We start from the raw sequence: 144,179 nt of genomic DNA, 5'->3' as shown, positions 1-144,179 counted from the left end.
ATAAAAGAGCTAGAAGAAGTTTGGATTCCTCTCTTCCATCAATAGTTCTGCAGAGCTGATGACGTAGGTATTAATAACTTTTTTTTGCCAATAGATTTCAGACATGATTTTTAGAATAAGCATATTTCAAATTTGCCGAGTGAAAACTGGAATGCCATCATCTTTCTAAACAGAATGACGTGTAAAAAATAAATATGGATTTTATAATCTGTGTGTGTGGTACAGCGTCTGGTAAAAACACCATTTCTTTCAACAGTCACGAACTGGACACAAACATCTGGCCAGGTATAATTCTTTGGAACTGTATCAGTGGGAGGCAAACCTCACACATCTTAAACTGGTTCTGTCTTTATTTTTCATCAGCTGATAGAAGCATGACAAGCTTGGCCAGTTAGCCACAAGAATTAATAAACAACAAGGAAGGCGAGATGCTCTGTTCAAGCAAGCTTTTTAGGTCCTTCCCACAGAAAACAACTGGATCTTCCCAAACACATATCTTTTGAGCTTCATATTTTGAAGAAACATATGAAAATATGGGCTTGAAATTGCTACATTTAGGGGGTTTTTTATTCCTTTGATACCTGTATCACACAATCACAGAATTGTAGGGATTGGAAGGGACCTCTAGAGATCAAGTCCAACGCCCCTGCCAAACCAGATTCCCTAGGACAGGTCACACCGATAGGCGTCCAGACGGGTCTTGAATATCTCCAGAGAAGGAGACTCCACAACCCCCCTGGGTAGCCTGTCCCAGTGCTCTGTTACCCTTATTGTGAAAAAGTTCTTCTGCATATTGGTGTGGAACTTCCTATGCTCCTACTTGAAGCCATTGGCCCTTGTTCTATCTCCACAGACAAAGAGGCTGGCTATTTTCCCTTGTGTCCCACACTTGAGGTATTTATAAACATTATATTCAAATTCAGAAAAACACATGAATTTAGACCTTTATTGGTTTTGCAAGTGCCTGATGAATTACTATTCCTAATCACACTGAAGGCAAAAATGTCAGAGAAGACTCCACAAGCTCCATCAAAAGCTTTTTTACATCAGATCTCACTGAATCACCTGCACAAGGAAGACAGAAGCTCTCAAGAAAGAAAGATAAAAAAGACCCAGAGACTTCTCCCTCCCCACTCAAGAGGGGACATTGTGTACGACTTCTAACACCCTTCCAGCCAGCTATTTGAGACCACTGGAGATGCTCGGATATGATTTGAAGTACACAAGAAATATGGCACAAATGTATTCTGATAGATAACACATATCACATGGATATATGATCATAGTATCAAGCTCGACATTTCCTTGTCATTCAATCTGCTTTCTCTTCTCTCCTTTCTCTGAGTCTGGGGTCTGACAGAAGACAAATTAGCTATGACCTAACCTGAATTATATTAGAGTGGTTTTTGACGCACAAAAGCACTTAGATTAATAAAGCAAGGTGATCTGTACACCATACCAATGAGGAGCTGGGACTGACACTTTAAAGCATACACGATTTTTCAATTTATTGTTGATTGTGAAGTTCACAATGTCCTTTGTGTCCCCCTTTTTTTCTCCTTTTTTTTTTTTTTTTTTGCTATTTACAAGTGAACAAATGAGTAGGGCCATATTTTCAATTGTAAATCTTTTATCCACACTTCTGCTATTTTCAGGCCAGGCTTCCGGTACATGCTCCTCCAGAAGAGAGATCTTGCAGCAAAGTGGAAGAGAAAACAAAAGTGGAATAAAAACAAAACAAAACAAAACAAACCCAACAGACCTGGGACAAAGGGAAATCTTTCATTCTGAATACACTGGTGTTACACAGGTAAGGCTGACTTCATTTTGCACTGCAGGTAAGGATCTAGTCTCTGCTTCCCATGAAATGTCAGTCTCACCACCTGCTAAGTATGTGGCAGAAAAGTCATCTCAGTGGGACTTTTCTGGATGCAACCTGAGATGCAAAATAACCATGTTCATAGCCATCAGTGGCTTGAAATCAGACTATTGCGAGACCACCACTCCTGCTTTATGGTTGGATCAGTCGAGAACAATTTTGTGTCCTTTGTAAATAATTTGATGGTAATTTTTTCAAAGCTTGTCGAATGCATCATTTCCTTGCCTTTTAAAAAGCCCAGAAATTTATCTGTGTTACACCATTCTGGCACCAATTTTGTTCTGCAGCAGCCAAACCAACTCTTTTCTGGAGTACTTCAGTTACCACATGGACACTCTCATGGCTGCACTCTCATGTTCGTTGCCCCTGCCCCTTTCACTGACAAAGCACGTGGTAGCTATAGGGTGCTGTCCCACCACGTGCATGAGGTCTGAGCTTCCCCTGCTTTGCTGAAGGGTTCCACATGTAATTCCCAACAGTAGAAAGTGAGGTATCTCAGATCTCATCCTCGATGCTGAAGGAGCTCCGGCAGCAATCATAGACTTTCTTTCCTGCCTGTTTCTCATGTCCCTCATGGAGTGGCTCCTCCATTTTGCTGCTTCTACACCAACTACTTTTCCCCATTCTTTTTGTGAATAAAGCATCCTCCTTCTTCACGACTTCAACCAAGTTGTGCTCCTTGCCTTCAGCTCCAGCTCCAGTTCAAACAGACAGAATGCAAAAGGAAAGCCTGCTGAACTCCTGTTGTATACACACAGAGCAAGTTCATTTGTTCAGTGATTCATATATACACATTAGTTATGGGAAACAGCTGTGATGGGATGGAGGGTTTACGTCTATTAAAAGCTTCAGCAGGACTCTAAAGAATATGTTCATATGAGGGTTTTTTTACCCCCAAGGTCAGTCTTGAGTAGTTTTAGATAATCAAAAGCAGAGCCTGACATGTGTTTCCCTAACTAATCTTGTTCCTTAGTTCTCTGCTGTAACTCCTACATGAAATGGTTGTAAGAATTTTCCTTTCCTTTGGCAAACAATGCATATCTCACTCTTCAAAACATCTAAACCATTTCTGCCACAACTATAATAAAATTGCTTCAGGCAGGCACCCAGCAAGCTCAGATACAATCCAGTGGTGAGTTTAGTGAGAGTTACAAACAATGAAAAGCAACTGAGAATAGGGATTAATGATGGGATGGTTCAGACAACAGATGCCGGATGTTTTTAATGGTTAAAAATATACATGAGATCCAAAAGTGTGCTCCTTCTTCAAAGAGAATTCCAAGCCAGTGCTTTAGGTAGCAAGCTGACAGAATGTTTGCATGAATTTGCACAAATTAGCTGGAAAAAACCCCATCTAAAATGTGATATTATTCCCAGAGCTTGCTTTTGCTTTTAATCGGTCTAACACTGTTAGAAATGATTACGTATCCTCTTGGTGACTGAAAACAAACTGGATGCTTTTCTGTGTTTTACACATTTCCAGTTAAAAAGTAAAAATAAAACTAATTTTTAGAATTAGTCCTATTTTTGTCAGGCAGTTAATGTGTATTGGCAGATGCCTCCTTAATGTACGTTTCATCCTCTTAATTCAGAAGCCTAAACTTGGTTAGGACAGGGGATGCAGTCCCCATCATGCTGTTTGCTGAAGCAGAAAGCAGCTTTAGAATTTCATAACAATAGGAGACCTTCATATAACCTAGTTGGATTCCAGTAGTATTTTAAGGCCACTAAAATGCACCCACCAGCTCAAATAATTTAGTCAGTTATTGTGTTCCCCAAGCTGAGTTGGCCGGACACAGTCTGTTGGTAAAGAGACTTTAAACTGTATTTGAATAAGCTGTCTGAACCATAAAATTTTGTTACTTTTCATTATGCTTTGCCAGTGTCAGGCAGTGCTGCTAGACTTCATGAATCGTCTTAATAGCCTTTATTTACAGAGTGTACTAGAAGCAACAAAGAATTTTGTTTGAGGTACACCATATCTGGCATATTAATCACTCTTTTGTCCTACAAATTGACTTGCAAATTCATAATAAATTTGACCTGGAATGCACCTTAAATTCTCAGAAGTCAGATGCTGTATTTTCCTAGTACATTGCAAATTAAAATGAGAAGAGCACTTGTGTTTGCATTAGGAACACTGACTGTCAACAAGTACTGTCAACTGATGAATCTCAGAATTTCATTCTTTAAAGGGCAGGAGGGAGCAGCTTTAATTTGCTTCTCCACAAACACCTGGTTTAAAGATTTAGTCAAATATGTAATATTCTTTTAAGACCAAATCAAGATCACTTTTACTCTGCTGGAACAATTTTGATGGCTAATTACATCATTATCCAGATATAGCTTCACTTGTAAGGCTCAGGTTTGCCAATTCCCTTTGCTTAACATGCTTTTATTGCTGGGAAAGACTGGAGATCTAAAGGAGCTGAAAATCATAAAAGAGTTTCTAAAGGATTATTGTACAGATCACAAGTGGGAAGAAACATGGACAGCAAACAGACCCAAATTTGTTAATGTTTTAATGAATTTGATTTATATGGTCATACTAGACTGAACAGAAAGATTGACTTTTTTAATGACAACTGATACTTCACTTTTTTTCCTTAAAATAGGTTACTTTTAAACAGTCTTTTATCCTAAATGACAAAAAATATATGCTACAGACATTACATAACAATATAGGAGACAGGAAATCTACTGTCAACTGGTAAAGGAGGAGTATTTTGTAACTGTGACAAAACATAGGAAACTTACTAGGATGTCTGCCTTGAAGAAAGTGCCTCTGCATCTTTCATACAAGTGCTGAGGACTGTTGTTTTGCCATATGTTAGTGCCCATAGAGATAACACAGGGCCCTCTGAGCACACTGCACTGTGTTGTCTTTGCGGATCATCTGCTGTCTGAAACACTGAAAAGGTAAGCAAGCCCAAACTTCCAGAATCATTATTAAGTTTCTTCCTTTACTGAAATGTTCTTACATTGGGTACCACATGTCTGCAGATGTAGCTCATGATACAGCCCCTTTGCTTATGGGTAGTGAGAACTGGGAGTTTCTTAAACAGATGGGGGTAAAGGATGTCTCATCAGCTGAAACATGTACTTCTGGGAGTAATAATCATGAAGTTGTCAATTTTGCAGCTAACATTTCTTTTTCATACATGAAAGCAAATTAATTAAATACCACCTTTCAATATAGTAAATTACCTCCTATCATAAGAAATCTGTGAGGATCCAAACCCAGCAGCTGTGTAAGAACATTTCTAAAGCAAGTCCTGGTAACAGCTGAGTTAGATGCATTAATATATCTTGCTGACTGTGATACCACATTATAATTTCTAAAATAGCAATCGACAAAAATAGGCTTTCTGAAATGTAAAGGCTATTAGCAATGATGTTTAAAACATTTTATTGAAAAGACTAACAGAACTGTAGGCTACATATCATATGCTAGATGTTGTGGAGCGGCACTGTACCTTCTAAACTCTGAGCAGATACTTTGGCCTTATCAGGCAACTATTTCCACACATACTGGTAGGTAGGGTGGTGCAGTTGTTGCTGCCCTGGGTAAGACAGCACAGTCCTGCAGAATTTTTAACCACAGCGGAAAAACAAACTTGTTACAACATGAACTCAATTTAGAAGACTTAGCTTACCTCATAAGCTACACTAGGCACTTTTGGTTTTCTGTATCACTGTGTGAAAAGAAGCTGTAGATGAAACTAGATTATGAGGCGATTCTTCTGTCATGGGGAGATTTCTGAAGCACTGTTTACCTTGTGCACCTATCCCAAATGAACAAACAACACTGAAATCCCTGAGAAGGGTCACCCAAATGGGGGGGATGCCTGATTTCAGATGGTCCTTGTTAAAATTCACCTTTTTCCTTTTTAAATGAAAAAGAGTACTTTTAAGAGAATAGCATTGCTATTCTGGGTTATTCTGGCCTAACAAGAGAAAATCTTCCTATTTCTTTTAAATTGTTTCTGCCTTCAAGGCTGTTTGAAAAAAGCCTGCAGTACAAATCATGATTACTGTGAGGAAACAGACTTAATTTAGCCAAGCTGCGAGCTTGTACTTTGTCCCTGTTTGAAAGTTCACACCTGGATGTAGGAGCTGTAAACTCGCAGGGCTCGGGATCCTGTACCAGAACTGTTTACCTGATGCATTTACTCTAGATACCATCTGTAAGCTTTGATTGGCTAGAATTAGAGCTCCCTGTAATAAATAAATAACGCTTGCAATAAACTATGCTTTAAAAATACATACATATATATTACATATATATACTGTGGAGGGTCTTTTGTTAAATCGGGCCGAAAAGGCGGCCTGAGACTGCGTCGCTGGAGGCGGCACCTGCAGCCCCCGCCCGGGGCAAAGCGGTGCCCGACCGCTCCTCCCAAGCGGCTGGCGAAGCCTCCACCTCCCCCCGCAGCACCTTGACTAAGGCAAACCCCATCGTGTGGAGGTAAACCCGCTCCATGCCCTGCGCAGCGGCACCGGAGCTGAGCCGACCCGCCTCCCTCCCGCCCCTGGTAAGCCCCGCCCCCGCCAAGCCCCGCCCCTCACCCCGCCGGCAGCGGCTCCTACGCCCCAGCAACCACTTCGCGCATGCGCTGTAAAACTCCTGGAGCCTGTCCTGGCTGGCCGTGCCTCGGCGCGCCTGCGCAGCGGGTGCCGGCTGAGGGGGCGGGACTGGACCCTGCAGGGGTGACGTCATCCTGCCCGCCCCGCCGCCGGCACCGCCTCTGCCCGGCTAGGGAGGGCCGGGGCTTGCCGGCTGCAGGCGCCGCCATGGCTGCCATATTGGGGAGGAAGTGAAAGCGGGAGGCGGTGGCGGCGGCCAGGAAGGAGCCCTTCCCTTTTCCCCTCTGCTTGGGCGGACGCGGGCTTCTCGGCAACGGCGACTTGTGAGACCCTCGGAGCGGGCGGCGTAGAGGCAGCGGCGGGTGGCGGCGAAGCTGAGCGCCCCGGAGGCGGCGTTGGCCTAAGATGGCGGACCCGGCGGAGTGTAACATCAAAGTGATGTGTCGCTTCAGGCCCCTCAACGAGTCCGAAGTGACCCGTGGCGACAAGTATATCGCCAAGTTTCAGGGCGAAGACACCGTCGTCATCGCGGTGAGGGGCTGCCCTGAACGGGAAAGGCGGGGAGGCGCTGAGAAGGGGGGGTGAGGAAGGGGGTGTCAGGGGTCGGCGGGGTCAGATGCCGTGGGGGTGGGCGCGGTGTGAGGCGGGAGGGCAGGGCTGAAGCGCTCGGGAGCGCCCGCGGGCGGGGACGCCTCAGGAAGGGGGGTTGGCCTTTTGGGGGGCGGGGGGGTATGTGAAGGGGAGGCGGGCAGGCAGAGCTGTGGACGGGACCGGTAGCGCTGGACGTGGGCACGGACGGGCGAAGAGCAGGAGCTGGTGGGGGATAGAGGGCCCTGAGCGGGGGGCGTCGGTGGTAGCAGGTCAGGAAATCTCTGGCAGAGGCTGCAGCGAGAGGCTCGGAACTTGAGGCTAGGCGTGCGGCTCCATTGCCGAGCCCTAGCCACAGGGCACGCTCCGGTGTGTCCACGGAAAGCCCGTGAGTCCCCCGGCGAGGCTTTGGCGACCGTGATGAGTTTGACCGCTGAATAACATGCTCAAAAAGCGTGTGTTGAAGCTGCCGTCGGAGCCATTGCCTACAGAGAGTTTTGTGGGAAGAAAACGCTGTATGAAAACAGTGCGAGCTCCGTTTCAGTGCTGCTTGTGATCCCTGAATCGGTCTTTGGCTGATTAACGTGTTTGTGTTCTTTTTTAAATCAGAATAAAGAGACCACTTAGTTTATTACACGTCTATAAATGTACTTTAACAGAAGTCACCTTGCGAAGTGTGAGGCCTGTTATAAAACTGAATGTTACAGGGGAAGAGCTAATCCTTTTCTCTGTGTTCTGTGTCGTGTTGGGATACCGAGTGGATCTGGAATAGAAAATTAAATTACAGTGGTTTCTGCCTGGTTTGATTGGTGTTGTACAAACACGGTTTATTCCCAATGTTTATTTTTGCTAACTTTTAATTTATGTTTTCATAGAAATACTGTTCTTTGTACACACAATGCTGGTTCTGCATTGCTGGGAGTAACTTAAATGTCAGTTATTACCCGTCTTTAGATTTTGGGTTTTATACCGCGCTTCTCGAGGCTGGGAATAACAGTGCCTTTGCACAGTGTCGGAAGTTGAGGGAGATAATCCAATAAATTTTTTTAGTATGAATTGCTAAATACTAGTGCTGTAGTCTGTTTAATATTAAACTCAAAATGTCAGTAAAACATGGAATTCTGTGAGTCTGGAACTACAAGAATGATGACATGCTTGTGAAATGAAGTAATTTGGGTTTATTTCAGCTGGCAAGTTGCTATCTTGGAATGCATCTATTCTTCCTGAGGTTGTACAGGTAAACTCCTCAGAGTAAGGAACCAAGCCTGGAAATGTAAAATGTAGCTAGAACAAATGATCTCGCTGCATCAGTGAATGCCCATTCATTGTGATGCTGCCTATTCTGCTTTAAATCCACAATTAAATTTAGAAAGGTTGGTCTTTTCTGGTTTGTTTTTTTTTTTTTTTTAAATAAACTTTCAGTTTGTTATGTATCCTTTCAGTAGTTCTAGCCAACAGAGAACAGGAAACTTGCATTGTTTAAATACTCATTATGCTTTAAAAATATCTGAAGTGTAAATTGGGCTGAAGTGGTGTGATATCAGAGTGGAACAGTCTGATGGAACGTCTGTGGGGTCACGAGGAGCTTTCTGCTTGGGAGTATTAAACTGTCCTCTGGTGTTTTCTGTGCTGGTAAAAAATGTCCAAAAAAATTCCAAATGGTCCTAGGTTTAGGACTTACTGCCTCTGACTTTGGGGAGAATGCCTCCCAGATTATTCAGGGGGGTAACAGTGACCAGTGTTTGGGTTGTTTCACAACAGCTTAATGAAGATCGGGGTTCTCGAAGTTGCTACTTGATTACCTAAAACTGTTGATACAATTACTTTGTGTTTTGTTTGGCTTTTTTGTGGGTTTTTTTTTTTTTATTAGACAACCTGAGTTTTCACAAAAGTTCTGAACCTTCCAACCTGAGGCTGTAGCTAGCAGCCACCTCTTGTGTCTTTGTGTTGTAGAATTGTCCAACGGAGGATATTAACAGAGAAAGTTTTTGTGAAACAGTTTCTAAACCCACTTTTCAATAGCTGTGTGTTTGGCTACAGCTGTTTGATTTCTGCCTCTATTGCTACATGGCACATTGGCTGTCTGTTGTAGAGTAATTCAGCCACTCTTTTTTGCCCCCCCCCCCCCCCCCCCCCCCCATCTGCCTGAAGGACTTACACCCTGTGTGCATCTGGGGCTGTGCTGAAACAGTGGAGGCTTCTTTAGTAATACTGGGGAGTTGCCTGTAATGGCAGACGGGAGGTGAAACATAGGAGAAGCAGAGCTTACGCCTCTGTGGAGAAGGGTGGGGAGGGAATTTGGTGGCTGTAACCAAAACCTCATCCTTCCTTGAGTCTGCTGTCATCTTTGAGCTACCTATCCTCTTTCTAGCACCTGGGTAATTACGGGCACTGTTGTCTTTCTGGACAAGTGAGTTGTTTTGGTTTGTGTCAGATAAAATACTTGTTTAAGCTAGTGTTTAACAGCATTTTGAGGGGTCTCTTTTTAGAAAGCAGACTGATTGCAATTTGTGGCTTTTGAGTAGCATGAAACAGGGAGGAATAGCTTACAATATTTATGATTATGTACTTTATTTTTTCATGTGCAAAACTTTATTGTGACTGAGTAGCTTCATAGTTCTGCATAATGTATCTGCTTTTTAAAAAACATTTCTATACCTAGTCTTGCTCACCTTACAACTCTCCAAGAGCTATAATAGATTACTGAAGACAGTAACACTCGAGGATTTTGGACTGAAACCTAAGCTGAGAACAACAGTGTCACTGACTGGAGCAGTGAGGTGTTATAGGCATGCAGCCATCAGAAAAGCTTGAGACATTTAGCTTTCACTTCTATTAAGCTTTACAGTAGTATTGGGTAGTAAATGAGAGCAAAGCTAGGTTTAACTTGTGTTGGAATCAGATTGATAAAGACCATTTGCTACTACTGTAGCGTTTTTGCAGTGGAGTATTCAAAAGGAAAATGTAGTTTATGTATGTTGCTGAAAGGCTGTGCCAGGCTGTATAAATGCAAGAAACAAGGTGCATTCTTAAAGCAACTGTTGTTACTTAGCTAGTGTGAAGTAAAGCACTGTTTAATTGGAAGCACGTGAATAAAAATGCTCAATGTCTACAGTGCAACTTAAAGTGATACTCTGTATTTCAGTGTTACTCTTATTTTTTTTGATTTCATTCCATGCAAGGGTGGATAATAGGTTTTACAGCTGATGCTGGTATGATAATTTAACAGAAAGCAAATATTCTAGCTTAGAGTAGTGTAAAAGGAAAGCTGTACTCCCTGGCTGTTGTACCACTTGCTTAGAAACACCTCATATTGGGTTGCTGTTCTGAAATTCAATGTCTGTTTTTATGCTAGCAGTGCTTACTTTTCTCTCTAGAAGAAATTTTACTAAAGTGAAGCTTGGCTGAAACTCTTCTTCCAAAATTTCTCTGTATTTTGATGCTGGAAATTTCCCATCACAGTTTTTAAAAAATAAAGTTATATGGTTTATTCCTCCTGTAACAAGAATAAGTAACTGTAGTAAAAGTTGATACCTGACTTGCAGTATTTGTCCCTTTTTTTCTTATTTCTGTGCAAAAAGCTGCAATCCAGTAACTGTTCTGTGTCAAGTGCAGTTTGGTATGTGTAGAGCTAGGACAAGAAGAAAATCTTTTTTCCTTATCCTAAAAATAAAACACTAATTTGGAATGGTGCCCTTCTGCTCATATGCAGTGTTGGGCTGTTAGGTGTGTCAAAGCAGCAATACCTTAGCTTAGTAATAGGAAGAACTGAGTCAGGTATTTGACATCATACTTTCCAAAAATTGTGTGGGATTTTTCTTTACCATAAGTTTCACCGATGGGAAGAATGTTCTTTAATAAAGATGTGAAACTTGAGTAATGAGATTATCTCCCCTTTATTATTTCAACCTTTTACCAAGAATAAGCTAAGCATGGGTGGATATAATATTGGTCTATCAACCCAATCTAGCAAAAGAAAAAAGAGCATCAGGAAGTGATGGAAAAACATGCCACTGATTTTTCAAGTAAACTTTCCCTATGGACTTTGCTTAGGATACTAATGCACAGAAAATAGGGTGAACTAAAGTAGTATTAGGAGTAACTGATTCAGCAGTATTTACAGAAAGTGATAATGGGAGAAGGAAAGATATTTTAAATTATTTCTATAGGCACAACCTCACTAGGTAAGATTTCAGTCTAGTGTTCACAGATTTTTGTGTGCTCCTCATTCAAGGCACTGAGAAAAACTAATTTTTCTGAAGAATAAACTCTTATGTGTGCTCTAAACTTTTTATCATTTAAATGGGCTGAGCATCCTTTTACGTAAGGATTACTGGTAACTAGTCTTTAACTGCAGAATTGTGTGTGTCAACCCTTTATTAAAGGTTAAGTTTACTGCTGAATCATGCTGGCAGCTTGTTTGAGGGCTGTGAGAATGCTTGTGGAATTCTTGCTGTGGGACCATGTCCCTTCAGTACAAGCAACTACAGGAGCTGATGCTGCTTACTGGCACAACATGGAGTGAATGCAAATGTTGAATCCTCTCCATTTGGAGAGAGGAAGTCAGAAGCTCTGCTTGATATTTTGTGTTGCTTATAGGTTGTATGATTTCAGGGGTTTTTATTAGGGTTTGAGTACTATTTGTTGACAATTTCTGGAGTATGTCAAAGCAACATCATATCACAGTAGCGCTGCTGCTACTACTACTACTGTTATGGACATCATGTGGTAATACTGCTAGATCCTTTTGTGTTTGCAGTTCCATCATAATATCTGACTGTTTACTACTTGAGGATGAAAGGCATCTGGTATAGAAAAATATCTGACACTTTAATCTTTCTTGATTAATCTCTTAAAGGTAATGAGGAGGCTTTCTAGGGCAGGGTAATCTGTGTAATACCGTTTTTAGCTTTGTTTACAGCATAAAGTAGACTGTAAAGAGAGGTGATAAGACATAGTGTTGCTGATGTGAAACTGTGAGTGGGAGTAGCTTGTATTCTTTAAAGATAATTATCCTGGAGCCTGCTTGGCTAAACCTACTTGGTTAGATATTGATTCAGTAATGATGGAGTAGGGACATGCCTCTAATGTGGGGTTTTATAGGTGCGATAAATGTTCTATGACCTGTGAGGGAAGTTCCTAATCAGGTCTTTGGGTTCTTTGAAGTTCTGTTGTAGCTTCATCTAGAAACCTGTAATACTGAGGAAATCTAAACAAATACTCCACTTTCCATTTGCAAAGGATAGGGATGTGACAAGTGGTATAAACAAGACCACTTGTGAATTCTTTTTTTTGTCAGAATCACTAAATTTTGTGTGTATGTTGGTAGTGGCCGTTAACTTGAGGGGAAATTGGAATTTGTCATGTGCCTGGCTGCCTTCACTGTATAAATAAACAGGATCAATTAAAGGCATTACTGGCTGAGTGAAGTCCCTGCAGCTTGGTTTTCTGTTCTTACTAGTCCATGACATTCACCCTATGTGCTAGTCGTTATATTAAAATTTTGTAAAATAAAATATGCTCTAAATATATGAGCTACTGTAATTTGGCTCTGTTCTCTTTGAAGGCATTTGAATGGCAATTTGGAAAGTAGTCTAAAAATACTCTATTTCTGCAGGTTGCTCTCAAATTAGTAAACATTATTCTTCATCTGTCTTAAAGGAAAACTGTTCAATAGTTATCTTTATTTAGCAGAATAATTTTTAAAAAAGCCAAAACAAACAACCCCAAACAAAAAATGGCCACAAGCCAGCAGACACCTCTCAATGCTGTTTAAAAATTTAGAGGAGGAAAGATTTTTCAGAACCTGCTGCAAATACCTACAGGTTGCAGGGTGGTTGCAGAGTAGTGCAGGCTGTGCCTACAGGTTTTTCTGAACAAGGGATCTTCCTGTACTAGAAACCAGGATCAATCTTTGTATTTTTTAAGTTGGATTACTTTGAAGTGAAAAAATTGCTGTTCAGTATCAAAAACATCCTGTAGTAATATGTAAGCACACAAGGAATATGTGTTCATTCAGACATAGACTATGAAAAATAGCATTTGCATTAGAATGTACTTGCAGTGGTCGTGATCAGGTATGTTGGGATCTCAAGAACTAGAGTATTGTTAACAGTTGCTGCGCAAACTAAGAAAATCATATCCAGGAACTTTCCCTATTTTTTCTAAAATCAATTTACTTGGAATAATTGTCATCTATGTATTTTCTGGAGCAATAATTTGTAGAAGAATTTTAAATCTTACAGGTGCAAACACACAGCTTGTTAATGCTGCACAGAGTGCTTTCGGTGCTGTAGGATGCTATCGTTCTTCTCACTGTTTTTCCAAGGTGTAATGGTGGGTATGATCCATGGCATCCAAATGGCATTATTTCAGTTCATACAAACTTGCACAAGAGTTTGAGTGTGAAATAGATGGGATTAAAGTTTTATGATGTCAATGATTTGTGGTCTATAGTGTAGCTGATTGATATTTGGGAATTTGGAGGCTTTTTGAAACTACATCTGCTAGTGATAAAGAAAAGTATGAATGTTTAACTGGGGTCATCTTTTTCTAGAGTCACTTACCTCTTTGGGTAACATGTTCTCAGTCTGCATTTTCTTTACCCTTACATCAGTGTTACTTGAACTTGTTAGTTGCTTGCATTCAGGTGTATGTAATGGCCTCAATTCTACCTGTGGAACATATGAATTTGAGGTGTATTTGAAGCTAGCTTGAGTAATTGAGACAGCTTGTGACTTCCCTGCTGTGAAGCAAATGTTCTGACAAACTTCAGCACCTTAGGGATAGTTTCTGCCTACTGAGTCTTGTGGTTTCTTGAGCATCTTCACACAGTGAGCACTGTAATTACTTTTTCCGAGAGGGAGTTCATCCACATGAATTCAAATCTCAGCAGATAAGTGTTGAAACTAAAGCTGTGTTTGGTGTTATGCTAGATGTTATTGAAGGACAACTGGAAGGTCAGGCTGGGGAAGGGATGTAGTGGGTGGGTGAAAGATGGATGTTACACTTGTTTCTTTGCCAGGGAGGCAGTCCCAGAATATCCTTGGGAAAGTATGATAATGAGTTAAATTTAGACAAAATAGAGCACTTAACAGTTGCAGTGACTCTAGCCATGGTAACTGACCCAGGTCTCTTTAAAATTTTGCCTGTTTGCTTGGCTACCTACTAAGTCAAGCTCTGAAAAATGCTGCAAAAACTCAGACTTTTAAAATGAGTGTAATAGTTCATATCCTAATGGATTATCAGCTGCTTAGAACCATGTAATGACAATATCATTTTTAGAACAAAGCAATGTCTACTGTTCCTTTCGAAAAGCTGTGTCAGAGCTCCCTCTTAGTGTCTTTCAAAATTAGTCTTCAGAGAAAGGTTTTCTTCTTCCAAAGCAACCTTTTCCTATTACTTACAAGCTTTATTTTAAGGATGTCATGTATGGGAGAGTAGTACTTGTGTTGACTGCAGGTAATCTGAGTGTTTGTTTTTGTTTTGAGTATTTTAAAAAATATTGCTAAGGCAGATATTGTGTGATGAGGTATAAAAACTGGTTTTAAGAATTTGGGTTTACCAGAGTAAACCTGCTATCAGAAGAGAATAAAGGATTCTCAGATGCACAGATGAGGCATTGGTTTACCTTGAAAATCAAGAAAATTGAGGTCATGTGGCAGGGTACATTTGGAGAACTATTAAGGTTGCACTCTGAAACCAAATATATTTAATTCACAGCTTTACTTACAGGCAGGCATGTGAAGATTTAGACAACACTATATAAGCTGATTTCCTTGCCACAGTCTTCAAGTGCTTAAAATAAAACAAAAGATCGGGCTGAGACAGTATAGGCAACTTGTAAATTATATGAGCAAACGCCTTCCACCTCTACTTCAATATCTGTTTTTTTTTTAAAATAGCTCTTTGTCTCTTTCTCTTCCAGTCCAAGCCATATATATTTGACCGTGTATTCCAGTCAAACACATCCCAGGAGCAAGTATACAATGATTGTGCTAAAAAGATTGTCAAAGGTAAGGTGGAACAGCAACTTTAACAATAAGGAGAAGTCTCATTCATGTGGATTTCAGTGTTAAAAACTGATATGCTAATGTTCTCTTTTACCTTCTGAATGCTTAATAAAAGCCACCATAGTTCATAGCTATATAAAATCATCCTGTAGTTGAGGCGATAAATTATGTCAGTGCTTAACCTGCTGTTTCAGTCAATTTCAATATTTGATAACATTGCCTGTCATTTTGAGTTTGGGTTTTTTGCAGTTCTCTGCAAAAGCCTACAAAAAAAAAAAAAAAGGTCAGAAATTAACAAAAATAACTCCCATGTATAGGTTTGGGGTTTCATCTCAGACTTACTGGTCAAACATCCTATAATTGCTTTAGTTTGTTTGGAGGAATATGAAGAAAGGAAACTTGTGGAATGCTACAGATACTTCCTCTGAGGTTGTTACACAGTTTAAAGGGGATTTTTTTAAATGTGTGTTTAGCTTCATAATGAAAAGCTTATGTGAGTTATCGCTGTGTGTATCAGGCTGTATAGTTTCTCCAAACTTGAATTGTCAGCAAATCAAGTCTTACCACAAAGGTTATAACACAGTAAGTTGTTGTAGTAAGCAATTAGCTAATTTCCTGAAAATACAGCTGCCTCATTTCTTGAGGAGATTGGTATTAAATTCCAAGTAATACAAATTTCAAAGCAACTTTAACAAGCGTTCCCATGAAATACCAGTTATAAGGGATGAGAAGATTGGCTAATTTTAGGGGTTTTTTGCTCATTAGAAAAGCAAATTGTGTTCTAAAATCCATGCTGCTGCAAGTATTTAACCCTTTAGTTAAATAGAAAACAGGATTGGATCAGGAGTTTGCTCCTTAATTTGAGTTAACTACGAACTGCAGTGTTGCCCCTTTCCTCTATCTAAAAATCTGATCTGTTTTTCTGTGCAGGGTTTCTAGGCTGTGCTACATCACGTGGCAAATGAGCTCTAGGGGTGGTACAAATGGATTACGGGTACAATGGGGTGACAAAGGCTTCCCCATTTGGAGTATCTCATGCTAGTTTTGGAAAATAAAGCTTGCTTGCAGAATATGATTCTGCAGTAACTGACTTGTAAACAAACCAACCCACCAGGCCCTCACCCCTCAATTTAACACTTGGGTTGGTTGAGTCACAATTTGAAATACAAGCTTGTGGCCAAAGAGTAAGATACTTGAAACTTACAGTATAGCCCATTGTCTTTGCAATCAGACAAACTTCCCTGAAAGCAGACAGTATTGCAGAGTTCTCACGTGTGGTGGCTTCTTCTCAGTTACCGGACTGTCTGTTCAACCTGGCACTTGTATTGATTCCCTTTTTGTTCCTGACCCTGAAGTCTGACTCCTTCTGTTTGAAGGAACAGATGCTTCTAATACAGGAAACTTCTAAAATGTGGTGGATGGTGACTTAATGCATTAAAACAGATTGGGAGGAACAACCTGCCCTCCCCCCAACTCTAGCACAGAGTTCCCAAACATTGAGTGATTTTTTACTTGCTGAACTTCTTCGGAACTGCCTGCTTGCATTCTATTTTATTTCTTTCCTTTAGAAGAAGAAAATGAACCCTAATGAAAATGTTCTTTCCCTTTAGATGTACTTGAGGGATATAACGGTACAATATTTGCTTATGGGCAAACATCATCTGGAAAGACACACACTATGGAAGTAAGAAATCTTAAAATACTTTTCCTTGTAATGTCACTGTCATTTCTTCTAATCACAGTAGTCTTATTTTTCTAGAAGACGCCTTGCTTTCATCTTACAATTTTAACTTTTCCACTGCAACATTTTGATATCCAAAATGTTTTTTGGGGACTAAGAATGGCTATTACTATGTTTTTTAAGCCCTCAGTAGTAGGATGAGAAACAAAGTAATAATATTGACAGTCCATTTTCACTTCTAGAAGTTTGGGAGATTTCTGTGGTTATTCTCAATCCTGGTAAATGCTGGCCCTAAACTGAGGAAGACTTTCCTTTATAGATAAAATAGTGCATCATATCTGTCAGCATTTCAAAACTAATTTGTCTAACTGTTTGGTTTTTGCCTGCAGATACTGTTTGTGATGTTGGATTCAATATGAATGTTTAATTGGTTTTGTATCTTTCTCTTCTAAGGGGAAGCTTCATGACCCGGATGGAATGGGTATTATTCCAAGAATAGTGCAAGATATTTTTAATTATATTTACTCCATGGATGAGAATCTTGAGTTTCACATTAAGGTAAACTTGTCTTCAATGTTACTTAATCTATATTAAAAATGAAAGTAGGCTATGGTTAAATGAATGTTCTGTGTCTCAAATGCCTGTAACTTGAAAAATCTAAGTGTGAGTTATTCCTGAAGTAAGTGACTACTCTTAAAGAAGAATTACGTTAACACTTTAATCTTGTTTCCATTAAACATTGATGGTAGCTATCCTGATAAACTATGGCAGTGCTGATAGTGCTTGAAGCTTTTGATCAAAGTAGTTTCTTAAAGGTGTATTTGGGTTCAGCCTTAAGGACTTGAGCTAGATGTGGTATGTGGCAAAATGATAGGTCATAAGCATCCTGCTGGTTCCTTCTGATGAAAAGACAAAGCATTTTGCCTTTCTGATGCTGTATCTTTACTCCATTTTTCCACTTCTAGGTGTCATATTTTGAAATATACTTGGATAAAATAAGGGACCTTTTGGATGGTAAGCATTTTATTTATATTGAACATAGAAAAAATTGTTCTGGAGAGAAATACTAAAAAAACCCTTCTCAAGATACGAAGATAGGTATGCAGTATGCTAATAGCCTATAAATTACATGGGTACATCAAAATAAGCATGGGGCTAATCTACATAATAATACTAAAGCTGCAATAGTGGTGGTTTCATGCATATTCATTTTTTATAAACTGTTGCTGAGAAAAAACATAGCTCACTAATTTTGAAAAAATATCATATACCTTAGCTTTAGAACTTTTTTCTTCCAGTTTCAAAGACCAATCTTTCTGTTCATGAGGACAAAAATAGAGTTCCCTATGTAAAGGTGAGCATCAGTCTGATACTTTTACATCTCACACTTCTAGTCTACCCCACTTAATTTTGCCTTGTCTGTGTGTGATGTGATGGGCATTTTTTTTTTAAGGGTTGTACAGAGCGTTTTGTATGTAGTCCAGAAGAAGTTATGGATACTATAGATGAAGGAAAATCAAACCGACATGTAGCAGTTACAAGTAAGTATTATCTTTTTTCTCCTCTTGTGCTTTGTTTTGTTTCTGGTATACCTTAAGAAATAGGTAAGACAAAAATTCAGGCTTTTGAAAGGATCTAGCATGAGCAGTTTCAGCATACCTTTCAGACACAAGTATTTAATTTCTTGTTATGTATTATTACTCTTTCCTTTTAATCTAAGTCTAAGTAAGGGATCAGTGAGGAGCGTTGAATTATTGGAGGAAAAGGTATAGGTCTGCATTAGGAGTTGTGGAAAATCCAGTTTGTGGCATTTGTTTCAGTTAACCCATGAAACTAAGGCACTGTGGCTTGTCTTCAGTTGGGTTGCATGTTCTAAGAAAAGCTGGCCAGGACCAGATACTGAGACATGCTGCAGGTTTAAGCAGCATCCCACTGTCCCAAGACTTTTGGCCTGTGGCATGCAGCTGAGTTGCAAGGTGCCATGTCATGGATCTCTGAATTCCCACAAGAATCAGGATTGGGAAGTGACAGAGGGTATAAAAAAAAAAAAAGACAAGGAAAAATGACCGTCAAATCTTTGAGAGACAGTTTGTGGGTGAGTTTCACAATCTTCCCATTTCTGGTTCTTTATTCAGAAAAAGAAAGAATATACAGTCATTAAGAAAATAAAACATTTTTCTTCTCAGTTCTTTGCTTGCGGATTGAAAATAAAAATATGATGTTTCTCTTAGGGAATGATTCATTGCTCCTAGGTAGTAAGGTTCTGAAGTGGGGGACAGACTTAATTAATGGAGAAATAGCAGAAGTTTGGATAGAAAGATATTATTATTCTATGCTGAGCTGCTTGTGGCATCAATAAGCTTGTCCTTTTAGGTCTGAGGGGGATTTATCGTTAAAAGAAAAAATAGGCTGACATTCGGATTCAGATTGCAGTCAGCTTAAATGTTGTTAATGAATTAAAATTAATCTTTAAGTTCACTAAGTCCTGTTTAGTCTGCATGTTTCACAGCAGAGGGAGCAGTTGGCATTTAAACCAGAAAGGGGTGAGAGGTTATGGCCATCTAGTTCAAATTTTCATAAAACGATAAACTGTGATATGCTGTAAACCTACCAAAAAAACCCAACAATCCAAAACTATGATTTGGTATCAAAATGTGAATGTATTTTCTGCTCTATTAAAGTAAATTGAGTGATAGCCATAGCTGACAGGCTAGGAGATCTTATCAATGAGCTTATGTGGTATTAATAGAAGCCCAAGGCAGACTGGGTCTTTGTTACTCAATTAGACGATACTGTTGGGTTTGCTGCCTCTAGTTTTATTGCTATTGAGAGATTACTCTATATGGTTTCATTAGCTTTAAATCTGTTGTTTCGCTGTGAGAAGATGCTGTTTTAAGTTCTTCTGGTTGTACAAATATTTTTGACAATTTGTATATTTTGTATTATAGATATGAATGAACACAGCTCCCGAAGTCATAGTATTTTCCTTATTAATGTAAAACAAGAGAATACTCAGACAGAACAGAAACTAAGTGGAAAACTTTACCTTGTGGACTTGGCAGGTAGTGAAAAGGTAATTCTCAATTTCTTTTTCTGCTCTGAAAAGTTCCATTTACTCCTTACAAAGATTCTACATTGATGTATTATTGATCAGTTGTCATCTCTGAAATGTATTAATTTTGACTTTGAAATGTCCTAGTCAGGGTAGGCTTTTAGATACTACTTGTTTAAGCTGATCTGCGTTTTGCAGTGAGGGTTCGTAAATATGGAATAGGGTGAGGAAATAGAATTCAGTCCTGATAGCTGAGAGTGCAAAGAAGTGTGTACATTGTGTTGGGTAGCCAGGTACTTGAGTAAAAGTTTTATGGGTGTGAAATATCTGAATTTTCTTCAATAGTACCAAGTTTCTTAATGTGAAATCCTGATTAACATTGTGTAAAATGACAGCTTACTTTCCTGTGTCACTGGCTTAAAGCAAGGAAGGAAGCATGTACCATTTTGCTTGTTCTGTATCAGTTATTTAGCCCTTTAAGAGCTGGATTTATGTTCTTCATCTTTGCTCTGGGATAATCCCCATCTTTTTCAATCCTTTCTGCTTGCTGTTGTCTTTCCTCATGTTATTGTTCTATGGCCTTACTGTTGTCCTTGATCCTCTGTCTATTCTGAAATGTGATTTTTAGTGGGTTTTTTTCATGAGAATGTGACAAAGCATTAAAATGAGAACAAAGTTAAAGGCAGGGCTGCAGATCTCCTTACACTGTAGTTTTGTTCCTTTCACTGTTGTCGTTTTTTTCCCTCCAAACTTTGCTCTAGCAACTCTCCCAGGCTTCTTGAGAGTACCCGAGTATTTTTGATGCCTTGTCTTGGGTTGGTTTAAATATATGCAAATAAAATTGCTTAATTGTAGTCATGATCACAGCTTGGTGAGAAGAATAATAAAGGGGGAGTTACAGAAGTCAAATTCAGCCCTTGAGGCAGAAGACCTAATGGTGTCAGGGTAGATTTTATTTTTTTCACATACTTGCTCAAATCCACTTGAGTTCTAGAGCACTCATGTAGGTGAGATTCAGCCTCTAAAATATGTTACCATGAATTATTACTAATAATTTTCCAGGAGGGGATGTGTGTGGGAGAGTGGTCATATGTGATTTGTTAGGGGTTTGATTGGGCTGCTTTGTTGTTGTGGAATTTCTTTGTATGTTGGTTGGCTTTTTGTTTGGTTTTATTGTTGGGCTTTGTTTTAAGGATGACCTCTGGACAAACTATATACGTGTTCTTAAAACAAAGTTCTAACTCTTGGTTGCTTTGATAATATGAAACTTTTTGTAGCACTTCTTTCCTTTTAAAGAATTCAAACTTTGTAACGAACTTCAAATAACTTTTGAAGTTGTTTATCTAATATAAGGTTTTAACTGTACATTTATGTTCTTTAAAAAGGTGTACTTTACATGGAAAATATTCCATTTAAAAATCAGAAACATCTTCAAACATGGAGTTTTGTGTGAAAAATTGGGCAATTAGGAAAAGGCTGAGGAGGAGTTTGCTTATTCTAATCCAACTTGCTTATGAGTACTTCAAAGTCAGGAAGACTGACTTAAAACCAAGAAAGTGACTCTTAAGTTTTTGTTAAATGTGTAAGGTGGTTTTTTTTTTTGAAGATGCCTTTTGTAATTTACTAAAATATTGTATAGGTTAGTAAAACTGGAGCAGAAGGTGCTGTGCTGGATGAGGCTAAGAACATCAACAAGTCTTTGTCTGCGCTTGGAAATGTCATCTCAGCTTTGGCTGAAAGCAGTGTAAGTTCTCTTTTGTGTTTTTATACTTCAGGGTTGAAGGTTTGCATATCTGAATGTGATATTATGCAGAAATCCTCTATTCATGCATGGAGTCTTTTATTGCATCAGTGCATTGCAAATGGCCATTATTAATCATCGGTGCCAATACAGTAAAAGAATAAAGTTACACATAGTGTTGAGGGACCTAAACATCCTGGTGACAGTTTTCTCCTACTCTAGAGCTTTTGTCATCTAGTGCATGTTTGGTCTCACATTTTATGAATTGAAGTAGAATTTAATGTCTTTCCAGTGAAGATACACCTAGTAAAAACATAACCTGTATTTCAAAAAACTAAATGTCTGAAAAAAGTGACTGACTGGTTAACTATTTTCTTGCTAGACTTATGTTCCATATCGTGATAGCAAAATGACCAGAATCCTTCAGGATTCACTAGGAGGTAACTGCAGAACCACTATTGTTATTTGCTGTTCTCCATCTTCATACAATGAATCTGAAACTAAATCTACCCTTCTCTTTGGCCAAAGGTAAGTAAATGACAATGTTTTGCTCTTACTGTGCTTGGAAATAAATGCAGAATGAGAAATGAAAAGGTAACTGTGTAAAGATTCCTGAAACAATTAGAATGTTCCCTTTCCGTAATTTTTTGGTGCAGATGTGGCTAAGTGACCTATCTTAGCTATATAAAAATCCTTAAAGTGGGCAGAATCTTGAAGACATTTCCAGTATATTCCAGTGTATTTCCAGGAAAACGACATGTACTTTTAGTATATAGTCTTGGAAGGTCATTAATACTTTGAGGATATTTGGGAGTAGAAGACATTGTAGAGGAATTACTTGGGTGAGGTACAGCATTAAATTAAACTGTGTATTAATTTCATGAAGATGCATTCTTAGTGCCTGTAGTTAATCTCCAAAGCTAATCTGCTCAAGTGAGATTCACTTAACTGAATGCTGACAATCAGTCTGAACTTTATAGCTTGTACGCTTTTTGTGAATGGAGATTCAGCAACTGCAGTTTTAAGTTGAAATGGTCTGTTTCAGTAAGATTGATGGTTAACACCTTCACAGTATTATCCTCCCCATTGGAGAAACTTTTGCTGGGCATGGTGAATGCTACCCTTTGTTCAAAGCTATGCACTGTCTTGACTCAGTTTCCTTCAGGTGAAAGTATGCGGCTGACTTTTCCCAGCTCAGCCAGCTTGAGCCTTTTAAGCCTTCCCAAAGTTTATTGTATTGCTCTGTCCATTATCAGTCCCGTTGAGAGAATACTGAGTTGGGAAGGAGTAGAAATAAGCCTTTGGAAGAGGTTGGCAATGTTTACAGCTTCACTGGTGACATAGAGAGATTTTATTGAAGAGCATTTAATTCTTTAAAATAAAAGTTTCAGAGTTTTTTGCTCTTTCTATGTAGAGCAAAGACCATTAAGAACACTGTCTGTGTCAATGTGGAGCTCACCGCAGAGCAATGGAAGAAAAAGTATGAGAAGGAAAAGGAGAAAAACAAGACTCTGCGTAACACCATACAGTGGCTGGAAAACGAGCTCAACAGATGGCGGAACGGTGAGAAGCAATCATATTTTTGTCCTGCAAATGTTAAACTAGACCACAGACACTGAGTTAGTGTTCAGGATGCCAAAAGTAACTGAGAGCACTATGCAAGACAGCAGTAGGAATACTAAAGCTAGGAGAGTAAGCTGACCATGGAACTTCCTATTTCTTCATTGCAACTAGAACAACTCCTAATAATCACATAATGGCAAAAATGTCTGGGAGAGTAATGGTATTAGGTTCTCCAGCACATTGTTTACTACAGAACTAAAGTTATGTACATTCAAAAAATTTTCTTTTGAGGGAGAAGAAATAGTGTTAGATGTGAATGAAGAAACTGAGTAAAATTTCCTCTGATCTGGTGGTTTTCTAATTCAGACCTATTGGTCTGAATCACAAGAGTCTATCTCTGTTTATAACTCAGACATGTTAATAGGTAAAAAAACCTGCTCAAAACCCAAATTACTGACAGTACAGATGTTTCTGTTGTCTGACAAAATGCGAGTTAAAAAGGAAGCCTTAAATTCAGGAAAGGAGAAACATAGGTCGTACCTCCAGATGTGTTCTGGAGTTTGTCAGTTACACAAGATGATTTTGCAGTTTTGTAGACAAGTACACCACATCCTGGTGTGAATATGAGAACTGAGATGGTATGAGAACCACACCTGAAATGTTTAGTATAGCTCCTCCAGAATATTGACACAAGATACTGATGTGTTGGAAAGAGCCCAGTCCCGTTCAAGGACTGCATGAAATCTTTTGTAATAAGACACTGAGGAATTCAGTTTGCCAGAGTAGTACCTAGATTACAGCATGTGGTATCTTTTCCATGTGAAGTTAGTGAAGTACTTTCATTGGGAAAGGCTTAATGAACATAAAAGGATAAAAGTGTAACTAAACACGTATATTAAATTAGAAGCACAATTATTTAAAAGAGACTACTTAGCAAAACAGACTGCCAAGGGAAAAGAAAGGATTTTCTATTTTCAGGGCAATTTAGGTGTCTTTCTAGAACATGCAGTTTGGAGCTCATTGAGTAACTAGATGACATTTTGTGGTAAGCAGGAGATGGTTCAGATGACCTGGTGGTAAGGGTTTTTATATATAATCCTCTAAACTTGATTGTTTCTTAACCATGGAGGAGTACTGTTAGTAGGGAGTATGGAATACTTCTCAAAGCAATGTTTGTGGAAGATACTTTGTGGCTGACTGTACTAAAAATAAGTATATCCTTTTCTTGAAGGGGAGACTGTGCCAGTTGATGAACAGTTTGACAAGGAGAAGGCCAACTTGGAAGCTTTTGCAGTGGACAAGGATATTACTGTTATTAATGATAAACCAGCGACCACCATTGGAGTAACTGGCAATTTCACCGATGCAGAGAGAAGAAAATGTGAGGAAGAAATTGCCAAACTGTACAAACAACTGGATGACAAGGTATGCTGTTCTTGTTTAATCTAAGACCTCTTGAACTGTATTACATAATGTTTAATTTGCCAGTCTTCATTTGTTAGTACAGCTTGCTTAAATGTTTGCTGGGAGTGCTTACTCTAATTCTGAAGCTTGGATTAAGAGAAATCAAAACTGCCTTATCTGGTGCTAAGTGAGCATCCCTTCTTTGTTGCTCTCCCTCCTTTTCCGGACATTTTAGAGGTTTCAGAAAACAAGTATCAGTACAAAGAAAACAAAAATTCAAGTTAGGAAGGAAAAGTTAATGAGAACCTTGAAGGGTATTTCTACCCTCTGGATGTAGAACATTCCTAGCTGATTGTTTAGAATCATACTGTACCAGAAGGAGGAAAATAATGAGAAAGTAAGACAATTAGTCATCTGAAGTGTTTTCCTTCAATGTTATGCATATTTTACTTGAACATAAATTTAAATTTTATAGCACTACATTTGGAGAAAAAAAAACATTTTAATTCTTCATTGTTTCTTGGAAGTTAGAACTACTTGGAGAAGAGTTGAAAAAAGCACAAGTTGTAAGTTTCTCTCTGAAGCGTGGTATTTTATTTACATGCCAGATTAAGTGTCTAATGGATCAGCCAGTGACATCAAATGGATTGTTTTTTAACTTTCACTGCATTCAGTTGTATAATTGTCTCAGTACACGTTAGGTGTATAATTTTTCCATATTCTATCTTAGATTATTTTCCTTGAGTGGTATTTATCAATTTATTGAACCATCTTACTTCAACTGCAGGATGAAGAAATTAATCAGCAGAGCCAACTAGTAGAAAAACTGAAAACACAAATGTTGGATCAGGAAGAGGTGAGTTTTGTTCTTGCATCTTTATTGATGATTGAAAGACACATTCCTTGTGTCTTTCCTTTAAGAAACTGGAGACATTCTGAACAGGTCATGGTTTATGACCAGGGAGTAGAATGTGCCTTACTGTACAATAGTTCTTTTATTCCTTATCTAAATGTTCTGCCTGTTCATTCCTCCCCCCTTACACTGCTGGTGGATAAACTAGTTTATTTGAACCTTAAGTATCAATCAAGAATGATGGAATTGAAACATTTTATGCTGAGACATTGGCAGTTGTTTTTCCCATGCAAAGTTAGTGGTTTGTCAGAACTGAAGATACCCTGATTTACTGCTTTAGTGTTTACTTTTGGTCAGTTTCTGTACAGAGAGAGAAAAGGGGGAAGAGGAAAATGTAGTGACCCATAATGAAAAAGGAAGTATCTGTGCGTTTATTCAGATCATACTTGTTAGAATATGCAAACAGTTGTTAGACATATGTTCCCCGTGATGTAACTTAATTAAATTAAGAAAATACCTGTTATTAATAAAATTAACAATTCCATTTAACTGAGGTATTAGAGAAAATAGTGTAGTGTAATGATTTAAGAAAGTTGTTTGTGTATGCGCCAAGAAGGAAACAGGTTGAGGACTCAGGAAGTTTGAGCTACTGTTTATCTTACTTAAATAAATAAATCTGCCTCTTAAGCAACTGTTACCTTTGTCTAGTTATTCCTCAGCAGCCAACAATGTTAAAATGCTGGAAGTTTAGTTGCTGGCCTGTAACAATTTCAGACTACTGGCTGAAATTGGCTTCTTTAAGAACTTGCAGTATTCCATGTGAATTTCCAGTTGCTGTGTCTGTCTTGTTTTGTAATTGCTATCATTTTGAAAACTCTTTAAAAGCTAAAGAACTATGGATGTAGGTGATTAATTTAATTGCTCGTTATACTTACACTGTACCTGTCCTCAGCATCCTTATTGCGTGATGCTAGACACAAAAAATACAGGTACAAGTTATTGTAATAGGTAAAAGCTTTTGATAAGATTCAACTTGTACACAGAATTTTCTTTGTGATTATTTTTTGTTGTAATTTTAAATAAATCTCTATCAACCTTGCAGCTTCTAGCATCAACCAGACGGGACCAAGACAACCTGCAGGCAGAATTGAATCGCCTTCAGGCTGAAAATGATGCTTCTAAAGAGGAAGTGAAAGAGGTGCTACAAGCCCTTGAAGAATTAGCTGTCAATTATGATCAGAAGTCTCAGGAAGTAGAAGACAAGGCAAAGGAATACGAACTCCTCAGTGATGAACTCAATCAGAAATCGGTATGAATTTGAGAAGTTACTGACAGTCATCAGTGTGGCTGTTCTTGCTTTAAAGTCATGTAAAGGTGTTTCACAAAAGGAAATGGGAGCTTAAGTCCAAAATTTTTCAGTTGTAGCAAAGGATGATTTTCTAGAAATACTAAGCTTCATAAAAATGCACAGTGAATATTAACCTTGGTAGCTGTCATCTTTTTAGCACCTACAGCATTTTATGCCTGAATAGAATTCAGAGAAATCCTAGATATCAAGTTAACACTTTAATTGCATGCTGATCATCTGACTCAATTTTGTTTGTCTTTTCTGGTGCAGTTGGGGTAATCCCCTCAAGACTCTGCTCCTTCCAATCTTGAAATTGCAGTGAGCATCCTACAGCTTTTCTTTCAAGGAATGTGTATTTATGGCACATAAAATAACTTACCTTTGCGCTTTTAAAAACAGGCAGTTGATTTTACTTCCTGAAAGGAGTGATCCTGAATACTGAGGACACATTCCAAAAAATTCCCTTGGTTAAATAGAGATGCAGCATTGGTCCCACAGGATGAATGCCATGTGTGTCCTCACATACCTGTGTACTTTCCGAATTGACTGTCAGTTTTGGTAGCCGATTATATGTCAGACTTCAATCAATCAGTTATAAACAGTTACCTGCTATCGTAAAATTCTGAGTAGTGGACAGGATGAGCTTGCTTGCTGACATTGCAGACAGAATATGTGATGAGGCCAATCTTACTTCTCTCTGTTATTGAAGATCAAAACTGAGGGGGGCTGGATCTCCTAGTGAATGTGGCTTTCAGTTACTGAGATTTGACTAGATAAGACTGGCAGTAAAATTGATGTTCACAAAATCATGAAACCCAGCTCAGAATACTTAGATGTTTAATCTTTACTGGTAACTTGCATCATTTTAAGATTGGATGGAAGTCAGATGATCTGTGGTCTCCCTATTTCAACCAGCATTTAAAATTTGGTGGAGTAGGCTAGCTGTATGTATGATTTTCAAGTATGTGATTTCAGTGTTTTCTGTTTGCTTTTGTTTTTTTTAATTAGCTTATAACTAATCAAGTGATTCTAGTAACATAATTTGGTGTTATGAATAACTCGGTCCACAAGAACGCAGCAAATGTTCTGAGATGTAGCAGTCTGACAGTCAGTGCTCAGTCTGTGACACCAGACCCACGTGGTAACCATCCTTTGGCTGAAACTATAGCTGTAAAGCACTTTTTTTAAACTGGAGAAGAGCAGAGAACTGCTGAGCTGCAGCTATTAACCACAGCAGCTCAAACTAGCTGAAAAACTGCTCCAGAGCTTGGAACTGGGTACTACTTTTAGATATGTAAATAGGAAAGAGTTAAGAGCTCTGCAGGTAAAGATGAAATTATTTTCCTTTTTCAAAATACTGTGAAAAGTGTTGGGCTTGTCCGTGTACCTTTTTCCTACGAATGCAATCCTCTGCAGTATTTAACCATATATAACTCTGAATGCTAATTAACAATATTGATGGCAATTTTGTTGTGGAGTTGCAATATTTTTTGTGAGCTGAAGGCCTCTGTGCCCAGTACTTCACAGTTCTTCCTATTACTCTAGGACTTCTAAACTTTTACTATATGATGTATTCACAGAGGTTGATGCCAGTCTGGTTTTAGACCTAAAAATGGGACATTTCAGTAAAGATACCACATGTTGCTGTATCTAAATGTGAAACTAGTTCTAAAAAACAAGTGTCTTTCCCTTTATTAACATGTAACTTCTTTGACTGTAGGTCACTCTGGCCAGTATAGATGCAGAGCTTCAGAAACTTAAAGAAATGACCAACCATCAGAAGAAACGAGCAACAGAGATGATGGCCTCCTTACTAAAAGATCTTGCAGAGATTGGAATCGCAGTAGGAAATAATGATGTCAAGGTAAGAATTATTCAGTGCAACTTTTAATGCCACGTATTGCACACATACATTGTGAAGAGGTGGGGTCAGTTTTCTCAGTATGGTAAAAATTTTCACTATAGAAAGCCTCGTGTATATTCATAATTTGGGCATAAGCTTGTCTTTGGCTTGTACAGTGACTTTTTGGGTCCCAAACAGAATTTGATTATGTGAAAACAAGGAAGAATGGCCATGACTTTTTTTTTTTACTGAAAAAGTAAGGGTTTCACTCAGTGTTAAACTGCCATAAGAAATCAATGCTGACCAGAAATGGCAATCAAGACATTATTTATTGAAAATGGAATGAGGAATGGAAATAAGAGATCTAGAAAATCACTCTAGAGCAAGAATTTAAGCAGTGTTACAAATCTACTGTGCACTACAATTGTGTCTTCTAGTGACTTACAATGTTTGTGCAAGCTTCTAAATAATTGGTTGGTAAACTTGGAAGTTACATTTTGATCTGTAAATGTTCCGTTGAGGCAGGGGAATGTGTGTTGGGCATTAAGTTGCTTCAGCTTCTTTTAAATTCTGTTTCATTATCTGAGCTTTCTAAATGTGTCATTCCATGCTTTTCAGCAGCCTGAGGGGACTGGCATGATAGATGAAGAATTCACAGTTGCAAGACTGTACATTAGTAAAATGAAATCAGAAGTAAAAACAATGGTGAAACGTTGCAAACAATTAGAAAGCACCCAAGCAGAAAGCAATAAGAAAATGGAAGAAAATGAAAAGGAGTTGGCTGCCTGCCAGCTCCGTATCTCACAGGTAAATGTTTCTTTGCACTGTACTGCTTATGTCCTTTTGAACTCACTCAATCCTGAATAAAGATGTTGTCGTACAGGATAACTTTTACAGATCTACTTCTTATAGTCTTCCTAGAGTTTAGGTGGAACCTATTTTTAAACATGTAACCTGATCTTGAAAAACAAAAATATAAATTGTTTATGCAGATGTGTGATACCTAGTTCAGAAGTAAACAAATCTTTCCATTCTATAAGCACGAGGCCAAGATCAAGTCATTGACCGAATATCTTCAGAATGTGGAACAGAAGAAAAGGCAACTGGAAGAATCTGTGGATTCCCTGAATGAAGAACTAGTTCAACTCCGAGCACAGGGTAGGAATTAACTCCCTGCACCCCACCCACCCCCACCACCATTTTAAGTATGTAGTCATAAATAAGAAACTGTTATGTTCCCCTTAGATTGAAGGGCAGAGCTTTTAGGGTCACTTTTTGCTGCGGAACATGGCATTACTCAATGAGAAAGTTTTTGCTGTTTTATAAGCTGCTATGGACAGGATTAAAGATGTTACTGATTAAATTTGATCTTTGTGGTGAGGGGGGACTTTTTTCCAAATTTTGGGTGAAGGGGCAATTAACATCATCTTCCCTGTGATCACTTGATTACCCAGCTAAAATGTGTTTTCCTCTTCTCTCCCTACTAGAAAAAGTCCATGAGATGGAGAAAGAGCACTTGAATAAGGTTCAAACTGCAAATGAAGTCAAGGTGAGTTCATTTTGCTGTGTTCTTTAAACGCAAACTAGGGTATGGCAACTCCTTAAAGCATGTAATACATACTGGTTTTTTAACAGCAAGCTGTGGAACAGCAAATTCAGAGTCATCGTGAGACACATCAGAAGCAAATCAGTAGCCTAAGAGATGAAGTTGATGCAAAGGAAAAGCTTATCACTGAACTTCAAGAGTAAGTAACTGTCATTATTTTCTTAGTACTAAGTGTCTCTGGGCTGTATGAGTGCAGAAGCACAGTATGGTGGGAAGGAAACGGCATGTATTATTATTATCACCATTATTACCAATGTCTTTCTAAGTTGTGTTGCTTCATTGAATGTCATGCCTGACAGGTTCATTTGCTGTAATATTTACTTTCTGTGTGCAGCCAAAACCAGAAGATGATGCTTGAGCAGGAACGTCTTAGAGTTGAGCATGAGAAGTTGAAAGCAACTGATCAGGAAAAAAGTAGAAAACTGCATGAACTCACGTAAGTAATCCCACACACAGTGGGTTTGTGTGGTAAATGCTTGTGTCTTTTTAAAGCTAGTGACCTGACGTGATGATGTGGCTCTTGCTTTGATATGCTTAAAGGGAGAGGCTTCAGAGCTGCCTTGATGTTTACAGTTGGAAGTAAAATAATGTAAGATAATAAGGCTATGACTTCTTCTAATATGCTATAGCCTGGAGTATTTGACTTTTCAATTGGCAGCTAAGTATTGCATGCTGTAAGACTGCAAGAGGCTTCTAACAGTTCCCTTCTTGTGTGTGGTTTAACTAGTTGGGTGGTTCTAAGTGGCTGATTCTTGATGTTAAATAGTTGCATACTTCATTGAGTAACTATGTACAGTGTATTAGTGAACTGGAGGAAAGAAAAGAGGAAAAGAAACATTTTGGCCATTTAATAGTGAACCCTTCATTTTCATTTTCATGCAGTCTCTGGCCTTCCTGTCCAGTCATAAAAAGTCCAAATTCCTTTCCTGCATACTGTCATCTTAGTAATTGCTCTGCCTTATAACTCTAAGAGATGACATTAGCAGTGCAGTAAATGCTTTCACATTAGATAGGAAGACAGAAGCTCTGTAAAGTCAGAATTTTTAGGTCATATTCCTGTAAATGGAGACTGTTTATGATACTAGCTTTGGCAGATGTGTTGGGGGTGCGGTGGTAGAACAAAACAAAGGAAAAAAATCTTTAACTCTGTCACGTGATGCTTGTCATGTCAGCTGGTCAGAGCTAAGAATGTTTGTAGGATAAAATCTCCCTACAGAGTTATTCTTTGGTGACGTGGTTTAGTGTTGGACTGGGTAGTGTTAAGTGAACGGTTGGATGTGATGATCTTAAGGTCTTTTCCAACCTAAATGATTCTGGTTCTCTTCTAGGAACTTAAAATTTGTGCATCTGAATGTACTTGTTTGTATTCCTTCAATATTAAAAGTAGTAGCCTCTTTTCCTCCTGCAATTCTACCACTCCTGCCCCACATGGTTGTCATGAGTGTGGTGTCATCTGTTTGTTACATCGTTAATTGAGGACTTCAACTGAAAAAAAACACTTTTCATTTGTACCATACGGTGTTTTTTATTATTCTAGTCTCCTAAAACATTAATGTTTTCAGTTTTGCTCAGCTGTTTCAGCATTAATTTATTCTCTTTTAGGGTTATGCAGGACCGACGGGAACAAGCAAGACAAGATTTAAAGGGTTTGGAAGAGACTGTGGTAAGATAGTCAGAAAATGTTCCAAAGCAAATATCAATACTTCCTTTTTTTTACTTTTCCTTTCAGGGGTTTTGGTTTGTTTTGGTAGTCAGTTCGTTTGGTGTAAGTTTTTGATTCTTTGTCTGTAGGCAAAAGAACTTCAGACTCTTCACAATCTTCGGAAGCTGTTTGTTCAAGATCTGGCTACTAGAGTGAAAAAGGTAACTTGGTGTTTCTGAGAATGCTACATAAATTCTGTTTAGAACTAAATTAGGAATTGATCTTTGTGGTGGAATTTTTTGGGGTTGACCTTAATGTGCAAGTTAAAGTTTGTACTCAGCCTACTCTGTCCCTGCCTGTGTCTTTGTTACTACAGAGTGCTGAGATTGACTCGGATGACACAGGAGGCAGTGCTGCACAAAAACAGAAGATTTCCTTCCTTGAGAATAATCTTGAACAGCTTACAAAGGTTCACAAACAGGTACAATAAGGCTTAATTTGTAGTTGTAATTATAACCAAACTACTTAAGGTGCACTTATTGTAGAAGTGGCTGAATGTATACTGGTCACAAAATAACTGGTATAATTAAATACTTATACACCTGGAGTGTGTCTTGATACAAAACTAAATAGACTAATGTTTTCCTGTAAGGTGAATTAATAACTATTTTAAGTGTATGTGGGTATGTAACAAACTACCTGTGTTTAAACTGAAGAGCACCCAAGTTAGTATTTAGAGTTAGTGTGTCAGTCTGGGGGGTGTTTGCTGTCTCACTCTGAAGAAGAACGTAGGCTTTCAGTGCCTGCATTGAGCAGCACGTTTTTCCACAGTAACTGATTTTCAGATTACAATCTTCTTTAGATTCACTACAAGCTTTAAGCAAATACCGTATCCCTACTGCTTTGCCTGTTCCAGGGCAGGAAGGTGCTTGGTTGGCTACCCCCCTGACAGGACATACCAAGAAACTAATGGATTCTGTTTTTGTAGCTGGTACGTGATAATGCTGATCTTCGCTGTGAACTTCCTAAACTGGAAAAGCGACTTCGAGCTACAGCTGAAAGAGTTAAAGCTTTGGAGTCTGCACTGAAGGAAGCCAAAGAGAATGCTTCTCGTGATCGCAAACGGTATCAGCAAGAAGTAGATCGTATAAAGGAAGCTGTAAGATCCAAGAATATGGCCAGAAGAGGACATTCTGCACAAATTGGTTAGTAAAGAATCCCCTGCCCAAAAAAGTATCATCTCTTATTTTTTTTAAATCTTTGTGCACACATACGTCTTTCAACCCCAGTTGGAAGATAGGATGGATTTTCTACTATCAGTTTTTAAGTTTGGGTGGGTGGTGGTGTGTAGTATGGTTGAGGGGGTTGTCTTGCTGTCTCTGGATCCTGTGGGAGAAGGGCAGCCAGAAACCACAACTAACAGCTTAAGATCCCCAGTTGTCTCTTCAGTTCTTTGTTCCAAAACATACAGCACTCCATAGCCTTCCCTAGGGGAAAAGAATGGAAACCTGTAGTAGCTAGTAGTGTTTCTTACTGTGTGGTGAGAAGGCAGTTGTATTCTCTTGGTCTTCTACCTGGCACTATTCTGTGAAGTGCTGAGGGCCAAAAGAGTGTGTGATCTGTGGAGGACTTAACTGTGCCTATTTGATTATTGTTGTAGTAGTAGCTATGGGTTCCAGCCTCTTTGTCCTGAGTCAGGATTTTGGTAATCCATACGATTCTCTTTAAATGCTGATGCAGCTGAAAAGTTTTGCATTTAAACTTCATCCACATTCTGTAGGTCTGCAAAGAACTGATGGAAGTTATAGTTGTTGGGGCATTCTTGATTGCTTCAGGTGGTTGAAGACAGGTGCTTTCATGTCTTCTTTCTCCCAAGTCATCTCCAAGAAGAAAATGGAATTCTCTAGTGAGCTTACCACAGTATAAAGGCTGCTCTTGTATTTAAATGTCTAGTCAAGCTGGGCATGTCTTACAGGAGATGCTACACCTTGAAATGCTTCTGTGCAATCTTACAGATCTTTGTAAAGTTGTACAGTTGTGCACACCCTGTTAAGGGTAGTGCAAAACTGATTGAAAAGAAGTTGTATGTCAGAGCATATGCAGCTGGTGGCATACCTATTAAAACTATGAGCTTTGAAGGTAGTAACAAAAAAGAGAACTCACTCCTGTGGTGGTAAAGAGTTGATGAAGCAGTGTTACCTGTGGATTAACTGCAGAGTCATCAGTGGCTTATCAATCAAGTAGATGTGGGAAATATAGCAGGGTATAATGCGTCCTTACTGGAACATAAAACCTCATGAAACATTGTCTAGTGATGTGTCTTAGTTTTTATTTGCCAAGACAGGACTCTTACAGGGAAATATGTGAGGTGGGGCAGATAATACATATAAAGGTAATCACTGTCAGAAGCTCTATGAGCTTTAATTCCAGCAGGGACAATAAAAGCAAAACTTTGTTTTACAGGACTTGTGATAGCTGATCCTAATCTATTGTCAGAATACAATCTCCTAAACGTGTTTTCTTATTCCAAGTACATTAAATTTCTATACCAATGCTTTCTTTTCTAGTATCCCAACCAAAGGGAAATTGTGATGTATATATTTACATCATATTTCTTTTCATGCAGCTAAGCCTATCCGTCCTGGCCAGCATCCAGCAGCTTCTCCAACTCATCCAAGTGCAATTCGTGGTGGAGGTGCATTCACTCAAAACAGCCAACCAGTTGCACTGCGTGGAGGTGGAGGACGGCAAGACAAAGTGTAAGTTTTGTAGGATTTTTAAATGTAGTTAGAGAAGCAAGGTACATGTACATCTATCTGACTACACTGCTGCTGTTGGCTCGTGTTGTCAAACTGGCATTTGTAAAATGGTGGTTCTGGAATTTTCTGCTGGCATTGAACAAAATGTGAAAGCAGACAATTTGAGATAGTTACCAGTCACAGCTGAGAGCTACGGTTTGGGAAGGGAGTGGGCAGTTTAAATTATTTTGGCTTGCTAGTGTCTATGCTTTTTATTTTTTATATGGCTTTCTTCAGAAAGCATTCAGATGAAATCAATTACCCGGTTCATGTATGTTGTTTATTTGCTGTACTTAACACATCAAACAGTGCAATTGTAGTTAATAATTTGGAAGTATTTAATAGAAAAATGTATCTCTTCATCCAGTAACGGTAGCCTAGCTAACTTCAATTACAGTAACTGTGTTTTAATGAGTGCTTACTTGAAAATGTCTCCTCTCTGAAGTAATTATACATAGTCTGGTACTTAATATGCTTGATGCTCACAGAATCACGTGTCTCTAGTTAATTAACATCCGCATTATAGTTGGTCTGTCGGTCTCCTAACAGTAATGCTTTGCTGCGTTATCTGTCATAGTCTTCACTTTTGAGTGTTGGTATATCTGTTAGGCACTCCCTTTAGTAAAGGGTATCTGTATCTTCAGGTTGAAAATACTCCAGTAGTGATTGTGTGGTGCAGGAATCCTGGGCCCTTCTCTTTTGAAGGGCTCTGGAGCAGATTATGTTGATCTCATTTCCATTTGTTTCTTCTCTTATTACCTGACTGACTTTCCAAAGCTTTTTCTCTAATTTAAAGAAAACCAGACTGTAGTACTAATTAGGATCCCTAGTGATGTCCAGTAGTGTCTCACTTACTAAGGGTTGAAGTGATATATGTACTTTAACCTCAAATGATCAAGGAGCTGGCAATTGATGGATTTTTGATTTATGTTGAAACGGTGAGGTTAATCTTCTGACAGATTGCTGTGTAGCCAAAGCAGCACTCTCAGCTGTCAGGTATAGAGACATCTGAAGGTATGGTTGACCCAGTTTGAGATACCTACTTTAGCACAAGTTTGCACATGCTCTGATGTTGCCTGGAATTCTAACTGAAGGCAGCCTATTCAGTCCCATGCTTCTTCAACAGTATTTACACTATTCAATACTATCAACAGTAAATAACCACATTATGAGCTTGCATTTTGCTTTGCAGAAAAGCTTTCGCTGGTCCTGAGGAATTTAAATAAAAGACTTAGCTAATAGTGAGCTTTTTTTTTACTGCTAAAACCCTGTTTTAACGAAAACATAAAAGCTTCCACGTAATATGCTTACAGAATCCCTTAAGCAGTTTGTAAAGCTTTCATTTAATTCTAATGTCAGTATGTTACTTATTGCTGTAGAACCAAGCAGAGTTTAGCACTTATGGTTAGGAGAGTGATTGTAACTTATTCCAGCTTTCCTGTATTGTCTTTGGAAGACCCTGACCTTTATAGAAGGAATAAAACTTTCTTGAACTATGAAGCCTAAATTTGTTCTGAGCTTGTGAATAATCAGGTAGTTGATGTCACTTTTCTCTGTAGCAATGTCTGTTAGACTTTTTTTGAGGATTAATAGAGATACCAAGTATCTGAACTTCTGGTTGGAGAAGAGCTTTTGGTATGGTACAAACATAATGTACTCTTTTATATTCAGAGACCACCATGTAACAGATTATTCTAGAAACACTAATGAAATACAGAGACGTTAAATTGTTATTTCCCTGTGCAGATCAAACTGGGGGGGGGGGGACACACGACTATTATTCATGCCAAATTATGGTTTTTGTTCCCATTTCGTCTTCCTGAACAATGACATCTAAACTTTGCAGCAGCTGGTAGGCGGTATCCAGACAGCTCTCACTGACCTGGAAAAGTAGCAACAGCTACAGGAAGTGGAGCTGGGTAATAATTGGTTCGTGTTCATAGTGTTTGCTCTAAGACAATCAAGAGTGGGTACTCAGTTTATTGTGCTGTAAACTTGTTGGTAACAGACAGCATTGCTTAAATGCTCTGCATTGGGTAATTTCTTATTCTAAAGCAGATGTTTTATTAGCAGTTACCTGAGCGGTCTAAGAATTGTGCTCTTAAAAGGCTGCAGATGTGGTCTATAGTGAATAACTTGGAGATTTTGGCTTATGAGGTGCAAGCACTAAACTACTTATTTTCTCATTTACAGTTGCTGAGAATTAAATGCAGCGTGAGGAGGATTGGATATCGTGTAGAGGGAGTCATTCCATGACAATAATCTCTCCCTTTGGGGACTGTAGGATTATTTTTTTGAAAATGTATAAATTATACCTGGCCTGTACAGCTCTTCCCCCTTCTACAAATTCTGCTAACTGATTCCCAAAAAAACTAGAGTGCAATTTTGGCGTCTTGAAAAATGACATGTTACTTTAAAAGTGTAGCTCTGCTCATCACACAGTTTGTCTTTCATGTCTTAAATTTAGTCTGCACTGTGCCAAGCTGAATGTACGTTGAGAAAATCTTAGTTCAAATTTTCTAGCTTAATTTGTGTACATCTTATTGTCCTAGGGAATGTGCAACAGTGTTTAAGTATACTTTCATTTTATCACTTCACATAACACTACGTGTCCCACTGAATTAGAATGGCACTCTGCATTACATTACCATTTTCCTTTGGAATGCTACACAGAGCGTTGGATCGAAATCTCTTTGTACAGTGTAAGAATACTGAAGTGTGCTTACGACAACTGCCCTAAGGCACCGCGATCGCTACACCACAGAACTAAAGAGTTCAACATGAACAAGGCTGTTTAACTGTTATCTGATTAATGCCCGTTTATCGGGTAATTTAGAATTAAATATTGTACAGTAATAAGAGTAAATCTCAGTTTACAAAAAAGACTTTGGCAATGGATTATCCCATCTGTCGTGTTCTTGATTCTACACACAGTACAGTCTGGTGGAGTGAAAACATTCTGCTTCATTCTGATGGGCCTCTCTGTCCATGTGTCTGTATCTGTGATGGTTGGTTCGTTTTTGCTATTTTGTAACAGCGAAATGAACACAATCTAAAGCTTAATGTGGTATTCCACTACACCCACCCTGTGGGAATTTGGGCTAAAACTTTAACTTTCTGTTTAAAAAAATTCAGCAACTGGCCGATGAATTTAGATACATCTGTTCTTAAAAAGTTGCATCCTTCATTAGTTATCTGGAAATCCCAGAGAAGTATTTGAAAAAAATAATAAAATCAGTAAAGTACTACCCTGAATTGTATTTGTAATCCCTTTGTATGTAGGTATATGAAATGTCCAAACTAGTAGTTGTTGAATATTTTTCTTCTCTTTGCAATAAAGTCCATAAAGTGGCTAACAAAATGAAATGGGTTTTCTGTTTTGTTTTGAGCTCCAGTACTTCTACTGAGCTGAATCTGGGGTTTGAAATTTTATAGTATAATTTTGCCTAACTTATTCATAGGGTTTAGCCACTATAATTTTTAAGACAGGACAGCCTTCTAGAAATTAGTTACCAGGTCTTTGAGGAAGAAGGAACTTTGTATTGCTGAAAGAATTCAGTGGGCTTTTCAGACCCAGTTGGTACCACTTTGTGTGCTGGCCTGAATTCTTTGCTGGATATTTGCCAGTTATTGTGGAAACAGTAGAGACTGTTCAGAGCGAGTCACTTTCAATTTTTATATTATAAATAGACAAAAATATTTATATTAGGATGGAGTGTAGTCAGATTTTAGACCTTGAACCACTTTTTTCTATGGTAGTCTGAACTTTTTAATAGTTTGATTTTTAATGGTTGAGTGTATCGGTCAGACTTCTTACCACTTTGGAGTTTTCAGCTTTTAAGACTTTCGTTCCTTAAGGCTGCCAAACACTCTGAACTTGCTGTTGTGTTAGAGCACATTAAAGACAGCATGCTGAGGAAAGGAAAAAAAGAACAGCAAACTACTTTGAATGAAATTCCTCATAATCGAAGCAGCACTTTCCATTATCTTAATGTTAACTACAGGTGTTCAGCCCTTCATTTGTTAATTAACTGTAAAAACCAAAAAAACCCACTTCCTTTTAAAGTACATTCAAATGAAGCAGGATTTTTTCTCATGCCTGTGAATGGGGGTTTCATTCCTGTAGGTAATTATCCTGGGTTTTGGTGCTGAAAATTGCTGTGCTTACAAATAAAAAAATAAAAAGTTAACTAGCCTGTAGCTCAGTGTACATCACCTTTTTGTATTTAAACTTTTTTTTTATTTTAAACCTTTTATGAAGTTTACCAAGAACTGCCTCTTAAAATGTAAAAAAGAAAAAACAGAACAACCCAACAACAAAACAGTGTTGTTGTTGTTGTTGTTGTTTTCTGGTTTGGCTGTCATAAGTCAGCCAGACAGGACAATACTGTTTTTTGTAAATTAAAATACTCAGTCTATACAGGGAATGTTCAATACTGCTGTTTCAACTGGCAGACTTTGAATGGTTCTTATTTTTATGTTCCTCTAGATCATATTTTTTAAAAGATGGTTTAGGATAGGAACTTAGTGAAATAATATTTATTTCTGGTGAACAACTAAATTATTTGCATAACTTAAATGCTGACTCACTGCTGTGTGTAACTCTAAATTTGACATGAGAGGACAAGTCTACCTGTGGAATATGATTTAACTTCAGTACACTTAAGATGCATTAAAACAATTGGTTTGGGGAAGACGCCATATAGTTTTAACTTACCTGCATGCTGTAAATGTATTTGTGTTTAAATAAAGAGAAAAAAAATCTTTGAACTTTGTGCATTTATTCAATCCCAGTGCTTGTTTGTGAAATTGTGTGATATTTTTCACTTGATAGGTTTCATGACCTCTGTGAATTGTGATCACGTGATGTCTCTAACCTTATTCCAGTCTGCTAAAAGTAAGATTTCCCCCCACCCAAACATGAGTTTTTAAGTCTTAGTCTTGAAAAGGTTGATAGAAAAAGCATCCAAAAAAAACCCAAAACAAAAAACCTTAGCAGTTGATGCCTGTGGAAGTTCAGGAATTGATTACAGGCCCAGTACATCAGAACACGAACCCCTTTCCTCAGGCGTCACATTGACCTCTCCCAAAAGCACACCCCTGTGTAGTTCATAACTTCAGTATCCGTTTTCAATGGCTTCTCTTAGTTGTGTATGTTTTGTTTGCTTTAAAAATAAACAACTGACCAACAATCACGTTCCACCCTATCTGTCCTGGATACAGTAAGTGACACACTTAGAAGTATTCTTGCTTGGCACAGGGTGAAATTCTCTGCAAGGAGAGATTTCCTTTTGCTCAAAGCAGCTGTTTTGTTTCCAGTGCAGTGATTCCTGTCTTAGTATTCAGCTGCTTTTTAAATAACAAACCCCGGCTGTGATCAGGAGTTGGGTATGTCAGATTATTGCCACATCTATTCAGGGGAATTTTTTATTTTTTTTTTTTTTAAATGATTACTTTTTAGATTAAGTGAAGCCAGGCTAGAAAAAAAATGTACCTTTTTCTTCACAGGAGCAGAAGGAAACTTTAAGAACTAGAGGAGATTGCCTTATTTTGGACTACTGGCATACACGTATATGTATGCACCATAGTACCATAGATGCACTTACCTTCCATACTTCCTATTTTAAAAGGTAACTTTGACATGAAATAGTGTTGAAGCTGATCCAGGGTTTGGGCATGTGATGTGCATTGGGTTTAGTTCCTGAGAAAGCTAAAGTCCAATTTTAAAGACTGTTTGAGATGACAATGCATTTTGCATGTTGTAGGATGCACAAAGCAGTGGGTACCTGCTTGGCTCAGTCTGCAGATTACAGTTCCTGAAACCTGCCTGTCCATCTGTAGCACCTGATGCCTGTGGTACTTTTGGTGCCAGCCCCAGCTGCTTGTGCTTTATGTACTCCTGGTTAGCCAGGGAAAAAATAAAGTGAAATGGGGATCTGCTATTCTCCCAGTCTGACAGTACAAATGGTTGGCTGGGTTTGGACCGTGAGCTCATCTAGGTACATCTGTCTCTAGAGGTAACAGATCCATGGCTTGCCTGGGAAATCAGTCAGATATGATGATGCTTCTCATCAGTCTTTGGATGCATTTCCTCAGAGGCTGTCTTGAGAACGGTGGGAGTTGTCTGTACAGTGATGCTCAAACTTCTGCTTTTATCCATGCAGAATGGTGTGGGTTGGAAGGATCTCAAAGATCGCCTAGTTACACCTGCCCTGCTATGGGCTGGGACATATTCCACTAGACCAAGTTGCCCAAAGTTCCATCCAACCTGGCCTTGAACACTGCCAGTTCAACTTGGATGGCTGTCTTTAGAATCCAAGTAAACTTGTCTTGGTTTTTGTTGGAAAGGAAATCCCATGAGTTACTGCTTGCCTTGTGAACCTCTCTTGTTTTTTGAACTTGGCTTCTGCTGATTTGGCGATCCCTTGTTGTTCTTTGAGACATTAAACCTTTTGCAACATTTCTGTGGTACCTGGACTTCTGTAGACCCCTCTCAAGACTCATTTTCCTTTCCTAGTTACCTGTAACAATTGATTATTTTTCTGAGTGCTAGTGAGCTGATTTTTTTTATGGGGCAATCTAGTTAAATAAGGCTGCAATTGTCTTCTGGATCATTTTCTCAGAAAAAAAAAAATTAGCTAAATATATAGAGCTTCGATATGTATATAAATAAAAGCATAAAGAAGGTCTAGATTTAAGTCTGACAGCACAGATATATAAAAATACCTCTGGAGGAGAAATTACATCTGTAAAACTGCTCAATAATGAGCTAATCTGATAGTATAAAGCATTTTGTAGTGTATGCTGTTCACTGAGGATGGCTCAGTCACTGGTGAAGTGCTCACATTTGAGTAGATCTGCATCTCTACTAGGGGATGACCAACTCAAACCCTTTTAACTGAAGACAAGGACTATGTGATGCTCAAAAAGGAAAGTAAATTTTCTTTCACTCAGAAGATTATCAGCAATGGCACGACCTGAAATTACTTCTGAAATTAAGAAAAAATGTTATTACATCTCTGACAAGGAAAAACTGCAGTTACTTGCACTTATAACCCCCAAACTGCTCAGGAATGCCTTGACAGAACAAGTTTGTTCTGTTGCCTGGCTTGGGGATGCTTCCCTCTTGAAGGCACCAAGCTGTAACACCTATTTAGGAAGTGTCAAAATGCATCACAGCATTTATCTTGTGCCAGGTACAAAACTGTCTCAGGTCACTTAGGAATGTAGTATAACCTCACTAAATGACACAGAAAACACACCTGGAAGGCCATTACTGAAGACTGATGGGTATGTCAGAATTTTGCGCTGATGAATCTTCCTGAACTCCCAACAGGACTATTCATGATTTTATCTTTAACCGGTCCTTGCTGGGGGCAGTGACAAGTGAAGCAGGACTGGGCAGGGAGAGTAATTTGAGCTGCCAGCTCCTTTTATCAGTCCATTACGAAAGTTGAAGGTGCAGAGTATGTCAGCTGGGCCATCCAGTGTGATGAGAGAGGGAGAGTCACCTAAAGAAGAAAAATATGATGCAAAAGAAGATAAATATGTGAATGAGACTATTGTTACAGGCTCTATTGCTCTATCTACCTCAGAAAAAAAGAGGCTAATGACTATAAAGGGGGAAGACAGGGCTGTTGCATAGCATGGTGTGGTATGTCTGCCCCTGGATGCCTTGCAGGTGTACGTTTCAGCCCCATACTCCTGTAGGGTTCACTGTGCTTGAATGATGTAGACTTACTGCAGAATGGAGCTAAACCCATCAACTGCCTTCAACTAAGGTACCCAGGGAAGTGTTGATATTACCTCCTACAAGCAAGAGAAGCATAACCCATATGTCCACATTCCTAAATCCACAAAGATGGGTGTGGAAATGGCATGGAGGTGCCCCCAGGTGTGTGTTTCAGCGAACTATTTCCACAGCATCTGGGAGCTGCTGTGCTGCTCTGTAGTCAACTCAAGACTGTCTCACAGTGAGAGACATACACTTCACAGCTGATAACACCCTATAGCTGCTGTTCCAGTAGATGCCTGATTTGGTTTTTGTCAGCAGCAGCGTTAAAAGCGTGTTAAAAGGTGTATTGGCAAAGTGTGAATGGCAGTGCTGGCCTGGCTGCTTAACACCTTCACTGAGAGGTCCATCCAGTTCTTTATGGCCTTCATCAACAGGTCTGGTTGGGGTTGTGCTGCCAGCACAGGTGATTTACAGGATCACTCAGCATCCTGTTATCAAGCAGCATTATTTGCAGACTATTTTACACTGGTCTTTTCCTGAGAAAGGTATAGATGATTCTTTAAACATTTTTCCTGTAAGAAATACCCTTCAGCTGAAATCAGGACAGATATGCTTCCCGGGGAAAGCTTGTTTCAACCACAGCTTAGTGTGAGGCCTTTCTGGCTTTAGTGTCTGCTGCCTTCAGCAGCCTGCTGACTGTCTATGGTCTCTACGGCCTGGCTGCAGCAAGGTGACCCCCTTCCCACTCCTGATGGAAGAGAGAAGCTCCTTTGGAAGAGAATGTCCTCTTGTATTGGCTTTCAGAGCTTCACTTTGCCAGGTTTCCACCTACTGCTGGGTTATTTTGCAGAGGCAGGATGCCTCCCTTTGCTCACAAGTGACGATACAGGAGCCTTGGTCCTGCCACTGCCAGCCTCAGCCCCTTGCCACCTTTCCCTTGAGACTGGAGGGCTCCCCCTTGCCTGCCTTGGGACCCTGGCATGGGTGACTTGTCACTGTGCTGGGAAAAGGAACGAGCTGCCTGCTTGTCTGGGAAAAAATATGTATTCCTGCTCCTACAGGTCTCCATTTCCCTCTCTGGGAGGCAGCGTGCCACAGGAGAGGGGCCAAACCCCTGTTCCTCGAGTAGAAGCACAGGCCAGGCTGTGGAGTAATGGGAGTTCCAGGTGTGGCACGTGTCACTTCCCAGGTCTGAGATACCTCTGCGAGTAAAACCCAAAGTTTTCCCTCTGTCACTGCTGATGTCTGCTTAGCTGTCCGGAAAGGACTGGTTTGTCAGTGAGCCCACACTGTGACTGAGAAGTGTGAGCTAGACGTGGCATGGCACTACTTGGGGGAGTAAAACCAGCCAGGGTTAGAGTTTCAGCTAGGCATAGCTAGATAGGAAGGACCAGACACTAACTAAACCTTCACAGCCCCCTTCTGCATGTACTGTGTCGCCCCAGGACCTCAGGGGTGTGGAGGAGACGGCTGAGGTGGGAATAGCGAGGTCTTGTGCTCTGAGTGAGACCCGCTGGTGCAGGGACCCGGCTGCTGCGGGCGATGGAGTGTCAGCCCCCCCCTCTCCCCTTGGCTTGGGCCTCTTGCCCGCCTCCCACCCAAGACCCGCGTTCGCGCCAGGCCCTCCACCTCCCAGGCCCGAGAGCTGCGCGGCACGGGCACCTCCCGCCCCACGGGCCGGCCGCTAGGGGGCGGAAGGGGCCGGCGCGGCGGCAGAGGGCCGGAGGCGTTGGGCTCGCAGGGGTGCCCGCGCCCGCGGCGGGCTCAGCCCTGGTTACCGGCCTGTGATTCTGTTCCTCGCCCCCCCCGAGAAGGCGGCGTTTTCTCGCAGGTTTGCCGGCCGGCGGGCAGCGGCCGGGCCGCGGCGCGGCTGCCTCGTCAGAGCTCTGGGAGCTCTCGGCAGGCTGCTGGGCGGTGTCTTCCCTCAGCCGTGCTGGTGTGGTCCGCGCGTCCTGCGCTGCCACAGACCTGTGTCCCGCCCCGCGTTTCTGAGGGGCCGCTGCAGCAGGAGACCGCGACGTCTTTGCCCCTCAGCGCTGAGTACGCGACGCCAGCCCCTCCTGGCCGCCAGCCCCCGCGCCCCGGGGTGCCCAGCAGGCCGGCGGCCTTCCCCGGGGCTCGCACGGAGCCCCGTGTACCCCTAACCCCCCCCCCAACCCCCGTCCTCCTCAGTACCCGTGTTCCCAGCCTGCCCGGATGCATCCCGCTGCCAGGAGAAAGGCTGTGGGCTTGCTTCAGGTGCGGGATGGCTGCGGGCTCCCCTGTGTGGGACCTTTATAAAGTCGCCCAAATAAAGCCCGCAGAGTTGGTGCTCAGCCCGCACAGCCGGGTCGCTCTCCTGCCGCCATCAGAACAAGGGCCGTGTGTCGCCAGAAATGCACCTGCTGTATGTCCTGTGCCTTTCTGTGTCCTGGTACCTAAAGCAGAGACCACAAAACTCCTCTGTCCCGCTGAGCTGCATACAACTGAATCTCCACATTAAAATATTGTGAAAAGCTGCTTATTTTGTTTCTGAACCAGAATATTCTAGGCATTTTCCACTCTATTTAATTTATTTTTTTTCAGGAAGATACTTGGAAACGTCACAAAATGTGGTACTTTATTTGAACTGCAAAATAGTGATGAAAGATGCAGAAAGTCAGGGCTGTGCAGTGGGTGAATCACTGATATCGAATCCACTCCCAGGTGAAGCTCTGAGACATTCCTAGTGTTTTTCTCTCATTTCCAGCTCACTTGTCTCCATTGATCCACGGACACATGAGCAGCACGAGAGAGGCGGGAAGAGTCATTCCTGATGAGAAATGGATTTTTTTCCCCCCACACTCATTATTGCAGAGGACTGTCAGGTTCCCTTGGCAGCCTGTACAACGGGCTTGCTCTCTAATAAATGCAGATAGCATTAAATTTATGTTTCATTCCCATGGTGACAAACAGTGGCATCCAGTTCCAGCACAGGATAATTCCATGACAATATGGCACCAAACGAGTACCTCGCCTGTTATGGGCTAATCAGAGAGACAGAGTGTTCAAATTGGACTCAAAGCATCCACATAGCTTGGAGTGAGTTTATTAACCTGGAGACACGCTGCTGAAAGTGAGCTGAGAACTAGGAAATAAGAGAATGTGTTTTTTAAAAAAAAGCCAAAATGCAAAAAAATAAGCCTTAAAGTATGGTCAATTTTAATAAACATTTCCCTTCTTCATTTTATCCAGTTCTAACCAGAACCTGCGTGAGACCTGTGGGGGAGGAGAACTGCATCCACACCTGAGCTCTGGAGTATGCATGGAGATGAGGATCCTTGCTCCATGTGCTTGCTTGATGAAGCTGGTAGAGATCAGGCTGCCAGCCTGGCAAATGGTGGAGTTTGGCTTTCTTACCTTCTCTGATCAGAGTTTGGCAACCTAGGATAAGGCAAGGCTGTAGAGAACCAGCCCCAAAGGTGTTTGGAAACTGGTGCATGAGGGAGCTCCAGCAGACAATATAGAGAGACTGCAGGGGCTGTTGAAGCCTGAAGGGTGGCTGGAGCCCATCAGCACCCTGCCATGTTTGGAAGGGAGCTGCTGGCCCTCAAGGAGGACCTGGCTCTGTGGTTCCTCTCTCTGCTTCTCCTCTGCTGCCCAACAGTGAATGCATCTTTCTTTCAAATTTGTAATATGTATGGGTAGATACTCTTGAGGGAACAAGATACTGAGCTTTTGAGACAACTGGCAAAGGAGAGATTTTGCAAGGACAGGGAATTCAGCCTTCATCATTACAACTTGCCCCAGGGTTTTGCTCTACACACACCAGCAGGTCTGCAGGAGGGGAAGGACCAGTGACAGCCTCTTAGAACAGAGGATTCCTCTTTCACTCCTGCTCAGCTGTACATGTTGCATGTTTCTGAAAGGCTGTTCTACTGCATGTTTTCTCAGGGAGAGCAACGCTTCGGATAGCGCCTGGGAAAAAACCTTATGGGTGCTAGTTACTTTTTTCTTTTCATCAGATGAGTTGTTTAAATGCATCTCATTCGTGTCCCCTAAAATTACTCATCACACTTGGTTGTTTGTTTCTTTTCTTTTTTTTTTTATTAATGAAAGCTGGAGCCACATCTGGTGTGTTTTATTGATCATAATCTCATGGCTGGAAGCTCATCTTGGTAGCTATAGCAACAGAACTTTTCTTTTTTTTTCAAATGTCAACATAACTCCACAAAAACTAGAGTAAGGAGGAGCACATAATTAAAATTACTGAGCAGATAATAACTCTTTTTTTCTGTAACCAATTCTGAGTTTTCTAATTTGATACAGTAAATAAATGAGAGGGACAAAACCTTTTGACAGCTGCATCTGCTGTGGAAGCTCATGAAGGAGCATGACATGGCTGCACATGGTAGCTCCAGAGTCCTTGTTGCTGATCGTGTGTTGCCCCCGTCCTCCTCTGGGCTGCCGGCGTCACAGGCAGGCTGAGACCTTGGGCCCCAGAGGAGCGGCACCACGGAGCAGGTATTCAGTGTGAAATGATACAGACTGGCACAGAAGCTTTTTGTAAGTGTATTCCAGTGCCTAGAGACCCCTGTGAGATCGGCACCACCACGTTCTCCTCAGCAGAGAATTTCTCAGGTATGGCTGCTCAGGTACAAGTCACCTGTGAACCGGGTGAACTCTGAACTGACAGGTAACCTGGCCTGTGTTGCAGGAGGGGTCTGCCCTCTGCTTCCAGCTCCCACGTGTGGTTCTGAGAGCAGTGGGAGCAGTGTTTCTTCACCCTGCCTAGCACTTGAAACTGCTGATGCTGGGACAGGCAAATGAAGCAGTGGGTGGATGCTGTTGCCTCCCTTGCTTTCCCTTAGGACTTTCCAGCAAGGCGAGAGGAGAACCGCCCTGGGCCTCAAGCTAGGGGAAAGTCAGATCCAGCTGTGTCTGCCTGCCTTTTTCAGGTCTGAAAGAAACTGCATATGGGTATAAACAGTATTTCTAAATGATTTCTAGAGATTCAACCCTTGACATCATCTTTTTATCAGCAGAAAGAAAATAGCCCTTTGGAAGTGCTGGAGAGCACAGCCTGGAGAAAATCGCAGAGGGTGAAGAGCAAGCTGCTTCTGGGGCCTCCCACTGCTCCCCAGGTAGAGGCTGGGAACTTCCCATCAGTTCCTCAGTTGGTGATCAGTGGAAACTGCTTTGGTGGCCTTGACATGTTCCCCTAGTTGGTGCTGGCATTCCTCAATCCCACTCCCAGCATGGGAGGTCTTCCCGGGATGCAAAGCCTCAGGCAGGAGTGAGGTTCTTGGCAGCACCCCATGAAGGGCCTATACTCCTCTAGTTCCTGCATTATGTTAAATCTCCATCCATCCCACTGGATGTCTGTGGCCAGGCTAAGTGGTCATAGCCCTGGCATTTTTTCCTGTGCAGATGATGCAGCTGCTCATGCGTGTTAATCCCAGCACCAGGTCACTGAGCCGGAACAAGGCAAGGATTGTTCCTCCGGGGCCTGGGGAAAACAGGAACGCAGGGCACAGAGAGAGGAGAGGAAAGTTGCACTGCCCCGTCCCACTCAGCAGCAGAGGGTGAGCTGTGTCTCCATTGCTCTCCGGGTATCCCGCAGGCTGGTTGCTGGAAGAGATGCTGGAGGAGATGCTGAGACCTTGTTGCCGAATAAAAAGGTGAGTTGGCGCAGGTTGGCGCTGGCTTGTTGAAACATGTTTTCCCTGTGCTGCACCCACAGAGCATCCTGGGAAAGGAGATAACCATCGGGAAAGTATGTAGCCACGGTGCTGCCAGGGGTTTGATGCAGCAAAATCCTTCTGCCGTTATCAGTTTCTGCTGGTTGAAGCGCATCTCCTTGCTGGGGCAGGTCCCTCACTGTTCTAATGCTTAGAAATTCGGGGATGTGTGGTGGTGGCTACAGCATGGGCAGGAAGGACCAGTCTGCCTCGTGGTTCAGTGTGGGCTCCATGAGGCTTTGCTTCAAGTTCAGGCAGTCAGGTGCATCGCTGTGACGAGACTGCAGTTTTATATGGTGAGAGCAGAGATGGGAGAGTAAAGTACATCCGTAAGAGCAGACACAACCAGTGTGCCTGGAGAGAATTTCAAAGACAGAACGGCTCATGTATTGGGGGAAGGTCAGGGGGACTTCTTCAGAGACACGGGTGTTGTGTTGGGCTGCAAAGCAATAAAGGTGTATGGAGCTTTTCTTTCCTCATTTCCATTTCTTCCCCTGGCCCTGCATTTCCCAAATTCCAACTCAGGAAAAACCTTTCACCTGAAGCAAATATTTTGTTGTATTAGCATGGTTTAGGGCCTCTAACAGAGCAGAGCTAGAAGTGTTTGCCTGGTGCTGTTACTAGCAGCTGGCAGCAGCAGCAGGATCATCAACAGCAGATTTAGTGTCCTCTGGGAAGTTTTGGACTCGCTCATGCAGACCTCAGATACTTTAGAAAAGATTAATGGGACCACCTTTTCTTTTAATTCCTGGTGTATCTTTACAGCAGTGCAGATTGCATGCCACCACACACATCTTAGAGGAGCCTCACACAACATCATAACCCAGTGTTTAGGTGAACTCACAGCACCCTGCCCTGGCTCTGTAAGGATCTGTTGTGTTACCTCCTGCTTTTCCTCACCCACAATCATCCAAGTCCCTACATGTCTGTCACCTCCCAGGCTGCCACAGCCAGGGGGAGGGGATGTGCTGACCCTTCTTATACCCAGATTAGGAAGTCTTGGTGACAGGGAACGTGCTGCAGGGAACGTTTCAGTATTTGGTATTCAGTAATTACAGGATGGGAAAGGGCTTTTCTACATCTGCTGATGAGTGGTGACCTCTAGGCCAGAGACTCACAAGGACTTGACCCGATAAATATTTATGGACTCTCTTCAGAAAAGGGAGAGTGTCTGCAGGTGGAGCTGTGAGGGCAGGGAGAGACAGCACCTTCCCTTGGGCGGGGGAAGGGGATGGACCAGGATTTCTCACATCTTGGCTGACTATTTAAACCACTAAACCAGTGGGTGAGAGTAGCAGCAATGAAAACCAAACCCAGCACCTAAAAGAGCCAAAACAGAAAGTGATGATTCATGTATAGGTCAAGAGAGAGGATTCCCTGCGCCCACTTCCTGTGTACCTTCACAGAGCCAACAATCCTCTCCACCTTTTTTTCTCTTTCTTTTTTGAAGACAGGATTAGAGAGTATTTGCCAAGAGGTGCTGAGGCCCTCCTGGAGAGCCAGGCTGGGTTCTCCCCTTCCTGACAGCTATTCCAGCAGCTGCTTGGGGCATGCTGTACTCCCTGCACTGGCTTTTCATCTCACAGATAGGTACCTTTCTCTTCTGTGTCCCCTTTGTAACTGGGATGTTATGTACGATAGCTGAAAAGTTAAATACCACAGGGTGCTGTTGCAGCCTAAATCTCTAGTCCATGGTTGTAGCTAGTGATGATTGTAGCAGGGCTGATTTCTAGGCTTGGAGCCTAAATATACCAGATCATAGAACGTTAGGAGTTGGAAGGGACCTCGAAAGATCACCTAGTCCCCTGCCAGAGCAGGATCACCCAGACTAAATCACACAGGAACGTGTCCAGGTGGGTTTGAATGTCTCCAGAGAAGGAGACTCCACAACCTCTCTGGGCAGCCTGTCCCAGTGCTCTGTCACCCTCACAGTGAAGAAGTTCCTCCTTATGTTCACATGGAACTTCCTCTGCTCCAGCTTGCACCCATTGCCCCTTGTTCTATTGCTGGCCATCACTGAGAAGAGCCTGACTCCATTCTCCTGACTCTCACCCTTTACATATTTATAAACATTAATGAGGTCACCCCTCAGTCTCCTCCAAGCTAAAGAGGCCCAGCTCCCTCAGCCTCTCCTCATAAGGAAGACAGAGAAGGAGAACAGAGCAGTGCATTTAGCTGAGGAGTTAAGTTTGGTTCCTGTATACATTACCGATATGATCATTTGTATTTGACTCAGTCAGCATTCATTTAATACACAGGTATTAAAGTCAGATGGCAGCTGATTGCTGTCTAGTACACCAAATACCTCCAGCTACTCCCAGCACTACACGATGTATGCAGTGTTTATTCAGGTGTGTACATGTATATAAATACATATGTGTGTACACGTCCATGTGTGTGAATGTATGTGTGTGTTTGGATTTCCTTGAGACAGCTAACACTCTGGTACAGACACGGCCCCATGGATGCTCTCTGGTTGACATGACCTAACTCTGCTTATGCTGTAAGTGTGGGGTTAGGAGGGGCTGTTTGCTGCAGTCAGCGGCAGCTCCAGCAGTGCCTGGGGAGGCTGCGGCCAGAGATCCTCCCGCTCCAGGGTGCAGAGCAGCCATGGCTGAACACCCCTGCAGCCAGTGGGAAGGGAGCAGCTACCCTAAGGCAGGGCATTAGCTGCACAGACCAACTCAGCGCAGGCTGGGCCTGCTGCCAAGTGTCAGGGAAGCTGGCATTCTATTTAATCCAGCCGCTTCCAAGGCAGAGCCAGAGCTGGCAACAGCCCCCGCACTGCAGGCTCCCTGCAGTGAACTTGCTGCCCACTCCATGGTCGCTACGGAGCACCCAGCACCCTGAAAACACAGCGTGTCACCCAACACTGTGGCTGGTCATGCCACCATTGCTGGCGGCACCAACACACCGGCTGCTCGTGCCAGGGCAGGCTGAGGGGGTAGCCAGCAGTTTGGCAATTTGGGTACCTTGCTGCCAGGTAGCAGCAGTGTCCGCTGCCACTTCTGGGGGAGGGGTGAGGGGGGCTGGTGGTAGGAAGCTGCTTGCTCGCACCTCTCTTTTTTGCACAAGCATCCCCAGAGCATCAGTAAAGTGGAAGAGCTTGTCCTGTAGTCTGATTTACTTGGAAAAAGATATGTCACTAAATATTGACTCACTCTCAGACGCTGAGACTAATACTTTCCAAACAGCTGCAGGTCTCTCCTACCCTCTCAAATATTTTTGTGGGGGAGTGACGTGGAACATGTTCCCCTCTAAAATGTTATCTTCATTTGATGTGTGTGCTAACACGTGTGCAATGCTGTCATTGAGCGCACCCAGAGTGTCACATGTTGGAATGATGTACAGTTTGTTTCTATATTGCAAGTCTTACTGCTAAATTATTTAAAAAAAAAAAAGAAAAATAGAAAAACAAGTATTGGGAAAATCTTGCTTGAGACAAGGAAAATCACTCCTGGGGGAAAAACATTTTTCTTGCTCAGTTTACGAAACACTTCATAGAGGTCAGCCTTCTTTTCTGTGTAAAGGTCACGTGTGGGGATACAGAATCATCTTCTGAAAGTCTCATAGTATGTTAGTAGCAGGGGCAGAATATCTGTTATTAATTAGGCATTAAATAATTAATAACTAAGGTGCTGATAGAGGGCACGGGGTGGCAGGGCTGTGTTCCAACTAAAGCACCTTGCTCTCACTCTGCTGCTTAATCTGCTCTGAAACAGGTTTACACAAAATCTTGCCTCAGCCTGTACGATTCAGCTGTGGCAGCTGAGCCGTGTCCTGGCCCCGCCATCTCCCCTTTACCTGCAGGAAAGGGAATATTAACTAGGAAAAAGCACCCCAAGCCCCAAGAAAGGGCAGCCAGCCCGCTCACTCGCTCCCCGGTGAGTCACATCCTTCGCGGCTGTGAGCAGCAGCCGAGGCATGAACCTGAGTCAGGGTGTTGACGGATGCCGCGGGCAGCACGGGCATGTTGAGACTCAAGAGGAGGTTCGGGTCCCGGGCAGCCGGGCTCTGGCACACATCGCCACTCCTGTCACAAAACAGGCACGTACCCAACTCGACACAGGCGCGCAGACACACTGCGAGGGTGGTGCAGGCACTTCCCAAGCGCTCCTGGACGCCTGTGACAGTGTCCAGGGTGTCACCTGTGCGAGAGCCAGAGCCTTAATGGCCAGATGGTTCGGTAGGCCCAGGGGAGCAGGAGGAGGCACTGCTCAGGGAGGAGCCCACGGCACGGGGTGCTGTGGAGCTGTGACTCAGTGGAGCGTGCTGCCAGCTCCCAGGGCGCCGGCCGCCACCGAGCTGCCCCGTGGCAGGCGTGGGTGCACGCCGACCGCCACGCTCCTTCCTGGAAGGAGTCTGCCGCCGGCCCTCTGCAAAAATTATGAAACTAGGTTGTTTGGAGGAGTGTTATTCATAGGTGTATTTCGCTAGATAAACCTTCGGGTTGGGTGTGATGCCAGTAAAGGCACGAGGCTTAGAAGTCAGGGCACCAAAATCCACTCTTCCTGCTTGATGAAATGCATGTATGGATTTCACTCTGACACCGTGACGTGGGTACGTGCCTCCAGCTGGCCCTTGGCCTTGTGCTGGCACTGTCTGCCCAATATTCATTGTGACTTTCTACTTCTTGAATGACTGGCTTGGATAGATTCAACCTTTGATGTATTCCTACCAACACTGTTTGTGCAAAGAGGAGGAAGTATAGAAGCACTAATCAGGACAACAGTTATTAGCTGCAACTTCCGAATCGAAACACACAATTAATGCAGTGTCACATGCTGAGTGCCAGTCATGCAACGAGTTTGGATGGCAATTAGGAATTCCAGAGTTACAGGGCAATTGCTGCGCCAAAACCCTCTCTCAGCTTGTATGAGTTTTCCAAGGTGGTGTTAATCCACTGTGCAGTGTCAGGCAGAGGGGCTGCCTGCATCTCCAAGTAACATTCTTGCAACCTGATCTCCAAAGAGATGGCAGGTCCTCTGTCCTGGAGCACATCTCTGGTGGATAAAGTAACCTGAGACAGGTTGAGACACAGCTCTCTTCCTGAAAAAAACCAGTCAGTGAGCACTGAAGGTCTTCCTGCTCAGCTTTCCTTGCTTGAAAGCTTCTCCTATGCTACCTCCAAGATGCCACCTCCCTCTCTCATAGGCTTCTCCCCTTCCATGAAGAGCAGGGAGTAGACATGCAACAGGCGGCCCAGGGCTCCAACCCACCAACCAGTCAAAGAACAGAGGGACAGTGACAGCAGCACCCAAGTAGCACTTCCCTCCATGGCAGTCCCCACGAAGCTATGTGAGTATTGTGAGTTCTCTCCCTGACCATACCTAGGAAGAAACTTCCTCACCTGTCTTACAAACCCGGAGCACAGTGAGCCCCATGGGTGCTGTGCTCTGCCATGATGGAGGGGCTCAAAACCTGAGAACTGTACAAAATCATGTTTTCTTGCTCTCAGAGTCAAAACCGCCTGGTTTACAAACACCAGCAGCCCTTACCTGCCACCTACCAGTCTGGGGAACAGATCTCAGATTTGCCTGTGCCATTGATGTGAACAAAACTGACCTCTGCCTGCCTCAGTACCTGTGGCTCAGGGATGCTGTCCACTGACACCTCTGGGTTACGCAGTTTGTCCATGGGGATCCTTCTTTCATTACTGCACATCCAAAATGCCTGTCCTGGGTCTGGGGCACTTTTGCAATGACTAAGTTAAGAATAAGTTGCCCACCAATAATATTTGCCATTGCAAATGGCATCCTGAACGACAGCGCTGCCTGGCTGATGCCACCACATTTGTCTTCTGGTCCTGTCAGATGTTTCTGGCATCACAGGGGCACTGCCAGATGTGCTCAGCTGAGGAACCCAACCTTAGATTTCCTGATGTTCGTCTCTTCTCAGCAGTGGGGAATGTTGGGGCATTTTCATGGTCCCCTCTGAGTGCAGGGAAAGGCTAGACTAGCTGCCTGCTGAATAAGGCGGGGACAAACAAGTGGTATCCCCACTGAAACTGAGGTTTGAAATCCTGCCTCTTTTTATATGCAAAGGCACTTGATAAAAGAGGGAGCTTGGTGCTGGTACAGATGGTGTCAGCGGGAACTGAGGGAGGGGGACGGCGAGCTCCTCAGTTTCCCTGTCAGCATCGCTTGCTCTTGTTTGATTTTTCAAGAAAGCAAACTTGGTGTTTCACCAAATGCCTCCTTTCCCTACACCCCAAACTCCTCAAGGCCCCTTGCTGTTTTTCCTAAGCATTTTGTACTAAATGCTGCCGCCAAACCTGCCCCCAAGCCCCACTGGTATGGCTGGATTAGCTTATTTAACCTTCCACCCCTTAATGGACCTTTTACAGTATTTACTGCTCCCACTTTGACTGATGGGAGCTGGATTTGATTCTGCACCTTTCCTGCACCATAATCGTTATTACATCTCTGAATGCCAGTGCAGCACTGTCCAGTGGCTCTGACCAGCTGCTGCAGTGGTAGGGCCTGACCCACAGACCACTGGTTTCTTCTGTGGAAGCCCTACAGGAGTCTAAAGGAGCCAAATATTATTTCCACTGCAGACTTCCCACAGGTCACTAAGCAGACACCTGCAAGCACCATAGTTATTCCGACCAGGGAGGCAGCCCCATCCCAGCATTATGAACTGGTTTGAGAAAATTACCCTCCCCCCCCCAAGTTTAGCAGCATATGTAAATAAAATGTAAATGTAAATAGAACAAAGAAGCAAAGAGCAGGGTGAGCAGTATGTAAAATTTGCCTCTGCTTCTTTTGGGTTACAAAAGCTTTGTCCACACAAACGGTCCTGCCCGACCCAAAGCAAAACATTTTCTTTCCCTGTGTTTATAAAATCAAAATTAAGGAGAGGCTCTGTGCACAGACCTGTCCCCACCAACAGTACCTCACAGAGCAGGCGGAAAAGATGGGAAAAGAAGGAAAATTTAAACCCATATCTGCTGTATAAGGTCTGTGGAGAATTCCCTGGAGAGAGCTGACCCAGAGGGCTTGGGGACAGCCATATATTTGGGGGTCAAATGCCTTGGGAGAGACAGTTGTTCCTCCAGCTCTTCTCTCCCTTCCCCACCCCCCACCCCCCCAGCAGGTTTCCGGACATGATGTGAATAAAAGCCTTTGTAAAGAGAAAGGAGAGAGTGTCCCGGAGACAAGCGCGGTGCTGACAAGCTCTCCCTCAGAAAGCAGCTGTGCCCCCATTGTGCTGGGTGAATGACAGGGCTCTGCCAGGATGTCATGATGACCAAAACCCGTGCCGCTGTGTCCAATTGGCCAATAAATCATGTCTTGTTCAGGGATGCTCTCCTGAATAGCTGGGCAATCGCTGCTCATAGCTGAATGCTCCCCAGTGGGTGAGGTTTCATTTGGAGCAGATGTGAGTCTCCGATGCCTAGGGGCGAGTTTTAAACTGGTATAAACTGGAAGAGCCTGGGAGGGAGCATCCTGCAGCATCCCGCCTCTATAGTGGGGAGAATTGCCTTCAACAGTTAATCATGGCTTTTTTTGGGTTGTTTTTTCCCCTAGAAATAAGTATTTTGGTCAAATGTATGTTTTGGGTTGACTGAATTACTTCTGGAGGAGAATTTGTAATTTCCTTCTAAGAAACTGCTGAGATTTACCTGTTAAATACTATTAGTAGCAGAATCCTTTGGGCAGGTGGAGACCATGTAGAAGAGACAGAAGTGAGACAAAACATTTTTCAAGCAAAGATATAATTAGGGATTAAGGAGACTGATCCTACTGCATAGTGTAATTAGGAGATTATGATGTGGCATTGGCCTGGATTAGACTTGACAGAAAAATCTCTACCCTGCTATATAAAACCTTCCAGTTTTGAAATTGAAATGTGTAAACAAAAAGGTCTTCACTGCTTTAAACCCGTGTCCTAGAGCACCCTTGTGCTGCTAAGGGTTGCTGGTTGAGGAGTGAATGGAAACTTGTGTGGTCTCCCGGGTTAGAGGTAGAGAAACCCACAATGGGAGGTGACAACAGCTTCATCTGCAGCTTCCCCATCCTTGCAGGGAAACCAGGTGCAGCTGAGCCTCCTCTGGTGTCCCCCAGAACCCCCAGCCAGGCCTTTCTCTAAGCTCCTCCCAAGTGCTGGTAGTGTGGGGCAGTGGACCTGAGGACTAGGTGCTCTGGCTTCTGGGCAGGATTCTGCTGGGATCTCCCCTAGGGTTTGGGAAAAGATTTGAAGGGCACCTACCAGCCTCAGGCAACACGTAGACAGAACCACTCCCTTAGTGCTAAGTGGGGTCAAGGAAGGCACCCAATGGGCTGGGAGAGAGGGAGAAGCCTGCCTGTGCACAGCCCCAGTACTGCAGAGCTCAGCATCAGCCGAGCCAGCCCCTAAATCAAGTGGTCACAAATAAAATGGTGAGAATCAGCTGCACTGATTACATTCCCTTACCTCCTACCCTAAGCCATTTCTAAAAGGAGTAACTCAAAAAAAACCCCAACATAGTTCCAGATGTACCACCAGCAGGATAGGCTTGGTGTGCTCTTGGTACATTAGTCGATTAATTCCCACTAAAAGTCAGTAAGACACTCTGGTGAGCCACCCCCCAAATCAAGCAGTAAGACCAAGGCTGCCATTTAACTGCTGTATTTTCGTGGTGCCCAGAGCCTTGGTTCTCCAAGGAGAAGAGGGAGGTGGGGAAGCATGGAACCCTCCCACAGCTCTGAGCACTTTCCCAGGGGTTTCTTTGTCCCACAGCAGGGCTGCCCAGTTCCCACGGCATCTTCCTCTCTCCCCGTGCCACCTTTTCCTTTCGTCTGGTACTAATTCTTCAGCACAGAAGCCACCTTCTGGCTGTGTTGGACCTATTTGTTGTCCACGGCAGCACAGGCTGTAAATGCAGACAACTCTGAGTATTTCCCTTCCCTCATTATACAGGCAGATAATAAAATAATAATCTGCATTTTATGGTCAATTAACAAGAATAAATCAGCGGGTGAATCGCACATGACAGAGACCCAGCGTGAGAAGGCCCTGCAGCCTCTGCAGATCCATTTCCCGTTTCACTTTCTGATGCTCAAAAATCAATGTATAGTAAAGTTTCAACTGCCTTCACATGTAAGTGCTAGATAATGAGAAGATCTTGACCAAATCAAGGGCTTCTTTTATTTTGGGGAGCATTGATTTTCACAAGGTCATTTGTCTTTCTCTTGCTGTGCAATCACAGAATGAAAAATTGCTGAATTTAACAAAAATAGAGTCATCGGCACATCATCTTGTCAGACCATGATTTGTCTGGAGATAAATGACTGTCAGATTTCCTCAGCCCAGACAGCTAATCTGAACACTGTCTGTGGTCTAGTTTTGCTGAACTTCCCAGCACTTACACCAAGCCAAATATGCAGGACACCAAAGTGAAGATATTTAAACTTGTGATTTTAATTAAGAATTATCCCAGAGAAAGTGCTTGGATTCTCAGATCCACCCTCTTTTAAGGTATTATTTGGAATTGGTTTGCAGTTTTATCCATAATAGGAATTAAATCTTTGTGATACACCACAGGATTGTCTAGTAAATGCAATTGTCTCCCCTCTATCTTGTATTTTCCTCGGTCAGGATTACAACCCCCTTGAGTACCTGACTTAGCCTTTTGCTACCTGACAAGCCAATTAAAAAGTTATTTGAAGTTCAAAGTAAAGAAGTAAAAGAAGATTTAGGACTATAAAAAGTAATCTGTGTACTTCTATAAAAGCACCTATCTGGGGGATATTAAATGACTGCAATGTACAGTCAGGAATAAAAGGTAACACTGCAAATTGGAGCTGTCATTTCATCTCCCATTAAGAGATTAATTAATTTTCCTTTGACAGTGATAGCAGTTGAGTTTCAACATAACGACACATGATACGGAAGCATAAAAGCTTCTTTTGAAAGTGTATATTGATAGTCATCTCCCTGGGATCCTACAAAGTGCAGTAGATTTTTTTTTCCCCACGCTTGCCCCAGCAGGACCATTTGTCAGAGGCTGCAGAAAGGCTCAGGAGCTCCTGGAATCAGAGCACATCCCTACTTCCAGAGTGGGGTTTTTTCGGTTTGGTGAGATGTTGAAGATCTTACTGCTTATAAAACACCTGCTTGCTCTGGGGAATTTGAAATGTGAGTCTTCTTGCTTGTGTTTGGGTTTAATTAACTCTTGAGAGGAAGAAAAGTCTTCTTGTATGTCTAATGAAAGGACCTGAAAATACCTGTATTTAAAAGCGAGCCTACCAACTGCATGACGGCCTAGTTGTGTGTAATAACCCCCTTGCCGCTGCATGGCATCTGCTTTGGGGTTCACCCCGAGCCCTGGGGGCACCTTGTTCCCCCAAAGATGCCACTCGGGCTGCAGCGAGCCCCAGCTCACAGCTCAGCCACCCAGTTTAAGGGGCCTGACTTTGCTTCCAGGGACTGGGATGAGTTTCCCTGGTAGCCCGGCCTGGTTTCCCAGCAGATGGACATGACTCATACTGGGTGAGCTGGGGCACTTGGGGCAGGCACAGTGGTGGGACAGGTGCCTCCCCAGCAGCCCTGCCAAACCCCAGCAGTGGGGAGAGGGGAAAAGCTGGGAAGAGAGAGCAAGCCAATGAATAATAGATTACTAAAATCTATCTAGCTAGAAAGTGCGCACGCAGGAGAAGGGGAGAGTGCATAATTCATCTGTAATTGCTCGGGGCTGCGATTTTAAATAGAGAGATGGGTTGCACATTCCCTTTGTTTCCTCTTCAAGTTTTCCAGCGATGGAAATGTGTTTTTGTTCACCTGGCCTGGCCTTAGGGCTCAAAGGTGACCCAGCTACTGTCCTGCCATCTGCCAAGTGACATTGCTGGTCACGCACGGGATGCCGAGGCGTGACTGAAGCATGACCTAAAAATGGCTGTCACCTGTCATACTGCAGGCAAAAACGTGGTGAGCGTACGCAGCGCACCCTTAAAAAGACAGGGACCAGATCCCGGTATTATATTGGTGATGGCTATTTCATAGCTACTGAAAGTACTCTGGAGGGATTTCAATCTTGAGATTCACCATTAATCACCCCATTCACTTTGCAAACCATCGCATTTCTGTGAGGTTGGCTTTTCTCACAGCAAATGGAAACCTGTGTAGCTTTCTTGTGTTTCTCCAGAGTAAACAAGGGAATGAGAGAAACAAAAAGAGTTGGCTAGCCTGGAGCCTACAAAGGATGCTTCCTTGGAAATTGGGCGTGTCTGTGTCTAGGAGTGATGATTTTAAGTGATAACATTACAATCTTGAAATTCTTATTGGCATTTCAGAAAGCAACATAAACACAGACCCTGGTCTGTGTGTGCCGACATCCCGCGTCAGAAAGCCAAAACAACCAGGCTCTTCTGGAGGCCCAGCAAGTGCGACCACGTGTCCTGGTTTCCCACTGATGGGGGGAGGCACAGAAGGCTGGTCTAGGCTGTAAAACCTGTTTATAACCACCGCTGTCCCACCGTTACCTGTGTAAAGCTCTGTTTGTTTTCTCATCTTTCTACGCTCTTGGCTTCAGTGAAAGCCTTCTCCATGTTCTAGTTCGTGTGAAAACCTCTCTTGGTTTCAACTGTGTAACATTTCAATATTACTGAATGTTCCCTTCTTTTTTCTTTTCTTAGGAAACAATGAACTCAGAAACTTTTGATCTGCTCTCTCCTAACCAGGATGTTATATTTTGTCTTACAGTGTTTCCTTGTACTGGTCTGTTACAAAGATAATTCTTTTTTCAATTTATTTCAAAAAGGCATAATAAAATGGGAAGAATGAGTAATGCCCACTCATAAAACATGCAGAAAAATACTGAGCTACTCATACAAGAAAAGGCGAGTCTTCCATTTTTATGTCTCCCTCTTCCAAGCAGAAAAATAAAAGGGCTGAGGAAGAGAATTGTTTGGGTAGGTATGTGATTGAAATCCTAATAGTAGCAGAACTGCAAGAGCAATAGTTGAGGACCTGTATCCATTAAAAATTAGTAACTGCTTATTGTTTGCCCACCACTGCATCAGTGGATCTGTTTTAACCTCTACTGGCATGACAGCCTCTCAGCCCCACGGCAACAACCTGTTTGCTTATTTTTGAGTTATGTGTGTTCAGCACCTGATGAGACACTCGGCTTGTGGCATACATGGAGTATATGGTCCAGATTACCAGCTCCACGTTTCTTTTACCATTCTGTCACAACAAAGCTGATATAGGGAGGAGAGCACCAGCCCATCACTCAGTGTCACACAGACTGGTGTGGAAAACTGCAAATTGAGACCTGCTCAGAACTAACTGTCTTGCACCTTATTTTCTGACCAGGAGACAAGATGCCGTGTTCCTTTTAGTGATACCTTGTGCTTATTAACGCACTGAACAGTTTCCATTAACCAAGAGCAGGAATGGATGAAAGGTTTCCCAGTGAACAGTAAAATCACAAGAAATATGTTTTCATTCATTCAAAAACTTCATAGATTTGATCTGAATTCATCCAAACGATGCTGCTGAGGGAGAGCAAAGGAAAAGTGATGACACTGCATTCCCATCACGGAGCTGGGGAAGGGAGGTGCCTCTCTTTGAACACTCTCAGAGGGAAAGACACAGGTTCAGTATCTGTTGAGGGGCTCTAAGCCCCCTCCACCATCCCCTTCTTAGTCCTTCATCGCTTACCGCCTCGCCATTAAATATTCCAGGGTGCTTGCAATCCTGTTGCTGCTGTTCCACTTAGCATTAATAATTAAATCTTCACTGGCAGAGGGACTGAGCTTCAGATATCTTCCATCCTCGAGGAGTGCTCCCAGCAGAGAAGCATTCACATCCTTTGTTGAAAGGACTGCTCATATATTTTCCCCACATGAAAACTGCCAGCCAGCAGGACCTAAGGTGGCCCACTTTAGAGTGACTGTCTCATGGTTAGGATGCTAATCTGGAAGCGATGGTAAACATGATTTTACATCCAGTTTCTGCTTCATTTGAACTAAACCACAAGGTCTTTGTTTCGCTATAAAAACTCTCGCATTTAAATTTGTTTTGACCCAAGTCGGGGCCTGTTTTTAATTTTGGTCATGTTGTGTCGTCCCCCCTTGCTTTTTCTGTCTGGCAGGAAGCCTGAGAACTCTCCCTTTTCATTAGTTGCAAGCATAATGATAACAAAACTCTGAGGCAGTGAACACTTCTCACTTGGCTTTGGAGTTTATTCATCCCTAAGGTACTATTGTTGTGGAACTGGAACCACCTTCTAGGTATTGTTCTATGAGTAGTACAATAGATACTTGCAGCCCTGCTGTTACTCCCTTGCGAACCTGCCTTGGTGTTAACTGCTTTTATCTTGGTTCAGCTGTTTGCAAGGGCTCCAGGGCTCCTCCCTTCCAGGACACAGTTTCATCCTGGCCGAAACCAGCATCCTACACAGGTCACTCTGTGGGCAGACAGGTGCTGCTCTGTATTTCCTCCCACTCTGCAGGAAGAGATCATCACCTCAGTTATGTACAGCAGTGGATGGAGCATGCATGTTATTTACTGCTAAAGTCATGACCCAGTATGCACAAGGCTTCCAGGCTTCCTAATTAGCTAATTAGAACTGGCTAAGATGCCTGTATGTTGGATATGATTTTATTTCATGGGCTTCAAAAGAGATCTAAGCCTCTCCCCCTTCCAAAAAATGTTTATATTCACCATCAACATTTCCACTAACAGGTTTAGCATTTATTATACTGAAACCTGACTTTTCAATAGGATTCTGACGACATGAACTGATGTTTTTGATGAAAATAAGAGTTTGGGGACTGGCTAAATGCCAGTGATACAGAGGTCAGAAGTTTTCATGAGGGCTTTAGGTGGAGCCTGCACAGTGAATGGCTGAGCCTGGTGGAAAAGGCATTACACACCAGCGACGGGGAAGAGGTGCAATGCAGTGTCACAGCTAACATGGTCCTTCTTTTCCCCCTTTCTTCATCACAGAGCAACTTCAAAGTCAAGCTATGATCTACCCAAAACACTCCAGGGAATCCTTCACAGCTTCAGGTGTAAACCTCTGCTGGTCCAGGCAAAATGCCGCAAAATTCCATTTTTTCTAATGACGAAGCAGTTTTACTATTTAAAACACACACACAAATAACCAAGACCCAGCCAATTCCCTTTTATGACTTTCTCCCATGGTTTGCTCTCTAGTGAAAAACCTGAATGACTCATTTCTGGCTAGAAGCAGCTGAGACAACAGAGCTAAGGGTGGCATTAACTGTGTCACCTACAGTGTTACTGCTATGCCAGCCTTACAGCAATGAAATACTTTGTAAGGGTTTCTTCTCCTTTTCCAAAGGAATACAATTGGGCAAACAGAAGGAGCGAGGAAAAACAGCAGAGTGAGCTGCAGGAAAGTAAACATAAGCCAAATTGTGGACTTGTATTCCTGAAAATATCTCTATCTGAAGAAAGAGCGATGGGATTGGAAAGGGTTTGGTCCCTGAAACTCAGCGACTCCTTTGGAATGGCTATAATATGCTGAAATTACTGAGAACTCTGAGCCAGCGCATAGTTTCCTTCATACCAGCCCACTCGGGGACTTGAAATAACTTTTTTGTCAGAAGCAAAACACAGAACTGAAAGAAAGAGACACAGCATGTCATGGAAATGTTTTAACCTTCTATCTGACTCTTTCTGCAGTAGCAGCTGGTACAGGTGGTTTGTTTTCTCTTTTAGAAAGCAGAATTAAATGGAAAAGAGTTGGTGCAGGGCACATGATGGAACAGAGGAACTGGAAAAGGAACAATAAAAGGTGGCATCTGTACTAGAAATAGAACAAGGTCACAGGCCCTGGAACTTGATCATCTCTACTGTGAAAGAGTTAGAACAGCCCTTCTCATGGTTTCATTTCAGAGAAAAACTGAAATATAGCACATGCATGTCTATTTTACTGAGGATAGGTAGGATTAAATTCACTTTATGCACCTGAAAATTAAAATCCCAAGTCACTCAAGTTTTTCTCATGAATTATCTTTTGAACATGAAAACTTTTGGCATTCAGCAATTCCAGCAGCAATGATTTCCACTGTTTAACTACATCAACAGACTCTGCAGTGCAACTGTCCTGATCACATATGGGCCCCTGCTTTAAGATGAGATGAATTATCCTCCAGACTCCTTTGACTGTAACAAATACAACCCCACTGATTCTCAAGGGTGTTTAGAGAGCTACTTTTGATGTTAGATAGGTACAAACAAACACCAAAAAAACTTGGGCAGGATGAACCTGTCCCTGACTTCTAGCTATGCACAATAAACTGAGGTGAATCCCATCTGGTCTATCAGTTTCTGCTGTTCCTCAGACATAGCGTTCAGCATGAGCCATAAAACCTCACAGGACTTCACTTTGGCTGTCTGCTGGGAACTTTATGGGGCCTTGAGAAGCCTCTGTGGTTGCAAGGGATTAGCAACATGCAACTGAGTTTGAACTTCCAGTTTCAGAGCGCTGGGGAGTGAGGACGCTGCTTGCTGGGCCACGACGGGACCTTGCACTGGAGAGAATTCTGACCTTGTGTCATTTGGGGAAGCAGAAACTCCCTTGTGTATCTTTGCCAAGCCTGAATCTCGTGCAGTACAATGAAATCAGCTTCAATACTAATAAAAGATTTAATGTACAAGGGTTTATTTCACTCTTTTTTGCACAGCTGGGTAATACAATTTTATTGTGTTCATAAACACAACTCCTGCCTTTTCATTAGGGGGAAAAAAAAGGTAATTAGAAATTAAAGACACTTTGCTGGGCATAAATGGACATTTACCTTGTGCTTGTTGACTATGAGTACCTTTCACTATAGGTTTATACCAGGAAAGAGGTAATTCGTCCTCTTGTATGTTTTTCCTGTTAGCTCAAGCCATGGCTAGATCAAGACACCACTAGTTGTGGAGAGCTGACAAAGATTTAGCTTAAACAGAGGTCTTAAATCAAGGTAGCACAAAGAAATGTCCTCCTCCACCCGCTGCCTGCTTTAGCAGTTCCCTCAGATAACTAATTCAATGCCTTTCTCCACTTTTAATTCTGTGCTGTGACTCAGAGGCATATTTTCACGCTCAGCACAGAAGTGATCCAGTTTGGAATACTGTGCTCAAGAAGAGAAAAGCGATAAACAGTTAAACTTCACAGGTAAGCAGCGAGCCTGGCCTTGGCAAGAGCAGAATTAAAGGATCAGTTTGACCAAAACAAACCTCACTTTGTTCTTCAGTGACGCTGACAGTCGGATAGCTGTAAAAAATTGTTCTTTACTTGCAAACTGAGACCACTTAGACAAACAATAGGCACATTGGAATTTCTGTCACAGCGTCCCTTGGGTGATCTCAGCGACGGATGAAATGCTGAACATCGCAATGACCACGTGGCAAGCGGACAGAGCAAAGTAAAACAAAATAAGAAGTGCTTTGACCACAGTCCATTCAGGCTAATACGATTTACGAAAATAATCCGCTGGCAAGATTGAAAAATTCTTACAAATTCCTGCCTGATTTTTCACAGTAAAACAAATTGTCTTCTCTGAACTGTGGAAAAAAGTTCCTCCTTAAGGCAGAGAACATTCCTTTGTAGTGTCATGGTGAAACAAGTTCTTCACTGAAGTTCTGAGAGATCCGGGTTCCTTTTTTCTATATTCTTTACCTTCTTTGTTCCCTTTTCAATTGATTTTCCTTATAATGCACAGTTATATAAATAAAAATGGCTCATCTGCTGGTTGAGTCAGGAGATGGGGAGTAAATTGACAAGTTCATGCATAAAGCCCACAGTAGCTGCACTTTGTTAAAAAGTCCCTTTGTAGTACTGAGAAAGAACAGAAAGGAGGAATTGATTGTGTGTGTACGTGTAGGTGGTAGAAGTATTTTTAGATAGAGGTGAGAGGCTAGAAGCTGTCAAAAAAAATGAGAGTAGGAGCAGAGCAGACAGGAGATGCCCCAGGTAATGTGCTTTGTATCAAGCGAGCTGAACCATCCTGTAAGTAGTGTTTGAAGTAAAATAAAAATATTTTCTATTTATATCAGAAATGTTTGCTCGATTAAATGCATTTCTCTGCCTAAATTCAGAATAGTTTCTCTAGTGCATGTTACTGCTGAGGCTCTACGACCAAACATAGAGAAAAAGTCTCTGAAAGAAAGGAGTGAAAGGCCTGGGAAACAGCAAAAAGAGCAAGGTGGGTATCTAGTATCTGCCTGTTAGGTGCGAGAAAGCTTTTGGTATTTGCCTTCTCAGCCATTTCCCAAAGAAAGAATCAACACAGTTCATAATGAGATTAGTCTGTTTGGTAAGGGGGGGGTGGGGGTGGCGGCAAACAGTGAATAAACAGCCGGGATTTAATACCAGGCACGTTTTGAGCAGCACATTTCTGTTGGTTACCTAACCTCAGTCTGGCACTATGAGTAACAGGACAGCAATGCCCAATCTCAGAGACGCATTTCAAATTAATTAAAACATTAACACGCAGCTCAGAATGCTGTGACTGAGGCATAAAATAATGGACAGCTGAACTTGTAGAGATTTGAAATAGAGGAGTCAGAAATAATAATAATAATAAAAAAAAAAAGCCAAAAAAGAAAAATGGGAGTTTGCCCTTCACATTTGATGGCCCTGGTATTTCAGATACTTGACTGAAAGGCTCCTTACTGTGTCTAATTCAAACACCAAACACAGGTTTTTCCAAGACTGTATTTCCAGAACTATGAAACTTGTTCTCTGTGTATTTGTGTTTGGATAGATTGTTAAGTGTCAACTTCTCCACAACTGTAACATTTATAAAATCACGTTCTTACATGGCTTCTCCTGCCCGCTTTCACAGAACTTGTGGGAGCCTAATTACCTTTGAGACAACTCCCTTTTCGCAAACATAGCTAAATTTGGACAAAGGCTTTGAAAGTTTGGTGTAACAGGACAGACAGACACAGTTCAAACACTGAGGTTTCATAAGGAATCAGTTTACAAAGAGAAAGATTGATGTCTCTGAGTGTGAGCTATGATATCAAACATTCCAAAAGCAGCAGAGACACGAATTAAGACTCCTGCAGTTTCTACCATAGCTCAGGTAGGCTACATAAAGCAGTTGCAGTTGGTAATTCTTCCATCCTGAGATTCGTGAGGTCACTATGCGCACCGCATCTTTCCACCCAACATACACACACAGTCCCACCCGAGGTGTCAGTGTGACAAGCTGTCCTGGTAAAACCACGACACAAGCCATCCCGCAGCCCCAGGAAAAACAATGCACGGCGGGTGAAGGGTGAGAATTCCAGCTCCTTCTATCCAGTGCAATGACAGGGAAACCCTGCGCAGGCAAAACGTGAAACAGATGCTAAAATTGGCACTTGGGCTGGACGGTTTACTTGTAATGTGGAATCTTACATGACCACACTCGGGCAGTGACTCAAAATTACACATCTGCTGGCACCTCCGGCTCCATTATGCACGTTGATATTACGTGGGACCATTGGCTCAACACTGACTCAGAGGGAAGAGTGCCTCAGCCTGAATCACTAATGCCGTATCCTGCAGCAGCACTCCAGTGAAGCCTTGGCAGTAAGGATGGAGAATAACAATGTGGTTAGTATGACTGATTTTTGAGATGCTTTTATGCATACCTCAGGCATGTCAGTAGGTAAAATGCTGCCAGCTTGCTCAGAAATACCAAGTGTGCCGAGTGTATTATTTTCCGCTGTAAAACAGGGCACACAGATTGAATCCCAGTAGAGAAACCATCCAGTTGAACACCATGCCTGGAATTACGGTTTCTTTTTCACACAGATACAATTTACAGAAGAATACATATGAATATGAAAGCACTGACCTTTTCCATGCTTCCTTTGCCTTTTAATGAGTAAGAATGGGCATCTATATACAAGGGGTCATTTCCCTTATGATTACTACTCTCTACTCTGTTTTTCAAGAAACAGTGGAGAACTGATGAATAAGTAGGTGTGTCGGTGGTATCAGCTCTACACTACCAGCAGAACTTTAATAATGATGTTTTGTGGACAGAAAGCCCAACATCAAACCATCCCTGGTGTCCAGGGAACATTTTAACAAGTATTCAGGTTAAGGTACGCAGAAGCAAAGCTGTGAGATGTTTGCAGTGTTTAGTACTTGTCTTGCATGTTGTCACATACCACCTGACAGAAAGCATCACAGAAACACCAATATTGGAAATACCTTTCAATATGAAAGCACATCCCTATGTTCAGTTATACCTATCGATGCTATTTTCAGCTCTTCCTCAAATAGTCTCCGTTTCTCTCTCTTGCTTGCAGCCCTTGGGTTTCTTCCCATTGCCTTTCCCTCCCTTCACAAACCCATTCATCCCACATTTTAAGGATCCCTCTACTGTGTGTTACAATAATCAAAGTAAAAGTTAGGGCCAACATTAGTCTCGATTAGAGTAATAATAGTGCAGCGCCACTGCTGCAGGATGTTTGTAGATTCATTCAGATGTGCCCTGTTACAGTCAGTTCATGCTTTCAAGGTTATCTTCGAAACCATGAGGACCAGATACCACGTTTTTTTTTTAGAAAGATAAGATTATTTACAATTTGCTGTGAAGGCCACATAAATGTACCCAAACTGGATGCCTGACAACTTCTACTAATAGAAGAAGATACACCAAGCAAGCAAACTCGACATTCAACTGGATAGGCCTGTTCCTCATGGTTTCTTTTTGTCAGGATGTTTCAACACGGTGGTCTCTCCAGCTGGCGGAACACTGGGACAGAGGCCTGGTGGCAGCGAGGAACGTGTTCAGTCTTTGCTCTCCACCTGTTTGTTTTATTACGGACGGCAAGGCCTAGACCTGGCATGTGAACTAGCAAAGGCCCTTACTGACACCCTGGCAGCCGCACTGGGTCACTCCAGCAGGCCGCAACGACGTGGGCGGCAGAACGGAACGAGTAACGTGCGCGCCCACCGCCTGCAGTGGAGGGGCCGCCGGCCCCACGGGACAGCTCCTGGCCTCCTCCCGCTGAGCGAGGGTGGCTGAACCTGCCTCTCCCCGAGGCAGGCCCCAGGGCGCACGCCGCCCGCCAGCCCGCTGCTGGCCACGGAGCCGTGAGGGGCCGGGCTCGGCGGCGCGCCCCAGGCGCTGCTGGGGGTGACTCTGTGGCCCCACCCCCCGGCCCGCCGGCCGTGAGCCCACCCCCGCTCCCTCCGCGCAGCCCGGGTACCCCCCGCAGGACCGGGACCGGGACAATCTTCCACCGAGAGCCGAGCCCGCTCCGCACGGCCACAGCAGCGCTCCGCGGGCAGGGCCCCAGCGCCGGCACGACCAGGCGGCACCGGAGAGGCGGGAAGCGCGAGGCGCTGCGCCCGCCCCGCCACACCCCCCTCAGCCCTCCTGGCCCCGCCCCGCGCGCGCCGCCCTCGGCACGTGACGCGGGACCGGTGACGCCGCTGTGCCCTGGAGCTGACACTCGGTGCGGCGCGGGGGCTGCGGCGAGGGGGAGCGGGCAACGGGCAACGAGAGTAGCAGCTGCCGCCGCCGGAGCGGGGTCGAGCTTGGCCGCGCCGCTGAGGCAGGTGAGGGGCCGCGCCTCTCGGCTCGGAGGGAGGAGCGCGGCGGTGGCGCCGCCGCCGCCGGGACAATCGGGCAGGGTAGGCTGGCCCCGCGGCGGGCGGAGGGCACGTCCGCGCCCGGGCCCGGCCGGCTCACGGCGGCCCCAGCTCTGCGGCACCGCCCACCGTCGCTCCCTCCCGCGGGGCACCGCCAGGGAGCGCCTCCTGTGCCAGGCGGCCGGCGGGGTGGTGGGGGTCTGGGCGGCGGCGCCGCCCCGCGGTGCCCCCATTGGCGGCGGCTTCGTTTCCCGGGCGCCGCCGGGTGCGCCGACTTGGCGGCGGCGCCGGGAGGCAGCTCCGCACCTGGGCGCTGCCGGTGGGCTCGCGGCCCCGGGGGCGGCTCGGAGGCCGGGCCGGGCCGCCCAACCTGCCTTGTGCAACCGCCGCTCACCTGCTGGGGCCGCGGCCGGCGGGAAACAAAGGGAGGCGGCGGGCAGCCCCGATCCGCGGGGGTCTGCGTGCGCGAACGAGCCTGTTTGCCTCCCTTGCGTTAACTGGAGCGCGGCAGCTTCGGGCGGCGGGGCTCGGCTGAGCCGAGCCGAGCCGGCGCGGGAGTGCTGCGGTATTTACAGCCGGGCGCTGGGGTCAGCAACTCGGCAGAAGCCCGCGGCGAGGGGCGAGTGGGCTGGCGAGGCGCTGGGCGCTCGTTGAGGTGTGTGCGGGGTGCTGCAGCCAGGCTCGGGAAGTTGTCCTGACACTTGTTTAAAAGGCATCGCCTATTCAGTGCTCTGAGTCACGGGCAGCTATTAAATGGTTACTTATTATGTCTTTAATTTCCAGGACGTGTGAGTTCTGGAGCTAGGTTACTTGCAAGTAGTGCTCGATTTCTAACCTGTGTGAGTAATCTCCGAGGAAACACTAAAGGATTAAGCTTGTTTTCATAAGGCTTATAAGTTGTTTCACCTCTATCTGTTTGCATTTGCATCCTTGCATCTATTTTTACACAACTTTTGCATGCTCTAGATGCACGCTTTGCAGATGGTGGTTTTCAGGAGCGCCAGTGGGGCTGTGGCAGTACCAGCTGAGGAGTTAGTTGTGCTGGATGAAGAGAGGTTTCCCTTGGCAAGACAGTATGGCTGGGGTTGAGTTCTGACAAGGTGTTTGTGGGACCAATCTCCAAGCAGTGTCCATGCTGCACAGCTTGAATCTCCAAAGGAACTGGCCAGGGAGAAGCAGGATGATGGAATCTCGTGAGCTCTAGCCAGGGTATCTTAGCTGGCCTGATCTGATAAAAATTTATCCTAATTTAGCTTCAGTAATTGAGTTTATTTCTGTAGTAGCACTGCGGAAGGGTTCATTTCAGTAGTGGGTGAAGTTGGATGCTGAAAATGGAAGATTACACAAGTCAACTGCTGCTGCTTTGTAGGACACTGTGAACAAGGTCACATGAAGAATTTGGAAGCTAATATTCTTGGTGGCATTTGTAATAATTACCATCTGTTTGCATTACAAAGTAAGTAACAAATGCACAGCCATGGCAAGTGGTTTTTTTTTTTTCCACGAGGAAAATAAAGGAAATAGCAAAATGCCCTTTTAGCACATCTCTGGTCTCAATGGCCTAGAAGTTCAGGAGGAAACACTCGGTGTCTGTTCATTTCAGAAGAGAAGCATGACACACATACTGTGTACCTACTCTTTTTGTCTTAAGTTCTAGGTAATGCTGAAGCTAGGGGTGATCATATCTGCTACATACATATCATATATGATCATACTTAGTACTCTGCCTGTGCTAGGACCATGTTTCTTCCAAGACCCTGTAGGTGTGCTTGGGGATGGCTCTGGCGAGCAGCGCCCTGCAGCTCAGACTGAGGGCTGCCCGTTTCCGTAGCCCCAGGAGAGACTTGCTCTGAGCAATCCTAGAGCTCACCCAGCCCGGCTGAGGGCGGCCGGTGCTGTCAGGTTGGGGCTTAATTAGGAAAGGTCTCGTTTTGTTGGGCCGTCCATAAAGCCTGGCTAGAGGCAAGCGCACCCGGCCCTGGGGAGAGGCGCCGGGGGGGGGGGGGGCGGGCCCTGGGGAGGAGCGGGCTGTGCCGCTGCGGGCCGAGGGCGGAGCTGACCTCTGCAAACACCCAGGGCTGCCAGCCTTACTCAGCCTTAGCTGACTAAGAGGTGGGAACGGTTCCCATCGGGAGCCCGAAGCCATCTACGCGTGGGTACGGAGCCAAGGGTGTCGGCGGGGTGTGGGGCTGCCGCCCCGGGGCCGCGTGTGTGGCCGCGGGTGGGAGGGCGCGAGTGCCCGTGGGCTGCCCCGGGGCCGTGGCCTGGCCCCAGCTACTCGCCCTGTAGCGATCCGGGTTTTGTTCAGAAGAAAAGGATGGCCTGACTCTGGGCTTTTGTATTCACGGGTAAGTTTTCTTAGGTCTTTGTTGTCCGTGGGGGCTGTTCGTTGTGTTAATCTTTTAATCAGGCGTTGAGACTTTATTTAAGGTATTAAGGTGTACAGATGTCCTATGTGGAAGTAGATAATTTTTCATACTTATCTAATTAAGGTTCTTTAACCTTCTTTACCAAAGTGATTGCCATCCAGCATTACAGGCAATGGTAAAGAGAAAAACAGCTCAGCCAGGTTGCAAGGTCTGACCTCCCATACCGCTTCACTTACTGACTGGCAGCGCGGTGAAGTCAGCGCTCCAAACGTCAGCGTCATGTGTTCACATCTGAGTTGCCCTGTGCCCATTACGGGAGTGGTTGGGCCGAGGCTTCCAGGATTCTTCAACCCAACTTCTATCAGACAGAGACTTGGATCCTTGAGGCGGGATATTACATACAGTCCACTGTCCCCTGGCCTGTTTGGTGGGTCCAGGTGGTCTGTGGCACAACAGCTGCACTAAAAAAATTGAAGCAACCCAGAACTTAATGCATTTGGATCACTGAAATCAAGGCCGTGGCAGTTGTTTGTAGACCTACAGGGTTAACATCAGTCTTAAACTTACTGAGGAGGACTTTCTACCTACATAGGTATCTCTTGCTGCTCTCTGAGCTGGAGAGCTAGAGCCTTGCTTTATTCTGATGATGTGATCTGTTTATAAAACTGTTTTAGTATTCTGGCCAAACACAGAACACAGCCTGTCTCTTTTTATCTTATGTTCAACATTACCAAATGTTTGCTATTGACTTGATAGTTCTGCAGCTTGGATGAAAGAACAAAAAATTGTGCTGCTTATTTTTGTAGTTGTTTGTTCTTTTTTTGTTTTTGAAAGGGATGAGGCTGCAAAACAGATTTTAGAAGTGGATAGAGCTATTTGTGTATCTACTGTATTTTATTTAACTTGTATTTCTTAAAACTCTGGGTGTTTTTTAAGCATAAAATGCAGCTTACTAAACCTTTCTGTCTTGAAAAACGTTAAGCATGCATTCTCAGTAAATAGCTATATGGAATTGGCAACAGAAAAATGAAAGAGTCTAAGTTTTTAAACACTTGGTAGCCCTGTGCAAAAAACATGGGCTTGTGCTCTTGATGGGGGTTTTTGTTTCCTTCTGGAAGAAGGAAGAACTGTCAATGGGTCTTTGTCCCACATTTCAACCTCAAGCAGGCCTTAGAGGTAGCCTGTAACTCAGAAATTCTGGTCTATGACCTTGAAGCAGTGAAAGGGGTTGGTAGCAGCTTTGAAGAAGTGTTGCGAGGAGTCAGGTTTAGTAACAAGGCAAAAAGAATAACAGTTGTATGGCTTAGCTTCCAAATCCAGGGCTGCAATTTCCTCATGTTTACCTTCTGCAGTTGTTTAGCAACTGTGACAGAGCTGAACTTTAAAATACCTATTTTTGTAGAGCAGCAGGTAAGCAAGTTGATTTGTACCGAGGCTGTAAATAGCATGTCACGCTTTAAACATCCATGTACCTTTCTGTGGGAGACAGAGTAAGCACCAGAATGGAGTATTCTGTTCTCCCACTCTGTGTTCATGCTGTCAGCTTTGTTGAATGTGGTACCATCGTTCCTTGTGTCACGTCCCCTGTACAGTTGTCAGACTGACCTTGTGATTCCATGTGGACTCTAGCAAGCGATGGTAGCTTTTGGATTACCTGTAGGAAATGCTTCCTGCAAGTGAAAGAAGGTGGGCTGTGGGGGAGAGAAAGACATTGTTTGAAGATGGGCACTTCTGTCTTGACATCATAGTTGAGCTTTTTAGCTCTTTTTCTACTGAGTTAGGTGGGAAAAGCTTTTTCCCCCCTTCCCTACGCACCCACCCCCCATCAAGGCTCAGACCAAATGGCAGAACGAGTGAAAGAAAAAGTGAAGAGCTGTTGGGGGTTTCTGCTTCGGCTCCTTCCAGAAGTCCTTTCTTCGTGGCGTTGCTGTCCCTAGCCCCGCTGCGGGCAGCGGGTGCCCTCTGCGTGTGGGTGCCTGCACGGAATTGCATTAGTTCCGCTCTGTGGCAGAATAAACACGACAGAGCTCATCACAGAGTCTTAACTTGCAGACCTGCAAGTTTCTGCATATTTCTTCTCATTCATGAAACATGCATTTTTTAAAAAAAAAGGTTTATTTGTTAATCTGTGTAAGATTAAACACGGCAGCACTTTACTTTTCTCCTACGTTCTATTTGAATGCTGTAGGTCTTCCCCTTTACTTACATGTTTTGATTTTCAAGGTTAAGAAATCATGTCTTTCGTGTTAATTTCCTGTGGTGTGTTCAGCAAAAGTTGGCAAAACTGATAGTTATCTGCTCTCGAATTGTGAAATTGATGCTGTATGATTGAATAGAACTTGTAGTTCATGGGTGTGGATAACAGTGGTGGTTGCCTGCATTATAAGATGCTGAAAGTACTTCTCAAAATTTTCATGCATTATCCATGTTTGGTTTTGGCTCATAGTCCAGTTTCATCATTGTTGGGGTTTTTGTTTGTGTTTTAGCCCTTTGTTTGTGTTAGATCAGGTTTTCTGTAATGTGCATACCACAAAAAGCTCTCTAAGAGCAAAGTAAATAGGCAGAATTTATACCACTGAAACCAAAGTATCTTGGAAATGGTTGTCCTTTTGTCTCATACTACCATGGATTGACTCAGACTACTCCCTCCGTCGTCCCCCCTCCCTTCCCCCCCAGCCCCCTCCCTCTCCGATGATCAATCAACATTATTTAGTAATAGAAACAACAGGTTAATGAGCCACTTGATAGTGGGAGGCTTGTGTGAATAGGAGACTTAAGGTTCTGCTGCTTTTCTATTTTATCACTGAGAAAAGTAGCTGAAAATACTGTGGTGTCCATCAATTAATTACTCTGAGATGGGCATAAATGGAATAGGCAAGATTATTTTTGACATTATTTTCCTCTGAAGTTCTCTTAAACAATTACTTTATTACATATACTTTTTTTTTTCTTCCTCACAGCTCTGATTATTAACAGGAAAATAGCACTCCTGAAACAGAATGTGGCTTACAGTTGCCCTGAAAAGGTGAAATCTTTTCAAACAGAAATGGCTGATAAAGGTGGGAAGATCCTCCCAGGACAGTTGTATATTGAAGTGGAGTACGACTATGAGTATGAGGCCAAGGACAAGAAAATTGTGATTAAGCAAGGGGAGAAATACATCTTAGTGAAAAAGACAAACGATGATTGGTGGCAGGTCAAAAGAGATGAAAATTCCAAACCTTTTTATGTGCCAGCACAGTACGTGAAGGAAATACCACGAAAAGCGCTGATGCCACCCATTAAGCAGGCAAGCATGCTGCCAAATAATGCTCTGAAGTTGACACATGGATTACAGAGATCAACAGAAAATGTGAATAAGTCCCCAGAGCTTTCTAGTTTTGGAAAATCTTCTCCTGTTCAAGTGTCTTGCTTAGTTCGAGATGCCAATCAAAATCTGGGACCGAACTGTAGCCCTGCTCAAACTCTTGGTTTAAGTCTGGACCTTACCCAAAACAATGGAAAACTAAACAATGAGTTGCAATCTCCCAAGGTTTCCAATCAGTATAGAACCGTCTCCATGGGACATTTCCCATGTCCAGAGTTCCTGGAAATAGAGAAGACCAGCTTTTTGCATGAACAATCTTGTGATTCAGCAGGAGAAGGCTCAGAAAAAATTCACCAAGATTCCGAGTCTGGAGATGAACTCAGTAGTAGCTCCACAGAACAAGTGCAGGTAAGGTTAAAAAATGGTCTGTGTAGGGTTGTGTGTGGTTTTGTTTCCTTATTGCCATAATTGCTTGGTGTAATAAGATACTTCAACTAGGTGAATTTATCTCAGTGTGAGCAGGTTATTGCAACCTAAATAGCTGATGGTATTTAGGTAGCTCTATTCCTTGCAGAAATACTTTGGTTTGGGGATTAATTGCATTTACATGAAGCTCTGATTGAACATTACAGAAGAATACTTTTGTTCTTTCTTTATTAAGATTGCTTTGGTATGACACTGATTTGGGGTTATATTTTCTTCCAGAGGAAGGGAGCGTACTGCAGGAACTCCTCCCTCCTTAGCTTGTTGAAATAAGGTGGTAGTGCTAGTTACTGTCAGCTTTTCCTGAGTACATGTGTAGATAGCGTAAGAGCTATAAGTGGATGTATTCGTGGGTTTAATAGCTTAAAAATGGTAGAGCTTGTTTTCGGTCTTGATTATTTTATTTGTAGACTCTTGTAATGAGTCAGCCTTGCCAATTCCGCTTCTCACAACTTTACTCTGGATTAAAACTCAAAATGTGAGTTTGTTAATTAATTTGGAAGAATTTCAGGAATGATGTACTCCCACTTCAGGCTAAAATTGAGCATGGATGGCCTTTCTCCTTGGTAAAGGGGTTCCTCTTGCTTTTTAATTTCTTTTTCTAACAGGCCTTCCCCACCTCCAGCACAACGTTAGCACTCTGACTTGGATAATCTGGTATGGGTAACCAAGTTGATTAGTCTATTGTAATCCAGGTTTGCTCTTGAACCAATGATGTATGTGTACATACCCAATTATATATGTAGATAGTTCCCCCACCTTCTCCTCTTTGTGTAGGGGCATGTTTTAAGTTTTGAAGGTTAAAAGCTTCCCAGCCTTGAACTTTCTTGCTCTGTGATGTGAAGCTGTTGTTGCTTGGGTACAAACTGTTACAGTAAATGCTGCTTGCCAGCTTGTATTCAGAGTACCAAAGGAGCCAAATGTGGTATTGAAATAAAAGTTAATGCTCGCTTTAGAAATAAAAAATCTTATCACGGAGAGCTGGGAATCAGTACTTTGCTAATGAGACCCAGCTAAGACAAAGCTGCTTACGTAATGAGGAAGTGTGGGAAGATCTTAAAGATCCAAGATCGATTGGGTGGTTTATGTAGTCTTGAACTGTATGAGATCATATATTTACTGAAATACTTTAAGTAATTTTTCTACTTTTGGCCTCATTCTTGAAATTGAAGTTTCCCTAATTATGGGACTTCATGCCTCTAATATTTGTATATTTTATGATAATTTTATTTTTACCCCCCCAATGATTAAATATGATTACTGAATTTAAATTTTTTTATTATTAATTTCTTATGCAGTGTGAAGATTGAGTTTTCTTGCGCTTTCTTTATAGCTGTGTCCTAGCTCACTGTAGTTTATATGAGCCACTTTAAACTTGGAAGGATAAAATAATTATTGTATATTGATTTTAGAAGCATGTGTAGTAGCCCGTCTGCTGCCACAGTAATTGCCAAACAAATAATGAAAATACTAAGGAATGTTTAGGAAATATATCCTGCTTTAAATAACTTACCACTCTAAGGCTTATATTGTATGTCAAGACAGTTCCTTCTGCTGTGTTGACTGTTGTTTGATGCATCAAACTTCTCTAAGGTAGATGACATGAATGTTACCCAGGTGTCTTTTGTCAAACACTGAGAAATAAGTGCCCTGCTGCTCAGTTTCCACCGGACTTTGTGACCATTGCTGCAGTGACACTAAGGCTTTTCACCTTTCTCCCCAATACACTTGACTCAACCCTACAACCTGTTCATGCTTGGATTCAAGTCAGGCAGCTCTGTGTGTATTTGCAGACTTCACTGCGTTACGGAAGGTCTGAAGATGGGAGTTTTCACGTTGTTTAAAAATTACAAATCCCACACCTGCTACACTTTGGCCATGGAAAAAAGCCCAGCAGTTTCTGACCCATGTTCCTGAACAATTCGTCCTTATCTCGGGCTTGGGCGAGCAGGATGCGGGGGCTCCTTGCTGCGCCTTGCAGTTGTCTTATTTTAAACTGGGAAGTAACTTAATCTCATGGTGCGCAATCGCAGGCTCTTCAGACACAATGGGAACGTTTGACGTTCAGCAGCCACAGGGATTAAATCAGCAGTAGCACTGATGTCACTGCGAGCTCAGTGTCCATGTTCTCAGCACCAGCCTTCTCGTCAGAACAGCCTTGCGGTTTTTTAAGAATTCTTTCAATAATGAGCATTGTTTAGCAGAAATCAGCTGTGCAGAAATTAATGGCTCAGAAAGCTGGTTTTATGGCTCTTGGTCTGCAGTGAGAACATCAAGTTCCCGGCTTTCACACACAAACAGGATTTCACTTCACAAGATTCACTGTAGTTCTCCCACCCCTGCCTGCTGGGGAGTTCAGTTTTATGCAGCCTGCCTTACAATAAACTCCAAGCTACAGGTGTTTTCTCTTAAATTTGTCGGATTAGAAGATAGAATGACATTAACAATAATAATATCTTCGTGTAGGTGATTTTTTGGGGGGAGTTGAGGTGACATTATCCAGCCCTAGCCTAGCTGTCAGTGTGTTTTCTGTATCCTGAGTACAGATGTATGAGATTTTTCTAGGAGGTGGTTACATTATTCTCTGAAGATCATCCTCCTCCTCATTCCCAGTAATGAAGTGCAGGTTCTGCAGCTGTACAGTCTCTAGCTCATGGGCTTGCTGGCTGTGGAAATACTGGAAGATCCAGAGTCTCCCAAGTACTGCATAAAGGAAGGAAATTTAGCAGCTGAAGTATTAGATGAAATGAAAGAGGTGACAGTGTGTGCAGAATTTACTAATGAAGATGTGAGCAAGCATCTGGTCAATAAAAAGATCAGGGCTGAGTAATGAATATTCCTGACATTTTATGCAATGGAATTCCAACTATTCAGGGACACTGGTGCATAGGGCATTGTAGCAATCTAGTGTTTATGGACTGGAGCTGGAGGAAGGCAGGAGGTAATTAGAGGAAGTAGGGCTTGTGAGGAAACAAGCTCCAATTCGACCAGATCTGAAATCTCTGGTGCAGACAGTAGCTGCAGGTAGAACAGGAATGGAATGAGATGGTTCAGGGCTGGGCATAAGAGTCACTGGAACAGTGGTGATGCTTGAAACTGGGAATCAATGAAATTCAATAAAATTGTAGGAAAATGTTGTTGGGTGTGTTGTCCTGGTCCTAGAGGAAGGACAGAAAACACTGCTCAGAGAGGCCAGAGATGGTGGTGAAAGGGAAATTCTGAAAGAGGAAAACTCAGTAGCAGGAGGTGGACAGCACTTAAAGAAGCAGATAGGAGGTCCCAGCAACGTGCAGTAGAGCCCTTGGTAATTGTTCTGAAGGAAAAAAAATAAATGACATGCTTTTGGCATGGCTAAACAGGGAAGAAAAGTTGAATCAGAAGTGGAGACATTTAAAATGGTCTTGAGAAGGAGCTTTGGGCAATGTTTGCAAGTAAAACCTACTAATGAGCGTTGAAAGGAGGAGTACAGACAGGGAAAGAGTTGGGTAAGTTAGGAGATCATGTCAAGATTGGTTAGGTGTGATCTGTGAGGATGATACTTTGGACTAAAATAATTTCAGAAATTAAAACTTGCTTTCAGCAATGCTAATGCACAACCTATGTGAAATAATAATTTCTGATGAGTGTTACCTCCTCTCCTGTCATAGGAGACACAGGATATATTTAAGAGTAAAATACAAGCACTGTCTTAATGTTGCTTTTTATGCTTATTAAAAGTTACTTTTAGTAGCAGGTAGGTTTTAATCGTTATAAATATAGACAGTGACCTATTTGCAAAGATTGTTCCGTCTTTCATCCTCTTTAGTAATTGACTATTGCATAAACTGTGAAGCACTAAAGGGGATTATCGCTAGGATGGCTGTTTTGCTTTGATTAATTCTGAGTAGTAAAGATCTTGCAAAGAGATCTTTCTCTCTTACCACTGCAATTTCTGTGGGACTGCTGCAACTTTTTTTAGTTGAGAAAAACAAGATTTTTTTTTGTGTGTGTTTCTGTAGACGGTGTGAGAGTGCATCTTCTACAGATCTTGGCGTTCTTGACTTTGTCACCTAGTTAAAAAGACTGGTGCCAAATTGTTAGACTGCCTTGTTGGTCAAAAGTTAAACCTCTAAAATAGCTAGCTATTACTGGTTTTGTGGGGCCTGGAATTAATATGTTTCTATTATAAGAAATTTCATGCTATTCCATTTCATGCATTTGCACATGGAATACATCATTTGACAGTATGAAGGAAGCACGATCTATACAGGGTGTTTTTCTTACTGTAAATGAACATGTTTGCAAATTCATGGTAGCATGTATAATGTAACATTTTAAATTGTTTTAAGTACCATATTTTTAAGTTCTTAACTCCTTAAAACCAGCATTTAGTATTCTAATGATGTTAAGTGCTCAAATATGCCCATTATAGTGAGGCCAAGAATGACTTTCAGTGACAAGGATCCAGAAGGTTTATAATTTAGGGAATTTTGTAAAACATTAAGACTACTCTTCTTTTTTTTTTTTTTTTTTTTTTCTTGTAATTCCTGCTGAATCTTCGTAAACAGCTTGAAATGTTTTGTGAGTTACATCGGCAACTCCGTATGTTGTCTGTCCAGAACCTTTACGGAATAGTTTTTCCTGGTGCTTTTTTTTCCCTCTACCTAGTAACAGCAAGTCTGGATAGTTTCACTTTACAGCGGTGCTGTTTTGTGATGGCTTTGCCTCAGTATTTTTGATACATAAGTCAGCTAACAGACAGATGGTTTTCCCTTTTAGTCTGAGTAACTAACTCTCTGTTTAGGTGCCCAGGAAAGAACTGTGTCCCACTGACACTGCCTACAGACTGTACGCCCCTATGAAGTTCTCTGCTGTAAATCAGATTGGCCTTCTTTTTAAAAAAATCCAAACAGACCAAAACCCACAACAAACCACCAAAAAGAAACCCCAAAGCAAACACAAGTATTCTCTGTTTGAGGCAACTGGCAAAAACTCATAATCTGGGAGACAAGTTGGCTCTTCCTAATGCTGGTGTCTGAATGCTCAGCTGAGTATCAAGCTACGGACCTGCTGGGTACACGCGATTTCACATGGTGCTTTCAGAATGGAAACAAATATCTAGAGTACTGTTAGAATTCTGCAAGTGCTGGCATAGTCTTCTGACTTTTCACCCTTACCTGCTTTAATTTCATGCAAAGATAAAAGTGGAACTTCCAAGGCATCAGCTTACATCAATAAACCTGTGCCTTTCATCCTGATAGAACTGCTTGCAAGCTCAAATGGAGCTCAAGCTGCATTGCTTAAGGAGTAACAGCCATGGAATTGATTTTTTTCTTTTTAACTTTTAAATTAAAAAAAAAAAAATCTTCCAAAGCGCAATTTCTAGTGTGCAGTCTGAGTTGTGGTGCCTGCTGTCCCACCTGCCTTTTCTTTTGAAGCAGTGCAAAATACCACCCTCAGCAGGGGTGGCGGCAGGATCTGGATGGTGGGGGAAATGCAGAAACAGAACAGCAGCCCCAGGAAAAGGAACGGGGTGTTTTGTCTGACTGCTGCCTGAGCTGAAGGCAGCTGGAGGTACCGGGGACTCGCTTCTCCATTGGCAGAGCTTCTGTCAGGTTTAAGTCAGGAACCTCCAGACACAGAACAAACTTAAATTGCTTTGCAATAAACAAAACCCCATTTGAGAATACTTGATCATATCTTGTTCTCGCAAATAACTTGAGTATAAACAGTTGCATTTGGTGTGTCTTTACTGAGTTACTGTCTAGGCAGTTGTTTAGTATCGCAGTGCTTTGCCTGTGGAATAAAGGTGCTGTTGTTTTGTAGAATCCTAAAGAAAGTATCATTTGTTTCACAGCAGTGAGACAAAAAGGTAGGGACCATATGACTGGGTAGAATAGCATGCAAAACGCTTTTATTTTAGGCAGCTCTCTCTGGAATAGTAGACATTTGTGCTTAAAAAAAATAGGGAAGTAAAATCCATGTGTATCTAGTACCTAAACAGCTGATACTTCTCTGACGTGCCTTGCTGGATACGTTTGATTTAAAAACCATATGGAGACACAGGTTTTGCCCCTGTGAGGGGCTGTTCTAATGCTAAAGGACAAGACTTTTGGATAGAACAATCTTTCCGGATAGTAAGAATTGAAAATTTTTGAAAGACTTTTGTGATGGTGAGTAACTGGGTTACATGGATTATGCTAACCAATTCTGAGTTTAGTCTGTCTTAATGTGACTTCTGAGCTAGTTCTTGGCAAAGAGTAACTTTTTAGATCGTTCGTTGTTTGAAAGTGCTAGCTGAAGCGGAGGAGCAGTCAAGCATGGAGAATGTCAGTGGTAGGAAACAGCAAAAGAAAAAATGCAGAACTCTAATTCTGTGCTATTTACGTATTTAAAATAGCACGCAGTTACTGGCCTCTCTTGTCGTGAAAAGGAGACAATAGTCCTGGAAGTGGCATAGAAGAAGTGTAAAGAATGAACAGAGACATGGAATAGTTCCCATGTGAAGGCTTTGCAAAAGCCTTACATGCTAGTGGGTGCACATTTAGTGCTGTGTACAGAGAACTCCTGATTTCTATGTTGATACTGTAATTCTTGATGCTGAAATGGCTGAGAGATTGTTGGGAAGTAAAGTCATCTGGTATTCTTTCCTCCTCTTTCAACAATTTTTATCTGCTCATCTTGTCTTTTCATTTGTGAACCCTTGTGTACAGTGATGCTCTGAAGACTGGCATAGGTGTCAGAGTCTGTATTTCCATTAATTCTGGTTCTCCAGGTGATGAAAGTTTTGTAAATGAAAGCTAAAAGTTGAGGAGCTGTCTGAATGAATTGAGCTTTTTGCTTATGTTAGGCTTTGATGTTATTTTATCTGGCTTCAACTTTTTGTAATCAACTGTTTGTAATCAAATTCATGATTAGAACTTACTGCCTCCTATCTAAATATGAAATTACGTGTCATGTTTTGAGTTTAATTAACACAGTTTTAATTGTTCCCCTTTTTTAATGGTTTGCCTTGGGCTTCTGGATGATCTTGGGATTGTCTAGTTAAATTAAGTAGCTTCCCTGTATTATGTTTGTAGGTGGTGCTGAAGAGCAGAATTAAACATATGTTTTCTGGTGCTATTGAGTGTACGCAGTTGCCGTCTCTCTCCTTCCTGGGTTATTATTGTTCAGCTGAATCACTTTGCTGCTCCAGTCACCACCTGGCTCTGCAAATATTTATTGCTGGTACAGCACTGGAGATGGAGTGGTGCTGGCTTAAGCAGTATTGTGATCAAGTATGTCAAGAGACCATAGGTACTCCTTTATCGCAGCTTGAATAGTCACAAGCAGTCCAGTGTGAAGTCTGCGAATGTGATGGAGTGGAGGCCATCCTTGCCTCTTCAGTGTCATTGATGTGATGGAACTTCTGCAACACATTTACTAATGTAAAGACACTCTGACAAAATACTATGTCTGATAAAACCAAAAATACTGTTAACAAACTTTATTGAGTCTCACCTGGTTGTTCAACACATCTAATAGTCTTGTATACACATTTCTTTCCTAAACAGCTTGACAGAATGCCAGGATGTTACTGAGAAATGATTCATGCCACAATAGAAACTTTCTGCTATGTTGTGCATAACAATTTTTTTTTTCTTTTAAGTATTTAGAAGAAGCTTTATCCACAGTAAAAGTGTTGTAACACTAAATACGAGGTTCTGGAGTGACTTGGATTTGATTGCTTTTGTTGAAGCTGAATAAAGGTGCTCCCCACCCTGCTCTGCCAATGATCTCTCAACATGCTTGGCACTTCCATATCAATTCCTGTCTGTCTGCATCCAATTCAAAGAGTTAATAGATGGCTGTCATGCATAACTGCATTGTACTTCAGACACAGAGGACTGTGTGTATGTATATACATATAATGTATATAATTATATATATACACGAAAACAAATCAGGGGTCATTGTTCTGTTTCTTGATAGCTCTTTGGTCTTGCCTTGCATTTCATAGAGCACAACTGCCAACTTTAAAGTTCTTCACAAAAACTGCATGAAATGTCCTCATTGGTATTGTTGTTCTTTTTCTTCCTTTCTTTTTTTTTTTTTTTTATGCCTCCAACTGGGTCTGTTTGTTCTGACTGACTTTTCCAAATCATCTGTCTCAGGTGCTGCACTCTGACATTTAATGACATCTTCACACTCCCCTAAGGCCCTGAACTTTTCATACCATAACATGTGTCACTCCTGAGTGCTCACACCCACAGGCTATGCCAGAGGACTTCATCGCTTCCTCCCAGGCATGCTTTTTGCAGCTGAGCTCCCTGCCTGCCTTGCATTGGGTGGGGAACTGGAGCCTGTGCTCTTGGAGAAGAGGCAGTGTTGTCCTTCCAGCCCTTTGCTCGTTCAGTTGCTGAGCTCAGCCTGTGTCCATGCTCAGCTCTTGTGCCCGTGGCAGATCCTCGTCTGTTGTCTGCCACAGCCCTTGCAGTAACAAGCTGCAGTCTCCAGCTTTACTTGTGTTTCTTCCTCTTGCCTTTGCAAGTGTGAAGGGTTCTGTTCTCCATGTGACTGCCTGAGAAAAGAGGACATTTAAGGCGAGGGAAGTAAAACTAGAAATATTTTTCTTGTTGTTCTTTCATACTGTTCTCATAAGGAGAGCCCTGTCTCAGCCCCTTCTCTTCCCAAGTTTGAGAACACTTATTCCTCCAGCAGGTTGTGGGGTGTCATGCATCAAGGTGTAAATTTCCCTTTGAGTTTGTTTACTTCTTGGTTAACTGTATGTGTAAAAATCGTGTCATGTCCCTTTTTGCTTTTTTCTGATTCACAAGTCACTGTTGTCACTTGAGCAAAACCTGGGTATGTACTTGTACTTTTTTATTTTACTGGAAAACCAGAAAAACCCAAATCCCAACTGCCTTGCTAAAATCTGGCTCTAAACTCTTTTATTCTTTTCTTGCTCTGTAAAGCTCTAAGACCTCAGCAGATTTTTTCCGAGCTTATGGTGTGATGATACCACATGCAACATTTATGAAAGCTGTTGGGCTGCTTTCTAGCTGCTGCGTGTCTTTGGCATGCTGTTTAATGAGACAGATAAAGAGAACATTGTGGGGTAGGAAGATGTTACACTGACAATTTCTTTGTCAGTGATTTCCGAGGGAAGCTTCTGAGTGCAGCTTAAAAGTGCTGTATTTAAATGTTGCATCCATAGGTGGTCTAAGGAATTCCATACATTTATCCCACTCTGGTGCAATCATCTCCCAGTGATTCCTTACCATCTGTCCATAAACTGCTTGTTTTTCCCCACCATGTATTATGGTACAAACTGTGATTTTGGAGTGCTGAGGACCAGGCTTCAGCGTTGGCCTTGATATGCTTGGATCTGGGCTTGAGTGCAGCCTCAGAATTGTGAAGTAAATAAAATCCCACAACTACTAACTCATATCACCTTAACTTCCATCTGAAAAAAACATATGCTGGTTTAATATTTAACTTTATTGAAGTAAAGTAGCAGTTGCAGATTTAATTTAACATCTGTCATAAAGGTAAAACAGAAAATTAAATGGCAGAAATATTGTTTACTCTGGATACTCAGTTACAGGAATAGCTATTCTTAAAAGTGAAAGAAATTCTTGCTAGTGTAAGGAAAATAAAGGGGAAGAAAGTGCAGAAATGCAGGGCTGAATGTTTAATGCTTTCTGCTCTGAAACTGGGTGCCAGCAAACTGTCTGCAAGTAGAGAGAAACAGACAAAGAAATACAGTCAAATTGTTTTTTAATTGTTGTAAGGGGGAGGGGGGGAAGCAACCTTTTATTGCTTTGCTTAGTTCTGCTGTAAGCATTACTTAGCCTGTTGCTGAGAATTGCTGGGATTTTGAGAGTCTCTAAATGTGCAATTGTGTGCCTAGCAGTAAAAAAACCCCCTCAAAACTAAAAAGTGATCTTAAAAAAACTCCTCTAACTTCTTGGATTGGATGTATTTCTAATAATACTCATTGTACTGTTTGGTACACTTTTGCAAAATGGGATCACGATGTTAAAATAGAGTGAACGTGGCCTACTCTAGCTCAGTTGTAAGTTGAGGATTAAAAATATTTCAGAAGCACCATGGCATAATTACTTACTGGCTTCTTTTTTGTGTGGTCTTGAACAGCTACTAAAGGAAATATTCCTACTTTGCTCAGATTTTGAAATAACTCGTATGTAAATGTGCCAACTACTAATGCTTTGTTCATCCTATTATGTCTCTTAAGGCAGATTTTTAAACTCAAGGCTTGACTGAAACTCTTGTGTGCATATGTCTCGTCTGGCATGAGACTTGGCCTCTACTTGTTCCTTCGTTACCAGAAGAAAATGTTATGCGTGATGTAATAGTACATGTTCTTTGTCTTCAGTCACTGGAATGCATAAATGCTTGATTTGAGCATGAGTTCAGTCAGCCCTAACAAAACTTAAAAGTTTTGATTGTGTGCTGCAGCATGTATATTGTGGAGGCAGCAGCATCTGAATTTAGAAGAACTTAACAGCATTTTTTTCTTAATTCTTTGTATCTCCACATGCAGCCCCCAATATAAATGATGGATACCAATATGGGTGGGATTTTTATGGTTTATTTGGAAACTTTAACATGTAAAGTAAATGGCTGAGTAGATATGTAAACTGGGGGTGACAGTGCATAAACAGCCAGCTTCTAGTCCCATTAAGAACTCAGTTTTTAATGGGAATTTAATTTTACTATGCATTTCCAGCAGGGCCATGAACTTGGTTTCTGCACATGCCAAAATCAGAAGTATTTTTCCTGGTCAGAGGGGTTTTAAGCACAAAACACATCTAAGGTATTAAGAAAACAAGAAATGCATTCATTTTATTTGTCATACTTCCCCCCTTCCCCCCTCCCCCCTTGCTTTTTGCTGTAATGTTCATTTACTACAGGAATGCTGGTGGAATGTCCCTTTCCAGGGGTTTGGGAGACAGTAAGGATGTCAAAAAGATGCAGTATCCTAAAATACCAAAATCTCCTTTGGAAATTAAATTGCAGTCTCTGCTCTAGGTGGTTGTAACAGTGACTTTGTCTTTCACCTTTTACAAAAATGTTGCTGTCTGTCGTGGAGCCCACTAATTAAATTCAGTGTCACACAGTAAATGTGGGAATACTGGATTGGAATGCAGATTTAGTGAAGGGTGGTCTGGAACGGAGAGCGGTGGCTGGTAAAGACAGGAAAGTCTAATCTGTTTTATTTTGGTTGAAACCTACCAGGTGAAAATGAGTTTTGATGTTAAAACAATGAAATTTTAGACTATCCATTTTGATAATGAGCTAAATGACTAAATGGGAGCTTAACATCTCATTTTAATTTTACCATTTAAAAGGTTACCTGTTAGTTGACGTGATGTTTATGTATGTTAAAAATGGTGACTGCTGTATGAAAGTGACTTTTGTACCATCTGTAAGCTTCCCTGATGCTAGAGGCAAGGTTTTTGTGGAGAAAGATGTCCATGGAAACAACCTGTCACAAGCATATCAAACAGCTGTGTGTTCCAAGTCCTTTTCAAGTTGCAGACCTTTCATAGGAGTTTGTTATGCTTAGCGTCTCCGGAAAGGCATGCTTTATGATCAGAGGCTTTTTGATGATTGATTTTTTTGTAACTTCTTGCTGCTACTCCATTTTCTTCTTCTATAGCCAAAAGCTTTGTACCGCCTTGGTACAAAGGCAGCATAAAACTTCAGTTTCTGCTCAATATAGATGATTCTGTATGGTAAAATTTAAAGTACGCGTGGGTGTTCTTAGAGTTCAGCGTTTAAAACCCTCCTGTAACTCTTGTCTCTGTGATATGAATGATGGTTGCAGCATCATCATGCCTCGAGGCTTCACGTTCACAGCAGGTTGCTGTGCTGTCACTATGCCAGATTGTTTGCCCATCCTCTAATCCCCCATTTCAATCCCAATCTAAAAAGCACAGCTACTAATACTTCCAGTAAGTGTTATTTAGACCATACAGCTAATCACCCTTATAAACTCAATCGTGGTTCTCCTGAAGGCAAAAGCATTTGGGGTAATGTCAGCCTTAGCCTATTCAGGAATTTAAAGTTTCCCAGTAAGCTTGGTTTTTGATGCAACCCAACAGCAAAGTCTTACCAGAACAAGTGCTATTGAGTGACAGCAGTGGGAAGAAAGCTCTCTGTCTGGTCAGCGTGCAGCACAGTTACCACCACAGACCCTCTGAACTGGAGCTCCTACAGCACCTGCACTTGCCTGTAATTGGCATTCTTAGAGAAGCCCCCCGAATTGTCTCTAGGAAACAGCACCAAAATCAATGGCAAAGTATTTGTGTGAAAACTTGTATACAGTAATTTTGAATTAATGAAACCCCTGTTTTTTCTCTCTGTTTTATTCATGGCAAACTATTGTTGTCCAGAAATGGTATGTCTCTTTGTGATACTCTACCTAAATCATCAAAACCAATGCAGCAGACATCTAAAGGTGCATCACTTACTGATGACCATTAGTAGAAAAATAACATGCCCTTTAACCCAGTATGTATTTTTCTTGGAGACTCCCAGAAAGCTCAGCTGCATTCAACCTGTGTTTTCTGAAGCTCAACAGCTGCTTTCTGTCAGCATTCAAGAACAGCTTTATGTGCTGAGCTTTCCTATGTACTTTAGAGTACAGTCTTCTAATGCATACATGTGCTTAAAAGCTTTCTTCTCCTCCACCCCTCCTTATTACCCCGATAGCTTGGCAGATAATGCTGCCATACTTTATTATACTTGCAGTTTCAATGAGAAAGTTCTCTAAAGGCTGGTGGCTCTGGCTGATCCACTGAATGCTGAGCACGGAATTGTAATTCAGCAGCGTGGCCGAGGGCCTCACTGGCTGTGGCACTGCTTGCTGCCGGCTGCTTAATCAGCATGAAACTATTAGCAAATTCTTGCCATCTCAGCTATAATGTACTGCTAATAGGTTTGCTTTATTGCATGGGACAGTTAAAAAACCCAACCAAACAAAACAGGAATGTTTGAGTATTTTTAAGTAGCATAACATTCCTCTTAATGAAGTTTGTCAGTGCTTTCTGAACTCCCTCACACGGTGCATGTAACGAGTACCATGCAAGCATTCCTGTGTACTCAGTGCTGATAACTTCTTCGTGTCTTTTCCTGATGAAAGCTTTCTTACGTTGAAAGCTTTTGGCATAATTTAAAATTCTAATGTGCTATAAAAGTAGATTCCTGGCAACAAAAGCATCTGTATAATTACTCCATTGTAACATACTCTCTGCATTTTGTATAAGTTTTATATTTGTCAGAAGACTTTGTAAATCTTACTTCAGCAGAAAAAAATCACAACCAACTCTTATGACTACTTATTTTTTGGGGGAGGAGTGGGGGGTGGGTGGGGATGGAGGTTGTGGATTTTTTGTTTTGTTTTTTTTACCCACCCCCACCCCTCCAAGTATTTTAGGACGGGCTGTGTAATTTGGGCTATGCAATGCGTGGGGAGTTGGTGTGGTCCCTGTCACTCAGAGCATCATCAGTGTGCTTCAAAGAGGGCTAGTGCCAGGTACCTGAATCTGACTTTTTCCTCTCTGTTTCTTGCTGTAGAGGCAGTGTTTGGGTTTTTCTTTTGATGGTGGTTTTTGTTTTGTGTGTGCATATGTGTGGTGATGGTGGGTTTTTTCTTGTTTAGTTGAGTTTTTTGTTTTTTAATGGCAGTTTAACAACTTCTTTATTTTACTGATGAATTGGAATGGTGCTGTAACATCTAGGGATTGGGGCAGTTCTCACTTTTAGTTGTCAGCAGTGAAAAATGGTGTTGCATCCCAGAAAGCTGATTCAAGCATATCAGTTTATTTATTACTTTTAGTAATTGAGGAATTTTTGTAACTGGGGAGAAGTGGGAAGGGTCTTGGCGCTTCCCCGCTGCACACCTCAGTACCCACAGACCGCGGGGGTGCTCTGCGTGTGAGCGGGGATGTCATGTAGAACGCAGCTTCCTATTTTATTGCAGGGTCTGGTTTGCTTACAGATGTGCTTGCTGGTTTCTGTTTTACATCTGGGAGTCTTATCTCAGTCCTGGAGCCCATCTTTGAGAGAGGCTTCTACAGTCTTAATCCAGCAGTGCTGCTTGTAGTCGGAGAGGCTCCAGTTTGAATGTATCACGTACCATACATGGGAAGACCAGCTGCCATCTTTATGATCCGTGCATCTTCAGCAGTCCCTGTCTGGATTGGTCTGACTGACAAGCAGGGCTTTGGAGATGGAGCCTGTACTTGAAATATCAAAATACTTGATTCCTCCCCTTGCCCCCATTTGTGGCAGGTTGTACTTTCTTGTTTCATCTCTTCCTAAGGCATGTCTCATCTTATAAAAACTTTATTTGAGAAGGACCTGTAAACAAGCAGGGTATTTCTGTTAAATTTGTAGTTAGAATTAGTTGTTGATACTTGTCTGAGGAATAATTGGTACAGAAAGCTAGAATAAGATTGGATTTTTTTTTCCCCCTGTATGTGTTCCCCTGTTACTGAGTTGCCTTGTACAGCAAACACAGCAGTTTGTTGGACAAGTAGTTCCAAGGCCTTAAGAGAGATCTTTCAATATAGGATGCCCAGTGTTGGGTAGTGGGCTAATTTTTGCTCTCTATTCTTTTTTATTTATCAAAGAAATCAAAGCTGTTACAGATAGGGATGACTGTAGTGACTTCATATTCAAATTTATTTATATAAACAAAAATTACTTAAATATATTTGTAGAAAAACTTACAGTGAAATGAAGGAAGTATTTCATGTTAGTTATCCATATCAATCTATAAATGTTTAGACCTCAATATACCCCCCTAAAATGGGAGCTTAAAAAAAGAGATATCCTGAACTATGCTATGGGGAAGTTGGCTGGCAGGATGTGCTTCTTAACCTTCCTTTGTTTCAGTTTTCATACCAGTGTGCAATTGGAAGTACTAAAGTGGAGCTTCTTCCTATTAAATAGATCGGAGTCAGAAAACAATATAAATATTTTTAATTTGATTACTGAAAGCTTGATGACATGCTAATTGTTGAAGCATTTAACTTCTGTGTTGCAACATACAAAAATCTGTGTGAAACCTGTAACTGCTGTGTTTAAGGAAGATTGTTGGCGGAGTGGAGATACACTTGGGTTTAGTTTTGGCTTTTGAGGGTGCATGGCTGTGGGGAGCTTCTGGGGATAGACTTCTTTGTGGTGTTGAGGAACCCATTTATTATTATTCTTTGGATATTCCATCAGGCACTTAAAAATGCTTCTAGACCATATGACACTGCCTTAGTCTCTTCAACAATTCTTTTATTTACAATGATATAGCATCAGTGCATGCAGCCTATAGTATGCCTATTTTATGGTTTTCTCAATTGCTGTAGTATATGATCCACAGATTGGTGTGGGGTTTTTAAAATTCAGATGGCCACATTCAAATTGCATCTGAACTACAAAATAACAACTGACTGCTTTGGAACAGATAGATAGCTATTGAAGTTTAGGTTGCACTGAAGTTACTCAGAAGCTTTAAAAAAGCTGAACAGGAGCTCCAAACCTTAGTTTGCAAGATCCCTATTTCATATTGCAAAATACGATTTGTTTCATCACTTGCTTATTTGCAACTTCTCAGGGAGGACAAGTGGCTTGAAGTTTCCTGTCAGTACTGCAGCTGTGAAAGCAAACCAGGTGGAAATGACCACAGGTCTCAGTGAATCGTAGACTCATTAAGGTTGGAAAGGACCTCCAAGATCATCTAGTCCTTACCATCTATATTACTTGCTAAACCATGTTCCTAAGTACCTCAGCCAACCTTCCCTTGAACACCTGAGGGATGGTGACTCTACCACCTCCCTGGGCAACCTGTTCCAGTGCCTAACTGGGCAGTAAAACTGCTCTTCATTGAAGATCTGGGGTTGTTTTTGAAAATTGTCGTGGGAATTGACTTACCAACTCCGTTTCTGAGGGCTGTGAAGTGATAATTCAAAGTCCAGGGACAACAGTTGAAGCAAGCATTTTCAATTGTCTGGTGTGTTTCAGGGTGTTGTTTCTGTGCTGGAATGCTTTTTGATACAGAAATTATTTCACTGCCTTTGTGCTCGTCTCCAAACACAGAAGTGGCTTTGTCCATTGTAGAACTTACCTGCTCTGAAAAATCTGTGGGTTTATCCCACAAGATCTAGCATTGTGTATATTTTCCTGTTTGGTTTGTTTTGCATCTTACTGATTTTCTTGGGTTAACCACGTCAGTGAACAGGACAGGAGCCACTGTGGGTTGATGTGACTGGGGACATGTCCTTATTCCTCTGAAGTCTGAGAAGCTTGATTCTCCAAACCTCATCTCTTGGATCTGTGTGAATGTCTGACATTGGAAGCATCACTAGATCTGATGAAAATTTCTTGCTTTATCTATGTCAGTTTTGCTTTCCTTAGTGTTTTGTTTCTGAATGTTTTATAACACTTTTGGGTTGTAACTTATTTTAAGTATTGATATACCCTGGGGGTTTGCAGAGGAGAGGAAAACACAGCATCTCCGCTTGCTTGAAATAAGATATTCCCACCACACCTGACCCAGGTTTTCTGCTAAATTTATTATTAGTAATGGTTTTTTATTTTGCAAGAAGTGACTACGAGCACTCTGAAAAGTGTACAGTTCCTACTTTCCTTAAAGAAAAATACAGTAGAAGTTGGCAGACACAGCAGTCCAGCCTAGCTAAAACTAGATATTGGTCCTTTGCCTTATTACACTTTCCATTCCATCTCACTAAATGACAGTTGTGGCAAAAATATCCCTTCTCTTTCTAATTCTGTAAGGTAATATATGAGATATAGAGTGATAGGCACTTCTTGGTGCTTGTCCACAGAGACTGGAGGAAGACCTTCTGCTTGCTGCCATCGGTGAGTGCGTCGCTGGTAAGTGGGCAGCTTGCGCCCTAGTCAGTGCAGCAGCCCAGTTCCCCACGTGGGCTGAGGTTGCAGTTAGCCTTGGTTTACTTCGTGCCAGAGATAGGCCTAACAAGTAAAGCTTATCATCAGGTTTTATCTTGTAGGTGCATCAGCCATCAGTATATCCTTTTTCCTGTGGTTGGAAGGGCTTCAGTGTGCGTGAGGAAAAAACTTGCACATGTAAGGTGTTTCGTGTGTTGTATTTTATGTTAAAACAGTTTTTTTCTCAAAACACTAGCAAAACTACTTTCTTCAGAGATCAGTTGGTTTCAATCCAAGCGGAGGATTTAAGCTAGTGAGCAGAATTACATTTCTGTCTTCACTCTTACCATTCATACTACTACTGTGTTCAGTTTTGTGGTGTGTGTGTTTGTAAAGTCTCAAGTGGGTTTGATTTACTGCCGATCTAGTTTCTTCCATCAGGTTGCTGCAGGGTCCTGTCAGCATCACGGGGTTGCAGGGGAAGGGAGACAGGGCTGTGTTTTTTGGTAGAAGGTGACCAGTAGACCAGTGTATCTGTATCTCCAAACTGTATCAGTAGTCTTTATTTCTGAAATAAATACAATTGTGTGTGGTTCTTTTCTTGTTTTCTAAATACCGAGTTATTAAGTTGGTAAACTAACTGAATTAGCAAAGCATTTGCTTTACTTTTGGTGTAACCGGAAGCGTCAGTGTGGCTTCTGCCTTTCTGCACAAAGGAAATTCTTTGCTTGTGTGCGTGGGGGCTTAGGGCAACTAACTCATTTAAAACAGCAAATCATTTTTATCTCTTGGCTTCCCTTTTTGCTGAGGTGAGGAAACCTGTTCTTCCAAAAGCAAAAAGAACAAAAAAGAGGTTTTTTTTTTTAATAGAAGGTATCTTGATGTGTTAAAACGGATAACAGTTGAAAAATTTGCCTGAAATGATAAATATGGAAATGACCAGGACTCTGCATGTTCAGACTCAAGAAAAATTACATTCTGAGATTTGTATTTCCCTAACCTAAGTCTCTTTTATGTTGGGGTATGAATAAATTACTTGATGAACAGGTTTTATTGTCATTTCTCTAGACTTTGGATGTATAGGTTAGTTTTTGCTTTGTAGAGGTACTGTGCTAGCATGACAGTACGTAGAACAAAGTTTTTCAGATCATATATTTTGAAATTGTAAAGCCTGTCAGGATCCCTAGGACGTACTTTTTAGATGTTGCTCAGTTTGTAAATGAGGCTGGGCTGAAACTTGCTTCTTTTTTTAACATGAAGCTTATGGAAGCTAATGTGAATAGCTGTGTTCTGAAGGGATTGCCTGTTCGTTCTCAAGCGGCACATTCTAATCAGGGAAACTGCCCACTGGAGATCTGGGGCACATGAGCTGCGAAGTACCTTGGGAATAGTAGTTCCAAGTAATAAACTTGGGGGAAGGTCTGAGAAGCAGATGTGGAGGGTAGCAGCTGCCTGTTAAATGGTGTGAAGTTCAGCTGCCTGGGTGTTCAGGAAAGGCTAGAGCCTACTGCTTGCACAACGGAATATATTCTTAATAGAGTAGTAAAGCAAGCCAGCAGAAATTATTCTGGTGTCTGATGTCATACCATACCATGGGTTCCCTTCCTGGGCCAGTGAGCTGTGTTGTTCACTGGGGTTTGATGCCTTAATTTATTCCCACAGCGTATTTCCAGTGTACCAGCGTGCTGATGCATTAGCATTTCTTGTAGTGTTTGAATGCTGGTGATGTTCTGCATGCAGCTGCATGTGTTATTAAAAACTTGTAAGTGTTGCAGTTCATAAGCTCAAGAAGGTACTTTGAAATTAGTCTAATACCTAACAAAGAGATCCTAGCATAACAAGTGCTTGCAGAATTTGCTGCCACAAGCAACACTTAGTGAAGCAGAGTTTCACACAAGTGAAATCTGCTTTTGCAGCAAGAGTGAAAGGACAACAGCTGTAAACTGCGTGGGAGTTCTGCATTTTCTTGTCAAGTGTTTGGAATTAAATACCCTTTCTGACAGAACACAGATTTGATGACTGCTGTGTTTTAGAACTGGCTCTTGCAAATTGTTCCTTTCTCTATTTAAAAAAAAAACAACCAACCAACACCACAGGAACTTAATATTTGGAAAATGAGCCACTAATATACACATGTATAGTTATTACATTCTTAATGGCTCTGCCTTTTCCCTTCTCTTTCCAATAGTAGAATATTATAATTTTTCTTCTACCGACTCATGGGGTTTTGGTAACTTGGTGGTAGTTAGATTTCATTCTGTTTGATCAAGAGGTACTCAAGCTATCTTTTAGGCTTTTGAATTTGTCCAGTAATGCAACTTCAGTAACTTTTGACTAACTTGGGAATCTTATCAGAGGTGATGTTTCTCACCTACACTTTCCATGGGTGCCTGGCTTTGCAGCGCTCTGTGTAAGCACTGGACCCTCAGAAGTACATTTAAAAGTTATGGGATCTCTACCTTTGAAAATGTAGCGTAGAAGAAAATTGCTGTTCAGTTGGAAGTGACTTTAACTAATGGAAACTTTTTCTCAACCTGTAAACTGAGTTCAAACAACACCATTCAATCTCCCCTCAGTTATATTTCATAGGAGTAAACCTTTTAGATGTGCTGTGGTACTGTAATGATGACAACATAGTAGTGAAGACAATAATCTGTCTTAAAAAATACGTTGACTTCTCTGAGACAAATGAAATGTATGGCTCTACATGAAATCAGTTAAAAAAATCAGTAAAAGGCTTCTTAAATGAGAGCTCTCCATTACTCCTGAAACTTTAAAATGTTGTTGTGCTGTATTGGTTATTCTGCTGTAACACTTCTAAAACAACTTATGCTCTTTTGATAGGTCCTGCCCTTCTGAAAAGCGGTAGCTATTGGCATGTTGCAAAGGAAATGCAAGTTAGGTTTTTCTGGTGTTTTCTTAGTGTACTCTTACTTTTTATAGAAAATAATTCTTGAAAGACATCACAGATTATTTCCAACAGTTTTTGTTCCTCACAAATCTGCATTCAAACATGTGCTGCAGGTTGCCCAAGGTCAGGATTTGACAGCAGTTAAACTAAATGCAGAATAAACTTGGTGTTGGTAGTAGTGTTGTTAAAAGATCTTTGTTACAGAGCCAGTTTGATACTGGAGGAAAAGTAAATGTGTAAATCTACTTCTGCATGGCATGTCCAGGTTGTTCAAGATGCTGGCTAAATTTCTGAAACAGGTGCATGATGTCTGTTGGCAGTGTCAGTGTTCTATGTAGTAAGAAAGGGTAAAAAAAGGACTGAAGAAAATTTGCAGCCAAACTTTTCAACATTGTTAAATTTGGCCACCCTTTCCTAACTAGGGTAAGTTTGCTGTATGTGTGAAGCAAAGTGTTTCATACAGTATTTAAATTTTCTACTATAGGAAAAGCAGCTTTGTCCATATCTTTGGACAAAAGCTTTTTTATGGAAGGGAGAAGCGAGATTGTGCAAATGGCGAAGTACAAGTACGGAGTAAACACTGTCATCTTTGTGCATGTTTTACAAAGGGTCCCATTGTCAGAGCTTATTTCCGTTTTTTAAAATATTTCCCTCACTGCTGCAATCCTTCAATCAATTATAAACTTTCTTCTGTTGCTACCAGCTTCCTAAGTTTGCATGCAAGAGCTGTGCTGAGATGGTGGCGAGCACTACCGAAGCGTGACTGGGAAATCTGTAGAGTGCACAGGATGAAGGGGTTTTCCATCAGTTTCCTTTGACCTGTCACTGAGGATGGATGATCTTGGGAGTGTTTTCCCTGGTACTCGGAGACGCAGCCAGCCGCTCCCCTCTGTCGCACGCCCCGGCGTACCAGGGCTGGCTTCGGGAGCGCTCGCGAGGTGACGGAAGAAGCCGCCTCTTGCACTTTTGCAGTAGAATTTAATGAGTCCTTGTCTTGGTGACAAGGAAAATAATTTACGTCACTTCTTTTGGGCTGCTGAGGAATGGGAATGCATTTAGTTTTAGAGGCTTTTTGCTACACATCTAGATTTTATTTTATTTAATAAGGCGTTACAGAATAGTCAGATAAAGATTTCTATTTTCGGCAACTTTGGCATTTTTTTGGGTGTGTTATGGGAGAGCTAAAGCAGAAGGCAACTTAAATGGCTGAAATAACACAGGCGCATTCTGGCAGGACACGATGTCCTATGTACTAAGGCTCTTTGTTTCATAATCTAGTTCCATAAACCAAAATATTAATAGAGGTATTTATATTAAAATGAACTGTATGTAAATATCTCCAGAAATAGAAGAAAGTAATAGCTCAGCCTGTAATTCACTGTAATTAAAATGCATAATTGACCAAAAGATAGAATTAGAATTAGCAGAAGTAAGTCAGATGCTTAATTTTAGTTTTCAATCAGATGGAAAATTACTGGCTAGCCATTTTAAAAAATTGTTTAATTTTTAAATGGGACATTATAAACATTTAACTGTTGAATTGCCTTTACTAGGCAAATGTATTTGAATGATTTGTACAAGATTATTTTAATTCTGCATTGCTTTGCATTTTTTTAAATCCCTTTAGAATGGTGAATCAACTGAATGTGGGAACTAAAGTGCCTTTAAATAATATTTGCACTGCTATAAATTCTCAGAAATGTATAGTCAGCTATTAACAGTCTTATAACATTTACTAATATTTGCTGTCATCTTTATGTGTTCCTTAGACTTAGAGAGTGAATTGTCTGGTTAAGGTTGGGAAAGGTTAGTGTGTGTTTATAAATAAATAAATTTGTTTGGGTTCCCATTTCAATTTAGTGTGCATTTAATTAGTTTGCTGTCTTTACACTGAGGTAGGAGGGGGCTTGCAAAAAAAAAAAAAAAAAAAAATCTCCATCATGGATTTTTGGGTATTAGACTAGGTTTTAACTGTGCCTGAGCAAGTCAGAAAGAAACTAGGGGCCAGAATGTGTGTGAAAACATAAGCCAAGAACAGAAAGAGGGAGGAGGAGATGAACTAATGATTCCAGCTGAAGCTGTCACTTTGTGAAAATGAAACTGTAGAGTTTCTGAGATTTCCTTTATATCATTCTTGCTGAATAAAGCTGGTATTGAAGTCTCAGGCCTTCCTAAGAGGACAGTGGCAATTCCTTGGCAAGAAACGCGGTTGTTGAGGGAACTGGGATGCTTCGTTCCCTGTGTCAGGGTGCTGTGGGATGTGCCTCTTCTCCTTCCTTCAGCTTGCTGCTGTGAAGAACTGATATTCCCTCGTTTTCCTCCAGTACAATGCTGTTCTTTTGCACGAGTGCAGACAATCTGTTGCTTGTAACTTCATAAAGAGCATTAAGATGAGATTTGCTTTTTATTTTATTTCTTATTTTATTTTTAGCAGCTAGTTCCAGCAATCTGAATGCTGCTTCTAATTGCAAGTTCCTAACGCTAAGAAAAGCTGCAGAGGCATGACAACTAAAGCAATTTATTTGTAAAGGAGAAAAAAAAACCCTCATGTTTTGCGGGCTGCCACTGCAGTCATTCCTTAAGCAGTTGTTATGCTCTAGTGGAAGTTTTTGTCTTGGATTTAAGTGCTGTATATGGAAAAATGTAATTGCCACTTTCAAGGAAACTGTTCCCTGTCTTTTAATTGCTGTCATCCTCGATGTTCTCAATTGCATGAAAATAAATGAAAAGCATTTTCAGGTGGTGGATAGGGAAGAAGAGATGGCTAGCTGCTGTTTCTCCCAGAGCTGCAGTCTCACCCTGTTGGAATGTACTGAATGTTTTTGGGGTTGGTTTTGTTTGTTTGTTTGTTCTTAATTTATTAAAGTTTGCTTTTATTTTGAACACTTATTCTACCATCTGAGAAAAGCCATTTGTATAAAGGTAACATTGAGGTAACCTCTCAGAAGCATTTTGGTATTGAAAAGTGCCTTGAGAACTAATAGTGAGTTTTCTTCTCATTGCCCTAAGTTCAAGTGTACAGAGGCCTGATAGTGTATCTGCAGCCTTTGTTGAAAATATTGACTGGTCATTCATGAATGATTAACAGATTGTTTTATTTAAAGGCATGTACCTGCTTCCTACTGTGCCAGTATAAAAACCATGTCCTGAAAAAGTCCCTTTATGAAGAATGTAGTGTGTTGATCCTGGAAACTTTGTCCTGCCTGTGTGAAACTCTTCCTTACTGGTTTGCAAGGTTTTTCTGCTAGCAGACTTTTCAGTGAGATTGAACTTATAAAATAAGAATTCCAAGGTATTAAAATACCCAGTGTTACTGAGCTCTGGGAGAGGTCCTTAGAGTCACAAAGTTGTCACCAGTGCTTAGTGGGCTGTAGGCTTATCATTCAAGTTGTAGCATCATGGAAGTATTTCTGCTTTTCCAGCTTTATCACTTTTCTAGCAAGAGCCCTCCACTGTTCTTTGCTGGACAAAGCAGCATGAAAAAGTCTGAAACCCATATCAAATAGCAAATGAATGTTGAAATATTTTGAGTATGAGACATTCTGCGTGTGCGTGCATGGGCATGTTGAAGGACGTGCTCTTGTGATTCTGATAGTGAGAAGACAAGGAGTCTCTTTTGGTAGATTTAATTCCATTGTTTATGAGTGTTCAGAGCTTCTCTGTGCAAAAGACAGATGAAGGTCTAGCTGGAAGTCAGAGCTGTTAATTTAAGTTTCTCACAGATGTGTGTGCGTGATTTTGGGAAAACAGCCATGGAAGTGGTCAGAAACTACTCTGATCTAGGTAATGCTTTATCTATTCAAATTCATATATTGGTCATGAGTAATGGAATTAGTAAATGAAGGGTATACAGTTAAATTAATTTGCTTTTTGCCTTGAAACTATTAAAGTTTTTTGCAGAACAGAGCCTGGAACTTAAAAACAGTCCCCTTAGAAGAAATGGCAGGGGTGGTGCAGGGCTGGGGAGCTCTACAGGGACATCTGGTGGGACCTGCCTCTGCAGGACTGCCCTTCCCAGGCTGTGCGCAGAGCACTGACCTTCCTGGCAACGCTCTTGTAAAAAGTACACTAAAGTATATTTCAGGAAGCTTTGAGCTTTCTGAAAGCTGTTTTACTCATGAATAAACGAGAACTTCTTCGCAAAATTAACATTGATAAGTTTGGGTGCTGTTGAACTGAGCACTGTTGTAGACACGACATACCTCGTTGCGTGGCTCGAGGTATGAGGAAGTAGCATTGTATGCTGCCTGGTTGTTTAAAATAGTTCCTGATAAGAAGGTTGTATCCCTCAAAGACATACTTATGAGCCAAGCTATGTATTGTAGTTTGATGGCTTTGCATATTTTTATGCTTTGTTGAAAGCAATAACTTACCAGGTGCCTTTCAAAGATTGTGCAGTTCTCCATGAAAAATCTGTCAGAAGAGAGAGAGCAACAGGGAGGGTAGCTGGGAGCTTGCTTGGCAGGACAGTTAGCTGTCATGTTTGTTGTTCAGGACAAAACTTCTGGCTTTCCCTGGACAGTACTCAGCATTCAGAAGAAACCTCCTCATTATGCTTTCACATCATGTTAATGTGTTAACCTTAACTAGTCTGCTGCCTGAGCTATGTGACAGTATCTTGGCTGCCAACTCCTGGTATTGGCTTTGCACATAGGTGTCCTGCAGCTTCATCTGGAGCTGTGCTGGTTCTAATGCTGAACCCATTGGAAACCTCAGGGTGAAACCACTGGACCATGTTCCTATGTGTTGCTTGAGAAGATGTTCCAGAAACTATCAAACATTCTGTGTCATAGGCTTTCTTGTTGGAAAACACTTTAATTAATGCACTGAAGTGTTATTTTAGTAATGGCACTTCATTGTCTTAATTAAAACAAAAAGGCAACTGGCAAATATGGGCCAGGCAGCAAAGCCACCTTGCTGTCTCGTGTAGAAGAACAGTTTTAGGAAGACGTGGAATACATTCCGGTGTGCAAGCCGCTGCACTGGCCTCCTGCTGCAGCGGGCAGGCTTGATGCTGCTGCTTTTGCCACTTCCTTGAAATAGAGGAAGAACCTGCGGGTTCGTGCGCTCCCCGGTGCAGGTGTGCCCTGGCTTCAGATGACAGGACGGTGTAATGGCAGCACGCTTTACGTGGGGAGTGCAGCTCTGTGGGCTGACGGGGGAAACAAATGCAGGAACTGTGCTATGAATGAGGAGACCACAAGACAACTCTCCCAGCGTGCTGGGAAATTGACCTTCATCCTTGAAGACAGAGGGGTGATGCTTTGTTCATAGTGGCCTTCTTTATGCTGTTGAAGCTCTCAAGAGCGACTCTACCAAGGCAGCCGTTCTACACACCGCCTCCTCAAGAAAACCCCCAAGCCCCAGGGTACAGGGGAGGATTTGGATAGTAGAAAAATAGTCTTTTACTGCTCATCAAGTTTTGTAATGGACTTTATTTCCTGTGAATGGGTAGAGGAGGATACTAGCTGGTTTTGACACTGATTTTTTCCTGTGCTCCACTTTTTCCCCATGTGGTTTGCCTTAAACATACTGTACTTACTGTATCTAGTAAGCTATGTTTTCTCTTTTAAAGTTGCACAAAACAAGTCCATTCCTGTTTTAATCTCACTAAGTTCCTCTCTAGCTGTTTCCCCATTTGGTTGTGGATATTGCCTGTATTTGGTTCTAGCTATGGTGCAATCAGTTTATAACTGATTGTGTGGTACCATATGCTGTCTGGTCTGAGAAAACCCTGATAATTTATGATTAGATGTGGCCTAGATTAGTAGTTTACTATTTTAACATTTAAAAGTACACCATAAAAGATCTTTTATGTAACACAGTATGTTGCTTTTTTTCCTGTGAAAGATGCAGCAGGAGCACAAGGACTTGCCTGCAGCAAAGCTTCTGAATTAAAACCAAGCAGGAGGAGGGGATGGTATAAATCATGTAGTTCCTTTCTTTAGAGTGCCTAAATAATGTGCCTTAAACTACAGAGATGGCAGCGCATTACCAGGGAGTGATTCAATTTGGTTTAATAACAAGCTGCTTTTACAATCTCATAATCATAGGTCTTGTGAAAGCATAGGCTTTTACATTCTGCATGATGTATTTTACATACGTATGGTGTACTTAAAAATTTGAACATCTGAAAGTCTATTTCTTTCCTAAACTAGTAGTCATGGTGTCAGTGGGGGTGCCATGGACCTCTAACGATGCTTTCTGTTGACCTTCATGTTAGCAAACTATTAATGAGATACTGTCAATAGTGTTTTCTTATGGGTATTTGTTGTTCTGCTTGTGTGCATGTGTATGAATAAAATTAGGTGGATCAGAGTGTCTACTTAATTTCTGTAAGAAGAAAATGGTAATCAGAACACTTGGTGATATTGCCTAAAATAATTTAAAATAAACATCTGTTTGGAAGGTCATACAGGTAAACTCAGAGTTTCTTTGTCATGACGTTGTACTCGTCTTTCCAACTGAACTGCTGATTAACATGCACCATCATCAGCTCTGAATCACCCAACATAAGAAGGACACAGAGCTTTTGGAGCAAGTCCTGAGGAGGCCATGAAGATGATCAGAGGGCTGGAGCACCTCTCCTGTGAGGACAGGCTGAAAGATCTGGGCTTCTTCAGCCTGTGGAAGAGAGGTGTCTAGAGAGACCTCATTGTAGCCATCCAGTACCTCAAGGGACCTACAGGAAAGCTGGAGAGGGACAGGGAGTGTAGTGACAGGATATGAGGTAATGGCCTTATTAAGCTGGAGGATGGTAGATTTAGATGAAATATTGGGAAGAAATTCTTTTGTGTGAGGATGGTGAGGCCCTGGCACAGGCTGCCCACAGAAGTGGTGGCTGCCCCCTCCCCGGCAGTGGTCAAGGCCAGGCTGGATGGGGCTTTGGGCAACCTGGGCTAGTGGAGGGTGTCCCTGCGCATGTCAGGGGGTTGGGACTAAATGAGCTTTAAGGTCCCTGTCAACCCAAACTTCTGGGATTCTGTGATCAGTATTAGCAGTGTGGGGCAAGGTTGGGGAACTGTCTTTACCTAATAAGTGGCATCTATAACAAAATGCTACGTTTTGTCTTAAACAAGATCCCATTACTTACAGTTCCTCAGCAATACTTGAACTGTAAAGCTGAAGTTTTTCAACAAGGCAAGCATATATTTATTTTGATGATGATTCCAGTGTATTTCAAATCCACTGTAAAACATAATTATCAGCTGTCATCTGGAGAAATGCTCCAGTATTAAATAAATATAACTTGTGATACCCACCTTATAGTTAACCTATGTTTTCATACCCCAGCATCCTTTGTGCTTTTGTACTTGATAGCTAAAAAGGGAGTTTGTTGGTTTGTTTTACTACTGTAATATGTTCTTATTTGTAAGGGAGCATTCTAAAATTCATTTGCTCTTTAACAATACATTTCTTCTCTCAATAGCCAACTACTCCACCAAGCCAAGGGAGGCCTGATTCACCAGTTTATGCTAATTTACAAGAACTGAAAATATCTCAGTCTGCACTTCCACCACTACCTACAAGTGCTCCAGTCCAAATAAATGGGGAATGGGAAACCCATAAAGATACAACAGGACGCTGTTATTACTACAACAGAGGATCACAGGAACGAACCTGGAAACCTCCGCGTTGGGCCCGAGATGCAAGCATTAATAAAGGGGATTCCCAGAGCCATGCAGATCATGAGGTAGTTCATTCTGAGATCACAGGCAATGAGATTGCAATGCATATGAATGCTGTTTTCCTATGGAATTTGGTATTGCTGAGGTTTGAGGTGTCACAGAGTGTCTTAATTTTTCTGGTTGTGTGTCTTGGTATGAAGCAGTAAACAGTTTAGCTCTTCGGTACTTCTGAGTACAAGAACGCTTATGTGAAGCCAGGTATAAGAGTAATAAGTTGTAAAAATGCCTCAGCAGGTATCGCAGGTTTTCTTTTAAAGGTAAGGGAAAAGCAGATATATTTTTATATTAATAAAGCTATAGATGACAGTAGAATAAGACAACCATCATAACTTCTCTGACACGGAGTGCATTCTCTTCCCCATAGCACTTTTTTGGGAGAGAAGCTGGGGAAAGGAAGGGGAGTGTGACAGCACTTCTAGAAGTGGGATTTATGGGGATGCTTTGAAAAAGGCAAGGGACGTTATGTATTTTTATCAATACCAATTAAATATGCAGTAAAACAAAGGCTGGGGATGTACAGGTGTTTGCTACTGCTTGGTTATTGCTGTGGCAATAAACTTAAATATGAGGAAAGTATTTTTGCAGACAGCTACTGAGATGGATTTAGAGATGAAGATGGATGTAGAGAACTCCAGAATTCTCGGTTCAAAACCAGACCTAATGGAGTTCTACAGGACTTTCCACCTTGATCAAACATATTTGAAGCATCTATGTGATGAAAGTGTATTGAATTTTATTTTTGTACTTGGTTTTATACTTTAATTTTCATGAATTCTTAGAGGTGGCATGATCATAGTGAATATAAAAGCAAGTCTAGCTGGATGACTTGTTGCAGCATTTAACAGTTCCTTAGGAGATCTGACTTCACAGATTTCTGTCTCACACAGCTGTAGAACAAAGTGGTAGAAAGGGCAGTTAAAGGAGCGTTATCAAATTGTGTTAACTTTGAGAAAATCCTTCATTCTGTGAATTATATCACAGAATCATAGGTGAGAACATTAAAATGACCATGCTAAAAGCTCTGCCTAGCCAAGTGTTGAGGTCCAAGAGTAGCAAACGCTGATGGGAGAGGGGGATGAAATCCACCTCAGCTTTTGGCAGTGAGCCGTAGGAGCTTTTGACTAGGTTACATTCAGGCCATAAAAAATGTTCTTTAGACTTATCAGTGGATTTTAAAAATTATGCTAAACTTTGGCTTTTGCAAAACATTTTGGCAAAGCTTTGCTGCAGACCTTGCTTAAGAGAGCTGGAGCTTACCATGAAGTTATTTATGCTAAAAGATGATTTGGGCTTCTGTTTGAGGTGCAGATACATTCTGTGGAGCCAGGTGCTAGGGAGAGCCAGGCAGTGTATGAGTTTATCTGAACTGCAGTGGTTCAGATAGAACAAAGGAATTGTTGGGAAATGGATATGACTATTGAAATACGCTTAAAATATGCTCTTATGTTTCCTGATTGGAAAAAAAAAAAGCAAACATTTATCAAGAAATCTATGTATTTCAGATTTATATACCCTTTTCAAGTATGTGGATTTCCTCCTGAGCCTATTAAAATGCTTAGTTTTGAAATTGGAGATTGCTCAAAAACTCTATGTTGCTGGAAGCTGTGTCACGCTTCTGGGATGGTAGAGCCAGAAACAGGAAAGGAGGGAAAAAGGGACCCTGTCCCTATCAGCCATGACATCCATAAGCATTTAAACAGTCACATTTTCTTGCCATGGGCTAGTGGCAGCAACAGGCTGTCACTTTGGTGCCTCTGTCAGTTTCTTACTGGCTGTGCTTTTTGCTGGATGACTGGTTTTAGTCTTGGTAAGGTGATCACCTTTTTGAATAGTAGCTCTCCTGTAGTAAGTGTAACTGGTTTTCTGTTGTCATCATTCTTCCTGCTTTTCCTGGAAAGATTTCCAATAATTCTTCCTCCCCTCCCCACCCCTCGCCCCACCCTGACTCTTACTCATACCTTTGTACCACAACTTCACTACATAGCTGCATGTTCAGAAAGCTTGATTTTTAAGTTTCTATCATAACTTATTTCAGCTTGGCTCTTCTGGTTTTGTGATGCTTGAGGTGTCGCAGATCGTCCTTCAGACAGTTGTCAGACTTCCAGTCTTTGTAAGACCAATGGATCATGCATGTTTTTGAATAATTTATAACTAGACAGAAGTTTTGATTTCCAGTACCACAAGCTAATGAAGTAATTTGTGTCCTCTCTGATGAGGCTATCAGAAGCTTGAGTGTAGGGAGATAGATGTTGCAAGGTGATGTCAATGTGCTTTCCAGCAGTCATGTGTTGATTTTGAACTTTCCTTCTACTTTTTTTCCCTGTTCGGCAGTTGGGAGTGTACTTCATGCTCTGCTGTTCATGTTCACCTTTTCATTTATGATATCTGAGTACTTAAACCAAGATACTTAGAGTAAAGGTTAAAATCCGAGCCTAAGCTGCAGTAATATATAGGATGTCCTATTGTGTCTGATTATGAAGACTTAGTGCAAATATGTCTTAATAATTAGTAAAAGCAGATTTAATTTATTAGAATGAAGTTAAATTAGCTTTTACACACTAATTTGAGTTTCCCTTTAGATTTAGTAATAAAAAAGCATATGCAGGTTTAAAAGCTAGTCTTATCTCTATTGATTTGTCCTCAGAGGAGCTTGGGTCATGTTAGATAGCAAAAATGGCAAGGTGACATGAAAATGAGAACCATAAATGATCATATGTTCTAATATACATGTAATGTAACATGTAATGGTCTGAGAACTTCGTGATTGGGAGATTTGAATTTTATTGGATAGTTGAAAATAGGGCAAAATTTTACCTAACTTTTCAAAGAAGTTGGTAACAGATATGGCACAAGGAAAGCAGTTTTAGGGTACGACAGTTGTTTGGATGGGCTGAGGGGAAGCGGTCAGGTCCTATCAACAGGGCTAGGAAAGTCTGTAATATTTTGGAATTACAAAATTACCAAGTCACTACCTCTGATAAATAGCTCTGAGGAAGAAGCATCAAGAGTTACTGGGGGAAATTTGTTGGATAGTAAAGTGATTTAATTAAGGCGGACTATAAAAGGGATGAGATGTCTTCATGTCAAAGGCAAACCTCCAGGACCTACCTAGGAGTCCATAATGGGAAGTAGAGACCAACAAACAAACGAACCACCAAGCCGTAGAAAGGCAACAGGATTTCATTTACATTGAAAACTACATTTAAAATGTGGCCAAGATGAAATTTTATTCACTGTTTTTTTTTAAACCCAGGCTAATAAAGGTGTGCTAGCTTCTTTAATTAGTCAGTATTCTTTCTTATTGGTTTGATTTTTAGAAGTAGTAGTAATTTTCATAACTAGACTGGTTAAGTGATAGAAGAGGCTGATAGCTTCCTCTTTTCTATTAAGTGCATGGTGATGAACTGGTCTCTGCCCTCAAGAATTTTCCATGTAAATGGAAAAAAGCCAAGAAAGGCAGCAGAAGTGAGGGCGTGGGGGGACCTTTTCAGCAGTTCCCTGTTAGTGTCACAGAAAAAGTTCTTAGAAGGTGTGAGGTTGGGCAGCTGTCTGCTTGAGACGGCTTAGTGGGGTGGTATAGCTTGGGTGTGGGACTCTGAGCAGAAGGCATGGATGGTATGTAATAGGCGTATAGGCAGTTAATACTGAAAGAGTGTTGACAGCTCAAGTGAAAGGTGCTGAAGGTGGTTTGGCCAGTGTCCTCTAAGCTGTGATGGTGCAGCTTTAGTGGTTATTGCTACTATCTGAGGAGCAAGGAATGCTTTGGCTTAGTCAGTTTGATAAAGGCTCAGGAATCTCTTAAGTTTAGGCCTGCAAAAGTACATGGCATTAGTTAAGCCTTGAAGCATCAAGACTGTCACGATACTGGCACCTTACAGACAGACCCATAAACAGCCACTCTTAGCAAACAGCAGTGGTTTTACTAGGAGCCCTTTAATTTTTAAATCCTCTCTTCAGTTTTACATGTGTACAGTGTTTCCTCGGTATCAGGAGTTGCTTGGAAGAGCCAAATACAAGCACGTTATGCTATTAGGTCATAGTTCCTCCAGTAATAATAAAAATGTCCAAAGTCTACTGCTTAGAAAATGTGTCAGTGTGTTTAATATTTAACCATTAAAGCATAATGAAAACTTAAATACAGGTATGCAGCATAGCTATCATATAAAACAGTAGTTCAGGTACGGCCAATAGCACTCTTACCAACTCCTGAGTCTTCCTTCTAAATGTCTAACAATGGGTCTGAAGGCGTTTTGGTTTTTTTCCCCTTTCCCCAGTGGCTAGAAATCGTTACTTCAGAATTGCACGGTGCTCCACATGAGAGAAGCAGCACTGCCACAGTTTGCATGTTCACATTCTCTAGAGGACACTTCTTTTTGTTAATGACCTGAACATGTCCCGTGGGTTTTGCCTTGCTTGGTGAGTTGGCTTGTGTCACTGTAGGGAGCTTGTGTAAGACGAGTGGCAATCATTTGGAAACATCACTGAACACGTAGTCTTTGAACCACTGACTCTTAAAATCCAACAAATTTCTGATGCCTGGATTTTTTTGGTAAGATTTAAGGTTTTCAGGAGAGGGTTTTTCGTAGTTCAAAATTTAAATTCTGCAGGAGCTTTGTAGCTTGCCTCAACACCCTTACGTTATTGAATTGTAGTCAATATTTAACTGTCAGCATTTCTGAATAACAGGATGTGCTCTTAAGTGTTATGTCTCCTAATAGCCAAGCATCCAAGATTGTCTGAAAGCAAATCTTTACTGCATTCTTCAGAAGACTGAGGCACAGAGATACTGTTGTAGGAGATGAATGCAGGGAGGAGACTTTTCTTTAATGCATGGAATGGATGCTTTAAATAATACTACAATACCTTGGTAAGATGAACAAAGTGTATAAGGGAACAGAAGTTGTTTGATGCGTGTGTGCAAAATCTACCTCCCCCCTTTTTGTCTTACTTTATATGCCCAATGTATTCCTTGAATTCTAATTGACTTCTGCCTTCAGAGCATAATCGTACACCTTAGTGAGCTGTGCCTGGTAGAAAACCTTCCCTTTGCATTGCTCGTTGTCACACTCATCAGAGTTGGAAGGAGGAGAATGGAAATTCCTACTGGTTTAGGATGCACTACACTTGTGCTATGAAGTGCTGGGACCTACAGAGGTGCAACTGGAGTTCCAAACTGTCCTTACTGATTATTGTGTTTCGAGATGGTACTATTTGGGAAGGGAAGAAAAGGATTTAGGTATGAAAGCTGGGATGATGCCAGAAAATCAAGGTAGCAGGTCTCCCAGCTTTTTTTGAGGCAACGCAGACTGCTAAAGCTAATTCTCTTCATCGTTCAGTAATGTAAATTTGTGGGAATAAAATTTAGATTGACAAAAAAACTGGGGTTTAAATTTGAGTAGCTGAAATCTGGTACAGTAGAATAACAAAAAATTGTATCCGCATAAACCAGGTTTTCTGAGAATCCTTTGAAATGCCTAGCAATTAACAAATATTTCTGTACTGTAGAAATACGTCTCTTATTCTCTGATGTAAGATAAAAAATGTGAACTCCCTGAGTTTATTACTATTCTCTTTCTAGTCAAATAATCTTTGATCTTTCAGATTTGAAAGCACTTTCATTCTCAAAACTGCCTTGTATGTTTCTGACTACTTGTAGCATCTTTCATCAGAAGAAAACGACCACAGTTCTTGTTACAGCCAGTCAGATAGTCAGTATGGTTCTCCTCCAAAGGGTTGGTCAGAAGAGTTGGATGAACATGGTCAAACCTTATATACCAATGACTATACTAATGAAAAGGTACTTTTTCCTTCTTCTCATCATGTGTTCTACATCTTTTCCACTAATCCACTGTTAGAAGTGCACATTTCATTTCAAGACATGAAACACAAACCTCAAGCAGCATCTCCTTTTGTTTTTTAAACATGCACGAAATTTTAACAACCAAACTTACTTTTTTTTTTTAATGTATGTTCTTTACTACTTAGAAAAGTTCTCTTATTTCCAGTTGGGCATTAGATTATATCAAATGAATATATCATGTATGATTTGTTTTAAATGCTGCCCTCCCCCACCCTCTTGGTTACACTTTGGGAATGAATGTCCTACCAGTGTCATGTTTTCCTTTCTGTCTTTTAAGAGCTGTTCTTTTCTACATAGGCCTTCTAGTTAGGCTGGTGTTGAACTGAAAATAATGCCATCCTTTACTACACTTTCAGCACTCCCTTGTAGGCAAACTTCTTAACTGAACTACAGCTATATCAGCAGATTTATATTCCAATTATCTCATTGCTACAGACAACAACAATGTTAGTTTTGGAATTTTATCCTGATTAATCTGTTTCTGTTAAACATCTGTAGAGCACACACCAGTGTTTTGGAAAATATGAAAACTGTTTTTTTTAATTACATTTGGATTAATAGAAAACAGTTTATTGGAAGGCAAGCTTGTGAAACCTGCTTGACCCAAGAGAATTGCTGTGAGTGTTTCTGTGCCTATTTCTGTGCAATCTTCTTGTAGACTTTTGCGCATGACAGTTCTTTTCCTTTCGCATAACTAGTCACAGTTGTCATAGTTTTACCTCTTTGTTTATGGAAGTTGTTATAGAGGTTACAGAAAATATATTGTCATCTTCATGATTTATTTAGAACTGCATCTCATCTCCCTGTTGATGTTTTTAAAAATGGAGTTTATTCAACGAGTGCAGTTATCTCTTAAATTATCAGCAGATGCTGGTTGAGCTTCTTGTAATTCTGTAATTTTCCATATAAAATCCTTACACAGATCCGATGCAAACATTGTGCCTCCTTAAACTGACATCGTGATGTTGGTAAGAGTGAGATATGCTGTCTTCAGAAGTACCAGTTTACTGCAGTATCTTGTGTGATATTACAGGACTGTTTACTGAGGAGCTACAGAAGGAAAAAAATATTAGTGAACCCAGTACAGGAAGCTGAAAACTGTGTTGCTCTCATTGCTAACGAACCACAGGTAGTTAATGAGTTTGTGCACTAGACACTGCTGAAGTAGATGGCACTTTATTAAAAATTAACTTCAGATGCCAAGTATCAGACATATACTGTGTTACTGCTGTCACTCTGATTACATTTCCTATCATCACATTTCTTTCTACAGTGGATAAAACACGCAGATGAACAAGGTAGACCATACTACTACAGTGCTGATGGTTCCCGATCAGAGTGGGAGTTACCTAAGGTGAGTGACCTAAAAAAGGAACTTTGACAATGTGGTGCTTTCCTTTCCTCCTCAATAAATGATCTGTGGGGCCTTTAATGGGATTTACTCACAAGAAGAGGACTTTATGTATTGTAATTGGTTGTTTCTTGCATCTTTTTGTGGAATTTCTGATTGTGAAGTGAAGAAAATATACTCAATGACATGAAAAATGGATGTATGTAACTATTCAGATGTCAGAGAAGATCTTGTATCTTTACTGAATTGAGCTTTTCACGCAAGGCTGAAGAACAGTATCTCTGATTTCTGTGTTACAAGGAAAAAAAAAAAGAATTTTAACTACAAAATGTTCCTGAAAAACTCCAGTCTATTTTTAGTACCCTCCAAAATGCTTATATAGACAGGTGTTGAAAAACTTCCAGCAGAATTTTGTGGTGTTTTTGAATACAGTTTCATCAGAAGGGTTTTTTTTATATTTATAAATTTTGTAATGAAAACAAGAATCTGTATGAAAGTGACAGAGCTAGGGTCGTGTGATTAAGATGTACCTAATACTATTTAATTCTAATTTTCACTTTGAAAAACTATAGGACATTTGTCATGATGATGTAATTGTATACATCTTTCCTGCTATTAGGGTGCTTCTTTAAATCCTACATGACCATTAAGGAAAGAAAGTTTCACCCAGTTGTGTGCACACATATATGAAAGAGTACATTTCTCAATTACTGCTTCATCAGTCCCATAGTGGGTGTCCAAAGTCACTTCCACTTGGGAAGGAGCACCCTTAGTAGGTTGTGTTCTCATAGTATTTGTGCAAAAATATTTACCTAGAAATTTATGAAGACAGCTATGTGCTAGATTGTGTTGTTACATCAGTGAAAGGGCTTGTGTCTGAATCACTGAAGATTGGAGTTAGCTTTGTGAATGCTCCTGTCTTGGTCTGATGTGTTAAATAAATTTTGTAACATCGAGCTAACAATATCAATAGCTACAGATTAGCAGGTTTGATCAGAAGCAGTTGTTAGTTCAGGATGTGTAAAGATAACTTTGGGGAATAATGTCTTGGGTACTTCATTCTGATGACTGTAATTCAGGGAGCTTTGACTCTGAAGAAGTTGCTTTCCACTAAAGTGGATTTGGTTTGGATTTTAACTAAATAGCAAATTAAATTGGCTTTAATCCAACTGCAGCAAGTCACAAAGATAACCCAGAACTGTTACCCAAGGCATATAAGCATAAAGGGACAGGGTCTAGTAGTTGTGTGTTAGTGCATGGTAGTCCAGTGACTTTAAATAAGCCACCTGAGCACCGAGGTATTCACAGCTACCTACAGACTGAAACATTGCAGCTGTTTCAGTGTTTGATAGGATATGCTGTAGTCCTTGCTGATATGAACATATTGCTGATACAACTTTTTCTTGAAAGTTATTTCTCACGAACTATTTGGGCAGAACATACCCTTTAATTCCTTCTTGAAACTAGGAAATCTTGGGTGGTGGCAAATAAAAGGTTAACAGGAGTAAATGAGCAATTGACTCTTGGATTTGTGATCCAAGAGCCCATGTATTTCCAGAAACCCTCAGCTTTTAACTTCAGATACTGTGGAATAGATTAACTATTTCAGCAACGTTTTAGCTCATTTATGTAACTCTGTATCTGGAGAACATAGAGCAGAGATGTTACACTTCTGATTGAAGCATGGTTGAAGAAGGATTAGTCTCTTGAAAATCTTACTGATACAGGTTCCAAAAGCGCTGAGGAACAAATGAATTGGAAAAATGGCACAGACTGCAGAACTGCTCTGAAGAAAAATAGTGTGTCTTGAAAAATCTTATGAGGGGTGAGAGAAAACTATAGCAAAGACTTCAACATTATAGCTCTCACTTAAATGAAAATTAGGTTAGTTGGGAAAAACCCTACTTTTGGTCAGGTTTTTCCTAGTGTGTTTAGTTCAAATATCGCCTTCCAAAATGTACTGTGAAAGAAAGCGGTGGAATAGCATAGTCATGTAGTGCTGTTAAACCAGAATAAGTAAAAAATCCTTTTGTTAGATTGTTCTTATTAATCTAGACTAAAAATTGTCTGGAGGTTTTTGGCTGTGGCACATTAGCTGAGCTAATACTATAACAATCAAAATCCTCACTGTTACAGTGTTAATTGCAAATGTGAAAGTGCTCAAGAATAACACCTCCAGCATTCTTGTACATGTATTTAAACATTGTGAAGGTAGATCCTTGGGGGGCGGGGACAGTTACCAAACAAATTACTTTAGACAGTGTTGTAGAAAGCCTTCCAGTCGTGTATATTTAAATAACATCTAGGAGTAGCTGAATGCCCCTGGCTAAAAGTCATGGCTCAGATTGAGTAGTTCTGACAACTGCTAAAAAGTCTATTAAGGCTCACCATGAATGTGACCCAGCTTTTTTGCAGAGGAAGAGAACAACAAATACCAAATTATTCTTTAAAATTAATAATAATCTTTAACCATAATTTCTACTACATCTTGAAAAAGATTTTGCATTTTCTCCTAAACCTCTGTATTCTGTTGCATTCAGCTGCTAGTCCTTGCCAATTGTTAAAAATAACCGCCCAAACCAAGCAAATAGAAGTTCATTCCTGTATAGATCACTGTGATAAAATATGTTTACTTCCCTTATAGTAAATGTAGTAAATCATGTTGAGAGAGGCTACAGCCCTATTCCAGAAACCTGTTTTTCTAATTTGAGTTTAATATTTTAAGCAAATGGGAAATCTGTATTAAGTGGCCATAGTAAGTTCAGTTGATCTCAGGAGTGAAAACTTTATAAAGTTCAACAAAGATAATCTATCATAATGGGAAAAATAAAGTGAGGAAAACTATATAATAAATACTGAATAAGTAGCTCAAAGGGGAGGTAGAGTGTCCAACTTTGTAAAACTAGAGATTAAAGACCCCCCAGATTTTCAAAACGTATTTCTAGGCTGATATTCCCGACATAACAGCAGGATGGTTGGCCATCCTCTGACTGAGCTCTCTGATCCAAGGGTAGACGTTGAAAGAAAATGCATGTGCTATAAGCCTCTGGAGTGAACTGATGGTTTTGGTGCTAATATTTGCAGGCTGTGATACTGCAGTTGCACTTTCTCTCCTCAGAAGTTCCTGCAGCATTAGCTCCCCTCACTGTATCCACAGAAGAAGTGCGAGGTAGAGTAGCTTCATTTTTGGCAGTCCTAATAGACCAGCAGTCTGTTAATTCACTCTGTGCGCTGCAGACATTGACTATGAGCTCAGGGGACTCAATTCTGGTACTCAGGTGAGTGATTTTCCTGCTGGAGGGAGACCTGAACACCACCAAACAGAGTGTGCTATCTGAAAAATGACAATAAAACACAACGCAGGTAATACCCAGAAGATAAAATGGAACCAAACGGTGAACAAAAATAAGGATGAGAATGTGTAAATAGGGTCTGGTTGTCTTACGGTAAATTTGTCTTGTTCTGAGCTGTGCTGATTTGAGGTGTAACATACTGTGTTTGTTGGCATTTGTGTCTACTGTAAATCAGTGCACTAAACAGTATCATTTGTAATACTGAATCATCCCTATGTTGTCATAAAATTTGGGATTGCTTGGTGAAAGTTGAGACAGTTTCAGCTGTTGTAAGGGTCTAGATGTTTTTTTAAGGACAAAAGTGCAAGTGATATGACAAACCTGAGAGAAGTAGGAGAAGGCACTCAGATTTTTTTTTTCTTCCCTCTTTAATATGTATATTTGTACTCAAGAGGCCTGGTCCTGTCTTCTTCATTTGTGCTGTGTTTGGTGGCTCCCACCTCCTTTCTTTCTAATAAGATGAGAAGGGGGAAGAGTTTCCTGTGGCACATCAGTGTTGATTTGGAGCTCTTCAAAGACAGCAGTCTTAGTGATGCTGAGGGTTAGAACATGATGCAGTGGACATCCAAAGTGAGTTATCCAGAGGTGTCTGTCAGCCACCTGTGTATTTGAGAGCGAGCTGCTTGTCCTGGTGGTCTCCTTATTCTGCATGGGTTCTGTTCTGCAGTGTGCGTGACACCTCCAGCTGCTGCCACCCAGATCTCCTATGGCAGAGAAAGGGGAATCTTTTTCCTCTAGAGATAGAAAGGGTACAAAGTCCTTAAAACGCCAAAAATCATTATTTATGTAGGTTTTTAAAATGTGTTATTGATGTAGTTGATAAGAAAATCAAAAGCTGTAGCATAGGTGTTATGTCCACTACAGCACCACAAAACTTTACTCAAAGACCAACGACAGAAGTAGTACCGAACAGTGGTTTTGTTCTGAGGCAACGTTTAAACATCAAAAAAAGAATCTTCTTACAGTCTATTGGGACAGCTGTAAATGGGAACTAGGATAGGAGCATTTTTAAATGTTGCTGTTTTGATCTCTGATTGCAAGAAGATAAATTGCTCAACTTTGGGTCTTTACAAACTTTCACTGTGTGTTGCATCCCAGTCTCTTCTCCCTTCACCCACCCAGTTCCTTTCATCTGCCTGAGGATGTTGTTAAAGCAAACTAAGAAGAATCGTTTTTTTGTTTCTTAAAGCTGACAGATCTGTGTCATCCCCAAAAGAATGGGGACAACTGCTACAAATAACTCAGTGTTACATTTATTTCAGTCACAATTAGGCTGGGACAGAGCCTTCAGCCATGAGGTGACGTTATCAGGTTAAAATTAAATACAAATCACTTGGCCAGTTGAGAGGGTTAGAAAAATCTATACTGAGGCAAATAAAGCTTTGAAGTAGCTGATGAAAGCGTGGAACAAATTCAGGAATGAAAATAAACCTGTGTGACCTAAATTTGCGCCACTGGTGTCCTTACCACATGCCAAGTGCTGTTACAAGAAGTTGTCTTACTGGATGTGTGCAGTCAGGGTAGGAGCAACTTGCTTGTTTCTTCCCTTCCTGATAGATATTCTCAGTGAAATAGGGAACAAAGCGATGTGCCAGAGGGGTTAATGTAATGGGACAAATTTGATTTATGGAGGATTTTCAAGGAGTAGTAATGTTTATATTTGGAGTTGCGTGTTACATTATTAGAAGCTTTAGATTTGAGAAAATAATGTTGTCCCATAAGATGCCATTAAGGCACATGACACAGCACAGATCTTCCTAACAGGCAGTGAGTCGGTTTATTGCAATATATGACCCTTGCCTAGTCTGTCTCCAGAATTACACTAAGGCTTAGGCATAGAAAGCTTACTTAGAGTTATGTTAAAAATAGGATTTTGTCTGAGGGAAGGAGAGCCCAACCTAGCTGCTTATCATTGCTGCTAATAACGGTGGGAAGTAGCATTGTAAATGTCTGTAGGAGTAGGAGAGGCAGCAGCCACTCCTCTAGAGCTTCACTAAGTGAATCTGACCCGAAATTGTTCTGCAAGGCTTTTTGAACTAAGGAAGGGTCAGGTGGTGGCAGACCAAAGAGTATCAGGGCTGGTGGTGTCTGACCTGTCCAGGCTGCCAGCTCTGGGTGCTACTCTGGCTGTACCTGATCCAGGGGGTGACTGGTTTAGTTGGATAGTGCAGAGTCCGAAACAGGATCTGTGTCTCACTGTGATTCTCTTTGGAGATGACACATCAGTGTGTGTTTTAAAAGTGGAGGCCGGTCTTGAGCACAGAAACATAGAAGCTGTTTTCTTCCCTACTCACCCAATAGTGTATTCTACTATTTGTAGTGAATAAAACTAACAGAACCAACCAAAAAACACCTGAGCAAAAAAAAAGTTTAATTAATGCCTCTGTTGTGAGAAAATGGAGCAAAACCAATTCAGATGTTCCTTTAAAGACCTGGCAATTTACTAACACTGCTTGTACCACCACTGCAAATTATTTAAGCTGCTAAGATGCTGATAGCTCAGTGTTCCTGAGTTGTTAGCAGTGCTTTGTTAATGAACTCCACATACTGTTTCTTTAATGAACTCCATATAGTGTTTCTTTGCTTTCTTGTTAAATTCTAGTTTTATTAAAAAAAAAAAAAAAGGTTTGATGCCTCTGTTGTGAGAAAATGTGAGGAAAATAATTGAGAAGTTCTAGTTTTATAAAACCAAGATTTTGTATTACTTTACAGGTCCTTTGTCTTTTAAGATGGGGTTGTCTGTTAGGGAAGTCCTGATGGGTTTTTAAATACAGTTCACCTGTAATTCGGCTTCTGTCCATATCTTAACACTTAACATAGACTTAAATTAAAGATAAATTACTTTAAACAGTCAAATATTTATTTTAAACTTGAATTCCTTGAGTTACTCAAATGGAGGATTTCCATTACTAATATTGACCGGTGTCACTGAAGTTTAAGTCTGTTTCTGAAATAAATAGTTCTGTTTCATAGCAAGAAATATGTTTGAATTGCCCACTTAAATGCATTAGAACTGCTGCAAGGGATACTGTGGCAGCCTTCTGCAATTTGGACATAGTTTCACTGAAAATTGTTTAGGATTCAGTTGTGATATGTACAGGCAGGCAATTTTGCCAGGTATTGCTGCTGCAGTTTGAGTTGTAGGAGCATCAGCAGAGTGGGTATTTCCATAACAAGAAAGTAATCTAGTATTGGATTCCTTGCAGCATGAATGGTGGGTCAACATTTGGTTTAACTAGGGGGGGACACTGAGAGTTGCTTAACCTCACTGTGGTACAGAAGCAGTTGTGAGGTGAGTATGCAGAACCCAGTGCACAACCAGTGGCAACCAGTATGTTTCTGTCTGTACGTGACTTACCAACCATTATTTGCAGTACTGCAAGGTCCATTCACCTGGGAGCATTTTACTACTCTCATGCATATTGAAATAATTAGATGAAATGCTGAAGTTATTTACCTTTTAAGCAATAGTGTTTGATGTGGCAGTAGCAATGCTGGTTATTTATTTGGGCAATAAATGTAACCGCGTTATGCATTTTAGCTTTAATTTAGCAATTATGTTACTTAGGTTAAACCTTGCCCTGATTTGTTGGTGTGTATAGGTTATTCTGCTGTTGAAGTTCTGAGACTCCAAGTTTATAGTAAGAATTAGTAGCAAAACTGTAGAATTCAGTGTGCTTGCATTAGCCTTTTTTAATAGAAAGGGTACTTGACTTGCCTTTGTTACTTCTTTCCCAGTGGATTCTAGTCCTTTATGTGAACCCACAAATGCTGTAGATTTTAGTTTTCTGACACTGCATGGAAAGACCAAGATTTTTAATGATTTTTAAAAAGTGCCAAACCCCCGATGTCTCTTCTTGCTCGTGTCTTCAGTATTAAACTTTATTTGAAATATTTTTATAGTTGTTTATAGCGCTACCTCAGTACTGGGGGTGATGACTTAAAATGGCAATGCTACTAATAAGTATACTGCAATGCTGAGATCTAATTAAATGGCGGGTCCTTCTCATGACCTTCACATTTTCTCCATATTACACGTATTTGGATGTTCTTGAGATATTAGAAAACCTATGTTGTGGTAATTCTGTTCTCTCTAGTTCTCTTACAGCTTGGAATCTTAAAATTATTTCCTCTTAAATGTCAATTATCTGTGCTTGTGTACATTCAACACAGACAAATAATTTTATAATTCATTTGATGTGTTTATTTTGAAAAAAGTCCTTCCCATCCTGTCTCCTCTCCTAGGCATCACAAACCTTTGGTTCGAAGAGAGTAATACCCAGGCAACCATAACTCTCAATCTGGATGCATTACTGCAGGACAATAGGGCTTTCCTTTTCTTACACAAGAACTGCACAGGTGGTGTAGTGCTGTCAGTGCAATATGAAGAGTGAATATTTAAATCTTGTATTTATTCTAGTTGCTTGTTATTTCTCAATATGCTCATTGGTTATAAAACCAGCAGTAAGCTATTGCACAAAAAATCCAACATCTGTCTGCCAATGGAGAGTATCATGCCAAGAGACCAGTCTTAGTTACTGCCTGGGAGAGGACTACAGCAGAAGTTCTGAACACTAAATATAAATATGAAATAAAATCAAGGCTATCCTCACATCCTTGGGCGACATGAGGAATCTGAAAGTTTGCACTGTTAAGGTGCATGGGTGGTACATCCAAGTCTTGTTTGCTTGAATTAGATTCTACTTATAGTTTGATTTTTCTCTTCTGCAGTATAATGCTTCACCACAGCAGCAGAGAGATATAATAAAGAGTAGGAGTCTGGACAGGAGGCTACAAGAACCAATAGTTTTAACAAAATGGAGGCACAGCACAATTGTGTTGGACACCAACGATAAGGTAGGAGCAAGTTAAACCAGCATGCTGAAGTACCAACTGTTTCTGATGCATGAAGTATTTAATCTAACAAGTGAAGACGTGTGAATTTCTGAAATCTCGTGTTTCCTGTACTCTGTTGTAACACTGTATAAATTCAGTGAAACTAAGGGCTGTTTGATAACATTGTTCCTGTTACTTTGTGGGTAATAACTCTTTTTTTTGTTATTCTTGGAAGTATTTTAACTAGTTAATGAGTTAAATGGGGTTACAGCCATTTTACTTGGGAATCTCCCAATTCAGTTTAGGCTATGGAGTGGGTTCCAGTTCGAGAATTATGGAGGTGTGTGAGGTTCCAGGTAAGATACAGTGATCTTTTGTTGCCTGAATGTTGTAATTGTAGAAATCACCAATTAGGAAAGCACCTGAAAGATTGCAGATGGGTAATTGAAATAGTCATAAAATTGAAATAAAAAAGAAATAAAAAAGTTGCATTTGGTAAAGTAGAAGCTAGAGATGTAAATAACAGGATTATATAGTGGATGTATCTGTTTAACATCTGTTCCATTGATCTCCACTGTAATATCTCAAGGAGAGGAACAGCTGTGTGGCCTAACAGTGGGGTTGCAGTATCGTTATGGAAGGTCAGAGGACACTACTCAGAGTGCGAAACACTTGGCTTCGGTTCTGTCTGGAGCCACACTGGGTGTTTGGTGTGAAAAAAGCTGCAGGTCGGTGGCAGCACAAGCTGTTTTCTGCCCATTTTTGGGCCATGTTCTCCATAGTCTGTTGTGCTGCACAGTCACAGCTGCTGTTCAGGCCGAGAAGGAGACAGAGCCTCTGCCTTACTCCCAATCTGCCTCTCAGTCTGGTTTCATTTTTGTCTCAGATGCTTCTGCTTGTGCTGGGACATCCTGCCCCAGTGAGGAGCCCATTTTAGCTGAGCGGGGAGGAACTGTAATGAGGGGTAGGACGGTGACTTGCTGGCTTCTGTAGGTTTGCAGCAGTCCATCCCACAGCTGGTGAAGACGGAAATACTGTGTATGTTGAAATTGTGGCACAGACTACTCAGAATGAGATACCAGGAAACAGCACTGGAAGCTCCCTTTTTCTAAAGTTACAGGGAAAAATGAAGTGAATCTCGACTTGGGAGTGTGAAGAAAAGCTTTTAAGTGGGCATGTGAAATTGCAGATGTCAAAGACAAAGTTCAATGGACAAAACTGTTCTGCCAGGCTTTCTGAACCAAGGCTGATTTGGGGCAGACCAAAGGATAGCAAGGCCGGTGGTGTCTGACCTGGCCAGGCTGCCAGCTCTGGGTGCTGCTCTGGCTGTACCTGATCCAGGGGGTGTCTGGTTCAGTTGGACAGTGCAGGATCCAAAGCAGGATCTGTATCTCACTGTGATTCTCTTTGGAGATCACACATCAGTCAGTTTGTTTTAAAAGTGGAGGCCGGTCTTGAGCGCAGAAATACATAAGGCCCCCCCCCCGTGTTCTTCTGTCTGTAATGAATAAAGCAAACAGCAGTTCCATACTTGTGATGAAAATGGACCTGCTGCCCAGAATGTTACTTGCTCAACCTGTTGTTTCTTGTACGTTTTGATGGCTTTCCTTGTTGAAATGGAAGTGTAGGTGAATGGGTTGTCATGAGATGACTTAGTTCCTCGGAATCAGATTTACTGGATTTGATCTTAAGCTTTGGAGCTGTCAGTTTAGAATATATCATACATGGTGCTGAGGAGGCAGTGGACCATGCATCGCTGGAGACTTTGCACCTGTACTCATTAGCTTAGCTAGAGCGATTCCCAGTTCCCTCTACTACTCTATCCACTCCCTGCTCCTTGTGCATCCTTTTCCCTCCTAGGGAAGCTGCCTGCATTTTACTGTTCTTGTTTGGTTTTCCTGAAAAAGCAGGGCAACTAATTTCTGTGAAAAAAGGCCCATCAAAGAGTGCTTGAAATGTTTCAGAGTGAAAGTATGGGTTGCCCTGGATGAGGAGAATTTGATGATATCATATGTACTGGTTAACTGTTTATTGGCTGTGGCACATGTATATAGCCATCAACCAAAAATATTGGGTAAACAGAGGGGAAAAAAATCCCTCCCCTGGGAGGAACAGTGTTGATTTCCTTAATTTGAATTTTTTTTCTCCCTGCAGACACTTGAAAACAGAGAATATTTAGGCTGTTCCTAGGATTACCAGTGTTCTCTGGTTTTGTACTACTAAAAGTCTAGTGGGCCACTTCTGTCAGGAGATTTACAATTAAATATTGAAGCACGAGCATGCAGAGTTCTGTAGTGCTGGAAAAGCAAACTGAATTTGGGAGAGCTATCAAGGGAGTTAAAAAAAGGGAAGGGGAGAAATGTTTTAACAGCAACAGAGAACGAATGATTTTTTTTCCTATTTGAAATTCTTCACCAGATTTTTAAGCATGTAAGGTAATCTTTATTTCAAGGGAAACACACGTGCATGTGTTTTCCCCTGCCTTTTGTTCCAGATGGGCAACTTGTTTAGTTTTCAGAGACTCAGTACTTTTTGGGGTCTGTAGTTAATGTCTAGTTTAAAAGAAAACTCAGAATCTCTGGAAATTTTCACTGCTTCTTGATTATAAGGAAACTAGTGATCTGTTCTTCAAAATCTCAGTATTGATTATACAGTACTCTGTAATTAATTAGTATTAGAAATGTGCTTCATAATTTGATAGCAATGTCATACAAAATATCTACCCCTTAATAAGGACAAAAGCTTTGCTTTGAGTTAATGCAGTTAATACAGTATGTATTGGGTTTTTTTTTTTCAAGTGGATGTGTGCTTAATTCAACCAGTTTGTGTGTTGTCCATAAATCTTGTAAGACCACTGATTAGTAAACAGGTTTGTAATACCATTGTCTGAGAATCTCATGAATGTTTAAAATCAGTGATTTGGTTTTGTTTGTAATGTGTGTATAAAGAAGACAGAAAGTATCCGTAGGGTTAAAAAACCCTAAAAGAACTGTAAGAACGATAATAACCTACTTTGCCTTTTTGAATTTTACAGGAATCATCAACCGCTGCTAAGGCCAGTTTCCCTGAGAATGAGTCTTCTCCTTCTTCACCAAAGCATCAAGCCACAGTCAGTATGCAAAGTGTTTAAATAGATAAGTAGATGTTGTATAAACGGGGCTATTCATGATTAGAGAAATGAGGGTAAGCCTGCTTGTTACTGAGAAAAACAATGGGATAAAAGTATCTGAAGGCTTTACATTTAAGAAGAGTGCATTGCATCCAGCTGTGCTTTCAGAAAAAATGTAAATGTCTTTGGATTAAATAAAGCATGGCCATAGGAGATGAAGTTCAGAACTCACTGTGGAATAAAGTTATGTCAAATTATGTAGAACTCCAGTTTACTTATTCCAGCAGGTCTGTCTTCTCACCTAGCAACTTGAAAAGTAAAGCAGAAACAGACTCCCCTTTTCCACCAAGTCTCGCTGTCAGCAGTCAGTAGTAGTTTGTAGTATTTGGTATCTTTATTTTTCACTTTTGTTTCATTCTCCTTGATAAGACATAGAGGACACAGCATAAGTAAACTGTGCATTTTTGACTTGGTAGAAGAACTACTGGGAGGAGAACTTAAGCTTGTTACACCATTATGAAATGATTAATGGAGTTTGTGCTTCAATTTATATTTGAAATGCAATCATTGCTTTCAAAACATGGGGAAATAATTAAAGAAATGTAGTTTTTAGCTTTTTAAAGCTTTGAAACTGTACTACAATGGCACTGAAATGTGTGCCTTAATCAATTTTAGCAGCCTGTTAGTAAGTAACTCAGGGCATTAAAGGCACAACTACTTTTTTATTCTTACTGTGCATGAAGAGGAATGGTTCTCTGACTTATTCATGCTAATCCATTCTTACAATTCTTCAAGCAGTTTTCCACAATAAAATAAACATTGTTTATTAACTAAGCATAGTTGATAGCTTTACACACAAGCAATTGCTGCTGCGTATATTCTAATTTCTTAAAATATGGCTCTTACCTTGAATTATTAAAATTGCATTTTGTAGAACTCACTCGCTGCTTTAAATAATGGAAGAAAATTATCAGCATTTTCTTTTGCTGTCCTCTGGGACTTAAATATTACAAAGAAAGCTGGTGAATTTTTGTGTGTTTTGATCCTTAACTTGCTTTCCACTTGCTTTTCCCCAATTACATTAATTTTCCCATTAGTACCCCCTAGTGTTGCTCCTAAGTAGGACATTGTGATACTTATTCTGAATAATTCTCCTTTGGAGCATTCCCACCAGTTCCACCATGAGTAATTTATTAAAACCATATTTTTTTTGAGAATGTGAGCATGAGTTGCTCAGTCGCTGTGAGAGGTGGTGACAGGCTGGTCCACTTAAAGCCAGATACTTGTTAAAGGGACGCAATGCTTAGGACTGTTAATGGTGGTCTGCATGGATCACAAATAAAGTGATCTAAAGAATGGGCTATGGGGTTTTTTGTTTGTGTGGAGGAGGGAATTGATCCATTTCTTCTTTTGAAAATACCGTTTTGGAAAAATAATATATATATATATCACTGGCTTGGGAAAGCATTCCAGCCCAATGGAGATATTAGATTGAGTGAGAGTAACAGTTATCATTGGACTGAAGGAACATCTGAAACACCAGCTAGATGCTATTATCCTTGAAAACATGGGGTTTTTTTCTGTTTTATGTGCTGTGCTTGAAACATGTAGATAAGGTTTTTTTGCACTGTTTGGGAAGAGTGGAGTCATGGTATTCCAGGAAAAAGATTTCTCTTCGGTACATTATTCTGAATTTACGGTCCACTTAAATTTAAGATTGTGGAGAATGCTGAAAAGAATGTATCTTCTATTTTCATTGGATCTAGAATTGAGGACATTCATTTTTGTTATGATAAAACTAATCTGGTTCCTTTCCCTAGTTGATTGTTTCAACTAATGACTTAGTTCCTAAATTAGCAACTGTTCCAAGCTGTTATGGGAAAGGAATTGATTAAAAATGTGATTTAACATCCCTGTAGCGCCATTCACTGGCAGGACAAGGCTGGGGTGACAGGACAAAAAGATAGAATTGTAACCTCATCTTGAGAGTCATAAGTGGTATAAAACGATGGGTTTCGTTTTTATCCTGGAACATTTTCCCAAACCTTCTTTTATTATTTTTATGTGGAAGTACATATATTCACTCCAAATACGTGAAACTTGCAAATACCCTTCTTGTTCAGCAGTGTTCTTTCCCACCATTCACTGAACCATCTCCAAATGTGGACAGAGACATAGCAACATAAATTATGTTCATCAACAAGACATAACTCACTTGTTTAAAATTCTAATATTTTGCTTGGGGATAAGAAAAAATAGGCCATCAAAGAAATGTTACACTCATCTGATTTTGAAATTAATATGTTAATATTTTTGTGTATTTCCTCCATGTTTTATTTAAAATATGTAATTATGCTGAAATTGCTTCGAAGAATTTTGTGAGAGAATTTATGCTCTTTGTTTGTGAGCCATCTCCTTTTGTAGTGAAGAACACCAACAATGTGCTATTACACAAATTGTTATAAATTTATGTTTAAAATTTCCACTGTCTAGTAACAGTTGTGATTTAATTTGGCTTCTCCAAAGAACCTAGGCCTTGAAGAAGTAGAGCTTTTTACCCTCTGAATGGTAATGAGTATTTCCCAGAGGAAACTTGGTTTTGCTGATCTCTGCATATTTAAATACACTTAAGACAATTTCTTGAAGTTAAACATGGATAAGATGGCTCATTGCCAGAAATTGATTATTTGGAGGATTGAATTCAGTGCTGGGATGGCAACAGAAGCAGATTTTCTTGTACATTTGTTATGTTTTACTCTGTGTTACAGGGTCAAGAGAAGTATGGGTTACTGAATGTGACAAAAATTACGGAAAATGGGAAGAAAGTTCGGTAAGTCTTGGACTTGTAGAAGTACAAGTTGCAGAATGGTTTGTGTAGGGATCTCACTTTTACATTAGGACAACGTACAGAGTTTTGAAATTTTACTTTTTGTCTGTATTTGCCTTAAAGGTTTTCCTGTAGGACACAGTGTCTCTTTATCCCAAAGTATGTGTTTTTCCCAGTGAGCTGAAGATTCTAAGATTTCAGAGGGTCAGAAACGTGTGTATTTATGGCAGGGCTCCACACAGGGCAATGGTTTTATGAAGGTCTTCAAAGGAATAAGAGCTTTTAAAAAGGGAGTTGATTTATTTATTAAAAAAAAAATCAACCTGTGTAGGTTATAGCTTTTTTTGTTCCTTGGATAGAATTGGCGTAAGAGGGGCTTTCAGACCTCATCTCTCATTTTGAAGAAGCCTACATGTCATGTGCTCAGTAATTCTTCCTTCACTCTACTTGTGAAGGGTTTGATGCAGAACATACCATCCCGTAGGTGATGATTGACCTCATTTCTAACTTCCTTCATCTGCCTCACAGGCAGGCATTTACATTGTAAATCATAATGTGTAATCAAGTTATATTGTCTGACTTACATTTCTGGTGTTTTGCAAAGAGTGTTAAATATCGTGTATGTGTGGCACATCCTCAAATTTAATTTAGGTTTACTTTTTCCTTTTTTTCTTGTTTCTTTTTTTCTTCTTTCCTTTAAAAAAAAAAAGTCTTTTAGGTCTAAAATTCTATTTTATTTTGGTGAGTGTTTTTCCATAATTTCGATACACAAAGCATGCTTTTCCCAAGTACTAAATAGTTTGCACCCATCTTGATATTCCAGAGCCATCTAGAATTCTTGATATTCCAGAGCCATCTGATCTAGTCCAGTGCAGCTGGGCAGCACATCTCTGACCTACCAGTTCGGTTCCTCAGAGCTGCTACTAAGAACTTGGTAGGAAAGGGTGGACAGTGGCTCGTGTAAGCAGCTGCTGGGACAGTATGCTCCCACATTACGTAGCATCTGTTGGAGTCATTGATCTGGATTACTGCACTGCTGTACAGAAAGATGCACTGTGCCCATCCTGCCTCTTTGAGAGCTGTCGAATAATAATTCATGTTTGGGTAATGGGAATAGATTGTCAGGGCTTGTCAAGATTTATTTTTTTTTAACCTCAGGAGGGTGGGCACTCAGGCATAAAAGCAAATAGCTGAAACAACTCATTTGTTCTTATTCTGCGTATTTTAGATGTGTAGCAAATATTTTATTGCCAATGTAAATGAGCTTATTACATAAACCTGGGATAGTTGCATCCCAGTTAGATGTGATCAATCAGTTTCAGTATCATGCAGTACTTTGGCATAACCTACTGAGTACACAGTAGGCTGAGCGTTCCAGATTAGCCCCTTTGAAATTATAATTGTATGGTGTTTCTCCTGGTGAACTGCTTCCACTGCTAATTAGCTTGCTTTGATTGAGACTTGGATGATCGTGCTGGGACTGTTGACATATGTTCCCTTCTACAAATATGATCGCAATTAAGACTTATTAATGGCACTAATGACTGTATATATGGTTAAGTGTATTAACACAAAGGTCAGCTGGGCAACAATGACTGACAATTCAAATATCTACTTTCAAAGTCAGTTCATCTTATGTTTGTTTACATATATTTACAGAAAGAATTGGATGTCATCATGGGCAGTGTTACAAGGTTCATCATTGCTGTTCACTAAAACCCAAGGAAGTGGAACTGGCTGGGTAAGCTGAGGAACAACCATTATTGTTACTGAAATGTTAACACCTAAAGCACAATAAATCAAAGCCCTCTTATTCATAGGGTTTAAATATGATATGCATGTGTAATTTAGAAAAAATAAGTCTGTATTTAGGAGGGGAATAGAAAAGTTTAGTGTAATAATTATGATGTAGAATGAAAAGAAAACCAGTTGTACTTCCTGATATTTCAGAAAGATTTTTATATTTGATAAGCAAGAAGCTGATAAAGAAGTATTCAGGTGCCCTGTAAGCTTGAACTTTTTGCTCCAGGCCAAATATTTTTGTGTTCCTTACTAATACATTTGTCAAAGCAGCTTGTTTGTTTGTTTTACTCTTCTCGGATATTTTTTTTTATGAACTCCAGGTAGTTTTGGATGTGATACATATAGTAAAGAAAATATTCTGACATGTGACTTCTTGCGTTGGACTATTTGAGTAATGTAGTATTGTTGTTGTATCATTTAGATTCAGATTACCTTGCTGAATTCCCTGTTTTGTTTTGTATCTGCATAGTGCACGACAAGTATTTGTATCTATTCTGATATCTGATGAAGGCCTAAAGAGAAACATCGCACTGAAGACACTGATTATTCAGTATTTACGTCACCTCTGGTTTAATAGGTTTAATTAAGTTGGCTATATTAACCCAGCTGTGTTCCTACATTCACAGGCATAGAAATGTTTCTTTATCCACGGGTGGCTTACCTATTTTTGGAGGTCTGACACTTTAAACTGTGTGGATCTCCTATAACAACTAAAGAGAGGTCAGATTCAGTGTTCATTATCCCAGTATATCATTATACGAATTCCAGCAAAATTGCATTGTACAGTTATGTGTACTACGTCGTGGTGCTTTGCTGACTCACTCTCTCCTGCTCCGCTTCTTTTTGGGTAGTGAATTTCTATTGACAATTCTTTTCTAAAGCAATGAGTTCATTTCAGACCTGCAGACATTGTCTTTTTTGCCCTTTGTGGCTGTAGAAGGGACTGTTGGGCAGAAAAAATGGGTGAGGAGGATAAGTAACATTTTGGGTAGAAGAGAATGGAAAGAGTAGATTTGGGCAAGGTCAAGCAGAAGTGAAAAAGAGGGGAAGAAAAAAGTAAAATAATGTCATGAGATAGATTAATTCTTGCTGGAAGTGGACGTGATGAGTTCTGAAACTTACTTTTACAGCTAAGGATCGAAAAAGTACTTTAGTTTTATAGCTACAAATATGCATGTTTGAAAAGTAAAATGTTGAACCTGATTAACTAATCCAGTTCCAAAAACTTTATCCAAATGTAGTTGTGGATCAAAAAACCATTTTAACTTTAAATTGATATAATTAAAGCACACAGTACTAAATTGAGATGCTGTTAGGAATGAATGTGTGCCTAAATGAGTTACCCATAAGGGATAACCATGCAACTCTGCCTGTTGGATAGGAATACCAGTGGAAGTTGTCTTACACCTTCCAAATACAGTCATTTGTAGGGGGGAGAAAGGCATCAATTCTTTGGATAATTCAAGTTGAGCAAAAATAACAGTCTCAGTTTTTCTGTGTGATGCTGTCTGATATGGGTACTGTCAAGAGTAGGGTCAGGAAAATAAGGTATGAACAGGATAAAGAGTGAAGTGAAGGTGGAAATACTACAGGAGAATCTCTTTCAAGGGGGTTGTATACCTGCATACTTGCACTTGGCTTTGTAAATATGTAAACATTCATATTGCACTCTGTGCTTGCTGTGTGGGAATTTTTTTGGAGCTGTTAAAAAAATCCTACTTCACCTCTCAAACTCTGATCTGTGCCAGTGTTTTAGTAACGTGAAGTCAAGTCTAACAGTTTGACAGATGATAAGAATTACACTTCATTTTATGAGAAGAATATTTGTTTAGCCTTCATCTAGTGATTGATATAACCATATCTTTTTTTTTTTTTGGTACATTGTTTTGTGACCTCATCATTTTTCTTCCTTTTTCTCATCAAGTCACTTTGCCAAGGGGGCTCAATTCCTGAGCTCTTGCTCTCGCTGCTTTCTTCTTGGAAAATTGCTCTCAGTCGTCGACCTGCTGTCACCTATGTAAACTCTGACCAAGTTTCAGCTATCACTGTATGTGTTCTTGTTGCATGCCTCCTGTCACTGTAAGGCTCTTTGCCACTAATCTTGAAATTTTTGATTTTTCCAAGGTTTAAGTTTTGTCATTTCATATAACACCTCGTGTATCCTGTTCACTGTTTTCTGAAAGTCATCCAAGGTGCAAATTAACACAAGTGTGTTGCAATAATTCTTTAATTTTTCTGATGGAACCAAGTAGAAACGCTATCTGATTCATCAGTGCCAGAATTACAACTCCAGATTCACCTACTGTTTGAACCACTAGTGTTGTGACTAATAAACAGCATGATATGGTTGTATATTTAACCGATATTTAATGTCTAATTTTCTAACACAACTAATTTAGGATGTTTGTAAGGTGCCTATGATGCCTGTGATGCAATGATGTATATGCTGTTGCTTAATTCTAGCTAGAATACCCAGCAATTTTGTGACGCGTGAAAAGCTGGAAGGAAAAGAGCTCCAGGATGTTCTGGCTGTATGCCACATGCAGAAAGCTGATGTAAATTTGTAGGACTCTTTATAAATAATTAAGCACATGTAGTTATTCATGTTTTGAAGTGTAGATGCCAAACAGAAGTACTGCTGCTTATCAGAAACTGATAAAATGTTGGTAGCTAACATGGCAGCTTGTTGTTCATGGTGGATGAGAAGGAACTTAGATTATGATACTAATGCTAGAAACAAACAGGCTTGACTGGCTGTATAATTGGGTTTTAATATCACTTTCTCAACACTGTTTACCAGAATGAAACTAAAGCTTTCATGGAAATAACCTCGTATGCTGAAGACATTAAAAGCAATGTTTTGACTTCTTGAGAATTTTAAAGCCTTGGCGATGTTTTAAAACTAGTTTAGTATCTTGGCTTATGTTTCTTGAAGAGCGGGGATGGAGCTCCACATTTTGAGTTAAGATTTCTGATACAATAACCATTTGGATGACCAGAACCTTAATTTTTTACTTTTCATTTTTTTGTAGGGGGGAGTAACTGTAGACTTATTCAATTAATCTTGGGCAGAAAATAGTGCAACTGCCTTTTTTTGTCTATCCAGTTCATTGCTAACTATGTAGAAGTCTGGAACAGAGAATTTATGCGCAGTTTGGGATGTGCATCCTCTAAAATGCTACTTTCTATAAAGAAATCTGGATTTTTACTATGTCTTTTCACAGAAATTTAAACTTTCAACTGTTGCAAGGTGTCTTTCAGCATCTGGTGTGAATAAGTTGTAGTAGCTGTTGCCATATTTTAGCAATGGGGCTTTAAAACACAGCAAATGGTGACTGCTTAGAAGGATTCATCTGCCAGTCTTCTGTAACAGGGGCGTGTCCTCAGTGTCAGGTACATTGGTGGTAAACCAAAAGTGGGTAAACTTCTCAAACATGAGGAAATAGATGTTCTTCAAGGTTTATCTGGGCAAATTCCTATTTACAGCATCATACCACTGTGTTTATAGCCCAGGATGTTACGTGTACATTACTACAGTTCATCAGTGTTGTGCAGCTGATGACTATCAGGAAAAGTATTTGGAATGCAAATACAATTATCAGAGTCTGGTTTCAAAGAACTTACACCATTTTGCTATGACAATAAGGAATTGCTTTTTGTTAAAGCTGTAAGTTCTGAAGCTCCTTTAACAGTCACAAAAGAGCATTTGTCTCCTCAGCTCTGTTTCTGCAGTGCGTCCAAGGGGGAGGAGGATTTGCAATTGAAACATTTTACACAACTCTAATTAGAAACAGAATTACGGGAATGGTGGCTGTCATTTGTACATCCAGAGTCTTCCCATAAATAACAGTTGTGTTTCCAAAGAATGCTGGAATATATCCTAATACAGACTGCTTGGCTTGACCTGTGGAGGCTTCCAGGACTTGGAGAAAACTGCTCAAAATTTTAAAACAGCCGCCTGTGTAGTGAGGTCAGCACACACCTTCAAGGCAGTCCTTAAGCTACTTGGCATCTACTATGTCTAAAGTAAAACACCCAAACCCCTATTCTTTCCAAAAAGTAAAAGTTGTTGCTGCTGTGTAACTAGCATGAGCACATCCCATGACTACACTTTTTTTTTTGTGGAAGAAGATGTCAGAAGTGACTCAGGGACCGCTTTGTATCTAGGACAGCTGGCAGCACCGCATACAGACCTCTCCCTCTTTCTCTCTTGCACTGCTGCCCTTTCCAAACTTCACAGACAGCTCAAAAGAGAAATCCAGTAAAAATAAGATGTCTGCTTGTAAGAGCTGAATTCATTCCAACTGGTGCTGACTTGGTAGCGCACTCTGTATTGAGAAAGCAGACTTTGTGTCTGGGTGGCAGCAGATGCCGAAGGGAAAGGTTTTCTTTTTACTGCTCTCAACAAAACCTGCTTGCTTCAGGAGATTGTCTTTAGCTAATCTTGGTATGCAGTGCATCTGCACAGCCCTGCACAGGACTTGCTCCTGGAAGCTTTCAAAAAGAGCTACTGGCATCTCATTTTTATACACCCAGGAGCAGAAAAGAACCTTGTCAGAAAAGCTCATAGGAGAGCCTGCATACTAAACTTTAAAAAAAAAGTAATTTAAGTTTTTGAGGAGTATGTAATATACTGGTATTTCAGAGGAGCTTTGCAGAGAGGATGGATTATTTGCATGGGTTGCCTCATCCTTGAATCTGACACAGTTTGGGTGTGATGTGCTACTTGTGTGAAGGAGTGGGCAAAGACCTCTCTCAGAAATTTAACTTCTAGACATGGGTCTGAAATGCTGTAGGGAGTCAGGCCAAAAGGATAGGTAGGACAAAATGTATTGGTCAAAATTGCAGTGGCTGTTGTCAACTTCACCCTTAGCAGGTCATCTCCTGGGCTTCTCTTCGTCTGTGCGGGGCTTGTAGCAAGTTCCTCCAATCTTGCAGAGGATTTTGGTGCCAGTCTCCTGCTTTCCCCAGTGCTAAACTTACAGATTTACTATTCTTTTCTAACAAGCAGCAAGACTGATCTAGGCTGCCAGGATGTGTGTGGCTGGGGCACTTCGGTTGGATGTGGAGCACTTATGTGAAGCACTAAGCTGATGCAGAGCTGCCCACAACTGCAAGAGCCGTAAGGGCCCAGAGATTGTTCCCATGGACACCATGGCTGAGCTGCACCTCTCTCAACAGCTCTGCTATAATTAATAAGGAATGTGATTGGGTGACGTGTCTGACAGCTAAGTTAGAAAGAGAAAGTTGGTTTGGTTTTGGGGGGTTTCCCCCCTTTTTCCAATGCTAGTGGGCATTGGGTGAATTAGAAATATTTCCCTATTCTGATATTTCAGGGAAACATAAAGAAGCTAGGATGCTACTTTCCATTCAACACTTAATTGCCCTTAGGACTCAAGGCAAGGAGATTTTCCAGTGGTAAACAGCCTTTCTAAAACACAATTAGCATTAATTAACATCCATGCTGGGAATTTAATCAGAAGCAGCAGATTAGTTCTGTTTTCTGAAACGTTTCTTCTCCCCTCGGATATGGTTGTTCTTTGACAAGCTGGAAACTTGTCTTCCCAGCAAGGAGCTTGTCCTGGGGCTTACATTCCCCAGAGCTGCCACACGAACCTCATTCGCACATCAAAGACTTTGTAGAGAAATAGAAAAGAACCTTTCTGATGGATCAGATGCTACAGGCTTCCCCAATAATGACACCATTAAATTTGTGCTACAACCAAGTGACTTAACAGCTTTCCCTTTGCGTGTTTTTACTTACTCTATTCACAATTAGAGTGTTTTGTTTGTATGGGTCACTGAATTGGATTCCGTAAGGGAAGATATTTCAGAGCTATGTCATATAGGTTGAAAGCCTAGTAAAAGCAATTAAAAAAAAAAACCCAACCAAAAAAAGGGGATACCTAGTATAAGTGTAAAAATAGTAGGTAAAAAGAACCCCCCAGTGTTTTTTCTCCAAACTGGTTGAAGGATTATTTGTGGGTTAAATCACTTTGGTCATTTGCTGTTTGTTTAGTAGCTAGACAGCAAGATTGAGTTCTGTTTACTTGCTAGAACAAGCTCCAGCGTTGCAATAGAAGCACTACAGAAAAATGTAAGATAATATGAAAAGCTCTGCTGTATAAATGTGCACATATACAGACACACAGACATACACACACAACTGAGTACTGTGGTCAGTTTTGGGCCCCTGGCTACTGAAAAGACATTGAGGTGCGATGGCTGGTGAGGGGACTGATGAGAGGACTGGAGAATAAATGTCATGAGGAATGGCTGAGGGAACAGGGGTTGTTTAGTCTGGAGAAGGGGAGACTGAGGCTTGCTCTCTACAAGTACCGTAAAGGAGGTTGTGGAGGTTTTCTTCCTGGTGACAAGTGATAGGACAAGAGGAAATGGCATCAAGCAGGGCAGGGTTAGATTGGATATTGGGAAAAACTTCACAGAGAGGGTTGGTAGGCATTGGAAGGGCTGCCCAGGGAAGTGGTGGAGTCTCCATTCCTTGAGGTATTTAAAAGGCAATTAGATGTGGTGCTGAGGGATGTGGTTTAGTGGAGGTTGGCAGGTTAGGATGATGTTTGGACTTGATGATCTAAAGGATCCCTTCCAACCAAGAAAATTCTGTGATTCTATAATGTGTGTTTGTGTGTGACACAAACATACACATACACACACCCTGCATGCCCACACACACATCCCCCACTCACCGTGAAAATGTAAAAACTTGAAATTGCTCGTCCAGTGCAGGAGGGATATGATTCCTGTCTAGCAAAGCTACTATCTCTTGTTGATTTTTGCTTTGTTTGCTTTATATACAACCATTGATTAACTGGCAGAATGTTTGGGGGGATTAAATTTTTTTAAAAAAAATGTTACTTATTAGCCTATTTTCCTTAGTTTGGGACTATCCTGACTAAAACCAAGCTACAGTTAAATGCTCTATGGACTTCTACCATTTGTGATGAGAAAGAAGGCTTTGTTGGAATCTGGTTGGCAATTAAAGTTAGGGAATTTTAAGCGCTTTAAGCTGAGCAGATTTTAGTAGGCATGCTTGTAGGGTGTTTGGTATGTTTGGGTTCTGGTATTTGTTTTCCTGGTACCATGCCCATTGATTTGTGGCAAAGGACTGTACTGGGGTTAAGTTGTATAGATTGTAAATAATGTATGTTACATTTAGAGGGTTGGAAGGTGGTGTACCTGTTAGGAGTTTTTTTCTTTGTTTTCAAGTTTATCATAATTGTTCCTTTTTTTCCAGAAGTTTGGTGTCAATCAGTCCAAGCCAGAATTTACAGTGGATCTCAAAGGCGCATTGATTGACTGGGCCACAAAGGACAAATCCAGCAAAAAGAATGTTATTGAGGTGAATTATTTTATTTAAATGCAGAATTACATGTACTTTAATGACCCTAAACTTAAATGTTATAAAAGTTTTCTATGTTTCTTCCTGCTCAAATGTAGATGCATTTTTAGTAACTGGAAGAGAGAAATTCCATGTTTAATATGTCTATATGGGATATGGTTTTAAACTTTAAGCTGACTACTGGTTTTGCTAATATATGTTCTTGAATGGCTATATAATATCTAAAAAATATGCCTGGGAGAAGTATGCTTGATTTAGATAATTTTGCTTTTGAATTCTAGTGTACTTATCTATTCTGATATCTGGGTTTGTTTCTTTCAAGCTTAAAACCCGCCAAGGAACGGAGCTCTTAATTCAATCTGATAATGACATCTTTATTAATGAATGGTATAAAGTTCTTAACTATACCATCAACAATCAGGTATGTCTTTGAATTGTGGAGGCTTTGTTTTCAAGGTAATGCTGCTTAGTAAAATAATCGATGTAATGACTCGCAGTGTTTCACGTATGTCTTCATTTCCTGATTTACTTGACCAAACAAGTGAAATATTAATAGTGGCAAAGGAAGAAGGGTGGTCTCTGGATGAGGAACCAGGAGATGTGGGCTGGCCTTCAGATCAGAAATGAGCTTCCTTTTGTGGCCAAATACTTATTCTGTCTCAGTGACCTGAAAGATTCTGGTAGAGAAGGGAGTAAAGAGGAGAGGACGGACAAGGGAGTGCTTCATGAGCACACATTAATCAGCATTTGATAGTGCTGTTCACTTAAGGTTACACTAACTTGCAAATTTAAAATACTCTATTATCTCTTCTAAGCAGACAGCGTAATGCCAACTATTTAGTCATCAGAAAAGTGACCAAACATTTGCTTTTGATATTGGCAAACATGATTTACCATCTTTGAATTCAGAAGGAGCTGGAGGAGATCTTAGAGAAAATACTCCTTTCCTATCAAGCTGACTTCACTTGTATTCTTAGCTTTTATTGTTATGGGCCTGGCTGCTGCCCGTAAGATGTGTTTGGATGTCAGTCAGTGGGCTGCATTTCTCTTAGCTCTGATAGTGCTTCCCACCCAAACACAGTCGGCTAATACGGATGGTGTAGTTTCTTTCTGAGCGCTCATGGTTTGGGCTCCTCATCTTCTGCTGTCTCCTGGTATGACAATGTCTTGAACCAGGCAAGGCAGTCACTCAGCAATACCCTTCTCCTGTCTGCCCCATGTAAGGCAGCTGGGACCACTTCTTCCCTGCAGAGATAGAAGTGCAGATGGAAAGGCTGGAGATGCTGAGATGAGAGGGAGGTGTTGCATTGAGGAAGTGAATGGTGTTATAGGGAGAGTTTATCAGCACTCTGAGGAAGTGGTGGTGTGTTACTGTGGTGAGCTGGTAGCCAAGAAACCTAAGATTACAAGGGAAGATTTAAAAAAAGGACATTAATAGACTGCCTGATAATTTGGAGCACTGACATTTTGGGTACAAAAATCCATCAGACCTGAAGCAAACTTTTCATTTTGGGAAATTTATGGTAGTAGCAGCTGTGAGTCTCTTTCCCAGGACACAGGTGCTAGTTCTAGGTGATGAGATCTTCTCCAAAGAAGGGTACAGGTTAGATTCTGTTCTCTGCTCTTTCAGGCTGCTGTTGTGGCAATATGCTGTACAAGACGAATAACAGTCTGGAGGAATCCTTAGCAGGGAGATCAGTATATTCAACTGTCCAATTATTATTTGATGTGTAATAAGGCTATCTAAAGCTTTGAAGAGCAGCAAAGAATGAGGGTGTTTAAAGCTAACACCTACCCCTTAAGTTAAAGTGCAGCTTTTTCAATGAAGTCATGCTCCTGCTCATTCAGTGCTCTGGAGTACACAAGCTTGCCTTAATTATAAAATACCCTTCCTTATAATAAATACACTGTAGTCAGACATTTGTAATTGCATAGAGTTCAAGCTTACTTTAGTAGAAGTGAAGTAAGCAATGGGTGGTTTTGGAAGGGAGTATGTTCCACTGAGACCAGAAGAAGTTTCTTCTATTTTCTGGTATGTCTGAAGTGATATATGTAAAGTAAGTATGAGGCTGCAGTTAGGCAGCACAGCAGACTCTGGTATCTGCCTCCACTCTACAAGATGATCTATGTTTTCACTTGACTGTTTAATGAGGATACACTGAAAGAGCAGTAACATGGGAGAAGAATTTTAGGTGCTGGTATATTTACTTTTTCAGGGTGAATTTAGTGTATGTTTTGACAATGTCGAAATTTTCCAACTGGTAGTTCTGTTTTCTATTAAAAAGAATTTAATTACAGACATCAGAAATAGGGTAAGTGCTCTAGAAATGGTTTTTAGACCCTTTAAATCAGGTGCTGCTGTAGCTGACCATGGTCGTGTTTGTCTACTGGATTTGGAAAAAATCCACTACATTATAGGGGGGAAAAATGTATATTGTAAAACTGTCTACTGGAGATGTGTTTAAGGCTATGTTCAGTCAATTGGCAAACTGATCACTGTCTACCTTCTTTAATAGGTAGTGGAGTCTGATGAAGCGTTAGAAGATGAGGTACCGGATTCCCCTGGGGTGGAAAAACAAGACAAAGAAAAAGAGAAAGAGAGTAAAGACTCTAAGAAACTTCGTTGTGAGTTGAAAGTTTTCCATAAATTGATTTTAGTGGTTTTTATTTTTTGCACCTTCAGTTTTACATGTGGATAGAGAAAAGAACTCAGAAGGGCAGCTAGAAATGGAGCAATTCAAGTTTGGGAACAGGCTTTTATATAGTTTGTTCTATGTCTGGGTGTCAGTTAATGGATTTTCTTCCATGTTCTATTAATGATACTTATTAAAAAAAAAAAAAAGAGAGAAAAGACAAAAGCAAAAATTAAGTACCAGATGCCTTTAGCTCTTGCTGTATGCCATATGAAAAAGAGCAGACAATAGGCAGTGGTGGAATAGATTATTTTCAAGGTGTTGTCAAATGCACAGGGGGTTTTCTCTGACTTTTATAATTACTTTTGAATAAGAATCCTTTCGTCCTTTTACTTGTTCAAAATGGATTAGAATTGCTTTACTTGTTTTTTGCCTGTGGTACAGCATATGTAAATTTGCACTATTAACTTTAACAGCAGTTTTGCTAAGTTGCTAATGATGTTATATTGGCTCATTTAGGGAAGCTAAGCCTAGTTAATTGCACCTTCAGAATTTTAGAGCTAAATTTCTTTTAGCCGTAGACATTTCTTCCTATGCACATAAATGTATTAATCAGACGGACCATTTTTTGTCTTTTACTTGCTTTGATGTAATTTGCAAGAAAGTATTTATTTCTTTCAAACTAATTAACTTAATGAAAGGCAGTACAGGTTTTGAAGCTCCTGTGTTTTTAAGAATTCCACATCAATTCCATAGGTAAGTTACCATTTAGTTAGCTTCACAGGCAACAACTGGCTTTACAAAGCTTTTTGTGACAGGCTTTGTCTGGGTGGTTTGAAAAATGGATGCTGTTTACAAGGAGTTCCAAAAAATTAAGGAAAAAATTGTAAATTTGAATGGGCCTTTTATGTGTCTTTGAGCTTAATATTTTTGGGTTTTTCACATGTTGGTTCCCTGGCAGATAGATGCAGTGTTGGTTCTGTGGATATTCATGCTAAATGCATTTCTCTTTCAGCAGTGAAAGCACCTAGCAATATAGATTCCACAGATCAGAAAAAGACCAAAACAAAGCTCAAGAAGTTCCTCACACGGCGCCCTACATTACAAGCTGTTCGTGAAAAAGGCTACATTAAGGGTAAATGAACCTTTTTAACAAAGGAAATAATTTGAAAAGCTGACTTTAGTAGTTCATGTGTAAAATGGGGTTGAAATGGTCTGGTTTTAAAGTAAAACGTGTATATAGCTGGTTTGTCAGGAGTCTTGGATGTATAGTGGAACTGGTGATTGATTGTCGTCCTGAGCACTGCTTCTAGCCACTAGACCTCACGGAGGATGCCCTCTTCTTTAGCTCAATACAGCTCATTACTGGCAAAACCATGGTGAAAATTACAGGCCCAGGGCCCCGTTTGGACTTGAAAGGCTTCTTAGCTAGCGAGTCCATTTGACATGCTGTTCTGAGCTGGAAACCACAGGTAGCTGGTAATCATTTGTGCATACAGAGTAAAGAAAAGCCCTTTGGGTACAAAGCTGAGTGCACGTGCTCATCCATTTTAGTCCAAGTGGAACCAGACAATCATGTGCCATCCCAAAAGAAATGAAATATGTAGGCAAACTGGGATAAGGCTGATGGAATCATAAATTTAACATCTTTTTCCCTAACCTCTTTTGAATGTAAAGTTTTTAATTGTTTCACAATGAGTCTTACAGATATTGAATCAAACTTACAAAAGAACTGATTTCCATTTGTCACTTTTTGTAGAAACTTTGAGAGAACAGTATTTGCACAGGTCTAAGTTAATGTGTTTGTGTAAATTATTGATTTGGTACTCACTGTAAAACTTCATTTATTTATTTGTTTGTATGCTTTAGCTGGACTTTTAGGTGGTGGTGCTCTACTAGGGTCTAAATAGCATATGGGTAGGCAAAATCAGACCAATCCCTACTGTGATTTGCTTAACTACATACCTTACCAGGTGTGCTTCTGTTGCATGTGGTATTTGGTAGATTTTTGTACCTGCAAATATAATTTAACTGTAAATTATGGAATTTTTATTTGGGACAAGGGAGGCTTTATTTTCAGGCTTTGACGTTTTGCTCTGCTTTACAGCTTAGTATTCATGTCATGGCTCAGTGACATAACTTCTGACATTAGCAACAGTGAATGCTAAGCCAAGTTTAATTTGTACACATGCGTGCTGATGATTGGATTTTTAATAAAGACATTGAGGAATGAAGAGTTTGTTTTTATTTAAAAGCATGGTGTAAATTTTAAAAGTTGGATCTGTGCTGTACAGTTTTACATGTACTGTATGAATAAAAACGACACAAGTCTTTATTTAAAAGCCCAGTGTACTTTTGTGGCTGCTACAGAACATGCTTAGTAAATGGAAAAACTTGGCAAACCCAGTATGAGCAGAAAAGATAATTGAAAGTTCTGGGGGGGGTGGAAAGCAAAGACTTTGAAACAGCATGCACTAAGCAGAGAAATAACTGCTAGCTTTGTTACATGGAGAAACAAACATGTAAAAGTTACTTTAAGATGAGAAAAAAAAAACGATTTCTGTCTATTATTATGTATGATTTCTGGCAATTATTAAACTCAAAGGTAATTGTAGCAAATCAGTTTGGTACATGCTAGTATTGTCTTGTGCTACCTAATCTGCTTGCTTTACCTGCTACAGCTGCATGCTAGCCTGGCTTTCTGCTGCGTGGGCTTTTCCAATCCCTTGATTCTGCTTACACCGCCGGCTGCCTGCGTCGCGGCAGCAGGACTGAGGTGTTTTGGGTCACTGGCCGCCTATGCATACAGCTGGTAATGCCATTGTATGCCGGGTTTCGTACCGTGGGGTTGCTCTGGTGTGCTCTGTGGGCTTTCCAAAGCAGTGGTCGGATGCAAGTGTTGTTAACCCATCTACTCAAATACTAAATGGGAAAGATGGGCTAGATGCTATGCATGATGCAGAGGCAAGAGCACTTCCTTTCTTGCATAAGCTCTGAAGTAAGACTTGCTAGATACTGCAAAGATGGCCACTTGCATACCTTATTTAACAGATTTAAAGAGAAATGAACAAACAAAACCTTTTATTTCAATTAAGAGTGTGAGCTTTGTCTCTTTAACTCAGTTTCAGTCATCTGACCGGGGCAGCCCTCTGCTGTTTGGGCACCCTTGATGAAAACAAAAGAAATGGGACTCAGATTTAACCTGAACAAGAGAAATTAACGTATTGCTGAAATACACTGAGACATTGCAAGAATATGTTCTGTGCCCAAGCTGATTTTCCTTTTTCCTCCAGTTTATGATGGAAGACACTTCCCTGGCTTGTGTAGTCTTCAAAACAAGACTCAATTACCTTTGCCAGTAAATCTAGAGCCCAGCCTTGCAGCCAGATTGGCTGTGCCTATTCATACTTGCATCTGTTCAGACCTCTGTGACATAAAGTTCTCTCATTTACAAATAATGTCAGAACTTTATGTTAGAAGGTAAAATCTCTGTGTTAAAGTAAATTAATGTGATGCTGGGTTAAACAGTAGGTACAATGAAAGATGAAATTGTACAGGTTTTTTTCCCAAGCAATACCAAAAGCTTTCACTTTGGTAAAAGTTTATTCTCTCTGTTCAGACTACTAACAGACATCACAAAAAATGTATTTTGAACTCAGAACAGGAGTGTAACAGGACTTTGGAATCCATTAAACTTTTCATTACAGTAATGGCTATGTGGCTCTTACAGGTATCTCCTGAGGCATTAAAGTGATTTCAGTAGCACAGGTTCCTTACTCAGAGACTCACGTGTTTGTAACTGCTGACACTCTTTCTTACTGGGAGCTTTTTCTTGCTGGGAGCTGCTGCGAGTTCTTTTAAAAACTTCCCTATTTTCACCCTAATACTGCAGCAATTGTATCCAGTAGTCTTTGCCCTTTGTAGAGGTTTCTTTTAACCTGAACTAGTTCTGTCACTTGAGTCCTGTTCCACTGTAAATCAGTCTCTTTACTTGGTTCCAGATCAAGTGTTTGGTTCCAATCTCACCAGCTTGTGTCAAAGAGAAAACAGCACGGTGCCAAAGTTCGTGAAGCTGTGCATTGAGCATGTTGAGGAACATGGTATGGTTGAAGTTTTTTGTTTCCCAATCTCTCTTGCTCACCACACTATCTGATTTCCAACATTTTAATCCTTAAAATGCTGTAGATTTATTTGGGAAAAATAATCTTAAAACTTGTATATGTAGTTAGCAATGGGTTTTCAAGTCTGGGGAAAGGTAGGTGGGATCCCAAATGGGGAGAGGGGAGGAAATCTTATATGAGAAATTGATCTGCTTCAATGTATTTCAAACTGAGGAGAGGGCAGGACGGCCTCCTGGCAGCAAGGGATCACAAGATGTAATAGAAGAGTTCAGCCCCACGAGTTTCTTATTTCAGATGAAAAGAGAGAGACTGTCAAAGCGCAGCCATTCATTTTTGGAAGGTTTAAGCATGCTAATAATTGTTTATATTAAAAATCCTTGAAACAGACTTCTAGGGAAGAGTTGCGTTCTCGCTCTGTGCACACACTGATGGCCGAAGACAAGCCTGTGGGTCTGATGCCCTTCAGCCAGTTACACCAACTGCTATGTGAAGTTTTATGCAATTCTGGAGACTATCACTGTCCACATGCTGACTCAATTTTTGTTTGCTTTCATTGAAAACAAGTCTCTCTTAGCTAATAACTAAGAAAATTGTATGTTTGAAAGTAATGTGACATTCTGGGCTGTCTGATGTAAAGGACATCTTCACGTTTTTGTTGAAAATACCTTGGTTGTGACTCCTGACTTGGCTGTAGTCTGTGCTGGTTTTCTTGCTTGTTTCTTGCTGCTGTCATTGCCCTGTCTCTTGGAAAAGATGACTGAGAGGGGATTATGGAATCTCCATAATCATCATTCAAATATATACCAGTCTGTTTATCTGAGAACACTCTCTTGAGAATCAGGGTAAGTGTTACAGGGAATACTACATGTGAATTTTAAGGCATCTTAAGGCATCTTCCTCTTTCTCAATGCTGCTGTCTTATGGCCTGGGAGGGAAAAAATAACTGCTTCTGTTGCCTTACTTGTTTGACAAACTGCCACCTTGCTTCTAATAGCAGGCTCGATTCTGTTTGCGTTCTGCAGTTTGTGAGAAAGGGGTTATTTTGCCTTGTCCTTTTTTTTCCTTTTTATTTCTTTTTTTATTTTAAAGACAGGACTGCAGTGAAGATAGTGGTGAAGTTTTCCTTTTTTAAATACCTGAGGGGAAGCTGACAGAACTGAACAGCTTTTTTTCCCCCACTTCTCCAACTCTTCTTCCTACTGCCAATAAACTTCAAATCAGTTCTTTCTGTAAAGGAATGACTAGTGGATTATGGGGAAAAGGGATATGTCAGATGGTGCTGGTAACTGTGCTGTGTTGCATCAGACAACTCCTTGAGGAGCTACAGGGACTTGCAGGTATTCTGGCAACACTCACCCCCTCAGTGGCACTGACTCACATGCTGCATTCAAGTGGCATTTCAGTTAAATTCTTTACCTCCTAATCACTCCTGAGTAACTGCAGTAGCAAACACAGAGACACAGTTTTCTTCTTTTCTCATTGAGTGTGCAGTGCTGTAAAATCAAGGGCTACCCATTTTAGTTTTGTAGGCTGTTGGGCAGTGATGAGTGTGCATGCATGTCATTCCTCCTCCATCCAAACCTGGTTACTTGACAACTTTGAGATGCTCCCTATGCATGACTTGATTTAACTTTTCTTAACCATACATTAAAAAACTGAACATCCACTTGGTTCTTGCATGTTGGACTCTGATATGTTTCCTATCACCCACCAAGGGCATCTTAAATGAGACATGTTCTTACTGGGGAAAGTCAGAGCTGGTGGCTCATTACAGCTGTTATACTGCATAGGAAGTTTTAGAAATAACTTTGAGCTTGAGGCTACCAAACCTGGGTCAGCAACCTAAACCTCCTCGGGTATGCCCTGCCCATCAAAAAAGCTAGTTGAACTTTTTTGTAGTTGAACCAAGTGTTCTTGGTTACAAGGTGGGATTCTTTTGGTTTTAATTTGACTGAGTGGACTGATAAAGAAGCAGCCTAATGATTGCAGCATTCATATGCATGTAAGGTATTAAAATGGATTTATCCTTTTGTTTTAGGCTTAGACATTGATGGCTTATACCGAGTCAGTGGCAATCTTGCAGTGATACAGAAGCTAAGATTTGCAGTCAATCATGGTAAGCTACTTCAGCTGTATTACAACTCTGTGTATTTTCAGATTGAAGTTCACAGAAAGCTCAGCAAAGTAAAATCAGTGTATAATTGCAGACTTTCATGAGAAATGATTGTCATCTTCAAAGTAAAATGGCTTTGGAATTACCTAGTTTTGGCCATCTCTCTCTGTAGCAACTGAGTTTTTGTGTCCTCTTGTACACTGCTGCGACTCTATCCCAGCCCAGAATGGGCTGCAGTGGCACTGCTTTCAAAGCAGTAAGTACAGAAGAGTAGTTAAGTTTATTTAAAACAAAAAAAACCCCAAACAAGTGGGGTTTTTACAGTTAAATTATTAACACTCTTCATTTTTCTCTCTTAGATGAGAAACTAGACTTGAATGACAGCAAATGGGAAGACATACATGTCATCACGGGGGCGCTGAAGATGTTTTTCAGAGAGTTGCCAGAGCCACTGTTCACTTACAATCACTTCAACGACTTCGTCAATGCAATTAGTAAGTCTGGGAAACACCTGTGTGCTTTTCCCTGTAAGTTCCCCCCGATATGTGCAGTTCCTGTAGTTATTTTGGGGGGTGGAAGGGACGCTGTGGCAGCGGCGGCGGGCGGGGCGTGGCTGGACGTGCCTGGCAGTGCCGCACGCCCGGCCAGGAGGTGGCACCGTCTTCTCTCCTATTGGCCCTGCGATCCACCGCTTGTGCTCCCCGCCTGCTGCATCCCGTGTTTGAAACAGAAACACTCACTTGTTTGTTTCTACATCTCAACCTTTTGCAGAGCAAGAACCAAGGCAGCGTGTCCATGCTGTTAAAGACTTAATCAAGCAGTTGCCAAAACCAAACCAGGACACTATGCAGGTACTCTTTAGACACCTGAAGAGGTAAGTGGCAGGTAGAAGAAAAGGCTTTGTATTGCTGATCCTCTTTAAAGCTAAACAGTCTGATTAAAAACGTTAGCTGGACTCTTCCCGGTGCTTTTTTCTGGGCTAAATTGGACTCGATGGAAACAAAGTGTCAGTCTGTATGTACACAAGCTCACAGAGCACCAGACTTCAGACAGCATGTGTCATAGTTGTGATGTTTACTGCCAAATCCTTATGGTCGAGAGACTGTGAGAGGATCAGGAACAGCACCTCAAACAAACCTCTTCCATAGGGAGGGGAGTCACAGCAGTTGTATGTGCTAGCAACAACTACTTGTTAAATAAATACTGTGATTAGTCATTTGCTTTGGACTCTGTCTTTTTCCTGCCATCCTACCACTCTGACACTGATAAGTCTGTGTGTGTATTTTTTTTCTCAGAGTTGTCGAAAATGGAGAAAAGAACCGGATGACCTATCAAAGTGTAGCAATAGTTTTTGGTCCAACCTTATTAAAACCAGAGAAAGAGACTGGTAACATAGCAGTCCACACAGTGTACCAGAATCAGATTGTAGAATTAATTCTGCTGGAATTGAATTCCATCTTTGGACGCTGACGTTTGTCTTGGAGTAGAAACTGGAAGTGATGGGCTGGCAGCAGTACTCCATCAGAAGGAAAATCTCTCGCTGGACTCGATGTATTATGTTTGTGGACCAAGCAGCAACTTGTTTTTTGCACTTTTGGGAAGGGGAGAAACAGGAGAATTATTTGACCACTTTAATGCGAATTAAAGACAACACTTTGGATTTTTTTGGAAAAGTTCAATGTAAAAAGTGAATTGAAAAGTTTATAGTTTGCCTTTTTTAAAGCAGCGCTGGAAAAATGTAATATAGGTTTATACACTGGATTTCTTGGAGAGTAAAGCTATTAGGCTCAAACTGGATAATCTGGAATTTGATCTTAAAATTCTTCCACTTGATAAAGAAAAGTCCTACCAACTGGTATGGAAAAATTCAGTGGAGTTACATCTTAAGCTTGTGTACTACAACCTAGTCAGATCTGTATGATATTTTTCCAAGGGGTTTCTGCATGCAGTGACTGTCTTAAACTTGTGCTAACAAACAGTTTGGTTTATTTAAATCTAATTCCTCACTTGAAATCTGCTGTCCATTCCTCTGTCCGTGCCCCCCCGCCCCCTTTTTTTTTTTTTTTCTCCCTTGCTTATATTTTCTTCCTTTTTTTCTCCCCCAGCAACCTCTCTGGAACTTCTTAGTTGCTTTGTAGATCAGCACACTATTTCAAACACTGAATTTGTAAGAATATCCAGCAATGGATATTTGTCTTGTGGCATAATAGCAGTAATATTTAATAAACATGTTCATTTTTTCAGGGTATTTCCCGAGCTAAGTTTTGTGTTAAACTGATTTGAAGCTAAAACCCTACGTGAATACCAACTGTGTAACACTGTATTGAGTTCTTGGTATGATGCTGTGGTCGTGGAAGTTTCTCGATGTAAATACAGGCTGTGCTTTTCATTCCTGTATATAATTCAGTTCCAGTGTAGTTTAAGAACACTTTAGTCACACATTTCTAATCATGGGTAGATTAGCTACGGTAGCATAATGTTTCCAGTGGATGTCTGGGTTTCAGCAGGGAAACAGGTTTCGGGGAGGGAGGGGGGACCTAACTGTGTGCACTTTTAGATGTTAATTACATTTGCGGGCAAATAACT

General features: G+C 41.1%; 2 protein-coding genes across 5 annotated transcripts; both read left to right on the top strand.

Moving 5' to 3' along the window:
• Positions 1 to 6,840: 6,840 nt before the first annotated feature.
• KIF5B (kinesin family member 5B) lies at positions 6,841 to 37,377 on the top strand. 2 transcript variants are annotated; one of them, XM_084280574.1, is made up of 26 exons: positions 6,841 to 6,997; positions 14,982 to 15,069; positions 16,677 to 16,750; positions 17,201 to 17,305; positions 17,713 to 17,761; positions 18,046 to 18,101; positions 18,201 to 18,288; positions 19,696 to 19,820; positions 21,439 to 21,543; positions 21,923 to 22,068; positions 22,955 to 23,103; positions 24,335 to 24,528; positions 25,295 to 25,363; positions 26,463 to 26,669; positions 28,429 to 28,572; positions 29,173 to 29,358; positions 29,592 to 29,709; positions 30,039 to 30,100; positions 30,187 to 30,296; positions 30,492 to 30,593; positions 31,760 to 31,820; positions 31,949 to 32,020; positions 32,176 to 32,280; positions 32,788 to 33,004; positions 34,426 to 34,558; positions 36,791 to 37,377. In XM_084280574.1, exons 1-26 carry the CDS (start codon positions 6,872 to 6,874, stop codon positions 36,795 to 36,797), a joined length of 2,898 nt encoding a protein of 965 aa, XP_084136700.1. In that variant the 5' UTR covers positions 6,841 to 6,871; the 3' UTR covers positions 36,798 to 37,377. The 2 variants fall into 2 exon arrangements, with proteins under 2 accessions (XP_084136700.1, XP_084136699.1); XM_084280573.1 differs by having other exon boundaries at positions 29,170 to 29,358.
• Positions 37,378 to 73,991: 36,614 nt separating this feature from the next.
• ARHGAP12 (Rho GTPase activating protein 12) lies at positions 73,992 to 143,849 on the top strand (the record flags this gene model as incomplete). Of its 3 annotated transcripts, none has more annotated exons than XM_084260163.1 (17): positions 73,992 to 74,660; positions 101,969 to 102,232; positions 107,884 to 108,024; positions 109,361 to 109,441; positions 117,523 to 117,648; positions 120,662 to 120,736; positions 123,505 to 123,566; positions 125,223 to 125,304; positions 132,625 to 132,726; positions 133,049 to 133,147; positions 135,243 to 135,351; positions 136,378 to 136,494; positions 139,361 to 139,459; positions 141,519 to 141,596; positions 141,953 to 142,087; positions 142,365 to 142,467; positions 142,889 to 143,849. In XM_084260163.1, the coding sequence occupies 17 exons, from the start codon at positions 73,992 to 73,994 to the stop codon at positions 143,061 to 143,063; spliced, it is 2,517 nt and encodes an 838-aa protein (XP_084116289.1). In that variant the 3' UTR covers positions 143,064 to 143,849. The 3 variants fall into 3 exon arrangements, with proteins under 3 accessions (XP_084116289.1, XP_084116290.1, XP_084116291.1); XM_084260164.1 differs by having other exon boundaries at positions 120,662 to 120,751; XM_084260165.1 differs by lacking the exon at positions 120,662 to 120,736.
• Between the last annotated feature and the right edge of the window lie 330 nt (positions 143,850 to 144,179).

The sequence above is a fragment of the Gallinula chloropus genome (assembly GCF_964237585.1).
Source record: "Gallinula chloropus genome assembly, chromosome: 2".
Taxonomy (NCBI): Eukaryota; Metazoa; Chordata; class Aves; order Gruiformes; family Rallidae; genus Gallinula; species Gallinula chloropus.
This window is presented reverse-complemented; position numbering and strand designations above follow the sequence as displayed.

What these genes read in the sequence shown, in the direction of transcription:
- KIF5B (XM_084280573.1), top strand. Translation starts at nt 6,872, where the DNA reads ATGGCGGACCCGGCGGAGTGTAACATCAAAGTGATGTGTCGCTTCAGG. An exon ending in AGGGTTTGGAAGAGACTGTG is followed by an intron (nt 31,821 to 31,948) that starts GTAAGATAGTCA and finishes CTTTGTCTGTAG; the next exon opens with GCAAAAGAACTTCAGACTCT. An exon ending in TGGCTACTAGAGTGAAAAAG is followed by an intron (nt 32,021 to 32,175) that starts GTAACTTGGTGT and finishes TTGTTACTACAG; the next exon opens with AGTGCTGAGATTGACTCGGA.